Raw genomic sequence first — 143,394 nt, forward strand, 5'->3', positions numbered from 1 at the left:
GTCCAGAGTCGGTGAGTCTGGTCCTGCCTCTATCCTGAGTCAACTAAATCCTTTCTGTTATGAGAAGCCCTGATTAATGCACATGTTGATTTTCTCTTCCCTACTGAGGGCTTCAGATGAATGATTATTGGATGCCACATGTCATCTGTTATGTATCTTTAATAAAAATAACAGTGGTTACACTTCATAGTAGCCTTTCTGTGTTCAGGAACCCTTTGTTAACCCTTTGTATTCATTACTGCATTTCTCCCTCTCACCTTCCTCTGGGGTAGCTCTTTTTTTTTTATTTTTTTTATTTTTGACAGGCAGAGTGGACAGGTGGCAGTGAGAGAGAGAGACAGAGAGAGAAAGGTCTTCCTTTGCCGTTGGTTCACCCTCCAATGGCCGCCGCTGCAGCCGGCGCACCGCGCTGATCCGATGGCAGGAGCCAGGAGCCAGGTGCTTTTTCCTGGTCTCCCATGGGGTGCAGGGCCCAAGCACCTGGGCCATCCTCCACTGCACTCCCTAGCCATAGCAGAGAGCTGGCCTGGAAGAGGGGCAACCGGGACAGAATCCGGCGCCCCAACCGGGACTAGAACCCGGTGTGCCGGCGCCGCAAGGTGGAGGATTAGCCTATTGAGCCACGGCGCCGGCCTGGTAACTCTTTTTTTTAAAAGATTTATTTTATTTGTTTGAAAGACAGAGTTACAGAGAGAGGTACAGACAGAGAGAGAGGTCTTCCATCTGCTGGTTCACTTCCCAGATGGCCGCAACGGCTGGAGCTGCGCTGATCCAAAGCCAGGAGCCAGGAGCTTCTTCCAGGTCTCCCATGCAAGTACAGGGGCCCAAGGACTTCGGCCATCTTCTACTGCTTTCCCAAGCCACAGCAGAGAGCTGGATCAGAAAAGGAGCAGCTGGGAATCTAACCAGCGCCCATATGAGATGCTGGTGTTTCAGGCCAGGGCTTTAACCCGCTACACCACAGTGCCAGCTGGGGTAACTCTTGAGCGTTATCTGCTTCACTGTGCAGAGGAAGGAACTGAAGTTCAATGGATTTCAGTGAACTTCTTGAGATCACACTGCTAGAAAGAGGTAAGGCAGGGCTCACGCCAACACCTGTTTGATTCCGTAGCATGTAACCATTGGCCACAGCGCTGTTATGTTTTAGAGGTAAGGGGAAGTGAGAAATTTATTAATAGAGTTTGGCCAAGATGGCCCTGTTGCATCACTGTGTCAATCCCCTGACCTTGACATTCTAGAGGGGCTGGGAATACTGATGGGGCTGGATGAGCAAGAGGGATATGGTGGAGAAGGCCGCAGGCTCCTATCTCCAAGCTTGGCTCAGCCAGATAGGAAGATCTATTTGGTCTTCATCATCCATCTACTAACTACCAGGGAGCTCGAGGCTGCAGTGTGGAGGGGAGGGGGAACAGAGTGGAGGGGGATGGGCTGGGAACCCTGCTGGTCTAGGGGATTAGCCCCCACGCAGCTCTGTGACCTTAGGGATTCCTTAACCTCTCCGGGCTTGCTTCTGCTTGGCACTATAGGGAGGCTAGGCTCCTTTCCTGCTAGTTCGGGCCATCTCTGGTGCCATGACTTTTAAAAGGGGCCAACAGAGAAGGCTGTCTAGGAAGGCAAGCTTGAAAAGTTTCTGAGCCTGCTAGTCTCAAGTGGGATGCTGTGTCCCTTCCCCTGTGCCCTGCTGACACCGCCTAGTGTCACCATAGGGTTCCTCTTCACTGCTAACGATAAGCTGTCAGCCGCATCTAGAGCTGAGTTCCAACACAACGCAGAGAAGCTCTGCTCAAGAGTCAGCTTGCCTGGGGGTGGGCATTTGGCATGGTGGTTAAGGTGGTACTTGGGTGCCAGCATCCTACATCCCTACATCGGAGTGCCTGGGTTCGAGTCTCAGCTCCAGTTCAGATTCCAGCTTCGTGCTGATGTGCAGCCTGGTAGGTAGCAGGTGATGGTTTAAGAACTCGGGTCTCTGCCTCCCACATGAGAGACCCAGATGGAGTTCCATACTCCTGGCTTTGGTCTGGCCCAGTTCTGACTGTTACTGACATTTGGAGAGTAAATCAGTGGTTGGGGGTAATCTCTGTTGGTTTCTCTCTGTCTCTTTGCACTGAAACAAAAAGTGAAAATAAATAAAAATTTTTCTGAACAAACAAAAAAGATCAGACTGCTCAGGCTCCTGTTCTCACCCCATTGCTTCTTGTCTGTGCCTTAGTTTCTCCACCTGTAAAGTGGGAGCAGTAATGGTGCTTTTCTCATGTGGTCATCTGAGGACTAAAGAAACTCCACGCAAAATGTTCTAGCTGCTTTGCTTGGCACCAGACACCCAGAGCTAGGCCCTCAATGCCAGCAATTCCCAGTGGCAATGGCCCTTCCTAAGTGGTCTGCTTCCTAAAAGCAAGTCCCGCAGGTAAGTGCTGCAGGGGGTACAGAGAAGCACAGCCACAGCTCCTCAACCCAGAGCTGCATGCTGTGCTCACCAGACACAGATGCTGAGACAGAGCCTGGGGTGTGAGATGTCTGCTAGTGATCAGTGCCTCCGAACAGAAGAGGAAGAAAGCAGGACAAGAGAGAGGGACCTGGAACTCGGTGCCACTCAGACCCTGCAAAGCCTCCACCAGTTTGGAACTCCAAGTGAAGATTGGCCTCAGAGTGGCCTGCACCGGAGCAGGCTCCCATATAGCTGCCTCACTCAGCCTGCAGGGACATGACCATGGGTGGGGCAGCTCTCAGCTGCTTGGGCAGATCTCAAGAGGGCTGATTGCTAAGAGGTTATCTACAGGGCTGGACAGCAAGTCCTTCCTTGAAGGGGGATGGAGGCAGCACAGCTCAGTCTCTACTAGAGTTTATGAGTGACCAGTGGTACGCCTTGGGGACTAAAACAGATGACAGATTGTCCCTGGCAAAGTTCCCAGAGCCTGGCTGAGGTGAGAGGTTATTTTCCCAGGGCTGCCAAAGACAAAGTTGCTACAGAGAGAACCCAGGTCCTTGGAGAGAATGGATGGGAAAGTATGAGATCTGTGCCCCATGCCACACTGGAGGGGGCGGATCAAAGGCCACCTGGGGAAGTCAAGGCCAAGGTCAGAAGCCCACTGTGTACTTTTCTTTAAAAAAAATGCTAGAAGAAAGGGTTTTGAATGTTTACACTGGAAAGAAATGATGAAGGTTTGAGAAGATAGATGTGTGTACCTTGATTGAAACATTACACAATGCATACATGTATTGAAACACCCCCATGGTTCCCCACGAATGTGTACAATTTTTCTATGTCAGTTAAAAATGTTTTTAATTAACGAAAGAAACCTGGGAGAAGAAAAAGTCGGGGCAAGCATTTTAGTCTGGGTTGTTTCAAATTAATGCGTGTTAATCAGAGGACTGTAGCACCTGGCATGGAGTTTTCAGGACATGAGCTACGCCAAGGCCGGGCATGGGTGCACCAGCTACACGGCTCGCTGGGGAAGCTGATACCTTAAAGACTGCACGCGGGCCCAGTTACTTAAAGACCCAGCAAAACATGCTTGGGTGGCAGAGAGAGCAGTTTTTTTGTTGTTGTTTTTTGTTTGTTTGTTTTGTTTTTGCTTATGACATAATAGTGAGAGGAAAACTTAGGATTGTGCATGTAGGGTTTTTTTTTTTATGTTGGTTGGTAGAAGGAAAAATCTGAGCCGATGCATGTGCGGGTGACGTGTTAAAGGGTGGCAGTGAAAGCAAAGGCAGGGTGCACTCAGGCTGGTCCCCACCTCAGCCTGGCCTTCCTGGGAGCTCTTCAAGAGAAGCTGCGCCCCCAAGTTGCCCCACATCAGGTAAGGCAGCTATATTGTTAGGCTTGCACCCCGGGGATAGTGACTGCCAGCCGCCATGGGGAAGGTGCCATGGACGTGTGTGCCAAGTGGTTCCCTTCTCCTAGTCCTGCCAAAGCAAAACACAGGTGCTGGGTCTTCGAAGGAAATGCACAGAGCAGGGGGCACACCCAAAGGGTCAAAGGGGATCCCAGGGGATCTGGCTCGAGCACCAGCACGGTCTGCTGTCTCCCTGAGCACCGTCTGGAGAGAGGAGCGTCCTGCCAGGAAGCAGGCTGCCCTGGCTGCTCCTTGTCCTCTGCGGCCATCTGCTGCTTCCACGAACAGAGTTTGGATTCCTGGGCGAGTGTCTGTTGCAGACTTCACCTTGGATTAACTCTCCGCAGGCAAAAGGCGAGGCCGGAAAGCGTTTTTCCATATGGAGCGCCCAATGGGCTGGGATGCGTTGGCACGGCTGATGCTTTGGTTCAGGGATAGAAATGGGGATTGACATCTGCTCAGGTCTGCAGAGGTCTCCAGGTTCCAGATCGCCATCAATCTCAGTGTTGTGGCTTCTAGAAAAGACAGCCATCAGTGTCTCAGCCCCCCGGCAGCCCTCTCTAAGGTGGTTTCTCGTCCACAGTTTGAACACTGAGCCTCCTACTCAGACCTCCTGGGCCACCTACCCCTCATTCGGGCCCCTGGGTGAATGTAGCGAAGCTCCTGGCCAGGACCTCAGATGAGCAAGGAAATGCAAGGTTAACTCCTGGCGCAAAGGGGCTATTCATGATCCCGCTTCCGCCTCGGGCTGCCTTATATCTGAAGAGCCCACATCTGTGCATTGCCAGTCATCAAATATTTGCATCTCACTCCTGCTTACATCTACTCCTTACTCCTATCCCCTGAAACCCTTCCCCTCTCCTCTCAGCGGGTCCCTACCCACTTGACCCCCAGGATCCGAGGGAAGCAGGCCTGGCATTGCCCTTGACTTCAAAACAGCAAGCAGGATCGCAGTACATGACAGGAATTCAGCTTGTCTTTTCCCAAAAGCCAGAACATCCTCTTTCTGAATCTCCATAGACGCTTCAGAGCTGCCCATTTTGGGGGCTATCTTGCTCCCCCTGGGGCTAACCTGCAGCAGGATTGTCATGGTGATGCCTTCTTCCCACGTGGACCACGCCAACATGTCTCAACCGACACCCTCCCGCCCGTGCGCCCCCATGCATTCCCGCTCTCTCGGTTTCTCTCAGGTTTGGCATCCTTCCAATCCCACAGGAATTCAGCTGATAAATGAATTCATACTCAAAGGTTATTGACTTAATTTGTCACCTCCATCCAGGAGCTATTTGCACTGAAAAGAGATTCACCAGGGAGCGCAAGGATTGCCTGCAAAGAATGCCTTTCTCATGGTGGGGGGTGGGGGGGGTTAGGCGGTGTGGCTTTGGGGTGACTTTTCTCTCAACAACTTCCTGCAGCTGGCATTTCCCAATGTCAGCTTCCAGGAGGCCCTGGGATGGGGGTGAGGGCTTGTAAAAGACTGTGGATTCCATTTAGTAGGTATGGATGGGGCCGAGAACCTGCATCATCTTCTAATGAAAGCGGCCCATGGGATCGTATTTTTTGAGACATTATCGGGCACTGTGCTCTTGCTGTAACAAAATGTGAGCCCCGGGTGGGGCTTAAGCCTTCCTTGGCTGCAGATGGCTCCGTTCTCATGGCATGCTCCCACGGTTTTTCCTCCGGGCAGGCTCCGTGCTGTTGTTGCTCTATGTGTCCAGATTTCCTCCTCTTATAATGACAACTACACTAGTCAGATTGGATTCAGCCCAAATCATGACCTCGCTTCCATATACTGACATCAGTGGAGGTCCTGTCTCCCATGTGCAGTCAGGTTTTGAGGTGGTAGGATTTGGGGATTCAGCATATGAATTTGCGGGGGGGGAGGGGGAGGGGACATAAATCAGCCCCTACACAAACATGTAGAAACCATAACTCATTGAGACATTTATGAACGGGCACTAGGAACCAGCAAAGTCTCTGTTCTTTTACAAGAGAGAAAACACACCCAGGTTGAAAACCGTCCTGCAGACAGCACTGGGGATCTGCCGGCGGATGGGAGGCACAGCGCCCCCTGTCGGCAGCACTGGCATCTGTCTAAATTGCCAGCGTTGTTGTTATTCCTCTCTAGGTTTAGAAGCAGTCTTCTTTCAGCTTCATGGGAGAGAACAGTCTTTGGCGCTGGCATCAGCGTGGCTGCCCGAGGCAGCCCTTGCCTCCGCCTTCGAGGATGTTTCTTTCCCCAGAAAAAAGGAAAGACCCTTCACCCTCCCCATTCATCATCACCACGGGCAATCTAATTACAGCCTTGTCTTGAAAGAGGAACTCATTTACAATTGAGACTTCTTCCTTATGAAAATGTAACATCTTGAACTATGTTTTTATGGCCCCCTTTTACAAAAATAAAAAAGGAAATTAATTAATTTCCTTGTACACAGGGAAGACTCTTGAGGTCTTGTGGTCTTGCCAGTTGTTCATGGCGAGGATCCTCTCTCTCTCTCTCTTCTCTCTCTCTCTCTCTCTCTCTCTCTCTCCCCCGGCCTCCCGCTGTGTGACAGTGAAATGCTAAAATGATTTTGGCAGGAGAATATTCTCAAAGGCTGTTTTTATTTCTGCGGCAGAAGAGTATCTCAGAACGCAGGCTGCACCTCTGCCCTGTGGGGCTGTTTCTAATTGCACCAGGTGAGCCGCACAGATCCTTTCGGCAGCCGGGTGGGTAGACAGCGGCAAGAAACCTAAGGAAGATAATCGTGTCTGCCACACTCGGCGCTCACCACTTAAATGAATTAACTTGTTGGAATAAAATATTTCTATGGGTGCAGAAAACTATGCATTAGAATAATGAGGCTGACCCCGTGCTTCGGAGTCGCAATCACTGGGGTTTGTTTCTTCCCTCTGTAATCACAACATGCTAGCTTCCGCCTAGCTCACACCTCTGTAGGCAAGGCTGCCTGCGAATCCTTTAGATTCCCACCTTCTCATTTTCAGTGTGCAATAATTGCCCAAGGATGGAAAGTGCCAAACAAGAATGCGGGTTTCGGAAAGCAACCCTCTTGTTATTTAGGACGGCCCAAGCACAATGAAGACAGGTGGATTACGGCTCATCACCTTCTCTACCCTCACACTTACCCATTTAGAAAAAGACCTGGACTTTCACACTGGGTTGCTTCAAAACTTTGAAAGACAATTGGGATATGATCTCTTTAATTAAAAATCTATACTGTACCGCAGCATGAGGGCTTGAGGTTCCTGGATTTCATTCTGGGTGACTCCACTTACCAGCTGTGTGACCTTGAACAAATTATTTAACATCTCTCTGGGTCAGTGTTTTCCTCTATAAAAAAATGGGACAATAATAACAATAATGCATTATGGGGTGGTGTTAATATCTGTCCAGTACTTCTAAGAACGATTGACATACAGTGAATGAGTATCTGCTGTTGCTATTTATGTCCTTGGAAAGGGAAGAGGGGCTGCTGTCTTTCTCTTTTTCAGGACTATTAAGCATTGTACTCAGATATAAGGAGAAATAATCAAGGCTCCTGTCTTTGGGGATCTTTAGTTTATTATTTTTAAATTTTTATTTGAGAGGGAGGGAGAGGGAGAGAGAGATGTTCCATTTGCTGATTCACTTTCCAAATGTCCGCAGCATCTGGGACTGGGCTAGCTCAGAGCTGGCGGACTGGAACTCTATCCGGGTGTCCTGCATGGATGGCAGGGACTCAACTACTTGAGCCCTCACCTGCTGCCGCCCAGGGTGTGTGGAAGGGACCCAAGTCCTTGAGTCATCATCTCCTGCCTCCCAGGGTGTGAAGTAGCAGGAAGCTGGATCGGAAGCAGAAGCGGGACTCAACCCAGGCACTCGAATACGGGATGCAGACGTCTCAAGTGGCAGCTACAACACCCGCAGCGGGAGCTCTGGTGCAGTGTGTGCGCCAGATGTGTGAGCGACTTCCCATCAGGCAGACTTCGGGGACGACTGAGGAAGCACGAGTGGCGTGGTATGAACGGCCAACTTGGAGTAGAGATTTGTGGACGGCAACTTGAGAGAGGCGGCATTTGAGCTGGGCCTTGCAAGGATGAAAGGTTTATCTCCTGCGGGGGGGGGGGGGGGGGAGCAAGGACATGGGCAAAGGGAGGAGAAAGCTGATGATACCTCTAGAGGAAAGTCAGGATGCTTGTGACGTTGATCCAAATGGTAGTCGGGGGTCTCCTCTGCCCTGTAACAGTCTAGCGTCCTGACTTCTTATTTCCACTTAAAAAAAAAAAAACAAAAAACAGAAATTACACTGGAGTAATGAAGTATTCCTCCAATTTTTTTTCCTCTGAAGGAGTTTAAGAAAAACTTTTAGTAATGAGCGAAGTCCTATAGTTGCCAACTGCAACGTAGCAGACAGAACCTTCCCCACCCCCCAATTCTGCCCATACAGGTCCTTTATTGCACCCAGAGAAATCTTTGTAGTCACCACAAAAGTGCAGCTACCTCTGGGGTACGCTGCGGCCGCTATTTAACTGTCACGTAACATGACAATCGAGTGTCCTATTAGAGCTAAAATTTAATTGTGAAGACGGGTACCATATTTAACTGCAGTCCTGGGGGGAATTTAGGTTGACAGGCTGTAATTACCCAAACTGGAACCTGGCCAGGACACACCTACTCTTTGCCAAAAGAGCGATGGGGGTTTTAAGGACCGCAGGCGTGGGAAGCCAGGAGCTTCCATAGGGTGGGGAAGCGGCACTTGCAGCCCCACAGCGCCCCCTATCCAAGCTCGGGGCAAGCGCAGGCTGTCCGGGGAGCTGGCTTTTTCTGACCTTGCGCACTCGCCATTTCCCCCAAGTCCCTCTCAGCCCCCACCGGGCTCCAATCCATCACGGGTTATCAGAAACTTGCCATTTAAGGCTGCGTGGCTATGGGTCCTGCAGTGAGGTTCCAGCGAGGTCTTATCTGTGTCTGTCTGTCCTGTGTTTCTCGCCCCAGGTCCTGCTGTTTCTCTTATCATGACAGAAGTGCTTGTCCTGCTAAAATAATTACCCAGCCAGCACAGTGCTTCTTATCACCAGCTGCTGTTTCTACATAGAGATCAATTAGAGGCATCTTTTTACGGGGGAAGTCGGCTGCTCGGGCCAGTTTACTAAAAATCCCATTAGGATTCTGACTGAGAAATTGTACTTCGATCTTCCAACGCCGCCGTTTTCCAGGAAAAAAAAAATAAAAATTGGGTCAAGAAGAGGTGGCTATGTGGCCTGGTGACGTCACTGAAGGGTTAAAAGAGAAAGTTCTGTGTTGCTAGAGGCAGTGTGAATAAATGTGGTCTTAATTTAAGGTTATGGATTTTTAAAAAGCCTCGCTTTTTGTCTTTAGAAGTCTTTGCATTCATATCAGTTAAAAAATAATTTAGACAGAAAATAAATGTTGGAGCAAACTCAAATTATTATGTGCATTTTAAATAAACCTGTGTTTTCGGCTGCAGACATAGCGTATGAATAATAACATTAATAATGATCAGGATAATTTGTCAACTGATGATATTTGCTCTCAGACCTTGCAGGCTGCTGGTTCCTGGCCCAGCTATTTAATTTAGCTGACCCATCCTTCCTCCTTCGTGATGGCAGCTGATGATAACAGCTCTTACTCCCTTTGCAGGGCGAAATGCTAGAAAAGCCCAGGGTTCCAGTCTCAGCTCTGCCCTAATTGGCTGTGTGACCTTGGGCAGGTTGCTTAACATCTCTGGCCTTCTTCTGGCAAAGAATAAATGGCATGGTCTAGGGGGAAATGAGCAGAAACATAACTTGCAAAATCAAAAACAATACAGAAATGTCACCTGATATTTTTCCTCCCCTTCGTTTAAGAATGTAGGCTCTAAAGAAAAGAAACAGACTGAAAGAAAGTTCAACCAAGCAAGGACTGGTCAGGGCGTGGGAGGAAGTCGGATTAAGACTAAGATTAATTTTAGAAAACACTAAGAGGTGGCATTTCACTGAGTTTCTGAGGACATGCACACACGCGTGCACACACACACACACACACACACACACGGAGCTATTCTTTGGCCAGAAGGAAACCTACTTAAAATGCTCACTTCTCTGCTTCCCTGAAAAGAGCTTTTTTGCTACTGGACAAAAGCAAGAGGAACATCCGAATATTAGCGTCTGTTTAATTCTACAGACAGTGTAATGCTGCCCAGATAATACCCGCACAACAAGAATACGTAGCGTTGAATCGCGTGAAGTTGCTTGGGAGAGCTCAAACAGGGTGGCCGTCAGAAATTTCATATGCTTCCAACTACTATTATGGCAGACGTGTGGATGTTTGTTCACATACTTTCTGATATGTTATAGTGATAACACAGTCCCGACAACCGGGAGTCTTTCACGTTCTTATTCCCTAGCATGTCTCACAGGAAGCTGGGTAGGCTCTGCGTATTTTTGTCCTAATACTTAGCCTAAGGGACAGGAGACAGGCCGGAAATACTTTGGAGTCCCAGGTTAGATTCTTAAACACAGGGTCAGGTCCTGACTTGGTCGTCTCAGAACATAAAGTTGGGGTGGGCACTGAGCATAGCATTAAGATGCAGCTCGCGATACTCGCATCTTATCTTGGCGTGCACAGGTTCATGTCCTGGTTCCTCTCCCTATTCCAGCTTCCTGCTAATGCAGACCCTGGGAGGCAGTGGTGGTGCTTCAAGTAGTTGGGTCTCTGCCATGCATGTGCGACTCCTGAGTTGAGTGCTCAGCTCCTGGCTGTGGTGTGGCCCAGCCCTGGCTGTTACGGGCATTTGGGGAAATGAACCACTGGATGGGAGATCTCTCCCTCTCCCTCTCCCTCTCCCTCTCCCTCTCCCTCTCCCTCTCCCTCTCCCTCTCCCTCTCCCTCTCCTTCTCTCTCCCCAAATAAATAAATACATACAGAAAAAATACATGGAACTCTCCATTACTTTTTTTAAAAGAAGCTGGCACATGGTAAAGTCACTTGGCAGCACTGGCGGCGCTTGGTGGCTCCCACCCAGGGAAAAAGTGCCCTGTGCACCTACAAGGGTGACTCTGGAGGAGACGGGCTCTGTGAGACTCTCCACGTGGTCTCACTCAGGGATTGGAGGTTGTAATGCATGTCCCTGGGGAGAGATTTTTTTTTTTTCATTAAGAATTTATCAGAGTTAATTGGCAATTATTTTTATTAGCAATTTAAAAACTAAAAATACAAGTATTATACCCAATAATGATTTCAGGAGCAACTAATGTGATAGAACATCCAGGATATTTTCAAATGAAAAAAGGCGAGGCTGCTGGGGTAAGGAAGCGTCCATGACTCTCGAAATGTGCGCTACAAGGAATAATGAAGCAGATTCCAGATAGGAACAATCACATTTACCACTGATTAGATTTTTTCACATCCTGATTTTTATTTCTGTATTTTGGTTGCTTCTTCTACCTCTATACAACAGCCAGAATAACCAGAACAAGTGCCCACTAAAAAAGTTCCAATGGCAATAACTAGGCATTTTTTTATTGTGAAAAAAAAGTCAGTAGGGGGTGGGCATTGTGGCCCGGCAGGTTCAGCTGCTGCCTGAGATGCCCATAGCCCACACTGAGAGCCACTTCACGCAGCTGCTCTACTAGTTCTGGCCCAGCTTGCTGCTCAAGGAACTGAAAGGCAGTGGACGGTGCTTTAAGTCCTTGGGCCCCTGCCACCAGTGTGGGAGACCCAGATGGAGCTCCAGGTGCCTGTCTTTGGCCTGGCACAGCCCTGGCTGTTGTGAGCATTTGGGAGTGAACCAGCAGATGGAAGATTTCTCTCTCTCTCTCTCTCTCTCTCTCTCATCTTCCCCTCCTCCCCCCCCAATAAATAAATCTTTAAAAAAGTCAATCATTATGGAAAAGTGTAAAAGAAGAAAATGAAAAGTCAACATTCAAAAGGTATTATTGCAGATCACCTTTCCCAAGATGTCTCCCCCAACACACACACACACACACACACACACGCACTTGAAAAATAGTACAAAAAAAGATAAGCTAATTCTATGCTCCCCCCTTTCCAACCATTTTTTTTTCACTTAGTGGCAACAGCATATCACGGACACCTTGCCATATGTATAGATAGTGACCACATAGTGTTCCACTGAGGACTTAACCAATCAGATGTCCATGCGCCTTTAGGGGCTTCTGCTTTTGCTACTGTAAACCTCACAGAGCTGCTCAATCTTGTTCTATACATCTTTGTGTTCTTGTTCGAATGTTTCATAGCATTCATTCCTAGAGGTGGAATCTGCTTTGCTGAATTGCTCTCCAAAAAATCCTGCACAATTTATGGTCACATTAATGGCAAATGTAAAAACCCATTTCCCCCTCACTGCCCATCTGATAAATGAAAGGGATGTGATGTGCTGTTGCCTTTGGCGTTTCTTTTTAGAAATTTGAGTGGTGGAAAGACAGAGAGACAGAGACAGAGACAGAGACAGAGACAGACAAAAAGAGAAAGCTCTCATCTACAAGTTCACTCCCTGGTGGCTAGCCGTTGCAAGGGCTGTGCCAGGGCTAAAGCCTGGAACTCAATCCACATCTCCCATGCTGGAGAGAGGAAATCAGTTACTTAGGCCATCACTGCTGTTTCCCGGGGTCTATATTAGCAGGAAGCTGGAGTTGGGAGCTGGAGCTGGGATTTGGATGGAGGCACCTGGTATGGGATACGGGCATTTTAACCCCTAGCCTTAGCATGCACCCCAAAACCTCTCTGATTACCAGTGAGTTGGAACCTCTTCAGTCTTCCTATAGAGTTGGTTGGCATTTCTTCTTTTGTGGACTACCTACTGATGCCTTTTGCTCGTCTTTCTACTTGAGTTTTCCTTCCTTAGTGATTGTAAGAACGTGTTACATACTAAGGGTATCCTTACAATTGCCAGCCATATAAAATATTTTCCTAGTTTTTCATTTGTTGTTTTATTGCTTCTGTTTTTCGATGCACTGACAAAGTTTTATATTTTTATGCATTGAAGCTGTTAATCTTTTCCTTAGGGTCTTAGTCTTCAGAGTTATGGTAGGTGCATATCTATCTGTATTTCATTTTCCAGCCATATTGAGGTTTGCTATGATTACGGCTCTCTTTTCTTCCATGCCACATTTCCCATTACTTTCTAGAGGTTCTGGAGTGAAGAAGGCATATGGAATCATGGAAGCCAGAGCAGAGAAAGATGACTATTAATAGTAACACTTGACATTTCTATTTTCAGTGTGCTGTAACGTCACTAATTAGTGCCCCTCCCTCATTGAGTCCCAGGGATCACCCTGCCTGCCTCTCATTCACCATACGGGACACCAAGGCATGAGAGTGAGAAAGCCTTGGCATTCCATTTGATGGCTGTCACTCTAGCTGGCCAGGCTTCTGACTCCCCATCCACGGTTAAATCAAGGTGAGCCAGTTCCGCCATGGAGGCTGGCAGATTCCCAGGATGCAATGAGACCATCAGAATGAGTTCTCTGCAGGGGGCGGGGGTAAAAGACACTGTATTTCCTCCCCCTGCCCAGAAAAGGAAAATCATATACCAGGTACTCAGGACAGTTGGCTACCTGGGTTCTTCTGACTTTCACTTGGACCAAAGAAGGGGTTCCACCTCTTCCTAAGCCACTGCTAATTTCTGACGATCAGGACGTGTACTCCAAGAGTTAGAGAGGACAATGGATAAAGAAGGAAATGAGTAGAAGGAAATCCCCTTCAAACTTGGTGAATGGAGCGCTCCAGGGGATGACTCAATGGCCACTCCGCATGAAATTCATTCATTCCACAAAGACTGGTTGGGCTTTCCCTGTGTGCCAGGCTGTGGGCTAAGGCATATGGGAACAATGATGCTTTGGAGTCACATGGGCTGTGACATGCACTGATGTGAGGACAGCCCAGAGGGAAGCTTTGTGGAGGGAGTGGCCTCTCTGCTGAGACCCAGTAAATGGACAGGAGTTCAACTGGAGGAGCCGATCTGTGGTGGCGAGAGTGGCAAAGGCAGCACGCCAAGCCTCGGAAACAGTGGAGCGGGAGTGACGCCAGGAGAGCTGGGGTCAGAAAAGACAAGGGCTGGGGCAGGTGTTTGGCAGAGCAGCTATGGCAGCGCCTGGAACACCTGTAGCCCACATCGCAGTTTCAGGGGCCGGCTCCTGCCTCCACTTCCTGCTGATGTGCACGCTGGGAGGCCACAGGTGAGGGCACACGGACTCAGGTTCCTGTTACCTGCGTGGGAGACCTGGATCAAGTTCTGGGCCCCTGGCTTCAGCCTGGCTTAGCTCTGGTTATTATGGGCATTTGGGGAGTGAATCAAAGGATGGGTGATCTGTGTGTGTGTGTGTGTGTGTGTCTTTGTGTATCTGCCTTTCAAATAAATTTTAAGAAAAAAGACAAACATAACAGCTTCTAGCAGTGCTTCTTACACTCTATGGAGAACTAGGTTTTTCTCACAATGTGTCACAGAGCAGTACTTGTGCAATCAAATGCAATACAATTGAATTAACAAAAAAACTAGAAAGATAATCAAAATACTGGATTATTAGATTTAGATATTATTAGATGTGGCAGACAAAATTTACTCTGTCAAATTGCTACACAAGTGTCTGTTATCCTCCGGTTTTGTACTCTATGCATTGCCGAAGAGCGGCAGCTTGCCTCCCGGTGCCAGTCTACAAACCACACTTGTGGAGTGGTGCTGCACCAGGCCGTCTGGAGAAGGAGATGGGAGCGGCAGTGCTAAGATACAGCCAAGGTGTTAAGTAAAATGAGGTCTGGCCAGTGTCCTCGGAATGCAGCCACAAATGGGCGGCTGTAAAGAGCAGATTCAAAGGAGTGGTCGAGACAGTTGCCAGACCAAGTGGGCGGAGGGGCCCCTCGACATTCACAGCGAGGAAAGAATGTGGACGCGAAGATAAACTTGCCCATAAAACACTTACGCTTTATATTACTAACCAGCACTCTTGTTTACACAGAGCATTAACAAAAACGTATGTTATGACATGGAATAAGAACAGTTAGTAACTGGAAAATGTTTATGAGGGGACTTTCGAAAGTTCGTGGAAAATGAAATTTAAAGATCAGCTTATGTTGGTGCCAAACTTTTTTTGAAATCCGGGCAAAGCGGCAAAGGCAGCAGGACCTTCTCACTGGGTGATGACTCGTTAGCTACACCCACCCCTTCTCCTCCAGAGCTGGGTAAGCCAAGACCCCGCGGTTAACCCGAGCTCATCTCAAAGCCGGCATGGAAGCCCAGTTGGAGCTCAGAGCCTTAGAATGCTGGGCACTGAGTTTCAGAAGCACGCACTGGCCTGGGAATCCAGGCCAGATTTCTAATACTCGATGAGTTCGCCTTGTGGGAAAGCCGCATTTCTGCTTGCGGGAAAGAGTAGAGACACCACGGATCCCACGACCTCCTACTAGAGACCAGGCGATCCAAGCGAGGTTGCCACGGGCCTCTGAAGTTGGACAAGGTCAAGCGCAAAGCCAAGCTTTGTCTTGCAACCTCCTCACCCCAGGGTTCTTCACGCTGTGACCCTAACCCTCATGGCAGTGGTACAGAGGCCACTAGATAGCCCATCTGGGAAGGAGAGGCAGAACCTAAAGCACCCCTGAGCTGAGGTAAGAGGCAGTGAGGAGCATAGTTATGGTGGTGGGGGTAAGGTGCAGGTGAGTGTGCAGTGGGCTGATTTTTACTTTTCTACTCAAAGCTCTTGGAGGCATCAGGGCTGCTGGCTGGACTCTTGGTCCTCATCCTTGTCCTTTCCAGGGCTAAGAAATCAACCTGCCATCCTGTCTTCACTGCTTCTGCTCTCACCGCATCCAAATTCTCCAAATCACAGTGTGTCCCTGCAGCCCTTCTCACATCCATCACAGGTTCCTCCTGGCTTTGAACACCTCCGTATCCCTGTCTCCTGCATTTCCTTTTGGGCACAGTAATCAGAGGCACTGTGCACGCGCGCACACACACACACACCACACACACTTTATTTATTCCACCCCAGCATAAGAAAGGCACTCAATGGGTGCAGGTAAACAATGAAGAGTGGCTTCCGATAAGCCAGACCTCTTCTCTGCCGGTCCCTGTGTAGCATCGCATTGCCTCTGCCTATTAGTGAAACTGGAAGAAGCCATTTGGGTGGCTGGGAGCAGGTCTGGCTGAAGAAGTGCCCAGCTGTTGCTCTTTCCTCTCTCCAGCTTTCTGTCCCCGTGATGTGGACTCATTATGGCTGTGATCGGTGCTGAAGACATTAATGCACTGGGCTGCTTCTCCATCGCATGTGCCATCTGCTCCCATCAGCCCTGTGGGGTAAGTGCTAGGTAATTGTTTCCCATCGGTAGTCCATTTTCTCAGCTAAAGCATGCGCAATTCAAAAATAAACATCCACTCTGAGTCATTGCAACCAGGCTAGTGTGGATCTGGGGGCAGCCACCCCATCTACTGCTAGTAGTGGGTGACGCTGCTTTCCCCGTAATTCAAGTCGAAGGGCAATTTGATTCATTAACAGTGACTCTGAGGGAGGAGGAGGTTCAGGCAGAGAGCAGAGACAGAAAAAAAACCCTGAGAGTTCTTATAAACCAGCAGGGTCAATGCAAAAGAGAAGGAGAGAGCTGGAGAGAAATTGGTGATTCATCAGCCAAGGCTTGCTGGTGGCTGGGAATGAAAGATACGCGCCTTTGTAGCTCCAGCTGTGGGAAACCAAGGGAGGCTCCAAGCTCAAGGTAGCAATGGCCGTGGCTGACTCACCAAGGACCACAGGTTCAAGGCCAAAATGGCAAATTCTGCATGTGGAGGGTGAGCAGAGAGAGCAGGCTGTTGCGATGCCAAAGAGGAAGTCGAAGCCCACTTCGCAGAAAGAATCATGGGGGAAGAAACAGGATTTAGTTCTGTCTTCCCAGACTCCCAAGATGACTGATAGAGCTTGTTGTTGTTGTTGTTTTAAACAGGAAATTGCATCCTGTGGTTCCCTTGTAACCTGTTTTCCCTTAAGAATTGTCATGGCGTCCTCAGTTTGACCTTCACCTCCCCTCAGAGCTCATCTCCACATCCATCAGTCATTTATGAAATAAATATTTGTTGCGCTCCTGCCGGATGCCAGGCGCCGTGCTCACGGCGAGGTCGCTGCGGGTCTCCAGAGTCGGACAGGCCTACACTTGCTCACGTCCTCCTGTGCAAAGCCGCGAGTGCTCTGAAGTCCTGTTTCCTCATCGCCCCTCATCCTCTCACGCCTCCTGCATCAGCCCTGACCTACTGCTTGCTTCTAGGAACTCAGGCCCCAACTTCCTATCTCCTGTGCCCAACTCCTTGTCCCCAGTGGTGAGATTCCCCCTCCCCTGCCTGGGCACGGTGGGGGGGCTGAGACCTTCCTCCACGAGGCCCAGAGGTTGCGTCCCACCTGCCTTCCTGCCAACGCAGTGCTGTCCCAGTCAGGAAAAGGAGATTCCCTAACACCAGCCCTGCTAATTGATTCATGTTATTTTATTTTCTGTACTGGTGGTTAGGGCCTCAAGCAATTTCATGCAAATTTATGAACCTTATGCAAATGAGGGCATCCCTACACTAATTGCACGCAAAATGGAAGCTCTGTGGGCACTTCCCCCATTCAAGTGTGCCCTGACTTCTTCTCATCCCTCAAATGACTCCCACACTCCTGCAGCCCCACACGCCCGCCCGCAGCCTCCTCTCTCTCCTCCCTGCCTCCCCACCCACTGGCTGCTCAGCCGCCCTCTTCGAAGGTTGCAGGGATGGCAACAGCCCTGTTTGCAAGGGCTGGCAGCCGTCTGGTGATGTCCCAGGAAACCATCGCCCTGGGGAGCCCCTGGCCCAGCTCATGCTCATTTGAAGTCACTTGAATCCCACCCCACTTGTCCCCCATCCTCCCGGGGCAGAGGAGCCCAGCCCAGGGCACTCTGCGACCTGCCAGGGGCTCTTAGAGATTCCAGTAGGGGCAGGGCCCTCTGTGTGTGTGTGTGTGTGTGTGTGTCCCTCCTGTCCCAGGGGACCCAGTCCTGGTCCCCGTGCACTGACCTCGAATGCTTACAAAGGAGCTGTAGGGGCTGGCACCTGCTTGAGATAATCCTAGACAGAAGCCACACAGGGCGCTAGGGAATGTGAGTGAGGGGCAGTTGCCGGCTTTGAGACAGAGGTCCCCAGGAGCCCAGGGGCTGGGGTTCTAGCCTGCCAAACCACTCAGTGCAAAGGGGCTCCCTCGCTGGGAAGGGGCCAGCTGCTATCAGCTGAGGGGTGGGCGTGCCAAGCGGCATCTCCGATGCTTTAACTGTGCCACCCCTGCGAAGCAGACACCCGCATCCCCCTTCCCTCCCCCCCTTGCAAACAGGGTCTGTCATTCCCAGGGCCCACGGCCGCCTGCTTCAAGGGGGACCAATGGCCTGGCCTCTACACACATGGGCTCTCCCGCGGGCTGGGGGTCGGGGCTTTTGGCTTTTGTCTCCAGGCACGCCCGCAGGGCTGCGTGCGACACCGCGGGGGCTCTCTTGGACCCTTTGGCTCCGTAGCCTGTGGCTTTTGGGGACAAAATTCCAGCTAGGAGCACCGAAGTCACAGGGCCAGAGAAGCGGCGCAGAGGCTTTTCCCTCTCCCCTCTGTCCTTCTCCTCCTCTTCCTCCCCCTCTTCCTCCCCCACTGCCCACCTCTCTTGCCCTCCAACCCTATGGCCTTCGCTTCTCCCCTTTCCTGTCTCCCCTTGGCTTCGGCTTCACCCTTCACGCTCTCCTCCCTTAGCCGGTCGTTCCCCCCCCCCCCCCGCCCCTCGGCCACCTGCCCCTGCCCTCCCTTCCTCTGCCCTCCTCCCCCCTCCCTCCCCCTTTCTGCTCTGCAGAGTCCCTGTTTCTCCCTCTTCTCTCTCTTCCTTCCCTCCCTCCCTCGAATTTCCTCTCCGTCCCCTTCCTGCCCCCTCCTCTTCTTCGTTGCCCTCGGGCTCCACCCCGCCTTTCTAGAGCACTGCGCGGCCCCCAGGTGAGCCAGCAGGGCGGGTGCCCAGCAGCCCGGGGCGGATTTGCAGGCTACGCCGCCCTCTCCGCATTCTTCCCCGGCGGCGACGTGTCCTCTGCGGAGTCTGGACAGCCGCCCCGGCCCGCCCCCGCAGCCTAGGGGTGGGGGAAAGGAACAGAGGCGCGGGGGCCCTGGAGGCGGGGACGGCGCGTGGCTCGCCAGGGTAGCTTTCCCGAGTCCCGGCGGCGCTGGAGGCGGTACCGGGATCCACCTCGGAGTGGCAGTCTCGCTCGCTCGGGGGAGGTCGGAAGCTTGGAGCTGGGTGGGAGACGAGCGCGGCTGGGGGTGGGGGGATCCCTGTGTCTTGGTTCGTGGGAACAACCCGCAGCCGGCAGTCGGAGCCCAGATTGGTTACAGGCGCAAAGCTCTGCGGAGCAGCGCGTCGGCCGGAAGGGAAGTGCCCCCTTTGCCTGGCCCAGACACCTCGGCCTTTTGAGCCGGCAGCAGGGCCCACGGCTTGGACTCCCGGGGCCAGCCCGGCAGGCCCCTGCGTATTTCCCTTCCACCAGCCAGCGTGGGCCAAAGGCAGCCCCCTGCCCACCCGGCTGCAGCCTCTTAATTGCCGGCTCCCAGCTTTCCTCTCTGACTCCTTCCTCCCTTGGAAAACCCCCTCCCTCTGTTGAATTTTATTCCCTGGTTCCATGGTTGAAAATGGTTTACTCAGATTCGCTATTATCTGTAATAAGAGCCTATATCTTTGGAGCTCTCACAGTTTTAGAATTGATTTTACTGCGAATTGCCCGTGGTATTTATATGAATATCCACTCTAGGAGGCAAGGCAGCCATTAGCCCCATTTTATGGGTGAGGAAAATGAGGTTTGGTGGGAGCCAGGGCCCTGTGTACTCCTCTTGGCACGGAATGTGTCGGGACAGCCATATAATGATGTTCAGGTTGCACACTGCACAAGAGCTCTGCGTTGAAAGGGGAAACTATTAAAATGTCAGGTATATACTCGCATATGAGAGTGCTCAAGCAAAGACGATGTTAGACTTGCACAGCAAATCTGGGAGCAATGAGGGTAATCCCCACTCCTTGCCCACAGAGACCCACAGAGCTTACACGTGTTCATAAGAACAGGCGTATGCGGCAGGCACTGTGGTGCGGTGAGTTAAGCCTGTGCCTTTGGCATCCCATATGAGCTCCAGTTCGAGTCCCAGCTGCTTCACTACCGATGCAGCTTCCTGCTAATGTGACTGGGAAAGCAGAAGACGGCCCAGGGGTTGGGCCCCTGCCAGCCATATGGGAGACCTGGATGGAGCGCCAGGATGCTGGCTTCAGCCTGGCCCAGCTCCAGCTGCTGTGGCCATTTGGGGAAAGAACCAAGAGATGGCAGACTCTCTCTCTCTCCCTCTCCCTGTCACTTTGCTTTTTAAATAAATATTTTTAAGGCATATGGGATAAGCAGAGCCTTGACAAGCACACACACACACACACATACCCCTACACCTGCCTGTCTTCGTGCATGGCTGGCTTTCCTCACTTGTGTTCGTGTGTCTTCCGCGGGAGAATGCAGAAGCGGCCTGGGAGAGAATGACATCCGTGTAGCAGAGCCAAGTCAGCTCAGCCGTTGCGGTTGAAGTTCTCAGACATTTGAGAGCTCAGCCCAAAGCACCAGAACCTCCTTGCTGATACACAGCTAAGAACAGGAGCAAGAGCGAGCCGAGTGAAGTCCAGCTCCCATCAGCAGAACCACACAGCCAGCCGGAAGACTCCGGAGAACGGACAACCAGGTGTTGTTCTAAGCCACTGTGTTCTGGAGTGCTCTTGGCACTTTCCAACTTCCAGAGAGCCTGCAGAAGCACTCCTGTTGGAATCTTCGAGCACCTGGGGAGCAGGGCAAGCAGCTGTTTATCCCCATGTGTCAGAGGAAAAAACTGCTGCATAAGCAAGTTGCAGGACCTGCCTGACCAGCAGCTAGCGAGGGGTTGAGCCAGGAGCACAGCCACCTGGGTGGCTCTGGATCTGTGCTCTTTGGCGCTGCCTCGTGCTGGAAACAGGCTCTGTGGGAGCAGAGGTTTGGGGGCTGCTGCTTGGGGCCGGGGTGGTGGAGCAGAGGGGCCGGGGCGGAAGCTCCTCACTGAGCGTATGTGCAGCCGAGAGGAGGAAGGCGGTGGGTCTCCTGGTGGAACTGGAAGAGAATGGGGGTCTGTTGGAAAGGGAGAGCTACCCCTGCCCATTCCCTGGGACTTACTTCTCAGGCTAGATCAGGCCCTCCACGAGCCTGGGGCACGTCCTCATGCTCGCTATCATCACTGTTCCAATAGCATTTACCCTGTGTTTGTGCTCAGCTGCCCCACTTCACAGAGAGGAAAACAAGGCACACCAATTCAGTCTCACAGCTGGCAAGCGGGAGAGTCGGGTTTCAAAGGCATGAGTTCTGGCTTTAGAATCTAGGACTTCAACCACCACGCTGACAGCCTCCCTGTCCTGTTTTGGTCTTCAGGATGCTCCAAGAGGCAGAGAGAGGGACTGATGTGGTGGCGCAGCGGGTTAAGCCGCCACCTGCAACACTGTCATCCCATATGGGAGCACTGGTTCAAGTCCCGGCTGCGCTGCTTCGGATCCAGCTCCCTACCAGTGTGCCTGGAAAGGAAGAGGAAGATGGGCCAAGTGCTTAGGTCCCTGCCACCCACGTAGAAGACCTGGATGGAGTCCCGGGCTCCTGGCTTTTCCCTGGAGGGGAAGGGACCACAAAGCCGGGAGTTCCTCTCATCCTTTAGGCTGATTGATGAGCTGTGCACCTGTGGGTCCCTGTGTCTCTGGTCCTGCCTGGTGGTTCTGGCCACACGTTAAACCATCAGAAATGAGTTTTCCCAGGACCTGGAAGACAAATGTGTGTTTCTTCTCTCAGTGGCACTTTGTCTAGGAGCCACCTGCCCCCCATTGACCTCATACAGTGCCCTCCCCAGCCCTTCCATCTCCGTGGGTGACAGTGCCACCTACAATGCCTGCCACGCTTTGCACTGTTGCCTCCATGACTGGACAACTGGAAAGAGTCACGAGGGATGTGAGTTGACCCTGAAACAATGGTCCTGTCCTTTGTCATCCTCTACGAATGGGAAAGAAGTGACGCCTTCCAAAATCCCTTCTAATGCACGCACCCATGTCCCTAGCTGCCATTTGCCAAGGCCTCGCTCTGTCCCAGATTTGGGAGACCTCATTCCTGCTCTTCTCAGCACCTCTAAAAGACAAGTACCATTGCCTTCAATAGAGGAAAACTGAGGCTGAGAGACACTATGTGACCTCCTGGCTAGGGCCCCACAGAACGTGGGCCTGACCTCCAGACCCCGACTTTCTCCACATTGTGCCTTCCTGCTGGAGTCCATGGGGACATATGACGTCCACCTGCCAGCACCCTGACTCCCCTCCTCCGATGAGGCAGAGGCTCTGGGCCTCCCAAGCCTCCTCGCTGCTCTGCCCATCTTCTCCTGCTCCCTCTCCTTCCTGCTGTTTCAGTGTCTCCAGATCCACTTCCAACCCGCCCCTTTAGCTGGGGCAGCCACAGCTGGAAGGGGAGCCATTGCGATGGCACAGGGACCCCTCCCATTCCTGTCTCCCCTTCCCTCCCAGTCCTGACCCAGTCCATGGTACCCCAACTGGAACAGAAGCAAAGTCTTAGAGCTGAGGACACAGCCAGAACCTGTGTGAGTGTGAGCGGGCACACCTGTAGGAGTGAGTGAGCAAGTGCGCTTGAGCATGTGAGAATGTGTGTGCTAGTGAGTGTGCACGCAGGAGTGCGTCCTGTGTGGGGAAGTGTGCATGTGCAAGCGGGTGAGAGTGAGCACGCTTGTGTGAAAGTGTGTCTGGGGGCAGTGTGCACCTGCAGGTAGCACCGTGTCTAACAGGTGTTACAGCGGATGCCTCAGCACATTAGGAAAGAGTTTCCTTCCAGCTTGCTTGACAGGGTACTCCATTCGCAAGGTGATGTAGCAGCCGAAGGCTGGAGCCAGAGAGCCAGGTAGCAGAGGGGTGTGCCAGCTCCAGCTCCACGGGCTCAGCTTCTCTCCCAGCCACCTTCAGAACTCAGAAGCGCGGGGCGCTGTGGCGTAGTGGGTAAAGCCGCTACCTGCAGTGCCGGCATCCCATATGGGCGCCAATTCGAGTCCTGGCTGCTCCACTTCTGATCCAGCTCTCTGCTGTGGCCTGGGAAAGCAGTGGAAGATGGCCCAAGTCCTTGGGCCCCTGCATCCACATAGGAGACCCGGAAGAAGCTCCTGGCTCCTAGCTCCTGGCTCTTGGCTCCCGGCTTCAGATCAGAGTAGCTCCAGCTGTTGTGGCCAACAGGGGGAGTGAACTGGGGAGTGAACCAGTAGATGGAAGATTTCTGTCTCTCTCTCTCTGCCTCTCCTTCTCTCTCTCTGTAACTCTGACTTTCAAATAAATAGTCTTTAAAAAAAAGAGCTCAGAAGTGAGGGTAGTGGCTGCTTTTAAAGTGGAGATACAGCTTTTAAATTTGGGAGGCAGGGAAATGCACACACACAAACATGAGAGAGAGAGAGAGAGGGAGAGGGAGAGAGAGAGAGAGAGGGAGAGGGAGGAAGAGGGAGGGAGGGAGAGGGAGGGGAGAGAGGGAGGGAGAGAGAGAGAAGAAGAGGAATACCTATTTGCTGGTTTACCCCTCAAATGCCCACAGAATCCTGGGTTGGGCTGCGGCCAGATCCAGCAGCTAGGAACTCAACCCAAATCTCCAGTGTGGGTGGCAGAGATCCAGTTATTTGAGCCATGGCTGCTGCTTCCCACAGCCTGGAGACAGGGCCAGAGCCAGGCATGGAACCCCGGAAGTGCAACGAGGGGTGAAGGCATCCTAACCATCAGATGCACTCTGTCCCCTTGCAGTGTCCGAAGGGGTTGGACTGAAAAGGCAGGCAAGGGTCAGCTTGGGAAGGTCTCTGCAGCGGAGGATGGAGGAGAAGCCAGTCCGGCCCAGGGTTCTAAGGAATGGCAGACTCCCCATCCCCACCCCTAGGCGGCCCCTCATTGTGTTTGATTTTCGCTGCGACAGCATCAACCCGGGAGACGGCGAGGTGGGAAGGACCGGATCTGATGTTTGTGCAAGTTCTGGTTCCCAAAGATGGGGGTGGGGCTCTCTGTGTGGGTCAAGCCCTCACTGCGATACCCCCTCCCATCCCCACTCACCAAGCCGATCCTGATGGGCCTGAGCCCAAGGCTGCGCTCTTATTCCAAGGCCAAGGCCGGCTGTCTGGAATGCACCTGCTGGAATGCTCAGAAATCCAACCCGGGGCCCTCAGCCTCTTTCACTGCATAGTGATGCGCTGAGAACAGGCTGCTTTTTGCTTCTTGTTTCGTGCAGGTACCCGATGACCATGTGCAGTGCAGAGGCCTGGCTTTTGCACACACTCACAAGTCCTGGAGAGCCAGGCGTGCAGCTGTGTCTCACCGTCTTTGCCCTGCTGCAGCGCAAATACTGGGGTTTTTAAGGGGAGGGTAAGAAAGGGGCCATGGGGCCTCTGTGTGTCTCGTGGCCTGTGTGTGTGATTGCTGTTTCCTCCGTGAGAGTCAGGGTCCAGCTGGCATGCAGCAGACCTGCGTCAACCAGGAGAGCTCCCTGGGCCCTTGTCCCACCAGCTCTGACCTGCGCTGCAGGGCTTCCTAGAAGGGAACCTTCCACTGCCAGTGCTGATGCATTTCCTTCAGATGGTGCCTCCTCAGTCTCCCTCCGGCTCACAGCCTCCCCTAGGGGCCCTCCGACTGCAGGGTTTAGAATGAGACTAGGGATAACCCCAGGGGGAATGCGGGATGCTCATAGTCTCTTCTCTTTTTGTGGGGGAGGGAGGGCTTCAGGATCTAATCAGGACACCTGTGTGCCCAGGAGGTCTCTAGAAGCTTCTGGAACGTGCTCACCCCTGTTTCGCACAGGAGCTTCCCTGAGCGAGAGCCCTGGATGGGCCCAGAACCTACAGAACTGTACTGGCCAGGACTGCAAGCCTTATTCCTTCTTATTCCGTATGAACTGCGCGGAGGTGCGGGGGCGGGGGTGTCACACTTCCTGCAGGCCCGGCTGACCAGGGCAGCCAGCTGCGGGCTGACCTGCTCACGGAACCCTGGCCTGCAGGCTGCGGGGACTCCAGCAAGGCGCCATTTCCATATTCTCTGGCAATAACTAATTAGCGATTATAAAGCTCTTTGAAATATGAAGTGCTGCATGATAATATCTGTAATGAGCCTGATTCTTTCCCGCTCGCACAAGGGAGGGGGAGTCGGTTTTACACCCCATTAAAGGCCGTGGCGGGGAGGAAGCCAGCTCCCTTTCTGCAACCTGCCTCCAAGTCGTGGTCGCAGCAAGTGGCCCTGGGGAGGGTGCTCGAGCCCTGGCCCCTGGCAGGGCAAGGCAGCCCACTCCCACGGCAGTGCTTCCACGCGTGTCCTCCCTCCCCCAACCGTCTCCCTCCCCCCAACCATGAGCTGCCCTCCCTGGGTGGGGGAAGGGAAGGTGAGGATGATGGATGGAAAGGGGAGAAGAGAAAGGTGGAGGAAAGGGTGAGGAGAACGAACGAGTTGGGCTCGTGGTATCCTTAATGTGATTTAGAATTTCATATTAATATATCACCTCGGAAAAAAATTAATGAGAAACGTGAAGAAAATAGGATAATGAATATGATAATATATGGGGAGTGCTTTGGGCTCCTTGCAACAAAGGTGCAAGGAATTATTGCTGTGATTTTCTCACGGTGCATATATATTTTTATTAAACTCTAAAAAAAAATGCCGGTGGATTCACTTCTTTGCCAGGCACTAACGCCCCGCAGAGGAGTCGCTCTTCAATTAGTTCTCGGAGCTCAGCGCACCTCTCGGCTGTTTTCTCGTGGCCCTGGCGGAGACTTCCAGCTTAAGGGGCATGGAGGGAGGGTGGGTGGGAACACTCCCTGGCTTTGCCCAGGGTACCCGGCAAGCCTGTGCCGGGGAGATGGCGTCCTGGGCGTCGGGGGCTCAGGAAACTGTCCCCGGGGACAGGGATCAGGCAGGCCCCGGATGGATGAGAACGCAGGGTAGCCGGAGGGAAAGGGTAGCTTCCTGCATTCAATCTACTGGTCTTTCTTGCCTACCCAAGGGTCTGCTCAGGCCAGACTTCTTTTTGATGATTAAAATATAATTAAACACAGGTTCCCAGTTGGAAAGAAGCTCTGTGAACGGCCTTGCCAAGGCACAGCAGGGACTAGAACTGAGAGGAAAAAGGGTCTCAGCCTCTTGCCACTTCCGTATACGAGGCTCCTCCACGTACAAAGGTGCCATAGCCTGAGGAGTCCATTGTAAATGGGAGCTCCCATCAGTGGAGAAAGCATGGAATTCCCTGATGCTGGGTCCATCCCAGCTCAACAGCCACACTGCTTGCATCGAGACAGAGGATCGCAACACATGGCGCTAGTCCAGGAAGAGATCCCAACTCGACACTGGAAGTTCACTTTCTGCTGAGTGAGGATTTCTTTCGCGCCACCGTAAACTTTAAAAATCAAGGCCAGAGACCCTCTCGAAGGGCCATCCTCACAGTGTGATCACCAGGCAAACACGCGAGCAACGCGTATCCCCCAGGCCCCAGCCCAGAACCACGGACTCACACTCTGAGCACGTGGCCAGGCACATGGCGTTTGAACCAATCTTTCAACACGCTCAACTTGGAACATTGCTGGCTGGAATAGCAAGTTTCAGATCGCTGTGCTTTCCATAGGAAAGCAAAGAGGGAGCCAAACCTTGGGATGGATGCACGAACCTTGTGCACGTGCTAAACGAGGAGTGGGTGGGGAGGTGTGGGCTACTGAATGTGACAGGTTGGGTTGCACAGAAACAAGACTCTAAGACAGGCTTTAGCATGAGAGATGGTTCTCAAGAGAAGTCCTTTGGCTCAGTGCCTATGGAAGGGAGGGGAAGAAAGCAGTGGTGGGAAGAATGAGAAGCCAAGGGTACCTGAGCTAGAGGCCCAGGGCACAGCGGAGCTCAGCTGGCCCATCAGAGTTGCAGTGGGTTGAGCCGTGGTGGACAGATCTTTCTCCCTCACCTGCCTCCCTCAGTCACTGGGCATGGGCCTCCCCTGGAGAGGTGTGGTCCTGGACGTGGAGGGAGACTGGGAGCTGGAGACTGGGAGCTGCAGGCTGTTCAGGACAGCACTCCCCACAGCGGGCTCCTTCTTCAGAGCCCCTGAAAGGCCTACTGCAACACTCACCATCCTGCAAAAAAACGGGACTGGCTGCAGGTAGACAGGAAGCGGGTGTGCACCTGCACCCCCCCACCCCACACCCACCCCCACGCATCCTGACACACAGGGGCCCAGGTCTCTGACTTCTTCTGCACACTTCATTCACTTTAACTGGCCCACATGATGCCTTGGACCTGGTCAGCATCCAACAGAGACGCTTCTGAGGAAAGCGGGCGCTTGAGTTGTGACACGAAGCTGAGGAATCAGCTATGAGGAGTCTTTTGAGAGATGATGAGGGATGAGTAGGACATTTTGATCAGAGGGAACAGCAAGTGCAAAGGGCCTGGGGCATGGTGGGGTTGGCTATAAATGAATGAGGGTGAGGATGGTAGGAGATGAGGTTGGATGCACAGTATAAAGAGGTTGGATTTTATGCAGAGTGAAGCAGCAAGCCATTGGAAAGTTGTAAGGAGAGGCACTGACGACAGTGGCTCTGGTTAGTGTATGGAAAGCAAATTGTAGGGGGAAAGGATAGTTGTGAGGGACTGTGGCTGCGTCCTGGCAAGAGGTGATGACAGCTGGGACCAGGAGGTGTCACAGATTGTGACCCGTGGACAGATCCCAGACGGGCTCTGGAGGGAGGGCTGACAGTTCTTCGTGGTCATTTGGAAGTGAGGGCTGAAGCTGAGGGAGACAGCAGCTCTGGTTCTTTGCTTTCTGGCTCGAGCAGCAGAGCAGAGGGAGGTACTTTTCCAAAATGTGCGCAGGGGATGCGCAGGCAGTGACAGAGCCGTGTGGTGCTCGGGAAGGCTTGGTCCTGCCGCTCTGGGCTCCGGCCTGCTGAATCGAGGAGGCCCCGAAGCATCTCAGAGGCTGTGTAGTGCCCGCAGCAAGGAACTGGGAGGGCTAACAGGAAGGACCTCGCTAGCTGCCGTGAGAAGAGGATGGAGGAAGAGAGGGGAGGGAAGCAGACAATGCAGCAAATCAGCAACAGCCAATCTCCATGGAGTCCTTACCATGGGCCAGGTGTCGTCATAAGTGCTTCATGTCAATACCCCTACTTATTCCCAATAGCTACTCTATGAAACATGTACAATTATTATCTTCATTTTTGCATGCAAGGATATGGAAGACCAGAGAGTTTAGGTAACTTTCCCAAGGTCTCACAGCCAAGCAGTGGGTACAGACAGGCTTTGAAGTAGGCACTGCTGTTCTGGAAGCTGAGCCTGGGCACCCTGTACCTTGCTACCCCCAGAAATCCAGCTGATGCTAAATAAGCATGTGTGTGGGCCTGTGGGCAGATTCACAGATGTCATTTCCACCCCTCCCACAGCCCCCATTTCCTCAACAGGGAACCTTAAGGCTCAGAGGGTCAATAACCAGCCCAAGGTCACTCAGCTCCCAAAGGGCTGAGCCAGCATGCCAATCCAAGTCTGACTCCAGAGGCCCTCTGTCACCACGATACTGCACCTTTCTCCAGCGCCATTCCGACTCTCTTCAAGGACTCTCTTCAAGGACACGAAAGATTGTATTTCATTGCAAGGGCCAATCTTCGGCCTGTGATAGTATCAGAGTCATGGCCGTTTACTCCCCCCACCCCCATATTCTTGAACCCTCTTCTTGAGATGCAAGTCTGCATCCCTCACCCATCCATTCATCCAGCCCTCCACCCGTCCAGCCAGGTAGTCCAGCTAGCCAGCATTTCCCGAGTCTCAGCCGCATGCCTAGTTCTGCTCTGGGTTCTATGGTACATTCTAATTGAATATAATACACTGCCTTTGACCTTGGGAGTTTCACAGTCTAGTTGGAGAATAATAAGTCACAGCAAGGCCGCTCTCTTTGGCACCCCTGACGCCTTCATGTGTTTTTGCCATTGATCCCTACCATGCTTTCGTAGATGAGGAGGCTGAATTCTGCCAACAGCCACATGAGCTTGGAAGAGGACCCTGAGCCTCAAAAGAAATCCAATCTGGCTGACATATTTTTAAGAAGATTTATTTATTTGAAAGCAGGGGTAGGGGAGAGATCTTCCATCTGCTGGTTCACTCCTCAAATGGCCACAATAGCTGGGCCTGGGCCAGGAACTCCATCCAAGTCTCTCACATGGGTGGCAGGGGCCCAAGTACTCGAGCCACCCTCTGCAGCCTTCCCAGGTGCAGTAGCAGGAACCTGGATCAGAAGGGAAGCAGCAGGGACTCAAACCGGTGCACCTATATTGGATGCTGGAGATACTGCACAACACCGGCCTGCTGCCTGCAGTCTTCGATACTCTGAGCAGACAACATACTTTAGCTGTGCTCAGACTCCTGGCCCGTGGGCATGGTGCACCTGGACATTGTAGCAAGTTCTTCTGAGCGTAGCAAACTAATTCTGATGGCCATGGCCATACAGACACCCCATCTCACACCCTCTCCTACCATGAGACCCGGATACTCTTCCCATCAAGAGGCGGGATCTATTATTAGTCCGGGGCACTTTTGATGTTTTCAACAATGGAAGACAATGAAGGTGACGCTGACTCCTAAGACAGTAACAACAGGTGAGGCAGCTTCCGCCTAGCCACCGGCTCACTTGCACTTGGGGCCCTAAGCTCCGTGTCAGAAGTGTGACTATTCTGAGGCTACCACGTTGCGAGGAAGCCCAGGTTCAGTGGAGAGAGCCTGTGCAGGCTCTTGGCTTGGCCGTCCTAATATGCAGGTTAGACCAAGCCTTCACACAACCCTAGCTTCCACCACTGAGTCACTCCCCAGCTACTAGTCCTCCCCACAGAGGGGCTGGACATCCTGGAGCAGAGCAAGCCACACCCCTTGCTCCACAATGAAATCCCTGACCTGCAGAGGCCGTGTGCTTAATAAAATGGCGGTTGTTCCACTTTGAGTTTTGTGGCAGTTTGTAACACAATATTACTCATCAGCAAACATGGCCAAACTCTGAATCCATGAGTCGGTGAAGTAAAACCCCACTTACTCCAATGGAAAGGAATTCAAACTCAAATGGCAAAGGGCATAAACGCATAATTGTAATATTAGAAGGCTTGCAGGGTTGAGAGCCATAGCACAAGCTACCACACACACTCACAGCCATTTATGTACAGGATTTGGCTGAAGCCCAGAGAACTTCCTTGCTTTGTCCATAGTCACACAGCAAGGCTTCAGAATCAACTCTGCTGGATCCAAGGCAGGGACGGGTGGAAGGAACTTGACCTGACAATGAACTTCCCTGTGAAAGAGGAATCCAGTGAGTGTAGACCGGGGGGCAATTCCTTCAGCTTTTTAAAAGCCCAGGGCTGGTACCTGTTGTAAAATTGCACAGTATCAATATTTATTGGACTTCGGCATCCAGAGTCTATCTTGTGGCTGAACACCTATGATGGGTCACCGTTTTTAAAAAGATTATAAATGTAACATGCAAAAATCATATTTGTTGCATTTATACATATTTATGTCATGCATTTGCAGTATAGAGAGGCACTCAGAATATCTATTATTTATAAGCATTGCCACGGCTCAGGTTTGTTAGAAAGGCTCCGAGTGAGAGTGTGTTTGTAAAGTGCTCCAGGGTCCTCTGAGATGAGGGCAGCTATGTAAGTGTAAGTCATTATCATTAAACTAAACTGCCTTCCCCCGATAACTGACAGCACGCAAGGCGTGCTCCCGCCTCCCTGGCCCCCGCGCACGGCTTGCTAATGCCGGAATAGTAGTAGGATAATTTTCCTGTAATAAGAGCTTTGCAGCATTTATGCCTTTATTAGCAGCAGCCATATTGAAGAGAGGGAGAGGTCCCCACAGGTGCCAAGAGGTTGGTACTGGGGACAGCACACTCAGAGGCGCCAGCGTGGGAGCAGCATAGGCACGTCTTCCTGCAGAACCGATTTCCCATCTCAGTTGACCCCCAGATATGCTACTGAGTTCAGCTGAGTGGGGGGTGGGGTGGGATAGGATGGGTACAGGGAACCTTCTGGAATCCTCGCCCCAGGGACACTCCATGGTGTTCTAAGTGGCGTCCAAAGCCAAGGGGAAGCCTCAAGTGCACTGCAGAGGCCTGCGCCTTGGTTGGGGGCCACTCAAGGGGTCCCAGAAGCCTTGGGTTTCCGAGAACAAAATTCATCTCTATGGCTGGAGGGCATCACTGGTTATGGTCACGTAACTATGACAAGTTTATGACAAGTTGTAAAAATAAGCAGAAGCTTCTGAATAGTGGCTACATTTGACAAAGGGTTCCTTTCCTCTTTGACCCACGTGGGACTGTTCCCTGTCCCTGTGTCGGTAACGCTTGTTATATGGGTTATACCTGGGGGCATACCCCAAAAAGTTTGTGGAAATTGGAACTTAAAAAATGGGTTTATTTTGATGGAAAACTTTTTTTTGAAATCCATGCATCGTTTTTGATAATATGCAATTTCTCATTAAACTATTTGTGGAAGAGTTATGTATGGATTTCTTTTTTTAAGATTTATCTTTATTTCTTTGAAAGAGTTACAGGGAGAGGTAGAGAGAGACGTAGAGAGAGAGAGTGAAAGAGAGAGAGAGAGAGAGGTCTTCCAACTGCTGGTTCACTCCCTAAATGGCTGCAACGGATGGAGCTGAGCTGATGAGAAGCCAGGAGCTTCCTCGGGGTCTCCCACATAGGTGCAGGGGCCCAAGGACTGGGGCCATCCTCTGATGCTTTCTCAGGCCATAGCAGAGAGCTGGATCAGAAATGGAGCAGCTGGGACTTGAGCCTGCGCCCATGTGGGATGCCGGCACTGCAGGCTGGGGCTTTACCCCACTGCGCCACAGCACTGCCCCACTTGGATTTCAAAATGTTTTCTGCATCAATATAAGCATATCTTTAAAATTTCGTTTTCCCTGAATTTTTTGAAATACTCTCACATATTTCTGCCACACACCTGCCATGAGGAAAGCCTTGAAAGGAACGTATTGATTCTAGCTCTTGTATCTCTGGGTATCAAGAAATTGAGGAATGATATCCACCATTTCATCGAATCTTCCTAATAGCGCAGCGAAGCTAGTCTGACTCTCACATCCCCATTTTATATATGTAGGTACAGAAGGGTTGAGTGAGTGGACCAAGACAAATGTATTAGGAAGAATCAGAATTGGAATGCAGGCCTTTAGATCTAAGATCAGCAGCTCAGGGGGGATTTGTCTGAGGGGTGTTCAAAAGGTTCACGGAAAATGAATATCACGAACAAGGCTTGGATCTCAAGATTTTTTGCACTGAGGCCAGCGCCACGGCTCACTAGGCTAATCCTCTGCCTGTGGCACCGGCACCCCGGGTTCTAGTCCCGGTCAGGGCGCTGGATTCTGCCCGGTTGCCCCTCTTCCAGTCCATCTTTCTGCTGTGGCCCGGGAGTGCAGTGGAGCATGGCCTAAGTGCTTGGGCCCTGCACCCCATGGGAGACCAGGAGAAGCACCTGGCTCCTGCTTCGGATCGGCGCAGCGCCAGCTGTAGCGGCCATTTGTGGGGTGAACCAACGGAAAAGGAAGACCTTTCTCTCTGTCTTTCTCTCTCTCTCTCACTGTCTAACTCTGCCTGTCAAAAAATATATTTTTTTGCACCAAAATAAAGCTGGATTTTAATTCCATTTTCCACAACCTTTCTGAAATACGCTCGCATGGCAGAAGGACTTACTGCCCACAATCTTGCTTTAAAGGAGACAAGCAGAAGGGAGAAGGCCACCGTACTGGTTTTGTATTCCTGCAAAACAAACCACTCCAAACATCTTGAGTTTAGCACAGTGGTGATCACTGGGGTCTCAGGTGGCTGGGCTCTGTGGGAGGTGTTCCTTACAGACCATCTCTCGTGCAGGTGCAGTGTGATGTCTGGAGGTGGAGCTTCCTCCCTCACATGTCTGGTGCTTGGACTGGGAAGACATAGACAGCTGGGGCTGCCACAGCTGGGCTCCTGGTCTCTCTCTCTTTGTGTGTGGTCTCACCACAAGTCCCTCCCGCATGGCAGCTTCAAGACAGCTGGCTTTCTTACGTGGCAGTTCAGGGCTCCCAAGGTGAGTGCCCCATGAGAGCGAGCCAGGTGGCAGCTGAATTGCCTTTTATGTTCTAGCCTGGGAAAGCACACAGTGTCACTTTTTGTTACTTCGGTAACTCTTCATTAGAAGTGAGTCAAGAAAGTCAGCTCATATTCTGGGGAGGCAATTAGGCTCCATCTCTTCACGGAGGGACCCTCAGAGAAATTGGAGACATGTTCTAAAACCCTCACAACTGTGCTCGCACCGCTCTGCACTGCGGCTCCTTTTAGGGTCCCAACCGGAAGTTGGGCAGGGGCTAACCGCTTCCTCCTGACTTGCCTCCGCTTCCGCCTCCCTCAACCTGCCCAACTGCCTGCGACCCCAGCATAACCCCAGAGGCGGCAGAGCCCCAGGTCATCGCACCAGGCTCCAAAAAGCCAGAGCCAGCCCGCCCGGGGTTCCCCAGTGTGACCTGTGCCCTGGTTAAGGAGCCACAGCCAAGCGACCGTCAGCGACAGTCCCCAGGCCCAAGCTGCTGAGAAGGTATGTTTGCCTTTTGGCGGAGACACCTTAAAACCCAGCGTCTCGGTTTCATTTTGAACCTGACAGATAAAAGGCCGACTTTGACTGAGAATATTAACTTTCTGGCTTCCGCCCAAGAAAGCTGAACAGATGAGGAAATAATATAAAATAAAAGGCATCTGCAAACACTGAGTGTCGGCTGCTGCCCACTGTTATGTGCAACACTCTCCGCGTCTTTCATTTCCCGGCCCCTCCCTCTCTTTCGCTGCCTGTACTGAAGGAACTGCCTTCTCTTATTTAAGAAAAAAGCAAGACAGACAGAGAGGCACCGGGGCACGTGGTAGAAACAGCGCCCAGCTCCTCGCCAGAAGGCTCCAAGCAGGTGTGCTCCCAGGCTCAAGCTTCTCAGAGAGAGGAGGAGGCAACCAGCCGCTCTAAGCCCCTCCTCGCCCCAACCGGCAGCCGCACCTGCAGGTGCAGGGCAGGGGGGTGGGGGGAGTGCTGGTTGCCAAGAAGGTGCTTCCAGCTGTGGGGTCTTCTTCAGGCAGTGCGGAGCCCTACAAAGCAGGGCACGGGAGAGAGGAGCGATGCTGGGGGCGGGGGTCTCTCTGCTGCACAGCCACTGTCTTGGCGGCTGGCTCTCCACGGAGGGCATGAGACCCCGACTGGAGGACCCCACCCCTGTGGTACCTTGGACTGGGGTCCATGCAAACAGACGACTCTTATGCTCCTTCCCCCAGGCTGCTGTGGCCCAGGCATCTCAGACTGGGGGTCTCAAACAGCAGAAACGTGTTTCTCCCAGTTCTAAAACCTGGAAAGCCAACCAAGGTCAGGGTAATAGCAGGCCTTGGGAGGTAGCAGGCTGTCTTCTCCTTGTGGCTTCCCGTCGGCTTCCCTCTGTATGTGTGCACACTTTCTCTCCTATCAGCTTAGTGCCTGCCCTAAACACTTCATGTCCACTTGCTTGACTGTGTGCAGACTGGCTCCAAATACAGCCACCTTCCGAGGACCTGGAGGTGAGAACTTCAGCATATGAATGGAGCAAATAAAAATAACAACAGGTGCATGCCCTCAGCGGATATGGAGCTGCAGTCTGGGCCCAGCACGCCCTGCCCTGGGCCTTCAGCATGCAGGGCTGCCCCTGCTGTTTGTAAGTGAAGCCCCAGGATGGCAGGTGGACAAGGAGTTCCCTGGGATGTGCAGTACCGGAAGGCATCATCTCCCTGCCTCCCCACCGGGTCACTGCACAGCTGAGCTGGTTCTTGCAGGAAGGCCACTGGGCTACCTGGAAAGGTAACTTTACTAAATGCACGATGGGCATCTGCCCTGAGTACTTGCCGTGCAAATCAGGGCTGTGGAAAGAAGCTAAAACTCCGCCGCCACCTGCATTAGGGAGACGGGGCATAGAGCCACAGTTGTCCACAGCTATGAAGGAAAGGGGATATTGTATGCCTTTGTGATGTGAAACCCCAGCGAGTAGGTTCAGTTTCCCAAAGGCTGGCCCCTCTCTGTTTCTGGCCCTACGAGGCCCAGGCCATCCAGCAGGGCAGCATAAGAGCTGCTGCTTGCGCAGACGTCGGGCCGCAAAGCCAGAGAGAGGTTCCTAGGAAACGGAGACACTTGCCTCCTGCCTGCTTCACCCACTCGAGGTTTTCCATCCAGGAGTCTGAAGCACTCGTGGGACCTCCAGTCAGCCTGCAGGGGTGCAGCATGGAAGGGAAATGTAATTGTTCCAAGAGCACGGTTCTCAGCCTTTATACTACAACCCACAGAAAGAAATTCTCATCACAACCCCTAACGCACACACACACACACACACACTCCACAATGTGTACCTTTAGATCATGCGCAGATCAGATGACATCTCCAGACCTCCTGTGCTTCCATCTGGGACCAAGCCACCGTCGGCTGGCACCTGGGTTATCTCCGTAGCCCCCTTCACTGGAGTCATTCAGTCATTTCTCAACCCAGCAGTGAAGGAAGTCTTGAAAGGGAAGTCAGGTGCATAGGCATTCGGCCTGGCGGTGAAGACGTCCACCTCCCAACATGGAAGCGACCGGGGTTGATATCCGGCTCCAGCTTCTGACTCCTGCTGCTGCAGACCCTGAGAGGCAGTAGGTGATGGCTCAGGACCCGGCTCCTGACATCCACATGGCGGGTCCACGTGGAGCTCCTGGCTTCCGGCTTGGGCCTCAACACAGCCCCAGCCACTGTGGGCGTTTGTGAAGGGAAGCCGGGGTTGGGAGCTCTCTTTCTGCCTCTCTCATTCATTCATTCAGTTAATGTTGTGGTATGATCATGTTACCAAAGGGTGAGTCCGACTCTGTGGCACACCTCTAAGGAAAGCCCCAAGACCTCCCTAGGGCCAACAAGGCCCTCTGTATCCAACCTCTGGTGACCTTGGCCACCGCCGCCTCCTACTTCCTCCCTCCCATGCTTGCCTGTGCCTGAGCCACACTGGCTGCCCTGTCATGCCAGAACCTTTCCACTTGCCTAGGACACTCTGCCCAGGCTGTAGGAGAGGCTTGCCAGCTCTCTTTCCAGGAGCCGAGGGCAGAGTGGAGCCCTAGGTAGGGCTCTTGGTGCCTTCTTGAACTGCTGACCACAGAGCACCAAAAGAGGGCGAGGCCTACTCCTTGACATTTCATCCAAAATCTGTTGGCCATAGTCCTGTGAGTTTATTTCCAGACACTTTCTTCTGTTCTGCTGATCTCTGCATCTATGCCTTGCCAGTACCACACTATCTCAGTTGCAGCTCTGCAGTCTTAAAATCCAGCAGTATGATTTATTTATTGTCATCCTATTTTTTTTTTCAGATTTGTTGTAGCTCTTGCAGTTCCTCTACCTTTCTATACAGATTTTAGAATTAGTTCGTGTATATGTACAAAAATCCTGCTGGGATCTTGATTGGTATGGGATTCGGTGTACAAATCATGGTGGTGGGAATTGGCATATTTGCCGAGTTGAACCTGAACAACCTGTGATCATGGTGCATCACCTTTGCATGGCACACAGCATTTGGGTTTTTGAAGTCTCCCTTGTTGTCTTTCATCACTGTTTTGTAGGTTTCAGTTTACAGATCCTATGCACAGTTTGCTACAATTGTGCCCCAGTGGATCATTCTTTTGGAGCTGTTATAAATTGTGTTACTTTTCTAATTTTTAGGTTTCAATTTCACATTGTTAGTGCATAGAATGACAGTTTTGATTTTGTACGTTGAACTTGTACCTGTCTTGCTAACCTCACTTATTAGTTCTAGGAATTTTGTTTTTGCTTGGGCTTTGTAAATTCCTTTTAATTTTCTAGATATATATAATCAGGTGCCCTACAAAGGGACAATTTTATTTCTCTCTTTCCAATATATTTAACTTTTATTTATTTTTCTCGACTTACTGCTCTGCCAAATTCAGTAGTGTTCAGTTGGAGGGATAATTATGGTCATCCTTATTTCCTTTTTTTGAAGATCATTTATTTGAGAGAGAGAGAGAGAGAGAGAGAGAGAGAGAGATTTTCCATCTGCTGGTTCACTCTCCAAATGACTATAATAACCAGGTCTGGACTATACTAAAGTTGAGAGTCAGAAACTCCATGTGGGTCTCCCAAATGGTGGCAGGGGCCCAATTACTTGAACCATCTTCTGTTGCCTTCCCAGGTGCATTAGCGGGAAGTTGGATCAGAAGTGGAGCAGCCAGAACTTGAACCAGAACTGATGGGGGATGCTGACTGCAATGGGTTAATCTGCTGTACCACAATGCCATCCCCCTTACCTTGTTTCTGATCAAAGGAGAAAGCATTCCATTTTTTTTTACCATTAAGTATGTTGTTCACTATAGATTTTTCATAGATGCCCTTTTATCAGGTTGAAGAAGAGCTACTTTTAGTGTGATGAGGTTTTTTTCCCTCCATGAACGGCTATTGAATTTTATCAAGTGCTTTTTCTGCATCAGTTGATACAATATTTGGGTTTTTTTCTTCTTTAAACTGTCAATATTGTGAATTATATCTATTTTTGAATATTACATTTCTGGATAAACTTGAATTGGTTGCATTATCATTTTATATATTGATGGAATCAATTTTCTAATGTTTCATTTGTGTCTATGTTCATGAGATTAGTGTGTGATTTTCTGTCTTGTACTCTCTTTGTTTGGCTTTGGAATCAGAGTAATTTTGGCCTCATAAAATGAGTTCAGAAGAGTTCCATCTTCTACTGTGTTCTGGAAGAGATTTTATCAGGCTGATGTTATGTTATCTTTAGATGTTTGGTAGAATTTACCATCTGGGCCTAATGATTTCTTTTCGGGAGGATTTTTAACCATGGATTTAATTTCTTTAATAGTTACTAGGTCACCATTTGTGTCCTATTATATACAGTAAATTTATAAAAGATGAATTTCAACCTCAGAGCATTGTTTAGAAGGTAAATATTCAGGGCCTATCATTGAGGCATAAAGGGTAAAGCCAGTTCATGTCCCAGCTGTTCTACTTCCAATCCAGATCCCTACCCATGGCCCGGGAAAGCAGTGAAAGATGGTCCAAGTGCTTGGGCCCCTGCACCCACGTGGGAGACCCTGAAGAAGCTCCTGGATTCAGTCTGGTCCAGTTCTAGCCGTTGTGACCATTTGGGGAGTGGCCAGCAGACCTAAGATCTCTCTCTCGCTGTCGCTCTCTCACTCTTTCTCTCTCTCCCTCCCCCTCTTTTAATGTAACTCTTTCAAATAAATAAATAAATCTTTTTTAAAAAAGAAGGTAAATATTCAGCCTTAAACCAAAGAACAAAAATAAGCTTTAGTTAACTAAATGTCTTAGAAATCCAATTGTGTATATTTCAGTTTGTATAATATGTGCAAAAAATATACATTTTATTTGCAGCCACACTGTGGATATTTAATTGCCCTGTACACTAAATGACTACTCAATGAATATGTAGAATTTCACAGAGGAAGCAGTAAGCTCATTCAAGTACTTATTTATTTAAAAAAAAATAGAGTATTCTGCTTAACTGTTTCATCTTGGTTGAGTCTTACTAATTTGTGATTTGCAAGGAATTGGTTTGTTTCATCTATATTGCCAAGTTCATGTGCACATAGTTGTTTGTGTTATTCCCTATTATCCTTCAAATATTTGCAGTCTGTAGTAATAGTCCCTTTTTCCTTTCTGATATTAATTAACTTGTCTGTCCTTCCTTCCTTCCTTCCTTCCTTCCTTCCATTCTATCTATCTATCTATCTATCTATCTATCTTTTCTCCACCTCATTGGAGATTTATCAATTCTATTGAGCTTTTCAAAGCACCAGTTCTGGATTTGATTGACTTTATCTATTATTTTTGGTTCTCCGTTTCAGTGATTTCTGCTCTGTATTATTTCCTTCCTTCCTTATGCTTGATTTGGGTTTAATTTTCTTTTACAAATTTCTTAAGATGGAAATTTGTGATTATTTGAGACTTTTCTTCTTTTCCGCTTTAAGCATTTAATACCGTAAATTTTCCTCTAAGCACTGCTACAGAGACATCACACAGATTTGGATATATTTTTATTTTCATTCAGTTCATAATGTTTTTCTTTTTCCCTAATATTTCCTCTTGGATTATTTAGAATTTGTTGTTAGTCTTTCCAATGTTTTAGATCTTTCCCTGTTATTTTTCTATTATTGATTTCTAGTTGAAATCCATATGGTCTGAGGACATGCTTTGTATCATTTCAGTTCTTTTAAATTTGTTAAGATTTGTTGTACATTGTCTATCTTGGTGAATGTTTCGTGTTCACTTGAAAAAAAAAAGTGTATTCTGCTGTTGTTGGGCAGAATGTCCTATAAATGTCAATTAGATCCAGTTGGTTGCCATTATTGTTCAGTTCTTCTATGTGCTTTCTGATTTTCTGCCTCCCAGTTCTATTACTGAGAAAGGAGTGCTGAAAAGTTTCTAACTCTAATTGTGAATTTGTCTATTTCTCTTATCAATTCTGTCAGTTTTTGCTTCATGTAGTAGAAACTCTTTTGTTCGGTGCACGCATACTTAGCATTGCTATGTCTTATTGGTGGATTGATGCTTTTATCATCATGTAATGTCCCTCCTGATCCCTGGTAATTTCCTATACTCTCAGGTTTCTTTGTCTACTATTAACAGAGCCACGCCAGCTTTCTTTTGATTTGTGTTTGCATGCTACGTCTTTTTCCTCCTTTTACTTTTAACCTATTTATGCCATTAACTTTGAAATGAGTTTCTTGCAGACAGCATATACTTAGGTCATGTTTTTCTTTTATTATTAAATTCTACCCATCTTCTCTTTATTTGTGTGTTTCTATCATTTCCATTAATGTAATTACTGAATATATTTGGATTAATTCTACTACTTTGTTTCTGTTTGTTCCCTCTATTGTTATTACGTTTCTCCTTTCTTGCCTAATTGTTAAACAAGATTTATTTATTTATTTGAAAGTCAGAATTATGGAGAGAGATCGATCTTTCATCTGCTGGTTCACTCCCCAGATGACTGCAACAGCTGCGGCTGTGCCAGGCCAAATACAGGAGCCAAGAGCTTCATCTGGTCTCCCACGTGGGTGGCAGGGACCCAAATACTTGGGCCATCTCCTGCTGCTTTCCCAGGTGCATTAGCAGGAAGCTGGATCAGAAGTGGAGCAGCTGGGACTCAAACTGGCGCCCAAATGGGATGCCTGCATTGCAAGTAGTGGCGGCTTTACCAGCTATACCACAGTGTTGGTCCCCCAAATTAAGAAAATAATAATTGGTAAATTATTAACTGAACTCCAGATTTTGAATTTAGCCAATTTTTTCAACTCATCTCATTCTTCTATTTTGATATTCAATCCAGGATACTACCTTACGTTGAGTTCTATGGTTATTTGAATATTTTTAGTATTCAGTTTTATCTATGTTGGTTTTTGCTATATCTCATATAGTCATTTTAGTGGTTGTTCTAAGGATTATAAGAAACACACTTAACTCTTCATCAGGAAATTAGAATCAGTATTTTGCCACTTGAACAGAAATGTAGCAAATTTACCACCTTTACTCTGCTCTGTCTGTGCTGTATAAGGGGAGTTCAGTTTCATGAAAATCTGCATTAAAAGATAGGGGCCAGCACTGTGGTATAGCGGGTTAAGCCACCCCCTGCAGGGCTGGCATTTCATATGGGAGCCAGTTCCAGTCCCGCCTGCTCCATTTCCCATCCAGCTCTCTGCTATGGCCTGGGAAAGCAGTAGAAGGTGGCCCAAGTCCTTGGGCCCCTGCACCCACATGGGAGATCCGGAAGAACCTCCTGGCTCCTGGCTTCAGCCTGGCCTAGCCCTGGCTGTTGTGGCCATCTGGGGAGTGAACCAGCAAATGGAAGCTCACTCTCTCTCTCTCCCTCTCTCTAGCTATACATTTCAAATAAATAAGTAAAATCTTTTTTAAAAATAAAAGATAAATGTATTTTCATACAAAACTTCTAGAAATTCAAGTATAGTTCTTTTAAATACATTTTCCATGAACTTTTTGAAGACTTCTCAATTTGTCTTACATATCACATCTATTTACATTAAATACCCCAGTCGGTGATGTTATAATCTTCACTTTGAATGGTCAAACATTTTTAATATCTCAAAAAATAGAAGAATGATCTATATTATTCACCCAGATTTGGACTTTCTCTAACTCTTCCTTTCTTTCTGATATTCCGAGATTCTTTTTTTTAATTTTTTTTGACAGATAGAGTCAGACAGTGAGAGAGAGAGAGACAGAGGGAAAGGTCTTCCTTCCGTTGGTTGGTTCACCCCCAAATGCCCGCCATGCCCGGAGCTACGCCGATCCGAAGCCAGGAGCCAGGTGCTTCCTCCTGGTCTCCCATGTGGGTACAGGGCCCAAGCACTTGGGCCATCCTCCTCTGCACTCCCGGGCCACAGCAGAGAGCTGGACTGGAAGAGGAGCAACTGAGACTAGAACCCGGAGCCCATATGGCATGCTGGCACTGCAGGTGGAGGATTAACCTAGTGAGCTATGGTACTGGCCCCCCAAGATTCTTTTTATTATTATTTTCCTTTCATTTTAAGAGCTTCTTTAGCAGTTCTTTTTATTTATTTATTTATTTATTTTTTGACAGGCAGAGTGGACAGTGAGAGAGAGAGACAGAGAGAAAGGTCTTCCTTTGCCGTTGGTTCACCCTCCAATGGCCGCCGCGGCCGGCGCACCACGCTGATCTGAAGGCAGGAGCCAGGTGCTTCTCCTGGTCTCCCATGGGGTGCAGGGCCCAAGTACTTGGGCCATCCTCCACTGCACTCCTGGGTCACAGCAGAGAGCTGGCCTGGAAGAGGGGCAACCGGGACAGAATCCGGCACCCCGACCGGGACTAGAACCCTGTGTGCCGGCGCTGCACGGCGGAGGATTAGCCTATTGAGCCATGGCGCTGGCCTAGCAGTTCTTTTATAACAGAACTTCTGGTTACGAAGTCTCTTGGTTTTCTATTTTCAGAGAATATCTTTATTTCACCTTTATTCATTCTTGAAATATATTTCAGCTCAATTTAGAATTCTGTTGACAGGGCTTTATTTTCTTTTAGTGCTTTAAAAAAATATTGTGCCACTTTCTTCTGGCCTCCATCATTTGCAGTGAGCACTCCACGGCCATTCAGACTGCTATTCCCCTGTCAATAATGTACTGTTTTTCTTGGGTAGCTTTCTAGAGCTTTTCTTCATCTTTTTACAAATTATTTTACTTCTTTGAAAGAGAGGAGAGAGAGAGAGAGAGAGACCCCTCATCTACTGGTTAACTCTCCAAATACTTGCAATGGCCAGGGTTGGGCCAGGCAAAAGCCCCAAGCTGGGAACCCAATCGAGGTCTCCCATGTGGGTGGCAGGGATCCAGCTCCTCGAGCATCACCAGCTGTCTCCCCTGGTGGGCATCACTGGGAAGCCGGAATGGATAGCAGAGCCAGACCTGGAACCCAGGCTCTCATATACTAGGGACAAGCATCCCCCCCAAGAGATGTCTTAACCTCTACACCCAACACCCATCCCAATTTTTTCTTCATCTTTACGTCTCACCAGTACATGATACTTTACCATGGATTTCTTTGGGTTTATCTTATTTAGGGTTTACTCATCTTGAATATGTCAGTCTATTTCCTTTGCCAAACTTGGGATGGGTTCAGACATTATTTCTTCAAATGACTTTTCAGCATTGCATTCCTCCTGCCCTTTATAGGTCTCTGATGAGATGAACATTAAACCACGCAGGTTCTTGGTGAGCTGGTCATTGTTTCAGGACCTTCTCTGTTATTCAGACTGGGTAGTTTCTGTTGATCCATCTTCAGAATCACAGACTCTTTGCTTGATTATTTAGTCAATCCTTTAAGTTTTTAAATGTTGGTTATTTTATTTTTAAGTTTTAAAATTTCAGTTGGTTCTTCTCTATATCTTTTTGTTTCTTCACTGAGACTTTCTGCTTTAAAATTTGTTCCAAGAGTATTTACAATTATTTGTTTGAACAATTTCTTGAACAGCTGCTTTAAAATATCTCAGATAATTCCAGCAAGTATGTCAACGCATCATTGCCAACTGTTGATGGTCTTTTCCTGTATCACTTGACATTTTCATGGTTCTTTGTATGCTGAGTCATTTGGGATTGCATCCTGGACACTCTGAGACTCCTATGACCTTATGAGACTGAGTCTTGTTTGAGTTTTATGGAGGATATTCGTATTTTTGTTTTAGCATGCACTTCACCGAGTAAGGTTCAAGTTGCAAGTTGCCACCCACATTCCAAAGACTATGACTGCCATATCAATTCACTTTGTGGACCCTTTGTAGTGCACTTCAGATCTGTCCTGGATGTGAGCCATCCAGTGGCCTGCCTGGGACCTAGGCAGTGGTCTATACCTCAGTTCAGTTCTCAAAGTCTTTGGTATGCTAATTAGGATCAGAACCATGCATGTACAGTTTCAAGGTTACTGGCAATAAAGTTCTAAGCATTTTTTTTTTTTGGTGGAGGGTGGCCCAATGAACTAGTTGATAATCACAAGACAAAGGTGTGCCAGCATCTCTAGATAAAACAGTCACCAGTGTTAGGAATCTTAAATGAGGGCTACTTTATCCCCATCACAGACCCTACCCATCTGGCCCCTGAGCAGTGATACCATGGAAGCCTTTGGCAGCTCAATGGAAATAGAAGAGAATTAATTCTTACATAAATTCAATCTCTAAATCCTCCCTTCCATATATACCAGGTTAGGGTTCTCAAATTTGTCTCAAGCTGCCATTCTATGATTTCCCTTTCCTCTGTAGGCTTGGGAAACTTGAAAACAAGTGTTATCCCACTGTCAGTTAGCACCATGATTACTGTCATCTGAAAATAATTTAACGTGTTTCAATCTGGCTACTTTTGTTTTCAAGGAAAAAAAAGCACACTGATGGGATTTTTATTTTTTAAAAGACATTTTATTAAAAGACAGTGTTTGTGTATGTGTGCATATATAATATATACATATATCCAGAAATGCACTTAAATATACAGACCAGTGATTTTTTTTGTCATCTGATCACCATCATAACCATCATCCAAATTAAGAACAGCCCATTAATTGAACCCCAGGAGTCCTCATTATTCCCCCTTCATTTCTTTCTTTTTTTTTAACATGTGAAACAAGAAAATATTGTCATTTACATGGTATGATTCAGTGAAACAATTTTTATAACTATATGCCAAATGATCTGATATCATGTTTTCTCTTATTTGTGATAGATAATATTTATAGAGAGAAGATACACATTGTGAGGATCTTTTTTTTTTTTTTGACTGGCAGAGTTAGACAGTGAGAGAGACTGAGAGAAAGGTCTTCCCTCCATTGGTTCACCCCCCAAATGGCCGCTACGGCCGGCGCTGCGCTGATCCGAAGCCAGGAGCCAGGTGCTTCCTCCTGGTCTCCCATGTGGGTGCAGGGCCCAAGCACTTGGGCCATCCTCCACCTTCCTGGGCCACAGCAGAGAGCTGGACTGGAAGAGGAGCAACCAGGACTACAAACCGGTACCCCAACAGGGACGAGAACCTGGGGTGCCAGCGCCGCAGGCTGAGGATTAGCCAAGTGAGCCACGGCGCCAGCAGAGTATCTTTCTTAAGAAAATATATTAACCATTTAATGTTGGTGCTACTCAGTTCTGAGTTCTTGGTCCTCCTGTTACTTTTTTTTAAAGATTTATTTATTTATTTGAGAGGCAGAGTTATAGAAAGAGAGAGAAGGAGAGACACAGAGAGATCTTCCATTTGCTGGTTCACTCCTCAGATGGCTGCAATGGCCTGTATCAAAGTCAGGAGCCAAGAGTTTCATCCAGGTCTCCCACATGGGTGCAGGGGCCCAAGCACTTGAGCATCCTCTGCTGCTTTACCAGGCACATTAGCACAGAGCTGGATCGGAATCAGCCCCGATATGGGATGCATTGCATTTTCCAGCCATATTGATGCTGGCGCCGCAGGCTGTGGCTTTAACCCACTGTGCCACAGCGCCGGCCCCCGTCCTCCTGTTCAGTGTCCAATCACAACCTTAGTGGTTCAATGCCATCTCCTGATCTTAAATAGCATATATATGCCAATCTCTGCAAAATGCTTATCTTTGGCGCAGACATCCCCCTTCAGCTTCAAAATTGCATATCCAAGTCCCTGCTTGACACTTACATAGGTACTAGGTATGTGAAAATGAAAATGTTCCAAAATGAAGTTGCTCTGCTTCTGCCCGTGCAGTGCAAGCCCACCACAGCAGCTTGCGTGGGCCTTTCAAGACCCTAGTTAGAGCAAATCCTTCTTTTCCTCTAAACCCCATCTCACTCCGATTCAAAGCCCGAATCTTCCAATGGCCTGTGGGGACCTTCCGGTGCCTGGTGTCCCATGCATGCTTGGTTCTGGCCACCGTGGCCTCTGCTGTTTCTCTCTAGTACTCCATCACATTCCTGCTTCATGGCCTCTGCACTTGGCTGACCGCGCTCCCTGGAGCTGTCTCCCCAGCTACCCACAGAGCTGTCACCCTCATGTCCACGTCTTTTCTCGATTAGCTTCTTTTCAGGGAGGCCTTCCCAAGCCATCTTAGTGAAAATTATAGCCCACTTTCTCCTTTCCCCACATTACCTTTCTCCTTCTATATGCTCTAATAGATGACGTAATTTCCTCCTTTTATTCCTCCCGAACAGGGATGGGGAATGTCTGACCCATGGGCCATATACCATTTGGTCTGGCCCTGCCAAGGCAGCCACACACAGGACTCGAAATTCAACACATCTATAAGAGGCTCATTTTTAAGCTGATAAGCTTGACTGGCCCATAATGATGCCGTAAATATCCAAATGGGCCTAGGCAGAAAAAAGATTCCCTTCCCCTGCTCTAGAATATGCACTCTTGGAGGGCAGGGGGCTTTCCTGTCTTGTTTGATGCTGCATATCCAGGGCCTAACACATCGAAGATGCACCATAAATGTATGTTGGATGGATGAGTAAAAATATCTCCTGGGTTTGGAGAAGACTGAGGTTGGAGCTTTCGTATTGTGTGTTTCCAAATGTGGACACTGAAAAGTCCCCGAATATTTGCAAGAGAAGATTTGAAGTCATTGAAGGCATAGGCTCTTCTAAAAGAAATCAATGATTTAGACACCTGCTGCTACGGCAGCCTCCTAGAACTGAGTATCAGAAATGCCAAGAGCGTGAGGTTCTGCACAGATTGACTCTTTGCAAGGTGTTGGAAACAGGTACGGAATTAGAAACCGAGAGCTTTGTACTTGGATTGCTTCACAGGTTTCAGCGTTTCAACTTCCCAAGTGCTGCGGCGGCTGCTAGTTTCTGAAATATCTCGCACGCTGCTGCCCCAGCTCTCGCTGGTGTGTGCACGTGCACGCACAGCCATGCTCACGTGCTGCCCTGTACTGCGCGCGTGCTGCTGCACCGCCACCCATTCCCCATCCAGCCCAAGTCTGGAGGGCGGAGATGATTGCTCAAGGAGGCTTGTGCCAAGACAGAATTTTCCAAGCTCATTCCCAAGGGAATGAGGTGCGGCTGATGGTGTCCACAGCTCCCTCCCACATCTGTCAGCACAGTAATATATAGCAGATAATAGGATTTCACTGTGTTTGTGGGGATTTAAACAGGCATGACAAGATTGTGATTTCAAAGCTGCGTAAGTTTTAGACACCTGACCAGTTGTGGCTGCTCTGCCACCTTACTGGCAGACGGTGAACAGCCTGGTGATTCTTCAGTGTTAGAACTGATCCTCGCTCTCCTCTCTAGCCAAAGGGCAAGACTGGCTTAGCTTCCCTTGGTCGCCTTCCCCGTTTTCACCATGAGCCTGCAGCCCCAGGAACCCAGCCCCCAAGGGTTGCAGTGTTGGGGGAAGGAAACCTGCTGCATTTGCAACACAGAATGGTTATTTGAAGTGTTGTGTTGCTTGTGAGTGGCAGACACTCTTGTCAAAATACAACTTGAGGAAAGCTAGAGCTGTCTTCCTGTGAAACACATCTAGCTCACAATGGTGCATTATGGTTTTAGGGAAGTGCCAGCGACTCCTGGAACCTTGGGTTAAGACTAGCATAGCCACTGCATCAGTGCCTTGGTTTTGAAGTCAGCTTTGTAGATACTTACATAACAGACAACAAAAGGCACCCATTTTAATTGTACACTTTGATGAGTTTTGGTGAATGACTACCTCCGTGTAACCAGAACCCTATCAAGACATAGAACATTTCCATTTCTCTAGAAAGTTCCCTGTGCTTCTTTTCACTGAAATCCTTCTCCTCTGCCACCAAGCTAACCACTATTCTGACCGCTGTTCTAGAACTTCATATGCACCCCTTTGCACCTGGCTGGTTTTGTTCAACATGTTTTTGAGATTCATCCATGTTATTGCTTGCATTGACAGCTTTTTTCTTTTTATTGATGAAAAATTTAGATGTATCACAATTTGTTTGTCCGTTCTCCTGTTGACAGACATTTGGGTGATTTCCAGGCTTGGAGTATGGCAAATAAAGTTGCTCTGAACATTCCATGTACAAGTCTTTGGACGTGACTTGTTTTCTGCTGGGTAAATATCTAGGAGTAAAATGATAGCCATATGTTTAACTTTTAAAGAAACTGCTCAACTTTTTCAAAGTGATTTTTTAAAATCATTTTACATTCCCATTAGCAGTATGTAAGTGTAAAAGAGTTCCAGCTATGGTACTGCCATTGTGGTTCAACAGGTTAAGCCTCTTCTTGTGATGCCAGCATCCCATAAGATTGCTGGGTCGAGTCCAAGCTGTCCACTTCCTATCCAGCTCCCTGATAATGCAACTGGGAAAGCAGAGAAAGATGGCCCAAGTGCTTGGGCCCCTGCCACCCATGTGGGAGATCTGGATGGAGTTCCAGGCTCCTGACATCAGCCTGGCCCAGTCCAGGCCATTGCAGCCATTTGGAGAGTGAAGCAGTAAGTGGGAGATCTCTCTCTCTCTCTCTCTCTCTCTCTCTCTTTCTCTCTCACTCTGAGTCTCCTCCCCCACCTTTTTCTTATTAAATATTTACTTATTTGAGAGTCAGAGTTAGAGGGAGAGAGAGATTTCATCTGCTGGTTCACTGCCCAGGTGACTACAACAGCTGGGGCTAGGCCAGGCTGAAGCCAGGAAGCCAGGTGCTTCCTCCAGTCTCCCACATGGGTGGCAAGGGCCCAAGGACTTGAGTCATCTTCTGCTGCTTTCCCAGGCACATTACCAAGGAGCTAGATCGGAAGTGGAGCAGCTGGGGCATGAATGGGTGCCCATACGGAGTGCCACCATTGCAGGCGGCGGCTCTACCAGGTACACCATGATGCCGGCCTCTGTCTCTCCTTCTTTCTCTGTCGATCTGCCTTTCAAATAAAGTAAAAGTTAAAAAAAATGAGTTGAATTTTAAAAAAGATTTTATTTATTTATTTGAAAGAGTTACAGAGACTGAAGAGAGATAGAAAGAGATACCTTCTATCGGCCAGTTTGCTCCCCAAAAGGCTGCAAAGGCCGGGACTGGGCCAGCCTGAAGCCAGGAGCCAGGAGTTTCTTCCGGGTCTCCCATGTTGGTAGCAGGGGCCAAACACTTGGGCCATCCTCCACTGCTTTCCCAGACCATTAGCAGGGAGCTGGATCTGAAGTAGAGCAGCTGGGGCATGAAGGGGTATCCATATGGGATGCCAGTGTTGCAGTCATCAGCTCTACCTACCACACCACAACTCTGCCAGGCCCTCCCGTTGCTTTTTGCTTGTCAAAATATGGTTTTAGGGAAAAGGTAATGATCAGCTCGCAGGACTGAGGACAGGGGTGGCATTGTAGGTGGTAGTGGTGGACGGAGGCATTATGAATTTGAGGAGGAGCTTCCCAGAGCCTCCAGGTCACGGCATATGTTATCTCCCAATGGGTGTCCCTGCTTCTTCCAGCTGTGTCCCCCCACCCCCCCGATACGCATGTGCACAGCTCAAAGGGGCTCAAGGAAAAGAAGCGGCTGGGAAGAGAACAGGTGCGGCAGGACACGGTGGAAAGAGTACTGGACTGGTCATGGAAACACCTACCTTCAAGTCTCATGAGCCGGGCCATGGGACCAGATGGTGACATGGGCACCGGTCTGTGTCTCCGTGTTCTCGTCTGTGCAGTTGGGATCATAAGACCCCCTCCCCAACAGTGGGCTACAGTGATGCCTAACCCTGACAGAGTGGCCATGTGTGCAAGGGCTTTACCAAGGGCAGGGACTGTGATAGTGTTCACAGGGCTGGTACGACAGCCTTGGGATTCAGGCAGAGAGGCAGAGCAAAGGTGCAGCCGGTGCCACCTTCAGGACAGGTGCAAAGTCTCACACACAAGAGCATCCTGCCCTGCTCCCAAGCTAAAGCTTCGGATGGGGAGTCAGTGGCCATGGGCAAGTTCAGGGCATCAGAAATTGGAGACCTGGGCATGAGTGTATGCTGTGTTAGCTGCAAGCTGGGTAAGTTCATTCAACCCCTCTGTGCTTGAATTTCTTCACTGGCGAGATGGAGATGATAATATCTTCCCCTCTCTAAGACGGAGATGGAGATGGAGATGGAGGTGGAGGTGATGGTGATGGAGTTCTGAGTGCCAGACACCTACGAGGAGGAGTTCTTTGAGGATCAACAGCAGTGGGTGAGGAGAGGAGGCAGGTCTGGGCCAGGGAAGAGTTGAATTGCTCTAACTTAGTCACAAAGGAGCCCTCTGAAGCCGGGGTGGCCTTGTGCAGCGCCCTGAATTCTGCTGTAGTGGAGGACCCTTACAGTGCTCCGTGACCCTGTCACTGGATGTGGCTTGCCCTCGGGAAGGAGAATGACCTTGAGGACCATTTCTGGAGAAGTGTTCGTTGTGAATTGTCCCCTGCAGTTGGGGGGGGAGGGGAATGAGCGCCTGAGTCCCGAAGGGACATCTGGGCAGCACATCACAGCACCCGCCATACTTCTCTGTGCCTCAGTTTCCTCCTCTATGACACGGGGATAAGAACAGGGCCTGCCTTATTGCTTTAAATTAAGATGAAAGGAATAAATATAAACAAATCCTCTAAAACGGTGACTGGTGCCTACTATTCATAGTCTGAGTATTTCAGAAAACATGCAATAAATCCTTTTCAAATGAATGAATAGATGACTAAGCTCTTTCAACCCTGTCCAGAATAAAAGACAAATGTTGTGGTTGCCCATGGTGGGGGTGGGGGAGTGGAGGGGAGGGAGGCGAGGACAGCCCCTTACACATGGGACTTACACATGCACAGCGGGAATTGAAATCTCTTCACCGCGTCTGCTGCACCTGAGGGTCCAGGCTTCCCCGCGTGCGCGTTGCCAGAGTCCTTCACCCTCAGTGTGTGGAGCTGGAGTATGGGGATTTGACAGTTGAAGACAGCTCAGCAGGGTGCAGGAAAGCAGACATGTAATGTGCTTTGACAATACAAAGGGTTATATAAACGACCCAGTTTCTGTAATTTTGCTGTAACTGTCATGGGAATTGCTAGAGACAGATACGGAGAAGGCCCTGTTTATGCACTTAAACTTTAAAAGGTTTAACCACTAAACACACCGTCTCTTTCTCTTCCCCTCCCCTCCCCTCCCCTCCTCCCAATCCTGCATTTAAATTGTCTTGAGGTGTGGGTGTGGGACGAGGGGAGGATGGCACTTGAAATAATGGGCTGCTTTTATCTGCCCAGCTCCCGGACCAGAGCCCCGGTTTCTGACTCCAGGGCAAGCACCTGCCCCTGGCCGGGCTCCTCAGGAAGATTTCCCTACCTGCACACGCGGGGACAAGATGCAGAGGGGGAGGGAGTGCAGGAAGTGAAAGGCACTCTCTCTGAGCTCACAGCTTTTGCCCGATTTAAATCTGGTTCCCGTCCCGGTGTTCAAAGCACGTCGCTGTTTGATTCTTGCCATCTCATCTTACAAGACTTTTCCCAAGGTGGGGGTGGGGATAGTTCTAAAGCCAGACAGGCAGGAGGCGGGAGGGCTTATACAGGCAGATACCACAGGCTTCCAAGCTAAGTGCCTTAGCGGGGAGAGCTCCCGGCTGCTGCTGACATTTCTCAGACAGGAGATCAATAAGTGGGCAGAGCTTGAAAAGCAAATCATGCTTCGACCTGCCCTGGGGAACCCTCAGCAACTGTCATGGCAGAAGAGGTGTCCCAGAGGAGGCCAGGAAAGACAAGGGGACGCAGACAGCCTTGATCCAGCCCAGGTGGGGGGCAGGGAAGCGGAGACTGCCCAAGGAAATGAAAGGAGCAAATGCCGCCATCCTCCCCACCTCCTTCCCTCCTTCCCAGTTCGCTGCTGAGTGTGTTGCGATTCCTGACTTCTGCCTCCCAGGTAAAGGCAGACACTTGGAGGTGGCTCTGCAGCTCATGCGGCATTTCCTGCCCAAGTAAGCCTGGCCCCGTGCATGGCAAGCTGTCCCAACCGGGAGACCCTGAACCTAGAGACAGAAGCCATATTTCCTGACAGATCGGTACCCATGAGGAGTTTAAAGATTTCTGCACTCAGGGCCGGTGCTGTGGTGTAGTGGATGAAGCCACCACCTGCAGTGCAGCATCCCATATGGGCGCCGGTTCAAGTCCCAGCTGCTCCACTTCTAATCCAGCTCTCTGCTATGGCCTGGAAAAGCAATGGAAGATGGCCCAAATCCTTGGGGCCCTGCACCCACGTGGGAGACCCAGAAGAAGCTCCTGGCTCCTGGATTCGGATCAGCACAGCTCTGGCTATTGAGGCCATGGGGAGTGAACCACCATATGGAAGACTTATCTCTCTCTTTCTGCTTCTGTCTCTCTGTAACTCTGCCTTTGCCTTTCAAATAAATAAATCTTTTTTTTTTTTTTTACAGGCTGAGTGGACAGTGAGAGAGAGAGACAGAGAGAAAGGTCCTCCTTTTGCCATTGGTTCACCCTCCAATGGCCACCGCGGCCAGCGCGCTGCGACTGGTGCACCGTGCTGATCTGAAGCCAAGAGCCAGGTGCTTATCCTGGTCTCCCCTGGGGTGCAGGGCCCAAGCACTTGGGCCATCCTCCACTGCACTCTGGGCCATAGCAGAGAGCTGGCCTGGAAGAGGGGCAACCGGGACAGAATCCGGCACCCTGACCGGGACTAGAACCCGGTGTGCCAGCGCCGCTAGGCGGAGGATTAGCCTAGTGAGCCGCGGCACCAGCCTCAAATAAATAAATCTTAAAAAAAAAAAAAGTTATGCACGCTCCACTCAGATGTGCCAGGAAATTGGCTATAGCAGACTTGCACAGCACATACACACAGAGAACTAGGCCCTAGCAGTGGAAGTGGGCAAGCACCTGGTTTTGATGCAGTAAGCCTGCTTCACTCCAACACTTTAAGCAATTTCTTTGGGGAACACAGTCTCTTCTGCTTTAAATAGTCACTCGTTCAATTCCACTGTCCTCTTGATCCTCTCTAAGATGGCAGGTGGGTAGGAGGTGGCAGCACGGTACCTCCTTGATCTGTACAGTGTTGTCATTCCATTTTCTGGGTCCTTCACGTCTCCCCTGCGATGGGCACCCGTAATGCTGGCTGCTGCCAAGTTTGTGGTCAGTGAACTTGTAACGTCCTCTCCCAGGCACTTGCATGCTTCCCTGCTGACTCAGGCACCACTCAGCCCTGATGCCATTGAAGGCCCCCCCCCCCCCGAGGTATGGCCGTGACCCCTATGTAGTCTCCCGTTCAGGTGACTCAGTTGGTTCACTTGGCTCTAGGATCTTTTGCACTCCCTGGTGTCTTGCCAGGGTCATTATTCTTGTAGGGGCCTTTGTGTACTTCTGGGAACTCTTGCATGTCACATGGAGCCCAGGATGGCACAGGAATGCTAACTCTGGCTTACTCTTTGCTTCATCAAAAACTGCCGGAGGTTATTGTCGGTTTGCCAGGCCAGGCCGTATCCTCTTAGAGTTCCAGACAGCATGGATGGATGCACTCCTGCCCTCTACGTTTCCCTTCATTCCAATAACATGACTGAAACTTTGGTCCAGGGAAGGTCAGAGGAGTAGGCTTTTCCAGTCTAGATGCAACTGAGAGGTAGAGTTACAGACACAGAGAGGAAGAGACAGAGTGAAAGGAATTCCATCCCCTAGTTCACTCTCCAGGTGGCCGCCATGGCCGGAGCGGAGAAGATCGAACGCCAGGAGCTTCTTCTAGGTCTCCCACGCAGATGCAGGGGCCCAAGCACTTGGGCCATCCTCCACTGCTTTCCCAGGCCACAGCAGAGAACTGGATCAAAAGTGGAACAGTCGGGACATGAGCCAGCGCCTGTAATGGGATGCTGGTGCCGCAGGTGGAGGCTTAGTCTACTATGCCACAGCGCAGGCCCCCATGGTTCAGTATTAATGGCAGGGAAGGAAATGACCTCCTGTCTTAGCTTGGATTATCTTCAAAGCAAAACATGACCAAAAGTCTTGGGTGAAGGTAATTCATGTAAGAGGCTGATTCCATTGAAGAATTGAAAGGAAATGCAGAGTGAGACAGGGAAGCAAGGAACTCCAATATAATGGAGGGACACAGGGGTTAAAATTTCTAATGGACATATAGAGCAAAGTGCCCATTGGAAGGACTGGTGGCTGGAGCATTTATCTACAAGCTGCCATTCAAGCCTGGTTGAGGATTGGCCTTGATGATGTTAACTCCTCCTCACTTCTGATCTGTACAAACCCAAAGACCAGACCAACGCTGACACAAGAGAAGGAAATGAAAATGGACAGACTCAAGTTTGGGTGAGTCTGCCCATGGCAGAACTAAAAAGTTGCTTGAACTGTCCTCAAGAAGATTGCAGTTTATTTGAGTGGGCTGAGAAGAAAGGAATTTGGACCATGAAACATTTCATTGGCACACCCTCGACAGGAGAACTAGGAGTTTACCAGAAAGAGCCATGCACCCAGGTCTGGAAGAATGGCTTCTTTGTTGGACTTCAGGTGACCCCAGCTGATCTCTACTAGCCTTCCTGGCTTCAGAATTCTGAGTCTCTAAGGAGAAAAGAAAGCAGAGGTGACACCTTCAGACATCCTCATGGAATTGTAGTGCCTGGCGTCCTATGGCCAGGTGGCAGAAGTCTCCAGCATATGCAGGAGGTGCTCAGGTGTCTGAGACATCTGGTCAACCCTGAGATGGGCCTTGAGAACAGTCCAACCACGATGCTACAGCTTTTAGAAAAAAAACCTGTAGTTGGGGGTAAAGATGCAGATACATAGAACTTTAGAAACTTTCAGTGGCCTTGAGCCTTGTATAGTCGAAGGCTACGCTGAGAATTTACAAAGAAGAACATTTTAAAAATAGAAAACCAATTTCACCCTTAAGGCTGTTCTGTCTTCTTGCAGAAGGTTGTTCGGATGACAGGAGTTGCTTTTCAAATGATGGGATGGGGCACACCCACATGCAGTGTTGGTTCCACGCACCCATCTTCTCACTTCCTCTACACACACACACACACACACACACTCTCACACACACACACTGCTGAGCCTTGATCATAATAATTCCTCTCCAGGCTTTCAGCCACTCAGAGTTCAGCCTCTTCCCGACATCATGATATCCTGAAAACAGCACCAGCCAGCCTGCTCCCTGCCTCGTGTCGTCTGCATGTCACTGCTTTATTCTTTGGTGAAGGTTTGGGTTTTTGTTTTATTAATCTCATAGAAATCCCCCCCCCACTCCATCCATTTTCCATTAGCTGAGAGGAGAAATGGGTGGGAATAATTACTTCTGTTAAGTTCAAGCTTGAAATAGAAGACAGTGGGGTCTGCCATCTGATAAGGAGGTACCTTTCTAGGGAACAAAACTTGCACGAGGGATACTGAGTTAGTGTGGCAGACACGTTTTTGCTTTGCTTTCTCTTCCTCTTCCCTCCCTTCACAAATGGGAGCACTGTGTGTGTTAAGGGGCTGGGAACTACATCTCTGTGATAGTGGGGAGCCTCCTTCCTCACTGGTGAGGATAGATTAGTTAATGCCTATTAAATGCTTTGAAATGAAATGTTTTCTGTGCCGGAATATTCAATCTGATTATAGCCCTAGGTCTGATATCACGGGAGGAGAATGTAATTCTGGGCTGACATCATAGCTGTCTGTGGGAGCTGTGATTCTGCTGCTTTCCTGATCAAAGGACAACACCTTGGAGAGGGATTTTGCACCAGGGCCTCGCCCAGGGATGAGGAGTGCGAAGCGAGGGGAAATAGAGAGAGAGAGAGGGATGTGGGGGACGAAAGTCGCGAGAGGCTGGAGATTGTGTTGGGGAGAAAAGTTAGAGATGAGAGAGGGAGAGGGAAAGGAAGAGAGAAAGGGAGAGAAGGACGGAGCAGGGGCAGGGGCCGGAGTGGGAGCTGGAGAGGAGGGAGGGAATCAGAGTGTAGCCTGCCCATCTCTTTCTGTGAAACCTGCCGAAAACAGCGGTAGTCTTAAAAAAGATCAGGCTTACTCTAACAACAACAACAAAAAAGGTTGCTTTTCTAAGTAAAGGGGTTGGGGCTCGTTTTATCTGGCTTTTTAAATGTATTTATTTGCTTATTTGGTTAATAGCTTGCTCAGTTGGCTGTATTTTGCTATTTTACTTTAAAACCCTAGAAAATATGACTCTTTTGCATTTTTGCCAGGGTAGCTTTTTTTTTTTTTTCATTCTGCCTTGAAATGTGTCCTGCTCACCCGCCCCAGTTGTAGAAAGACACTTGCTCATGAGAAATGACAGGTGCAGCGTGCCTGGAACCTCTTGGATTCTGTTCCTGTCTTCGTTCGCCTCAGAGAGCGCGTTACTCAGGCGTCCATCGCGGTTGCCCTCTGGTTGCGGGCAGCCGAGGCTGGTTCTCACCTGATGGTCATGCTGAGCCTGCTAAGTTGGATTCTCTTCTCTATCTGTGGGGAAGAGGACAAGAGGCAACTCGGAGATGGAGAAGATAATGAGCAGTGACAAGAGAGGTTCCTGTCAGGGAAAATCTGACAAAGAGAAGGTGTGAGCACTGCTGAGCCCGTGAGCTCTCCGCCCTGGAGGCTGTCAGTGCCCCTGCCAGCAGCAGCTCAGCGCCAGCGAGCTGCAGGGTCACTCAGCTCTCCCTTCCTTCGTCCTTCTCTTCCCTTCTCTCTCGCGTTCTCTCCTCCGTTCTCCCTCCCTCCCTCCCTGCTTTCCCATGTATTTCTGTGTGTGTACATCCATTCAGTCTGTATCCATTAGTTGCAGTATTTACTCGTCCTGCGTTTATTTGGATATCTAGTCTTTCAACAAACATGTACTGAGTGTCTTCTGTTGAGCGTACAAACTGCAAAGAGTTTGTATAAAGTGGAATTAAAAGATAAGTTGATTTTGGTACCATAAATTTTGAAGTCCATGCATAATTTTTCCTAAATATACATTTCCCATGAACTCTCTGAAGTCCCTTTGTGCGGATCAGATACTACTTTCATTTTGAGATGTACCTTATGCTGTGATCTGGATATTGTTTGAGTGTGTCGTCCGAAGGTTCCCATGCTGGAAGCTTGGTCTCTGGTCTGGCATGTTGAGGTGGTGGAATCTTTTAGTGGGGCTCCATGGAAGGTGGTCAGGTCATGGAGGGTGCTGCCTTCAGAAGAGAGAAAGGTAGTTGTCGTAGGATGAAGGCTAGTTCCCGAGGGATCCTGGCTAGTTCCTGTGACGGCAGATTGTTATAAAAAGAGTGAGTCTAACCCCTGCACCTGTCTCTGACTTCCTGTCCCACCACTGTGATGCCAGCCACCTGTGATGAGGCCCTCACCTGAGTTGAGCAAATGCTGATGTCATCTTCTTGAATCTCCAGAACTTTGAGCTAAATAAACCTCTTTTTTCTTTATAGAGTACTCTACAATGAGTATTATTTTATAGCAACTCAAATCAGATGAATACCTGTGATAAATGGGACAAAGTTTCTAAATTAAAGAAATCAAACTTACAGGCAAATGGCCATATTTTGGATTGAGCATAGTAGTTGTTGCTATAGAGTACCAGTGATGTTCTCTTGGTTCTCAAAGGAGAGACGTTATGTCCAGTTAGAGGGGTCCCCGAGAGTTGTGTAGAGGAAGTGACATTGGAGTGCAGCATGGAGATATGAGATATAGAAGGGATTTTCCTAATGGCCGTAGAGGATCAGCAACAAATGGGACTGGCATGGAGGCCCAGCTCAAGAAAGAGCATGTCGGTTAGACGGCAGGAATGGTGTCACTCAGGGTGACTGTGGCACAGGGTGGCAAGCAAGGGCATCAGACAAGGCTAAAGATCTGAGAGCCCAAGGATGCCGTATCGCTTCACTCTCCAATGTGGTTGCCACACCCAGTGTCAAAGGCCTCTTTCTGGGGCTATACAAGTGTCGAAAGACCACAGAGAAGCAAAAAGGAAAGGCAACTTGGAGGGCGGGTGATCCGGAGCCTCTTCTCAGCTACGATTCAGCCTAGATGACTTGATTACATTTGCTGATTTTTATCAAAGTATCATGTGTCCTAGTTCAAGCTCATGTAGAAAAATGATTAAGAGCAGTGGGTCTGGATTTTGGGTTTCACAGACAAATACAATTTCTAAAAATCAGGGGGATAGCCATAATGATGTCAACTTTTAGTTTTGGCAAGAAAGAATATGCTCAAAATTTGCTAATTTACTATCACCATCTGTGGCAAAGACTGCTAATTGCCTATCAAATATTCATTCTCCCCCTTCCTCCTGACAAATAAAATGCTGTTTTATTTGGGATGGCAATATGGCCAAATCAAAACCACATTTTCCAGCCTCTGTTGGTCACTGGGTAGAGCATCTGGGAAGCTCTTTAAAGGCAGCCGACGGGTTGGTAGGTGTGGGTCTTTCTTCCTCCTCTCTTGTGCCTTCTTCCAAATTAAAATTACCACCTTTGTGGGGCCACAGCACACTAGCATCATCAGGTGGGGCTTACTCTCAGGAGCTGGCAACTTTCCCTGGAAAGCTAGAAGAACCTACTTGCCCTGTGCTGAAAGCCCTCTGAAACTCTCTTGATGTTTCTAGTCCCCTCCATTGCTGTCTGCCCCATATGTGACCCTTGCAGGTGTGTTAGGGGAGGGACTATATAACAGCTAGCATGTGACTTCTGGCTCTTTTCTCTCTGACACTCCTCCTTCTGTCCCTATAAGAGCTTTCGTTTGCTCCGGCTATCTGTTAGTAACTGCCTTTGTACCATGGCCTTCTCTTTTCCTAGATAGTAAGATGCCTTTTGTATCAGTTCACATTCAGCCAAGACAGTATAAAGTGCTCTACATATTTATACTGTCAGTGAAAACTAGACATGTGGAATTGGTTACAAATGTCTTGAATAGGCAGGGGAAGAGATGTGTGGTGGGTATCATGGCTCCACCCAGAACTCCCTTAAAGGAAACACCTACTGTCCCGGCTGCTGGGAATGCTGCAGAAATATAGCCCCCAGGTGTCAGCCCTCCTCAGGGTCTGCCTCAACAGAACACAGCAGCTTGCCCAAGACCATGCCCCGCTGGGGCACCATTTCCGCCCACTGTCAGATGTCTAAAGGACTCTCAACACTGCAGATCTCCCTTTTGGGTTGGCCAAGGCATCATCAAACTTGCCTCACAGTTTGACTCTCCCTCTGCCCCAATCTACTTCCTCCTGCTCCCTCTCACAGATGTTAATCCTTAATAAAGACTCTACGCACCAAACTCCATCTAAGCACTGGCCTCCAGAGAGCCCTACCTGTGGGTCCGCCCTCCACTGACATGACTGGAACAGAGCCATTGTTGAAACCCCAGAGGACTCTCTCAATCACTGAAGTCACCGCAGCTTGGAGCAGCCCACTGCTGAGAAATATGGCACCAGACATAGAAAAAAGAGAAATGCCTCCCTGTATTTTCTGGCCTTCTCAGTACCCACCACTTATTCCCATGAAAGGGAAAGGCCTGGAAGTCAGCTGGCAAAGGAGTCTGGGAAATTGTTTTTGCAGGGTTCCAACCTGAGTGACACAGAGAAGAACATGAAGGGCAAGCATGGCACAGAGAACAAAGAGGTAAGTACCAGGCAATAAAGCCCAGTCTCAAGTCCTCACCGTCTGGGAGAAGGACTGCAGGGGGTGGGGGAGCATGAGCATTTCGAAGAGAGCCCAAGCCTGCCTGAGAACATGACTTCAGGTTCATGAAAAACTGGTTCACAAGACCCAGGTAAGCTGCATTCAGATGCCCGACCCCCAGGTACTGGGAGATAATAAATATAGGTTGCTTAAAGATGCAGCATTTGTGGTAATTTGTTAGAGAGCAGTACATGACTAATACTGTTGGTGATTAACAATGTGGGGTGGAGGAAGCCCGGGAAAGCATCGTAGAGAAAGATTGGAATAAAAAAAAAAAAAAGCATGTTTCAATAAAGAGCAGAGGGAGCAAGAATATTGCAAGTACTTAGAACAGCAAGTACAAGTGCTTGCAGGTATTAAAATACATGGCGTATCCCAGGATTTACAAAATGTCAGGGCACATGGCAAGTGATGAAGCCCAGAGGTCAGAAAAGTAGGGTCGGTAGTTCTCAAACTTGATCGTGCGTTACCATCAAGAAGAGGTTTAAAGCAGTCTGATACCTGGTCCCGGGCTCCAGAGAGTGTTGTAATTAGTGGAAAGTGCCACACTGACACGGGGATTAAAAAAAAAAAAAAAAAAAAAAACTCTGCAGGAGGCAATGGAGGGAGTAATCGCCTCAGGTCTAAAAGTTAAGGGTGGGGTGGGTACCAAGAAGCTCAGTAGTCAAGGCAAATAGTATTTGAAAGCAGGGGTGAGCATTATGATGCTGCTGGTTAAGTCCCCACTTGGGATGCACACATTCCGTGTCGGCATGCCTGGTATGGAGTCCCACCTCCACCTTTGATTCGGCTTCCTGCTAATGTGCACCCTGGGAACCAGCGGATGATGGCTCAAGTACTTGGGTCCCTGCCACTCAAAAGGGAGACTCCGATGGAATTCCTGACCCCTGGCTTTGGTTCTCTCTCTCTCAATCTCTCTCTCTCTCTCTCTCTCTCTCTATCTTTCTCTCTATCTCTATCTCTCTCTATCTCTATCTCTCTCTATCTCTATCTCTCTCTATCTCTCTCTATCTCTATCTCTCTATCTCTATCTCTCTCTCCATCTCTCTCTCTGTCTCCATCTCCATATCTGTCTCTCAATCTCTCTCTACTTCTCTCTCTCCCTTTCCAATAAAATGAAACTATATCTTAAAAGAGTTTTTTTTTAATCACAACTGATACAAAAACTCTGTAACGAGGAAAGGAAACATTCTACGTACATGAATTGCGTGCATCTTTTCCTCAATTCCACGTTCACTTGGCTGTGAGAACTACTGCTCCTGAAAGAACTTATGTACCTTCTTGTAAATCTTCAGATCTGTGCTATGTGAAGGAACCAGGTTTGGGCAGCAAGCAGCAGGCAGACATGATCAGATGCACATTTCTGGAAAGTTCCTTTGGCTGCTGAGTTGTAAGTAGGTAAGAAATGGGGAGTAGGCGTGGCGGGATTCCAACACCGGAAAGAGACAGACTAGCCAGAGGATCCTGTGATTCAGTGTGAACAAAAATCGATCCCAGCAAGGAGTCAGAGAAGAGGAGGGTTGAGTCAGCGGAGGGCTGGAGCTGGCTGTGCCAGCTTGCAAGAGTGAATTGCGTGCATCTTTTCCTCAATTCCCGTTCAGTGGCGTCACACTGGTAGCTTGCGATCGAATTTACACCACAGAAATTGGCAAGGCCTGTAACTTTGTTTTGGTAGCGTCAGTTGTCAGAGGTTTACCTGTACACCTATGGCTGAGAAGCACATTCACGAACACTAGAAGGGACCTGGCGAACTACAGTTAGACATGGAGAGAGAAAAGGACAGAGATGACCCGTAGAGGGCCGCCTGGTGCCACTAGCTAAATCATGAACTTTATGAAGACGGAACTGGCCCCAGGCGAATTCCTTTGGTCTTATAATCTCAGCAGCGGGAGGGACTGATTTCTAGGGTACTTTTTGTTGTTGTTCAAAGCAGCTTTGAAGAGCCACAGGTCCTAAAGGATTTTGGGTGTGCCTAGAGGCTGCTGGGAGACAGGCTGTCTAGGAGAGTATTCGGGCCTCCACTTTCTCATCCCTTGGTCTGGATCTTCAGGAGCCCACGTCCGGGAAGGTACTGCGAGTACCACCACCTGAGCTGATGTTCACCAAGGCACTGCAGAGACAATTGCAGGGATAACATGATCTGCTCTGCTGGGAACTAGGCTGACAGCGTGATTCTAGGGGCTGGTCTGGCCAATAATTTGTTGGCTAACCTCGGACAATTTGTAACCTCTTAGGGCCCCATTTTCTCCAGCTGTAAGATAGTCTTGCTTTCCTTCGCCTCTTAAGTTGTGATTATGAAGATAAAATGAGATAATAGCTGTTAATATTTCTCCTAAAATTTTGAAGGAACTCTTCAAACGCACTATATGATCACACAATTATGAAAACCATCATTATGCTAATAGCATTATGCTAATCATCTAATAATTTCCAAAGGCCTAGGTGGGCCATGACTGTCAAGTCACTAGAGCCAGGCTTTCATTCTAGAGGGCTTGGCGAAGCTGAGTAAATTTCAATTCTGTGAATGGCAACTGACTAAAATTTTGGTTTACTTCTCACTTCCTACTTCGTTCTTTTGGAATTTAAGAAATGACTGCTCTGCCTCAAAGAGAGGAAATGTATTTGGTTTCGTGATAAGAAATTTCAGCTTAGCTTGCCTACTCGCGTTGGAGTTCAAAGTTTCTCTAGATACATTATCATTTAAACTGGAGGGAAACAATCTTCCTTAACTAGAGCTCAGGTCCGTGACCTTGCCTTCATGATGGGCAGCTAATCCACTTAGAACCAGTGACTTGCTTTGTATAATTTATAAGAGCCCATGAAAAGACAGGCCTCTATAGATTAATATTTCAGCTGTCTTCCTTTCCATTCCATCCTCCGGATGTGGTAGCAACAATCACATGAATCATTCCTGAACCGAGTCGATATCAAGCATCCAGAGCTTCATCTGCATTCGAGGAAGGTCCGATCCACTCGAGGGTAGTTCCTACAGGGTTTCAAATACAAGGGGCATGTGCCTTCGACACCTCTTACCCCAACCTGCCCGTACTGTTTTGTTTTGTTTTGTTTTAAAATGTCTTTGAAGTCTTTAACGAGCCTTAAATTCTTACTTCGAGATGGGAGTCTGGGTCCCCTCCTCTTGAATCTGATCGAGTTTGTGAGGGATTTAACCAAGAGTCTGATGGAAATACGTTGTATGTGTGACTTCTGAGGCCAGGTCATCAAACGCCAGGTGGGTTCCTCTGTGTCGCATGCAGTGCTGACTTTCTGGCCACTCGCTCTCAGGACCCCTCCCTTCCAGAACCCAGCTGACCTGGTAAGTCCAGGCCACCAGAAGAGGCCACACGTAGGTGTTCCGATCAACCATTGCAGGGGAGCCCAGCCTTTGTATCAGATCTCAGCCTAGGTACAAGGCATGTGAGCCAAGAAGCCTCCAGATGATTCCAGTCCCCAGCCACGGCTTCCTCCAGCCACTTAGGGCTTCCTCCCTGAAGCAGATTGTGAAAGAGGAACATTGTGGAGTAGGGATAAGCCATTCCTGGCGCCCCTGTCTATAATTCTAACCCAGCAAATGCACGAATGTTAACATAGTAATTATTTATGTCACTAAGTTTGGAGTGGTGTGTTATGTGCCAGTAGACAATTAGAACTCTGGCTGACTAGGCTGAAGTTTCTTTTCCTTTCCCAAGTACATGAGAAATGATTGGCTCAGTGGAAGAGGAGAAATTTCTTCAAATAGTCAGGTTATTCTGGACCTCTGGCTATAGTACTAAACAAGTCTCTCAGTGTTGGCTCTAGATTGCTCTTCCCTGTGTGTTGATTTCTTGAAACACAGACCACTTTGTGCTGTTGAATACCTTTCTCTGTCCAGCCCTTATAGGGTTTTTGAAGATTCATTTACTAATATATAGTATTAAAATTCGGACTATTATCAAATGCATATTTATTGAGTCTCTGTTATGCAGCAGGTGCACTTCTGGATGCTTACAATGCAGTGGTGAGCAAATAACACAGACCTCTGTCTTTCTGAAGATGGAGTCCGGGGTCTGAATCTTTCTCATGCTATGGACCCTCTTGACATCTGGTGAAGCCTGTGGACTCTTCTTCACAATCATATCCATAAACTATAAAATGCCTATGCTCACAAAGGAAATTCATTGTATTGCAGCAGTTACTAATTTTTTTTAAAATGTACATTTATGATACAGTAATAATTTCTTAATACATCCCATAACAAGTTCTAGTGGAAAGTCCGATATATTCTGTGGTAGTGATGAGTGAAAACAATATATTATGATATTTGCAAAAACAGTATTATGAACGTATCTGTGATATCTGTTGTAACAAAGTCACAGGTACAGCCAAAGCTACTGAGGTTTCTTGTTTACATACCCAATGGAAGGAAACACTGAATTTTGGTACAATTTTGTGAAAATAAGTATTTATTTTTATTATACAAATTAATAGATCTTCTAAATTCTGTGATTGATGGCTCTCAGTTTAAGAACCCTTGATTTGAGGGTATAGACAGACAGCAGCCAAATAATCCTAACATATAACAAACTGTGGTGCCTGTTTCGTGAATGCATTAGTTTCTTGAGACTGATGGAAGAAATTACTAGAAGCTCAGTGACTTCAAACAACAGAAATGTATCATTACTTTACTTTTTTTTTTTTTTTACTAATCTGGAGTCCAGAAGTTCAAAAATAAATATCACTGGGTCATGCTCTCTTTAGAGGCTTTTTTTTTTTTTTGGATGAAAAATCCTTTTTTTTTTTTTTTTTTTTTTTTTTTTTGCCTCTTCTGGCTCTGGTAGCGGCTGGCCTTCAGAGTCAGCATCCTCAAATCTCTCTGCTCCGTCTCCACTTGGCCTTCTTCCCTGAGTGAATATCAAAGCCCGCTCTGGCTCTCTCTTAGAAAGGCACTTGTGATTGCCGGTACAGTTCATTTGGACAGCCCAGGATAATGCACACCACACCAACATCCTTCATTTAACCACATCGGCAAAGTCTTTGCCGTATAATGTTTACAAATCCTAGGGATTAAAATGTCTTTCGAGGGCCCATTTTTTACCCTACCACGGTGACCAGGAGTCATGATCCAACCTGGGGGTGTTAGTGTGCTGGGATGGCTGTGTTTTGAAGCTTTCTTCGAGCTGATGGCTGAAGGCAGAGAGTGAGTGAGGAGAATGGAGAGGGTGAGGTAGGTGAGATTGCTTCAGACCGGGGAGCTCTAAACCTCGTTCTGGGTGTGGACGACTGCAAAGGTTTGAGTGTCCCCTCTTAAACTCGTGTTGAAATCTAATTGTCACTGTGACAGTACTGAGAGATGGGAACTTTAGGAGGTGATTAGGCCATGGGGCTTCTGCCCTCATGAATGGATTAATGCTGCTCTCATGGGAGTTCATCAGTTACCATGGCAGTGGCTTAGTGATAAAAGCAAGCGCTCTCACATGTGCTCTCCCCACGTGCTGTCTTCTGCCACGTCATGACGCATGAAGAAGGCCCACACAAGACACCAGTGAGAAATAGGTTCTTTTTCTTTATCAATTACTCAGTCTGTGCTATTGTTATAGCAACATAAAACTGATTAAGGCAGAAAACAGACAATATGTCTGGGGCCTGGAGGGGACCCAGGTGGAGTGCATAGAGATCCCAGGAAAGGTGAGGGGAGGCCACTTTCTGAAGTGTCAGAGGATTTGGTTCTTTTCCTAAGAGCAGTAAGAAGCCATTTGGACAGTATCTTTTGCTGAGACCCGAGGTTGTGAAAGATCATTCTGTTTAAGTGAGGACAACAGGTTATGGGGCAGGGCTTGCTGGAATGAGCGGTGAGGGGAACCAGTTGGAAGATGTGACAGAGTCCCATATGACAGACACTTGGTGTACAGTCCAAGTGATAGAGTTGGGAAAGGATTTAAGAGCGAGGTGAATCAATGGACATTTTAGAAAATCCAACAACTCATGACATAGTATGGACTTCATTAATTGTGGAAACGCACAGACGAAGTGAATCATCAGTGTATTAAATATGCATGCATGAATTGAACTATGCCTTTATTTCACCATACTTAACTTAATCTGAACTGAGCCCATGATAAATTCGATCTCAGTTACTACTGAAAATTCTGTATGCTCTCTTCCTAGGGCTGTGAGCAAGCTTGGAGCATGCTGTATTATCCAGGTAATTGAGCAAGGACCCAGAGTTCATGTTCAGTAATCACCACTCCTATCTTTGTTGAGGCCCACACAGGGTCTTGTATGGCTATTACGGTTTTTAGGGGCATGCTGAGCTGAGCTCTTGTGTCCAGCCACTGAAACCTATAGTTCTTGGCATTTAGTAACCTATTTCTTTGCAGTTGCAAAGTAATCTATGCCAATACACAGTTTTAATGTTCTTTTGGTAAGTGATTGTAGCCACCAGCAACTTTGAGATGGGGAAGAACTAGCTACTCTTCCTGTTACCAGAGTACAAATCTCAGAGCAGATTGTGTCAAGTGCATGGGCCTTTATCAGTAGTTTAAGGAAAGCACAGAAAGAGTTCCTACCACCTGGTAAGCTTGGGAAACCTTCAGACTTTGTTCTTTCAGGGGCTCCACCCACCACCTTGTTTGAAAGGTTCACTTGCAGCCAATCTCAAAAGTCCAGAGGCACGATTCTTGGATTCAGCCTACATCAGCTGTGGATGTGGGCCTTGCCAGCTTCTTGTGGCCTGCTTATTCTCCTTTTGGATTATCCCTTAAATCAGAGCTTCACGGCAAGTAGTTCATTTAGGAGATAAAGGAATCACCTATAGGACAGTGGATAGGTTAGCCCCAGGAAGAAAGATCAGCCAATAAAAGGAGTATTGTCATGGCAGTTACCACTGTGGGCAACTAGAGCTTAAATCTGCAGAAAAACGCTGGGAGCCAATGTAGAACACACACCTCTGAGTTATCCTACCTGAGGGATGGAGGAGCTGCAGTATTTATGCACCAACTCTGATTAGTTATTGATTGAGGGCTTCTCAAAAGGAGTTAATTTCCTGGTACTTTCGCCTGGCCACACAGGCAGCAAAATGGACTCTGGTGACAGGAAAGCCCACTAGATAGACAAGGCACCTGTTGTCACTTGGATGCTGGCTGGTTTGCCCAGAGTATAAAAGTGGTGGTACTCAAGTGACATGCTAACAACATCTGCTACATGTGGGGAGATAGCCTGTTGCCATCATTCTTTCTGCTACCAAACAAGTTGCCAATTTTACCTATGAAAACCCATTCTCATTTTTGCTATATACAAACTAGGAAAGTTTCAGGTATTGGAAACACCGTCGATGGTGTGCATGGAGTAGCCATCTCTGGAAGGCGGCCATTTTGCTTTCATGTCAGCTGAGCACTCCCTCAGAGTGGGGAAGTCTCCATTAAGCAACTGATGGCCCCTAGAGTTGAAACTTAAACGATTATACCTACCAAGTCACATCTATGCTGAAATCCTTTAAAATTCATTTCAGACATAATCAATCCTGCTATCCCAGAGTCCTTTGCTCAGAGGACTTGACCCTATTCAGTCACTGTGCATGGGAACCCCACCCATAGCTCAGGTCCTCCCCTATTACCTTAGGTCTCTCCCCCACTAGCTCGGGTCCACCACCCCTATCTCAGGTTTCCTACCACTAGCAGGACCCACAGTAACCAAGACCCCTTCCTCAAAGCTCTCCACATAGTCTTTACCTTTTCCCCATTTCTCCCTGTGAACTCCAAAGATTCTCCTCCATTTCCTCATGCCCACCCCTCCCAACACACACACACACACACGAGTATTTGTTAGGATTATTTCTTTCAGTGGCTTTAGGTTTCTGTGAAACCACAAACAAGGATTGTATTTCCTATCCCGTGTTCTGGTGACGGCGACACAAAATCCCTGAGGCAAAGGAACACCCACTTGTCTTGCTGTGAGAGGACGAGGAGAAGGAAAAATACCTCCAGCAGCAAGATCGAACTGCAAATTAATATCTTAATAAATTATGCTGCCACACTTGCATGAAACTTGCATTCTGTGCTTTCTGTTAAAAAACAAGGTAATTTGAAAACACATAACATGGATTGATGCTGCTGCAGCACAGGTACCATCTACTGGATGTCTCCCATGTCTCAGGGTCCATGACAAGATCAGTTCGGTGCATTACATCATCAAATTCTCATGCACCTTAGGCGAGGCTGATTTTCCCCTTTAGGCAGTTAAAGAAGCTGATTTTCACAGTGATTCTGAAAAAACTATTTTTTTGCAATAACAAAAAGTTCATTGGCAAGGAAAAAAAAAGCCCAAAGTGAGCGAAATAAAGAATTCCTTAAAATCTCTCTATTCATGCATTATAATTTATGTTTTCCTTGTATATTCCCATCTTTTTTCTTTGATGTCTATTTGCACATATATTGTTAAAAAAAACAAAATTGGGTTCTTTCAGGAGCAATGTTTTTTATTCACCCTCTGAGAATGCTGAAGGCCGAGTTTCTGACATGGATTCTCTTGAGCTGGGAACGAGATCTTCACCAGGGCGATCCAAAAGCATGCAGGCTTCAAATCATTCACCGTGTAAAGAGATGTGTGCTGAAAGGGGAGGGCACAGCTTCATTGTGCGATTTTGGTGGCTCCTTTGTGAAACTCCTGGGTCTGCAGTTTACAAAATCTTCTGTGGGTTTGCTAAACAGCCCTTCTCTTTTGGCCCTGGGTCTTCCCTCGGATTGAGCATTCCCAATTTGGACAGTGTTGCTTTAAAATGTGAGGCCATTCGCATTGATCATGTGGGACCATAACAAAAATCCACACATTTGATTCTTCTACTTTTCTACTTTCTCAAATCCGGACGAGGTTGAGAACCCCAATTAAGAGGAAAACATTTTGAGAGTGGCTCTCAAAGGCTAAGCGGAAAGAAAAGGGAAACCCTTCTCCAGGCTTCTCCCCAAGCTCCCGACAAGCCCGCGATTGTCTCAGGTTGGAGTCCCAGCTGAGTGAGCACATTCCCCGACCCAGGCCAAGACAAGACTTGGCGTCTTCCCAGCCCTCCTCATTATGACAGGAGTCTGCGGCAGCCCCCCTCGGAGTGGGCGGAATGGGGAGGACCGGGAGCCCCACACAAAGGGGAGTGGGTGGCCTCACCCCTGGCAACCTGGCAGTGTGCGGTCACAGCTCCCTTCAGGGACACTCACAACCATAACCCCGCCCCCACCCCCAACCCCCACCCCCCGCACACCCATTTCCTTCCTTGCTGCAGACCATAACCCAGACTGTGGATCGTTTTAGGGCAGGGACTGTGTCTGGCCTATTTTTGAGTCCCCAGCCCCTGGCAGTGCTTAAAATATGCTTATTGAATAAATAAATGAACGAATGAATGAGTGCATGAATATCTAATTTCCATAATACCAAAACATTTCCAAGAGGCAGCAGGGCCTTTGACCTTAGTGAGCCAAATGCACAGGATAGACAAAGGATTTCCAGAAAGTTCATGGCAAATGTGTGCTATAAAAAAATCTACGCATGGATTCTAATTCTTTTACTCTCATTTTTCTACACATGTTTTGAAGTTCCCTTATATTTCATGATACCTACCCCTATGGAAACAGGGGTCCCAAATGCTAGATTTAAACAAACCCCTTCTTGCAAAGTCAGACCTGACTAACCACAGTCATAAACTCCTATTCCCCCATGACCAGTCTGTGACTGCAACCCCAGCAAAGAAAGGGTCCCCGATCTGGCCTCTGCTGGCTTGTCAACCTCACTAGGAACTTCAGCCAAGACCCTCATCCCAGTCCCCCTATCACAATGGCATCTAACCAATCTTAGAGCAAAACACTTCCAACAAGTGGAGTTTTACACAGAAACCCAAGGTGTAAAATGATCAGATCTGTTGCTCTGGATAAATATGAAGGTACCTCCCATACTCTCCCACCCTCAACCTAATGTCATGTGCAATCTTGAGCTCTGGGGTCACGCTTTGAAACCAACAGAGCAAGACTTCCATAACAGCCTTGTACTGAGACTCCCTGCAGGTAAGCTTACTGTGTCCCTGCTTAAAAACCCATAGTGCTTCCTTCCTGCTGTGGATAGAAAAACATCATACACTCTTAGCTTACCTGCAAAGTCTTTCTTATCCTAGCCCCAACCTACAATTTCAGATCTATCTCTTATCAAGCTGCCCAATATTCCCTTTGTTCCAGTCTCTCTAAACTTCTCCTTGTTTGATAAATATGCCAAGACTCTCTATAAGCACATACCTTTGCATATGTCGTCCTTCACTTAGATCTTTATGGTTCAAATTTGACAGATTCTTGAGTGTCTTCCTCAAGGGATGTTTCCTCCCATTCATTCTTCTTGGGGGATTCTTAGGTTCTTTTTCTTCCCTAGTAGGCTGTGTGTTTCTCAGGGGCAGGGACTGTGCGTCATTAACTCCCCACCCCAAAGTGCCTAGTGCTGTGCTTGGAACAAGAGCAAATAAGTGTTGGCTGAACAAATGGGTAGATCAACAAATGCATGAATAGATCATTGTTGGCTAAAGCCATTGAGGACCAATTTCCAGAGAGAGTAAGACTCAGGCTGAATTTTGAAACATAGGAGGAATTGGGGTAAATGGAAACTTGCTGGAAGACTTAAACCCACTGTTGACTTTGAATAAAAGAAGTCAGGATTATTGCCTTGATGGGCTTTTATGAAGGAAATTCTGGCAGGAATTGAGATAGGAGTTCCCAAGGCACTTATTTATCTGAGTAGACCATGAGTTGAAATTTCTGGAAGAAATCTCATTCCCCCTAGTCAGTATCTTAGAGCTTTCCCTTCTTCCCACCCAATGCAATATCCAGACATTGTCATGTCTTCTCATCCCTGGGAACTGTATCTCTTGGCTCCCTTGCCAACTGACTTCCAATTAGATTCTTACTGTTGCAAGAAGTAGTAGCAGGAGACCTAGGGAGCCTCTTCCTGATTCCATGTGGTGGGCAGAGGCTGGCGTCATTCAACCATGGCTCTGTGGTAGACAGAATAACGACCCCCCTCCGAAATGCCCATGAAACCTGAGAATATGTTACCTTATACCACAAAGGGAGCTTTGCAGTTGTGATTCGGTTCAGGATGTTGAGATGGGAGATGGTCCTGGATCCTTACAAGCAGGAAGCTAGAGGATCTGTGTCAGGAGTCTCAACCAGGATGGAAACAGGAGTTGGACTGAGGGAAGGGAGGCACCGTGAGCTAGGGAGTGTGGGTGGCCTCTGTAAGCTGGACAAGGCAAGGAATTCCCCTCACCCTAGAGCATCCAGAGGGGGAACAACCCTGCTGCCCCCTTGATTCTAGGCGTGCAAGACTCGTTTTGTTTACCAGAACTGTAAGACAAAGAATGTTGTATTATGTAAGCCCCTACAAGCCACTAAAGACACAGTCATTTGTCCTAGGAGCAATAGAAGGCAAACACAAGCTCTCAATGGATCAGGCTTTTTCTGTGGCCCTTTCTTCATGGCCCCAGCTCCGACTGTGCTCAGACAGCTCTGATCTTTCCCTCGTGCTTCCTGCTTACTGCTGTTGCTAGTCTCTGGGTGTCTCAACATTCCTTGTTGGTTCCTCAACCTTTCCCATAGCTCTGTGAATGTTCCTTTCATTAAAGTCTCTCGAACCATCCTCTTCTGGACTGTGTCTCCTGCTCTGGGGGTGTCTAACTCCCCACCTCTGCGAAACACAGCATAGAGAGTCCTCTGGTCCCACTTGCAACTCTGAGCTGAAGGGGCCGTGCACCGTGGTCAGAATACCTTCTCTGTAGGGGTCTGATTTTCCTGGGGGAAAAATGCCTGCTGGCTTCCCCATAGAAGGGGATCGCCATTTGAGGGCATTCACATCACCCCTCCTGCAACGAGATTTGAAAATAATTCCCACTGTCCTTTACAGAGTAGGGATTTTAAACTGTGGTGGGCTCTGAATGGGCATGGGGGGAGCTCTCTGAAGCACCCACAATTGTGAATTTCGTGTGTAGTCTGGGGCCTGTGCACATTCCCAGGCAGCTCTGCGCAGCTCTGCACTGCAGTAGATGCTTTCTGTGGCCAGTGCCTCGCACCCTTGGTCCACCTCTGATTTTGGTGAGGATATCGAGGCCAGGCCCTAGGGAGGAAAAACGCACTCTCCCTCTCACTCTACAGAGTTTGCTCTGAAGCTGCGTAAACCTGTCTAGCCTTAAATGTAGAAAATAACCTGCACTTCCCCCTGGAGGCAGTCCTTACCACAGGAAAGCCGAAGTCAGTGGGACAATGCCCCAGTCACCAATGTCCTCACTGGACCCTTGGGGGAACCTTCTGTCCTGCAAAAGCCGACTCCTGACCTTGATAACGTGCCCTTCACTTGGTGTGATCTCCCTGTCTCCTACGCCCTGGAATTACCTCTAAAGCAAACCACCTGTGTCAAGTCCAGGTCTTGGGCTTGGCTTTCTGGAAAAACACACTAAGACATCAGGACAATTTCAGAGAGACCCAAATTTGGCTTTCACATCCTGGACACTGCACCTCTCACCCAATGATACCCAGGATCGCAGGCCCCCTGGGACTTAATGAAACATTCTTTGTTCCACCTTGGATTCCACAAAGACCACAGCTAGCAGTGATTCCTTTCAGACAAGCTAATCATTTTTCCTTCTTCACCTTCTGGGATCCAGAACGGCCAGCCTCTTCTCTCGTGTGATATCTGTCTCCCTAGACCGTCTTCAACACCCAAACCCATGCTCACATGCAAAAGCCCTTTTATAAAATTTATTATTTTGGCCGGCACCGCAGCTCAGTAGGCTAATCCTCCGGCTGCAGCGCCGGCACACCGGGTTCTAGTCCCAGTTGAGGCGCCGGATTCTGTCCCGGTTGCTCCTCTTCCAGTCCAGCTCTCTGCTGTGGCCCGGGAAGGCAGTGGAGGATGGCCCAAAGTGCTTGGGCCCTGCACCCGCATGGGAGACCAGGAGGAAGCACCTGGCTCCTGGCTTCGGATCGGCACAGCACGCCAGTCACAGTGCGTCGGCCGCAGCGGCCATTTGAGGGGTAAACCAATGGAAAAGGAAGACCTTTCTCTCTGTCTCTCTCTCTCACTGTCTAACTCTGCCTGTCAAAATAAAAAAGATTTATTATCTCATTTATTTGAAAGGCAGAGTTACAGAGATAGAGAAAAAGAGTGAGAGAGAGAGGTCTTCCATCCAATGGTTCACTCCCAAAATGGCTGCAATGGCCAGCGCTGAGCCATTATGAATCCAGGAGCCAGGTGCTTCTTCCAGGTCTCCCACATGGGTGCAGGGGTCCCAGCACTTGGGCCATTCTCCACTGCCTTCGCTGGCACATTAACAGGGAGCTGGATCAGAAGTGGAGCAGCCGGAATTCAAGCCGGTGCCCATATGGGATGCTGGTGCTGCAGGCCAGAGCTTTAATTTGCTGAGCTACAGCACTGGCTTCATGTTGGGGCCTTATTAGGCTTTCTCTGCCTGCTGCTCATGCTTTTGTCCAAACGTCCCAGTATCTGCTGTGCTTACTACAGGAACACTTCAACCGGATCAGAGACATTTCATGGGGAGACTGTATGATGGGGAAAAGATAGGAAGAGCTGAGTCCCTTTTCCCTCTGGCTGAGCGGAGTGGAATCACCACCACCATATCAGTCATCTATTGCTGCTTAACAGATATCCACAGACTTAAGGCTCGAAGCCCTTGCTTCTGAGCGCAGTTTCCACGTGTCAGGGGTCTGGTCCAGCCCTACGAGGTCATCCGCTCAGGGTCTCACTAAGCTGCAATGGTCAGGGCGGGGCAGGGCGTCTCATCTGAAGCTCAGAATCTTCATTCAAGTCAGTGTGGCTGCTGAGCCACTTCAGTTGCTTGCAGCAGTGACACTCCTGGTGACTGACTTCTTCAAGGCCAGCAGCAGCATTTGTCCGACTACTTCCCAGGCTGACTTGCCCATTCCCTTTAAAGGACTCTGCTGAGCTGCTCAGGGCCCGCCCACACTCAAGGGGGAGGGCACGCATTATAGAGGCAGGCGTCCTTGGGGGGGTCACCTGAGAATGCTGCCTCCCAGCCACCCTGAGAAACAGAAGATGCGGGGCGGGGACTGCAGAGCTAGGAAGCCATTGACCTTCATTGTTGTCTCTGCTTGTCATTCTCCATGAGTGATGCCTTCTCTAGTGAGAAAACATTTTTCATTTTGAAAATTAGCCATCAAATTGGAGAGGAAAGCCCAAAGGTTTTGAAGAATACGATTAACTTATTTGGTGAGATGAGGCAGAAAAAGCCACTTGGCTCCCTTTACCTTTGCGATCAGCAGGCCCTCAAGTCAGAAAATAGGGATCACCCTTGGCATCTCCATATTCTCCTGCCATATAAATCATCACCCGCCATTCACTTTACTTCCTTGGTGTCTCATGAATCTGTGACTGCTGCAGAGACCTCCTAATTGTCCTGCAGCTTCCACTTGGGCCCTCTGCACTCCATTCTGCCCACAGGAGCCTGGGCTAGGGGGTCACACTTTTGGTCCAGGGCAGGGTGGTGCACTGTGACCCTATTCCAAGCCTGCCTGGTCCAACTCTCCATGGGCTGCTGCATAGGTCACTCTACCAATGAACTTGTTTCCTAGGGCTGCCATAACACAGCACTACAAACTGGATGACCCAAATCACAGAAACGCACAGGGCCAGCATTGTGGTGCAGCGAGTTAAGCTGCCCCTTGCAGCAACCTAGTCCCATACCAGCGTGCCACTTCATGTCCCAGCTGCTCCACTTTTCATCCAGCTCCCTGCCAATGCACCTGGGAAAGCAGCGGACAATGGCCCAGGTGCTTGGGCTCCTGCCACCCATGTGAGAGACCTGGATAGAGTTCCTGGCCCCTGGCTTTGGCCTAGCCCAGCCCCAGCTATTGCAGCCATTTGGGCGGTGAACCAGTGGAGGGAATATTTCTCTCTCACTCTTTCCCTCTCTTTCTCTCCCTCCCTCCCTCCCTTCCTCTCTGTCTCTCTCCGTCTCTGTGACTCTGCCTTTCAAATAAATAAACCTTAAAAGAACACGGAAATTTACCGACTCAGTTCTGAAGGCTAAAGTTCTGAGGTCAAGGTTCTGGCAGGGACGTGTTCCCTCCCAAGTCTGTAGGGGAGGCTCCTTCCCTGCCTCGCCCAGCTTCTAGTAGCCTGGATTGGAGCAGCATCCCTCCAGTCTCTGCGTCCATGTTCATGGAACTGTCTTTCCCCTGTGTCTGTGTGTCTCCCTGTCTGCATGCAGCATTCTCCCTGGGTGTCTGTTTCAAGTCTTCCTTTCTCATAAGGACACAAATAATATTGCATGAAGTCCCAACCTAATGACCTCATCTTAACTTGATCACCTACAAAGAGCCTGTATCCAAATGAGGTCACAGTCAGAAGCACTGGGTGTTAGGACTTAAGCATATTCTTTGGTAGTTGGGGAAGAAGCGGGGAATCACAAGTCAACCCATAGCAAGTACCCCAGTTGGAATCCAGGTGTCCCACTCTTCTGTGTTTGTCCTCAATAATTTCACAGTGGAAGAACACAGACCTGGAAAACAGCCAAGCATGGCTGCCCCCAGGTAGACACCTGGCTGGCTGCAGAGACAGCCAAGCATCCAGGCTTCTGAAGACTGGGAAGTAGCCTGCTAGAGACACGGTGTGGGTGATGGGCCATTCTCACATTTAGGAGGATGGGATTTGGGTCCTGCAAGGACATTCACTGTGCCTCTGGCAATGCCCTTAAGTGGGCATTGCACACATCCACTGCAATCTACCCTTCCAATCTCAGTTCAAGTTCTCCTTCCCCAGGAAAACCACCGCTGATTCCCAAGGCTGGCCCAGGTCTTCTGTCCCCTGCTCTCTCAGCCCCCATTCTCCTTCAAAGTAGCCTCATGCGTGTGACTATCAGACCCAGGCATGGCTCCATCCCTAAACAGTAAGCTCCATGACTTCACGGCCTGTGCTGTTTTTGCTGTTTTCCCCCTATCTATCATCTAACATTTGCCTGCAAATGTTCAATAAATGTTTGTTGAATGAATGAATGAGTGCCTACCAGTTTGCTTCCTGGACATCTTGATAAATGGTGAAAAGACAAGAATAGTTGGAGTTCTATATATCCCCAATATTTGTGATAGATGCATCCTTGATGAATTAAGTCTTTGAAAAACAGAAACATTTATGTGGGCCTTCTCTGAAACTACATTCCCATGGAAGTCATGTGACTCCTCAAACTAGCCTCAGGTTTGAATATGTGTTTCTGCTAAAAGGCAATGTAATGATACAGACCCTTAGGGCTCCTTGTGCTCAGGCCGCAGCAGCCAGGATCCACTGATGATGGTTTAGCACAGAGGTATGTGAGGCTCCCTTCAGGGTCTGGCCCAAGATCAGCAACCGCATTTGGTAGCTGGTTAAGATAGAAGACTGTTGGGTCCTCCCACCTCCATAATCAGGACCTGCACAGCAACAAGAGCCCCAGGTTATCTGTGAGCACAGTAGCATATGGGAAACATAGGCACATAGTATAAGTGGCTTGGACCACTCAGAGAAGAGAGAGAAAGGGAGAGAGGGAGAGAGAGAAAGAGAGAGAGAGAGAGAGAAAAAAACAGAGAGAGAGGCACAATAGCTATAGGACTTTCTGATGTATCTTCAGATGTCACCTGGTGTCACTCCCACTACATTCTCCTGGTTATAAGTGAGTCACCAAGGTCAACCCAGGTTTAGAATTTGTCTCTACCTCTCAGTGGGAAAAGTGCCGAAGAATGTGCCTCAAGTCTCTTTTCTCCATGAATCAGAAATTGATGTCTGCAAACAGGGCAAGAGCCTGGGGTTAGAAGGAAAAGAGCAATGGAAGTCGTCCACTTTCTCCTGCTTGGTGGGATTCCAGTGCATCCTGGGATCTGTCTGAGTCTGCGTCCTCATCTCTGAGCCACGACAATACCTTTGCCAGGGACTTCTGGGAGTTTTAAAAAGAGAAGATCCAGGTAAGTCACAAGTAGTGTGTAAACAGTGCTTACTATTGCTAATAGCGCTAGTCACAACAATAATGAGCTGGCTGTTATATGTTAGCTTACTACCAGGGGTTTCCAAAGGTGCTGATTTAACTCTGAAGAGCGGATCATGTGACTGGAGTTTCAGAAGGCATGGAGATTGAGGGGAAGCCATTTCTGGGGATACAGATTTTTCCGTGGCCTCTGTCTTAGCCAACACCTGGATTCGTGGTTGCGTGTGACATGTTCTACAATCTGCATTTCCTGAGCGTAAGAATAGCATCACAGTCAGATCCATAAAAAGCACAGTGTCTCTGGCTCTACTCCCACTCGCTCTGCAGGGATGAGGAGCCCCTGGGATTCCTCCCAAACGGTTCTGAGCCTTCTCGCTGTGTTCAGCAGGCTCCTGCTCCTGGTGGCCTGTGGTGCCACACCAACTCCTCTGAAGTCTCTCACCCCTGCCTATGCTGAGATGGTCCTTTCACCCCAATGCCCGCCAAAGGCACTGTTGTATTGCCTGATCCTGTTAAAGATGCCCAGCTGTCACAGACAACCCCCAACATCTGATGGGACTGCTGAAAGCCCACACTAGAGAGCTGATGTCAGGCAAAGGGGCCACCTCCCATGCCCACCAAGGGGCTGGCATCAACACTGCCGCTTTCCCACTTCCCTTTACTCCAGGGTTTAGAGGCAAAAACCATTTTCGAGAACATCGATGGTGTTGGTCAGCTCTATGCCATTGTGCTAGAATTATGGCAGTGTGGTGGCAGGTTAGGAGTACAGAATTAGTCTACAGAGGGGCCATCGTGGTGGCACACTAGGTTAATCCTCTGCCTGCGGCACCGGCATCCCATAGGATGCCGGGTTCTAGTCCCGGTTGCTCCTCTTCCAGGCCAGCTCTCTGCTGTGGCTCGGAAGGGCGGTGGAGGATGGCCCACGTGTTTGGGCCCCTGCACCTGCATGGCCATTTGGCATAGCTCTGATTGCAGTGGTCATTTGGGGAGTGAACCAACGGAAGGAAGACCTTTCTCTCTTTCTCTCTCTCACTGTCTGTAAATCTACCTCTCAAATAAATAAATAAATAAAAATCTTAAAAAAAATTAGTCTGCAGAGGCTGAAATCCTTGTCTCTACCCTCACTAGCTGTGTGATTTTGGCCAATAACTGAATCTCCCCATGCCTTAGTTTTCTCATCTACAGAAAGAAGCTACCTTCTTCATGGCATTGTTAGAAAGTTTAAATGAGCTAATCCATGTAATGTGCTGGGTGTAGTGCCTGGCACACAATGAGTACTCAATAAATGCAGACTTCTATGATTCACCACCACCCTTCATATATAGAGTGAGTATTTTCCTAGGGGACTCTTTGATCTCAAATGCCAAGAGTGTTGGTGACTCCCCTCTCCAATCCTTAAAAAAATGACTGGACAAGTAAAAACCCTTCTATAACCACAACTTTGGCTCAACCTAGGACAATTACTGTAGTCAGAATCCCTGTGCAGCATAATTTATATTTATTTCACACAGGATGAGTGCTAACATTAATTATTATGGGAGCTAACACTTATTGACTCTTGCTATGTGCCAGAGACTGGGCATATAAGTTTTTAGTTTATTTAATACTCATAATAACTCTAAGAGGTAGGTGCTATTATTTTCCCATTTTGGTAGATGATTTATTAGTCTACTCAGGCAACCATAACAAAATGCCCTAAACTGGGTGGCTTAAACAACACAAATTTATTTTCTCACAGTTTTGAAGGCTAAATATCAGAGACCAGACTGCTCTCATGGTCAAGTTCTGGTGAAGGCCTCCTTTCTGGCTTGCACCCAGCTGCCTTCTTGCTATGTCCTCAACATGTGTCTCTTTTTATAATGGCCTCACTCCCATGACCTCACCTAAATCTAATTACCTCCCAAACCCTGTCTCCAAATGCCCCCATGTTGGTAGTTATGGAATCAACAGATGAATTTTGACGGGACACAATTCACTCCATAGAGTGTGGGAAAATCGGAGCACATAGAAATCAAGTAAATTTACCAAGAGGACATGGCTATTCAAGCTCATTTTTTGGTCCCAAAGCCCCAACTCTCTTCCCATACATAAGACTTTATCCTCTCATGAGTGGGTAGATAAAGTTTGGATCATGAAAAGGCTCAAGCACCCTTTCCTGTGTGACAACCACTCAGATACCAAATGGCATAAAGCAATGAATCATTGTTTTTCCCAGTTCTGTGGGTTGGCTAAGGACTGTTGATCCTGCCTATACTCTCATGTGGCTGGATTCATTGGGAGGGTTGGCTGGAAATTGGGTTTGGAGAGGTAGCTGAGATGGCTCAGCATCTGTGTCCATGAGGTTCTTGATTCAACATGAATGGTGATCTTGAGTGGACATTCTTGGTCTCAGGCTTCCAAGACAGTGGGAGTGGAAGCTTCAAGGTCTCCTGAGGCCTAGCCTCAGAAGTTGTATAACACTTCCGCTACATTCTATGGGCCAAATCAAGTCACATGGTCAGCTCAGATTCAAACGAAAAGGGAAACAGAGTCTACCTCTTGAAGGGTTTAGCTTAACAATCACATTACAAAGCAGTGTTCATAGTGGGATAGGAGGAACTTCTAGCCATTATACTATACCACAGATAGGTAAAATCCAGACACTGTTAGCACCTAACATCTCTGTTAGTGAGGACTCTTGTTTGCATGTGACAGACTTCCAACTGCAACTGTGTTATCAAGAAAAAGGAGGAGAAAGCTTATGGGGTCACTTTCCTTTCAAATCTATGTGTTAGCCTGATTTGGTCACCAGCACTTGGCCTCTTATTCATTCTTTCTCTCAGGTGAAAACAGCTCCATAGAGTGGTGAATCTGATACTAGTAGTTTGATTCTTACAATTTTACTAAAATGGATATTTTCTTCCAAATTTCTCCAGCAGAATTCCTAAGATTACACCTCATTGGCTTAGCTCTGGACACATATCCATCCCTGAGCCAATCATGAAAACCAGAAAATTAGAACATGCTGCTTGGCCTGTCTTTGGTCAAGTGTCTGTGGCAGAAAGCATATAAGCCCATGGGTGTGGTATCGAATGTTTTACAACCAGCTGTGCTGTGAGGGAAAGGAGATGCTCATTGGTAGCATTTGCCAAGTTCAAAGGTGTAAACACTCCCATCATGACTGGTTTCAAGCTATGTTCAATGGTCCTGTGCCCAAACCAGGGTGGCGTCTGGATTTAAAAGGCAAATGACTCAATAAATGTTCTCCTCCTTTTTCTTGATGTAAGCCAGTTGGAGCTGGAGTTGTGCCATGTGCAAGCAAGACTCCTCGCTAACAGAGATGTTAGATATTATCTAGTTGGGAAGGACAGCACAATGAGACCTTGTAGATGGTTGTTTCCAGCACACCACTGCATTACCCATCCGAACTGGAGGCCAAGGGTAGAGGAAGAGCAGTACCTCAGAAGGAAATTGGGAAGTGGAAAATAAATATAAAAACCAACAAGCTGCCAATCGAATTCCTGTATTTTCTTTCTCTATCAATGGACAATATTTAAAGGACTAGTAATTTATCTGTTATTCTGCTTTTTAAAATAATAATGAAAGTCAAAAGGAGGTTTGGAGCTAGATGAGCAACATGATAAAATATTGAAATAAAGAATTTGCTCAGCAGATTTTCATGCTAAATCAGTTCTTTCTCGACATGATAAGTTACCAGCCTGTCTGACCTTGTCCCTTTCCCATACTGAATATAGATAGGCAGTTGGTTTTAAAAATCACGTTTCAAGTAACAACTAAGCTTTTTGAGTGTTTCCTCTGTGCCAAATGCTCTGCCTGGATTATCTCATTTAGTCCTCAAATCAGCTTCACGAGGTAGTTACAAATGTGGAAACTGAGGCACAGAGAAGAGAGCTCCCTTGCTTAAGGTCATGCTTGTACTACTTGGGTTGGGATGTCTCACAATCCAAAAGAGCCCTTTAGCAAATACTTCACCGCCTTGAGGATCGCATCCTCGTATGTCTGTGATATCAAGGTCCCTGTTTGAATCTGGGTTTGCATTCAAGGGAAGGAACTGCTTCTTCTTGGAGGACACATTCTAGCCAGGACACATGTGTGGGTCGTCGCTCAGGCTGCACCTGCTTACAGCAGGAATCCCTGGCCTGTAACTGGTGGAGGGGTGAGCTCTTCTGGTCTCTGCCTCAGGAGCTGAAACTTGACCTCAGCTCCTTTGGGTCAGCCACCGGAGTTAGCTGCCAGTGATGCTTCCAAGCAGACTCAGCACTCCCTTACAGCCTCCTGGAGCATGTATTTCGCTACTACTCGTGGAACAATCTGAGGCATGTGGAAATGAAAGCACCCTAAAGGTGGGTTGAGCAAGGCCACGCCGATGACGAATGTGTGTCCCGGAAGACATTGGCATGCTTGGGTATCTCCCCCAGGCTCGAAATGATTTGTGGGCCTGAGAATTTGGATGCTTTTATGACCTGAACCTTTAGCCTTTCTGGAGCCTGGGAGGGAGGCCCAAGAGGAGAAATTGCCAGAAGCAGTTGACGTTTGGCCTTGGTTTGATTTGTTCCAGTTGTTGTGCAGCTGCCCCTGAGTCTGCTGGCATTGATCGCCTAGGGTCCCTGGACACTCCACTCCCAAGCTGGAGTCAGGGCTGTAGATAGAAGAGAGCAAGCAATAAAACAAGGATGAGCAAACCTTGTGTTCAGAAGTCAGGAAGGAGGATACAAGGAAAAACAGAGGTGCCTGTGCATATGCATGACATGTGCTCAGGGAACCCTTGTGCACGGAGCCTGCACGCGCAGGGAAGGGAGTGCGGGCAGGCAGTTTCTAGGACCACTCAAAGGCAGATCTAGGGCTCTTGACAGGAGGGCAAAAGCATTCCAATAGGAGGGATGGCCTGTGGGGAGGTACAGGCCGAAGGTTCTGGGCCTGAGAAGGAAGAAGGAGGCAGAGAACAGAACTGAGGGCACGTGGCTGGGGCAAAGGGTTGGAGTAGAAGCCACTGAAGCTAAAGATCAGGACTGTGCCAAGCCCGGGGAAGCAGGAGCAGAGCAGGGTGGAGCCCACACAAATATAAGTGGGAATAGTTGTTGTCCAGGTCATCCAGGAAATCGAAGAAATTGAGACAAACACCTGGGAGGGAGGCACCATGCAGGCCTCCACTGGATGGTGAGGCTGTGGGTTGAACACTCAAGTATTTTCCTCCACACAGACACTGTTTCTATTCTTCCCCAGCCACAAGCCTACAGCTGGGGGGAAAGGGATGATTTTCAAAGCCCATACTGAGATAAATCTTGTAATACAAACTGCTGAACAGCTGGCCCTTTAAAGCAGAGAACAGCCATTTAGTCATTAATCCATCGCTTTAAAATGCAGAACCATCCTACCCCATCACACACACTCTCACGCACACACACACACGTGCACACGCTCTGGTTCAATTTCATGTGGTGTGCTGAGAACTGCTGCTCCTGTCCTTTCCGTGGGCACAAAGACCTCCTTGGCTCCAGGTGTTAAGGGTTAACACCAGCACCAGGAAGCAGGCAAGAGGCTGGAAAGGTGCAGCACATTCTAGATGCCTTTTCACCATGTTCCTCCCCGTGGCTGCCCCTGAGCTCGGATTGTGGGCAACAGCAGTGCCCTTTCCGGATCCTCCTGTGTTGCCCAGGCTTCTTGCTGTCCGGGAAGTGGTCTGCAAGGGCAGCTGTCCCCATCAGGCCCCACAGCCCACGCATTGCCTCTAAGGCCCAGCTTGCTAGTTCTCCATCTTCTTCATACAGTTGGTCACCTTGCGTGATCTACACCACCTGCCCTCCTGATGGTGCCAAGTTGCCACCAAGGCCCATTCTGTTTGTCCCTCCCTGAGGGCAATGTTTGCCATCTGAGTGCAATGTGTGACCCTACTGAAAGGCAAAGAAATAGAATTAAACCCCATCACGTGCAAACACACACACACACACACACACGTGGCTGTGACTGACAGATTTGGAAAAGAGTAGTGTGTGTGTGTGTGTGTGGGTGGGTGGGTGGGTGGGTGTGGGTGTGTGTAAAGAGAGAGAGAGAGACAAGGAGGGGTAATCAAATGAGTAACTGCTTGAGGTGGGATGAATTGGTTAGCTGTCAGGTATAAGAAAATTAAGGCCATTAGCTATTTTCGATTTTTTTTCTGTCACGTCAACAAGATTAGCAAGCCAAATGCTCCAGGAGCTCGTGTGGGGGAGTCTTGAGTGCTCCATGAAACCTGCCAACCTCTGCCGAGGGAGATTGCCTGGAATTCTCTCCCGCCTGCCCTTTCAGTGGGTAATAATAACGGGAGAATTAGTGAGCAGACAGATGCCGTGCGCACTGGTGCACAGCGCTCAGCGTTGTAGAATAATGAATATATTTGCAACGGCTGTTTCAATGGTTGTTTCTTAAAATGATAAAGTTAATTTTGCTGGGCCCTCCTATATTTTTTCAACCTGCATCTCACAAAAGATGCAAACAGAGATCATCCCTTATTCTTTTATTCACAATGCTTTTAGTATGACACAAACAAGAAATCGCATTCTGCATCTGGTTGTCCAGCGATGGTTACTTCGGTTTGTTGTTGGTCGGGGGTCAGACAGATAAACAGGGTCATTGAGCAGTGGGGTGTTCTGCGGTTATTTACTCAAAATCTAAGCCAAGTTTTAGCACTTTCTGGTATGATTGCCACAAGCTGTGACCTCAGAAACAATCCTAGCAGCTGTAATGGCACATCGGGCACATCCCGTGTGCCAGTCCATGCACTTGATGCCTTAGATGTAGTAGTTTAAATCCTCACATAAGCCCTGCAAGGTCTGAGGTTGAAGCACATGGCATTGCTGGGACCGAGAAGTCAGATACAGGCAATTTCACATGCTTCAAATTAGTATTACTTCCCCATCTGGTAGTGAAACAGTCCCAGAAATGTTAGGGAATGGACACGTGGTCACCTAGCACGTCAAGGAAAAGCTGCGGTTTAATCCCAGGGCTATAGAGCTAGAGGGCTCTGTTCTACCCCAAGTGGCAATGCAGCTTGGTTGAATGGGCGTTATTATTAACTCCAATTACATCCAAGAACATCACAGCTTAGAAAGAGAAAATGACTTGCTCTAGGCTATACACTCAGGAAGAGGCAAGGCAAGGCTCAAACCTAGTGTCTTAGGGGACCCCATTAATCTTTCCCATTTTGCAATGAAAGCCCAAGAATAGGATAAGCCCCATGCAGAATTGCAGTGACAAATGAGCTGATGCCTTTCCGTTTGGCAATCGGTGACCTGTGTTGCACCTAGTTCCCATATTCCCCCAACATATCCCATACTTCCATCCCATCTCTTGCCCAGGGGATTCTCCTGCCTCCCCACATTCTAGTCACACAGCCACTGTCAGCCCTGCATCTGTAAGCCGTTGCCACCCTGGAGTACAGGAGCTTTGGAACAGTCTTGGGCAACTGGAGCTCCATCATGTTGGGCACCCCTGGAAGACAGCATAGAATGTATCTCAGAGGTATCCCAACCAAAGGTGAAGAAGCTAGGGTGTTCATCTGCCAACTTCATTGGATGTGAGCTCAACTTCTTTGACGCCTGAACATGTTCTCATGACCAAAATAAAAACCCTTAGGCAGGAGCCAGGGCTGTGGCATAGCGGGTTAAAGCCCCAACCTGCAGAGCCGGCATCCCATTTGGGCACCGGTTTCAGTCCGGCTGCTCCACTTCCAGTCCAGCTCCCTGTTAATGCTCCTGGGAAAGCAGAAGATGGCCCAAGCACTTGGACCCCTGCCACCTACATGGGAGACCCAGAAGAAGCTCCTGGCTCCTGACTTCAGATTGGCTCAGCTCTAGCTGTTGTGGCCATTTGGAGAGTGAACCAGTGGATGGAAGACTTTCTCTCTCTTTCTCTCTCTCCCTCCCTCCCTCTCTGTAACTCTTTCAAATAAAATAAATTAAAAAAAAACCCTTAGGCAGAACTCGGCAGGGGCTCAAGTGTAAGTGCCTGCAGAATGCCAGAGTGAGTATCAAGGGGATGAAGGCTTAGTAGCAACAGCACCTGGCATGCACACCTGAACATCCTCTGAACTTGGAAGAATGACTCTGTGGCTATTAAATTCAAGGGCACTCCTAAACTCAAGAACATGTCTAAGCTGAAGGATAAGCAATGAAGTCAGGACATTCTGAAGCGTGAGACCCCATGCAGTTTAGCTGGCACGCCCAAGGTGAACCCTAACCAAAGTGGGGTTTGCAGAATTTCCCTCTCCCTCCTTCCTCTGGAGCCCTTTACCCACAAGTGTGAGGATTCCCTGTAACCCATCTTCCTCCTGCTCTGTGAGTCAACTCTGAAAGTCAGGATTTTCCGCCCATGGTCCCTCCATCCCCTCCCTCCCTTGAGGTCACCTTCACCCTAGTGAAGTGGGTGATTCCTTGAAGAAACTGGGAAAAGGCACCTTGGAAATTTGAGAACTTGATTGGTGGTGGAATTTTTTTTCCTCCTTCTTTCCATCTTTAATGTTGCTCTAATTCTGACTTCGTTGCAGAGCCGTGAAATCAAATTAGGAAATAGGAGGAGATGAGCAACCCCTTCAAGCACAATCAACTTCTGATGGCTTCCCCCAAACTCTAATGAATCTGCATAGATCTCCAGTAATAGAAGGGTTTGTTTTTTTTTTTTGGCACTTTGGTTTTCTCCCTTTCTGAAGAGAAAACAAGCTAGAGCATAGGTGTGCAGATAGCAAATGGAACAAGGTTTTGGGAAGCCTTGGCTTTTTATAGGTGAGTGGGTAAAGCCCCTTGAGGGAAGGCGAAGAGGCTGATAAACAGAGAGAGAAAGCATGAGCAGCAGCAAAAAACCCCAGTCTCAGTGAGGGGTCTGTTTGGTGTAAGGCAACTTTCTAAACGCTGTGTGGGAGCCGAGGGAGGAAACATAGTTCCTGATCTTGAATGGCTAGCAGGCTGTTGGATCAATGTGAAAGAGCAGCATCAACAGCACTGGAAAGCCCCTTGGCATCTTAGTGCCCACCCCTCCCACCTCCCTGCCAAGATTTATCAGATGAGACTGTGAATTTTAACAAGACCCCTAGGGGATTTACTATGTTCAATAATGTTTGTGTTGCACTGGCCCAGAGGATTTCAGCTCTGATCATGTGACAAACATCTGCAGAACTCCACCCTGCTCTTGCCCCACCTTCTCATCCTCGGTGCTCCTCACGTCCTACCATCTTGCAGAACCTGATGCTCTGCTCTCCTGATCACAACACGTCCTTACATCCATCCTCAACATCCACTTAAACATCTCTCCCTACCGAAAACCGTCTACATCTTCATGCCCAGGTAGCTCCTCTGTGAAGCCAGATCCAGATCTAGATCATTCATTTGCCACTAACTGACTGACTTTATTTAAAAAAAAAGTCTTATTTATTTATTTGTTTGAAAATCAGAGAAAGATCTTCCATCCACTGGTTCACTCCCCTAAATGCCCTCAACAGCTGGGGTTAGGTCAAATCAAAGCCAGGTCTCTCACGTGGGTGGCAGTGGGCCAAATACTTGGAACCTCACCTGCTGTCTTCCCAAACACGTTAGCAGAAAGCATGATCAAAAATGGAGTAGCCTGCACTAAATGGAATATAGCACTCCTATGTGGGATGCAGCACTGATGTATGGATTGCAGGCATACAGAGAGCTGGTTAACCTGCTGTGCTACAATATCTACCCCACCAACGGACTTTATTATATCATTAGATGTTTGCATCTAGGATAATGGTTACCGGGATGGGCTTTACAGCCTAATTATTCCAAATTGGATTCCTAGTGCTACAAGTTTTGATCTATGTGTGCTAGATGACTGTTTTCAACTTTTCATGCTCTCTTTCTATTAGAATTACATATCCGTAGCCTTTTCTATGTGATTGTGCAATGTCTCCCACTTGATTGGATGTCAAATATTTTCCTGTCCATGGTCTTGGGCATACAACTTGAATTTGTTAATAGAATATGGGTGACAGTGAGTGTGTGAGTTCTCAGCATAGACCTTATAAGACCTCAACTGACATCATTTTCCTCTAATTGTTTCTCTGTGCTTCTATCATCACTATGAGTAGGACACACCCCAGGTGAGCTATTGGGTCTAAGGAGAATGAGACAAAGGTAGAAAAGAATTGAATTCAACCTATACAGCCAAGCCAAGGTCACCTCCATCTTGAAGCAGAATTGCTCTAGCAGACCCACAGACCCAGGCTTGATTTAAAAGGGGGGTGTTTATGGTAGGTCACTGAGTTTTGTGAGGGTTAGTAACAAAGCATTATTTGTGACACTGTAACTGCTATAGCATCCCTTTCGAAGCTTCAATTTTCCCATTTGTGTCATGGGCATATAAATATACACCCCATATTATTGTCAGAATGATTAAAATGTGGAAATGCATGTTAACTACATTCACAGTAGTGCTTCATAAATAGTGGGTAACTTGTTTTATTCTATAGTATTTTTTCTTCCCGCTAGACCGGAGAAATTTTATGGGGAAGGTCTTTGTCTTATCTATCTTTTTATCCTCCTCAATACCTATTGGGCTCTTAGAGGCACTCATTGAACGAACAGAACCAAGAATTAATATAGAAAGTTGCTCTTTTGCTTGGGCACTTCTTGTCCCATAAATCCCTACTAAGCCTACAATGATGAATCCAAACTTATCATAGGACAGATGAAAGCTCCAGGATTGAGGGTCTTTTGTTCACAACAGTGGTTATAGTAGGCCTTGGGGCATTTTGTTGAGTTTGGATGTAGTTAAGGAATCTGATAATATTTTGATTTGTTTCTCAATTAGATATGCTACACTCCAAAATTCAGAGAAATGAAGCATTTTCTCTTCAAAGGAAGTTGTGAGGAATATGGAAACACCTGACCCCTCTGCTTTCCAACTTCAAGTGCAAGCCTTAAGTGAATTCTTCATCCAGTCTAGAGTTTAACCTCTGAAAAGCAGGCTATGGAGGTGGGAAAGAGTGATGACTAGGGCAGGACCTGGTGGCATCTGTCTCTTTAAGAAACAGAAATGAAACCTAATTAGCATAGACTGGCTGCAATTAACATATAAGTCCCAGTTCTGGGAGTTGGAGGAAGGGAAAAGGATACAGCTAAAACTTAATGGGGTTTTGTTAGACAAAATTAGCTTCCACAGAACAGCCATAAAAATATCTAAATTATGAGAGCCTCTTGCCATTTGCCATTAACACGAGGGGACATGCTAATATTTAGTGGCGCCATGTCCTGGAAATTAACTGCAGTGAAAGAAGCCCCAGAGGCATCTCTGTGAGCAAGAAGGGCTTGTCCACTGTCTCCACTGTTACCAAACTGCTTGACTGAATGTTTTACAGAAACTTGGAAGCTACACATCACACACATCTCAGCTGGTCTTTCGGTTGTTGTTCCAGAATGGTGGGAAGACACCTCCATGGGCGATCTATGGAAAGCAAAAGTCTATACGGTGCAAATTCAGGGACACTTTGTCCTCAAAAGAAGATGTGTGGACCTTGGAAGATGCCTCCAGTTCTTTCTACCCCTCAGCCTTACATCCTGCAAGAAAACCAGCCCATTAGCATTTTGCAGAGACTTGCCTTGTAAACTCCTCCCATGGGTTTCCTGTTTGAGTTGAGCCCTCATCCTCTATTTTCCACCACTGATCACCTTAGCACACAGATTTTTCTCATCGTTAGTAGTCTCATCAGATGCCGCAGAGCAGACCCTGTGCTCTGGTGTCCAGCCCACTTTTCTCTGAAGCCCTTTGTCTCTGCCCTCTCTCTTTCAGTCCTTTCCCTTTCTTCTTTCACATCTGCAGCCATGGCCCCTGACTCCAGGCCTCTGCCTTGGGCCGGGTGAGGAGGTCTTCTCTTGCAATTCTCTTTGAAGACAATTGTTGGTGAATACCCACACTTGTAGGCACATGTCTCGGCATACCTGAAAACTGACGTTTAACCATTAGTCCTGTATTTGAAGCTTCCAGTAGGAATCTGGGGCTCTTACATCCACTTCCAAATCTGCCCCCATAGGCCAGTTGGTTATCTTTGTGGAGGTGCTCATTAGTTCCTCCCCACCCCTCGTTGACCTGTTACAGCTCCGGAGAGCTCACCTGTGAGCTTATTAGTCTCCTTCCCTCCCGCAGCTGAATGGATAGGCATTCCGGAACACCTGTTCCGAGGGCTTAGCCACTGGGTGGCCTGCAGCCTATCAGATTCTCCATCTCTTGAGAAGTCAAGCTGAATAGAGGACAAGAATATCCAAGAATGGCAGGCTGAAGTGAAGATTCATAAAGTCTTGCTGCTGAGATCGCCATCCTTAGCCTCTTTGTTGCCCTTTCCAAGGCTTGGGTTGGCAGCTTTTCCTTGCATTCTGCAGGATACCCTGATTTTTCTAAAACTCGCTCTTTTAAGTGAGTTTTTTTAAGTTGATGGTCTATTTTTTTTTCCATCATGGGGTTCCTGACTGAATCAGCTGAATTTTCCAGCGCTTCCCAACGTTCCTTTCAATATTTTTCCTTTAAGATAATTTTAATATCTATTATTTTTCCAGGCCCCAAAAGGATGAACTTTAAGGCCATCATTTTCCACTCTATAGCTTATCTGCCTTAATGTCTTACTATTACTTCCTCTTAAATACCCCAGAGATTTTTGCATCCTCCCTCTTCCATATACTGGTCATCTCCAAGTGGGATTTCTACACTCACAACTGTACCCCTCCAATCAATTATTTCTTTTTTCCTCAAAATACTATATTGCTCTGCCAAAGCACCTGTGAATTTCTCAATTGTCTCTTACTCCTCCTGACTTTCAGACTATCCACTCATCTTCACTTCCCAATTCAAAATCTTTTTAAGATAAATTTAATCCTATGCACAAACTTGGCTATTCTTCGAATGCATTGGTTAGCTTTAGCTGCATAACAAACCATCCCACAATTTAGTGACATAAAGCAGTACCCATTTTACTTAGCTCTCCATTCTGTGCATGTTTGGGCGTGGCTTCCATTCTGAAATGACTTGGCTGGTCTCTGCTGGACTTGCTCACCCTTCTGCAGTCAGCTGGTGAGTTACCTGGAGTTCAAATGATCGAGAACAATCTCCCTCACATGTTTGGTGACTGGCAGGCTCTCTGTCTAGCCTTCCTAATAATTCAGGTTCATTCATACGTGGGTCTTGCAGTCTAAGCACAGCAAGAGAACAAACCTCAGTGTGTTAAGTCCTTTGCAAGTGTCTGCCTGTGGCTCATTCGTTAGTGCCTATCGGCTTTAGCAAGTGCCATTGATGATCCATATTCAAGAGGCAGGGAAATAGACTCCAGATCTTGATGGGAGGATCTGAAATGTCACATCATAAAGAAGTAGATGCGTAATGGGGAACCATTTATAAGGACATTTTTAAAAAGATTTATTTATTTGAAAGGCAGAGAGAGAGAAGGAGAGAGGGAGAGGGAGAGGAAGAGGGAGAGGGAGAGAGAGATCTTCCATCTTCTGGTTCACTCCCCAAATGGCCACAACAGCCACACTGGAATCAAAAGCTCCATCCTAGTCTCCCATGTGAGTGGCAGGGGCCCAAGCACTTGAGCCATCATCCTCTGCAGGGAGCTAGATCGGAAGCAGAGCAGCTGGGACTGGAACCTGGCTCCGATACAGCAAGCTGATGTTGCAAATGGTGGCTCAGTCCACTGTGCCACCATGCCAGCCCCTGTGCACGTTATTTATAATCTGGCACACTCAGCATAGATTGTGGCTTGCTCATTAGTATTCTCTTCTTGTCCATTCTGTCAGGGGAAGATCTTCCTCCTTGCTCCTTCTCCTTAATTCAGATTCTGCTTCCAAGGGTAACTTGCCTCCTTTTCGAACTCTGCTCTGAGAAGCCTGCAACAAGCGACTCCCTGCCACTTCAGCTGTCTGCACCCTCGCTTCCTTTTTGCCCTTTTCTGATCATTTCTTGAACTCATGTCTGTCTTCCGAATTAGAACACAAATCCTCCAGAGAACAGTTTTCGTATCTTTATTTATGAAATATATATTTATACTTTACATTCTTGTCTAGTGCAATGTTCAACATCTGGGAGGAGCCAGATAATACTCGTTGCTTATTTACTATGGAGAAATCTCAGGGACTTCTCCTGCAGGCCAGTTTTCCCTCTTTAAGTTTAAACACTACACGTGTGCCTTCAGCGCTCCTCAGAAGTCAGTAGAAACAGCTCAGCTGGTGTAATGACTTCAGCTTCCTCGCCCGATGCTCCTCCTAACCTTGAACTCAGTGAAACCTTGTGGGCTTCCTCAGACAGTTTTCTCCAGCCCTCTGGTCCAGGCCCACTCCGAAAAACTCCCCCATTTTCCTGGGCCGCCTCGGGGTTCTCAGCACCTTCGGCACGGAGGTGTAGGTGTCAAATCTGCCTTCCAAAGGCCTCTGTGCAGTCAGGCCTTCCCTCACGTGGTCTCTGCCTTCTCAGCTTTGTTTGTCCGAGGCCCAGTGTGCCCATTGCGTCCGGCCCTGGAGCATGTCCCTTGGGTCCCATGTCAGCCTCAGAAATGCCATGTGCAACCTGATCCCCTGCCCGCTTCTCTCATTGCCCTTTCAGTCATATTGAGCCACTGATTTTGTTGATCCTGCTGTCAAAAATAAAAACTGTCACCAAACACCAAAACCAGGCTTCATTTCTGGGAGGAGACATGGCGTTACGGATCTGGCCCACAGATGCTGTGTTACTGGTAATCCTGATGCTGAGTTTGTGCCTTGAGGACTCTTCCTGCTGATACAAGCCATTGTGTGCCTCTGGAAAGATGGAGAAGAGCGGATGAGGAAGTGTGTGTGTGTGTGTGTGTGTGTGCATGCGTGCATTAAGAAGAATTGCAGATTTCCCAGTATAAGAAATTTCTCAGCAGTGGGACAAGATTTGCATGCCCTTCTGTGTCGCAGAGACTCGGTATGTTAGCAGCACGTCGTTGGGGTGCCTGTGTCTCAAATCACTGGCTCTGCGCAGCCTTGATGAGGCACCCAATTTACATATTCTCAATTTAATCTAAAGTAGGTACTAATTGATTACTGCTGAATGCCTGCACGCTCTGATTATCTGTTCAGATCCTGAGGGGGGTGGGGGACTAGCAAGGGATCTTTTTGCCACTAGTACGACTTTGTTTTCCCTGATCCAAGGCACATGCGTTTGCTAGGCTCCAGAGGCCCGGCGAACCACCACACCCCTCCCCCACCCTCTCTCCACCTTCACCTCTAACTACTGAGAAAAAGCACCAGTAGCTCTGCTGTTGGCTCATCCTGTGTTGTAGAATATACTACTCCTTAGTCAGTCATTCAGCATTTACCAAAGAAATCTTGTGGGGGCCAGCATGGTGGCACAATGGATGACGCTTCTGCCTGTGTTACTGGCATCCCTTATCAGAGTGGTGGTTCAACTCTAGCCTCTCCACTTCCAATCCAGCTCCCTGCCAGTGTTCCTGGGAAAATAGCCGAGGATGGCCCAAGTCCTTGGATCCTCTCCACTCATGTGGGGGACCAGGGTGGAGGTCCTGGCTCCTGATTTGAGCCTGATCCAGCCCCGGCTGTTGCAGCCATTGGGAGTGAACCCAGCAGATGAAAATGTCCTCTCTCTCTCCCTCTCTCCCTCTCTCCCTCTCTTCCCCATCACTCTGTCACTCTGTTTTCAAAATAAATAAAAGAAATCCTTAAAAATAATATGGATATGACTCATGAGTGTATGTTGTTACGCACCTAAGAACAGAAATCCTTAAGGCTTGAGAGGATGGGCTCTAGAGTCACGTGGCTTGGTCAAATCCAAGCCCTGTCACTTACCAGCTGTGTGACTTTGGGGGAAGTTGCTTCTCCGTGACTCAGTTTAGCCTTCTGCAAAATGGGAAGTTGCCCCCTCATCAGGCTACTGTGAAGAGTCAAAGTGAGGGTGTGTGAAGCAGCCTCCCCCTCCCAGCACCACGTCACTACAGAGAGCTGACTCCTCAGAGCTCTGGGAAGAGTTTACTAGGGAGGCAGGCAAGGATTGAGGTTAAAGTGCCCTTTGGAATTTCAGGGTCTTCATTGATCCTTGCCTTAACTGTCCCACATGATCTCAGATTATCGATAATAGCAGGGAGCAGGTATAGCAAAGTATGGATCTTGTTACAATAGGGTATTATTAACCAAGAACTTTCTGGAAAAGCTTGTCCTGACTGTTGGAGGTAAGGAGCAGAAAAGGAGGCTAAAGGTGGTGGGTGAGTGAACATTCATTGGACATCTTCTGTATGCAAGGCTGTCTGTTGGTACTTATGGCCTAAACATGCACGCTGTGGCCTCTTTTCTAAAGGACCTTGCTGTTGAGTGTCCCCATTCCACCTGCTTCTCAGCTGTTTATTTTGGATTTCATCCCCACAGCTGAATTGCTGGTCTGATGTTTTTCTTTTTATTGATGTGTAACATACACTCAGGAAAAGTGCCCAGGTCTTAAGTACACAGCTCAAAGAGTCATCCGAGAGTGAACACACCGTGTAAGCAGTACCCAGTCCAAGAAGCAGAGCATGACCTGCTACGTCCCACCAGTCACCACCTGTCCCCAACAGGGAAATACCTGCCTGTGTTTGATGTGGCTCAGCTGAGAGGCCCACTGTCAGGTGTCTCAGCCAGCCAGGTGCTGGTCCCTAGGTGTGAGAAGCCCAGGGGGCCCAGCTTGGATATATCACAAAATCAGGTAGGGTGGGAAGCATCTGGACCATTACAATAGCAATACAGCCCCTGGTACCGTGTCTGTGTGGATCCACTGAGGATTGCTCTTTTTCAAAGGAGAAACCATTCCTAGCTGTTTGATACCACAGCCCAGCACCAGGCGAAGCAGGAGCAGCCTTGCTGTTGGTCTGAGTAGAATCCCATCGAAGAGTTTACTCTGGGGCCTTTGCATTGGAGAACCAAGAACTCAGTGCTTGCTGGCTTGCTCCTGGGACTTTTAGGAAGATAGATGTATCAGCAGAAGATAGCCCACTGATGCCTCGGAGGGCTGAGCATTAGCCAGGAAATAGGTCAGCAAGGATGAATGTACTTGATATTCTCCATGCTTCCCTTCCCTACCCAGAGATTCCAATCTTGGGAGAATGGGAAACAGAGTAGGTAGGTTTCTCCAAGACCATCCAGGACATCACAGTGGGGAATCCTGACCAATCAGGAGGGAGCTTCCTTGAAGGAACTCATTGAGAATAGCAGAGTGGTTGTTACAGGTCTCTATTGCTATCAAGCAACCCACCCCAAACTTCCTGAGGTCAAGCACCGCCCATTTTAGATGCTCGTGAAGGCCAAGGATGAGGAACTCAGACGGCTAGAGCAGGGGTGGCTTGTCTTTGCTCTCCAATGTTTAAGGCCTTGGCTGGGAAGACCTGAATGGCAGGAGGCCAAGATCACCTGCAAGCTTCCTCACTATGTGGCTGGCACCAGACCTATAGGGTGATGCACAGGTAAGGCGCAGCTGGGGCTGTCACTAGGGAGCCCACACATAGCATCTCCACGTGGCTTGAGGTTCTCACAGCATGGAGGCTGGGTTTTAAGAAGGAGCATCCTCAAAGAGAGAGTCTTCAAAACAGGTCTCCCAAGAGATCTGGACCTCACTCAGAAGTCAAATGGCATCATTTTCACCATGTTCTACTGGTTACAAGGGAATCATTAAAGGCAGCTCCCATTCCAGGGAGGGGAATTACACTCATCTAATGGCAGCTTCTGTTGTAACCTTCTTTGGAGAATAGTATCTGCCGCAGCAGTTAACAGTCGGAACTCTGGAGGAAGACCCACCTGGTTTCATTTCCGGGATCTAACACTTTTAGCTGTGTAACCTAGACACTCTGTGTCTCACTTTCCACATCAGTGAAATTGGAATAATACTAATTCTGTCTTCCCAGAGTGACTGTAAGAATTCAACGCCATGATGAGCCTTGTATACTTGTTGGTAGACTGCCTGACACATCACACGTACTCATAAATGTTTGGCTTTAGCTAAGACCCAAGAAGGCGAATGCTCAAGCCCAGCCTTATCTGTGATATCCTTGATTCGGTCTGCCAAAGGTGACACACAACAGCCCAGGACTCGGGCTGACTAGCTGCTGAGCACTAGGGCACAGCACTTTACAGTTTGCAAAGAACTTCATCTGTGTCCTTCATTTAACCTGCCAATCAGCTCTGTGGGGTACATAGGACTCCTATTCCACAGATGACGTTTGTCAAGGTGTGCATGTGGCTAGTAAATCAGAGAGAAAGGCCATGATCTCAGAGTTCCACTCTAAAGCCCCCTGCTTTTATCTCTCCTGATGATCTCAAGGGCACTGTAAAGTTATCAAAGGAAAAATACAATTTAATTAGAATTTAATTAATTTGAAAAGTGTCCTGCAACTCTACTTGCAATGGAGAGTGAAGAAAGAGATCAAATTTTCCACAGCTGCAGAATGTCATAACCGGAGCAAGGAGACGACTACGAAGCACAAGAGAAGACCTAAACTTGGCATTTTCCTCCATAGAATTCAAGGGCATTCTTAGAAACGTGTCCCACAGTGCTCTTCAAACTTCATAGCTAGTCACTCGGCCCAACCACACCTTTTGCTCTGAGAACTCTGAATTCTCCTTAAAACCGTGAAACCAGCGGGGCCCTCTTCCTTCTGTCTCCCGTCAGATTACAGTCCACCTGCGTCAACATCAGGGTGCACAAATGCTGGGAAGGCATTGTAACTCCTGCCTTCCTGGTGTTTTCCATTTCTGCGACAGGAGAAAGGATGGTGCTTTCATCCATTTTTGGAAACAAACCAAAATACCCATAAATATTCAGGCTTATAATATTGACTTAAAGTTCAGTTAGAGCCCGGGCTCCAGTCAGCTCCTGGTTACCCATGTGTAACTTATCCAAGGCTAATTTTAAAATTCAAAATTACTTCCTTCTAACTTGTTTTGCACCCTCAGCCCCCTCTGCGGGCATCTGCTCAGGACGCATTGAGACAAGGCAGAACGATGCCAAGCCACAGGTCTGACGACCCCACTTCTGCTTTTGATACAACTCCAGATTAGCTAGGTGACCTTGAGTCCCTCCTGGGACTTCCTAGGTTTTTCAGCTGTAAAATGAAAAAGCTTGGCTTTATGCTTTTTGAGATCTCTTCTCACTCTAAAATTCCATGAGGTAGCAAAGGAGTCAAAGAAATGGGAAGAAAGTCTATTGCAAAGCCCCTGCATTGAAATCAGCGAGTAGGACAAGGTAGCCACTTTCTGGATGAGATGCTGTGTGGCCTCAGAGCTGCTGAGTGGTAGATCCAAGCTTGACACCCAAGACTCCAATGGCTATGACTCAAAGTCTAAAACCAAACACACAAAGTCTTTGAATTTTCTAAAGTCTTTGTACTTTCCAAATTATTATTTCCTTCAGTGAGCACATATAGTCTGCTCTGGGTTTTGTTTTTTGTTTTTTTGTTTTTTTTTTTGAGAATCTTGGACTTCCCTTTTGAAGAGCCAAGGTGAGGACCCAGAGCTACATGTCTGTGGGAACCAAGGCCACTGCCTACTCTCTTATTGTCAATGAAGCCCAATGGATCAATTGGCAAGCAAGCTGTCAAGTCCCCTGCTCTTCCCTTCTTCTCCCTCCCAACCCTCATCATTCCCAGAGATTGGAAAAGATCCTGTCTGTCATACAAAAGAAGCAGCTGGAGTCTTCTTACTCCCTGCCTGAAGTTCAAGCCCCCAGACTCAGGCTTTCCTTGTAGGAGGAAAGAGGAACTTTGCACAGTGCTGCTGGGAAGGGACTTGGAAGCAGGGATGGGAAGTGGTTTTGGCAAGATTCCACCAGGGTCCCCTTCAACTGAACATATCTCAATTGTAAGCTCTGTGTCTGGCACCAGGGTGCACCCATCCTGCTTGTAGAAGGTCTTAGGTTTGGGAGAGCATAGGGAGAAACATGTATGAAAATGAGTTCCATAAAAGAGCTGTAGATGCTACGAGAGAAAGATGTATAGAACCAGAGGCTGTGTGGGAAGTAGCGAGTGGGCACAGAGGAGGATACACTCAGTCTCAACAAGAATAGGTGTTATCAAGAACTGCTGTCTGGAGGAGGTGGCGCTTTGTCTTTGAGCTGGAGTGTATAACATCACATGAAGCAATTTTTTCAATAGCATTCAGTTCTCAAGAAGTTTGGCAGTGTTGGCTCTGTGTCTCAGTTTGATCAAGGGTTAGGAATCATTGAAGGGTTAGTCCGCAACTCCAAAGACTCCTTAAATCATTATTTCTGTGAGACAAGGTATTCTGGGCTCTTGACAATTTGTAAACAACCTTGAAAGCACAGTGTGTTCGTTAGTTGCTCACTACCTGTGTGTGCAGAAAGAGCCCATCACCTACCCGACCCATACATGCTGTGAAATTGCAAAACCACAATATAGTTGACATTAGATGCTTCCAGGTCTTGACAAGGACTCCCCTGTCTGGGATCCACACTTGCCTCCAGCTAGGTGCAGGTTGCCTGGAATGAACTTCAAATGAAAGAACATACTTGGTGGAAATTCTACCACCCAGGAGAAATGTGAGAAGGAAGGCTCCCCCTAGTCTATTTGTGCATTTGTTTACACTCCTGCTGGTGGCTGATTAGACCAACATATTCCATCCCTTTGGCCTGTGAAGCAACCATGCCCCGCCTGATTCTAGAACTCCAGAGCACTGGGATCTTGTGCATGTTCACATGAACAAAGGCAGAAAGGTACATCACCTATTTGGGTTTGAGTTTTAGCTAGCTATTGGTTTTGGCATCTGGAAACTCTTGGTTAAATTAATGTATCTTATTCTTGTGCCTAGTATATAGTGTGCACTGTATAGCCTTGTCAAACTTGATAGAACCATAGCCTTCACGTTCCTCTTCTAGTGAGGTTCTTTTGGGTTTCAGAGGCAACAACTGAGTATGGCTACCTCAAGAGTACCTCAACGGGATAAGGATGCCCATGCCCAGGAAACGCTGCATTCCAAAATGGTCTTGGGAAGTGCAGAGTTGACAGAAGGTTCTAAAGCCAGTGAGTATATGAAGGATCTGCAAAAAGTATATAGAAAATATGTGTTCTGAAAAAGTATGCATGGATTTCAAGTTATTTTTGCACCACAGAAAACTGATCTTTTAACTCTACTGTCCATGTGCTTTTTGAAGTATTCTTGTAAGCCCAAGGAGCAGGAATTTGGGGTTCTGCAAACTCCCATCCTAATTCCATTTCCCTCTCTCTATGGATTTCCTTGTCCTGCACTAATCCCTCTCGCCCAGCTTCTGCTTGCTCGTGTTTCCTGTTCTCCCCTTGCTTGCACAGGGCCCACCTTTTCCTGTGTGACTTTCCTCTACATAATGCCCCTGCGGCTTCAGCCCCCTTTGCAAATGGATCCCTTCTCTTGGTGTTTCCTGAGTTTGTATTGAGGGAATACCATCAGCTGAGCTTGTCTCCCAAAGTGAGGCCATGTAAGACCACCAACTGGCTGCCCTTGGTCAAGGGCTTACCACGGTGTGCGTGGGCTGGTCTTTGAATTGGCCAAAGGCAGGGCAACCACCATAATTGAAGTACATAGTACACACCTGGAAGGAAACGTGGAACTCCTCTTGTTCATCATATGGGAAAATTGGTACCCCTGAGAGCTAATGAGATTACCGAAGATTACACACAGAACCAGAGAGTAGTGGCAGCAGAATGAGCCCTCAGTTCTCCTACAGTCTCCTGAGAGCAATGTTACACTAAACTGCATTGTCTCCTGTGTCGGGTTATGTGGGAGGAGGGTTCCCATACGTGGACTTTTTCTTATTTACTTATTGTGCTTGTAATTTGGGGACAGCATTTCTGCCTCCTTCCCCCTCCCTACGCACTGCTCAGGCATCTTTACTGCATATGAGAATTTTTCCCTACTAGAATTCATAGCTAGTTTGTGTGCCAATGATTTCAAAGTCACTAAATGCAAACAAAGATTGACAGTAAAGATTCATTCAGAAAAGGGAACTTATGCAGTGCACTTCAAACGAGGACACTTGAGAGATGAACAAAAGTCTGAATTGGTGAAGCCAACTAGAATGCAGGTGAGTTGTCCATTGAAATATGTCACACTTGCTTTCCCTTTGTCTGAAGATGTTAGACCACTACATTTAGGTCACGCAGAAAACCTGGAGTTGCTTTCAGCAAGGGGAGTCCTTAGACAGGGACTGAGGACTCAAGTAGCAGACTCAGGCAGGTAAGGGAAAGCTTTGCCTCTCCTTTGTCTTAGGCTTAGGAGCATCTGGACATCTGGCCCAGGATGCTAGGAGGTGCATCTTAGAGGTCAGAAGCTGTTAGCACAGCACTTTTAGGTCATCCAGATTTAGGGCATAATATGGGTACTTGCAATAGGCTAGACTTGAATTTGGATTTAAAAGCCTACACTACTTAGGGTTTATCTAAGACTTGCTTACTCTAAGAGAAACTTGGAAAATCTTCATGCAGCCATCAGTTTGACACATTCCTTCATTTTACTGGCAGTCTGCAATTTATGCAATGGGAATCAGGAGACTTTTCAGTCTCCTGAATTATATTTGCCCTCATATTTACCAGGTTAACATAACTCAATAAACCATCTATGCCATTCTTTGTTCATTCATTAACCATTTGTTGAAAAGTTCCTCTAAGATAAGCCCTATGCTGAAAATACAAGAATGAAGGAGACAATTTTGCTTACAAGAAAAGTACCGTCTAGCAAAGGGTATAGATGAATAAAGAGAATTATGATGCCACATGTAAAGAGCTTGGATGTATCCGTCACACAGGAGGCCGTGCTAACTTGCCTGACTGTCCTGTGGTGGGACTGACTTGGCTGTGTGTCACATCCCATCAAACCTTCCGATAACACTGTCCAGACATCATGACCTCATAAGCAGGTGACCCTTATACTGTATGCCAGTCTCCTTTGAATAAATGTTTCAGTAATTGTGCTATATTATGTCAAGACTCCTCTTCTGAGATCTGCAAAGTAAAGCAGACCCATGGGCAAGAGGGACGCCTTTTCTGAAGACTTAAAGTCGTTTCCAGAAGGGTGAGTCCTTAGATGGGGACTCAGGACTCCAACAGAAGCCTCAGGCAGGTAAGAGAAAGCTTTGCCTCTCCTTTGCCTTAGGCTTAGAATCATCTGGACATAAGAAACACGATGCTAAAGGGTAGACTTTAGAGGTCAGACAAAAAAAGTAAGAAATCTAAGAAAAGAAGGGTCCAAGGAAGATTTCTTCCTACTCCTGGCTGTGACATGAATGGGAAAAGACAAGTGAGTTCCAGAAGCGATGTGTGCTATGCAGATGAGCTCATGGAGTTTTATGGTACTGCCTGCGTACAGCCCTCTGACCAACCTCCAGCCTGGCATGCTTCAGAGTGATCAGGAGCCACCCACATCAGGTTCCCTTGGGGACTGTGCAAACGTGCACATTCCTGAGCTCCACCTCGGATCCACACCACTGAATCAGAATGGAGAAAGAGGTAGAATTTGCATTTTTGTAAGCTGCTTTAAGTTTGAGATCGCAAGGTCTTGCCATCAGTGAGGTTTTTGGGAATACTTACTCTGGCCAAGAAGGTCCTGCTCACCCAGAGTGTCTTTCAGGATCATATTTAGAGATCTGAGAGCTTATTATCATTTGTGTCTGTGTTTTATGTTATTACATGGACTCTGATAATTCTTTCATCATATTGCCCCAACTACAGTAGGTCAGGGGTTAACAAACTTTTTTTCTGTAAAGGGCCAGAGAGTATATATTTTCTACTTTGTGGGATCTATGGTCTCTGTCATAACTACTCAACTGTGCTCTCACAGCACAGAAGTAGTCACCAACACCATGTAAACCAACAGACATGATTATGTTCCGATAAAACTATTAAAAACCGGAAGTGGTTAAGATGTGGCCTATGGGTCATTGCTTGCGGAGTCCTAGTCTAAGCTATTAGGCAATTAAATGTGGACTTCCTGGTAGCACGCCTTTATGTTGGAATGCTCTGCCCTGTATTAGTGGATTCGTTGCAAGGAACCAAAGTGTGCTCAAGTTACCTCAGTGAGGTGAGAATCCCCTAAAGGTTTCCTGGAAACACAGATTGCCGGGCCCACCTCCAGACTCTCTAACTCAGTAGAAATGGAGGAAAGCCCACGATCTGGCATTTCGGACAAGTTCACCAATGATCCTGATGGTGCTCGTCCAGGGACCACACTCTGAGAACCGCCACCTTCAGTAAAGGGGAAAGAGAACACTGTTGGGATTTGTGAGGGAATTAGGAGGCTCAGCCACGAGGCCACGAACACAGGGGCAGCTCCAGAGAGCCCCTCCCTGAGACCGAAAGGATCTCTACCGTTCCTGGAACCAGGTAACCGCAGGGCCAGTCCCGCTTGCCATTATGTGGCTCTCTGTTCTCTAGTTCTCTGCTTCCACGAAAGCGACTATCTAAAACCTCAAATCCGATCACACCACTCCCCTGTCTAGACCAGCCATTATTTCTGCGTGTATCCTTAAAGCACAAATTTCTTACCCTGGCCCACAGGCCCCTTATGATCTTGCCCCTTCTTTCTGCCCTTCTGTCCTGATTCTTGCCATTCTCTGCTGGTCTTCAATAAGTGCTTTTCCCTCCAGCACGCGACAGTGTTTTCTTGGGAAAATAGTCCTCCTCCCTGTTGACTGTAAGCTTTATGAGGGCTGGGACTGTGTATCTCTTGTTTACTCTCCAGGGTCTGGCAGAGCTGGTGCTCAGCACATATTAGATGAATGTGTAAAGGAATACTTCCTTCATCAGATTTGCTGCCGGATAGAAGGGAAGAGGTGCACACAGAGGCACAGTAAAGGTAAAAGCCCTTAGGGAGCAGATGGCTTGGGGATATTTATAGCAACAATGCCTAAAAGTGAAAGGCAGCACAGGAGTTTGGCCCACTGGTTAAGACACGGGTTAGGGTGCCTGTGTCCTATATTGGGGTGCTTGAATCTGACACCCAGCTTTGGCTCCTGAATCCAGCTTCCTTCTAAGGCGGCTCCTGGAAGCAGCCAGTATGATTTAAGTAGTTGAATTCCTGCCTATCATGTTGGGGACCAGAATTGAGTTCCCAGCTTCTGGCTTAGGCCTGGCCGGGCCCCATCTATTGCTGTTGTTTGGGGAGTGAACTAGTGAATGGGAACTCTTGCTCTCATTCTCTCTCTCCTCAAATAAAAAAAAAAGTGGAGAGTGACTTCAACGAGATACCATGTCATATTTACTAAGATGGGTGTTAATCAAACAGAGAGGTAACAATAAGTATTAGAGAGGATGTGGGGGAACTGGAACTCTCATATGATGCTACAGGGAATTTAAAATAGTATACTCACTTTGTTAAAGTTCGGAAGCGCCTCAAAATGTTCCGTATGAAATTACCATATGATCCAGTAATTCCACTCCAATGTATCTATCCAAGAGACATGAAAACACATGTTTACACAAAAACTCATACTCAAGCAGTCATAGCATCATTATTCATCATAGGCAAAAAGTAAAAACAACCCTAATGCCCATCCACTGATGAATGGATAAATGAAATGTGGCCTATCAGTGGAAAGGAATAGTATGTCATAAAAAGGAACAAAGTAGTGATACCTGCTACAACAGTCATAAACCTTGAAACTATTGAGCTTGGAGCTGTCGCTGGGATACAGTGGATAAAGCCACTGCTGCAATATTGGGATCCTGTATCAAAGTACCAGCTTGAGTCCTGCCTGCTCCATTCCTGATTCAGTACCCTGCTAATGTGCCCGGGAAAGCAGCCGCAGATGGTTCAAGGACGTGGGACCCTGACACACCCATGGGAGACTTGGATGTATTTACAGGCTCCTGGCTTTGGCCTGGACCAGCCCTGGCAATTCGGGCTATTTGGAGAGTGAACCAGTAGATGGAAGGTCCTTCTCTCTGTCTGTCTTTCCTTCTTTCTGTGTCACTGTGCTTTTCAAATAAACAAACGTTTTTTTTTAAAAAAAGGAATTATTGTGCTTAAGTGGAAGAAGCAAGAAACAAAAGGCTCCAGATTACATGAATCCACTTATAAGACTTGTCCAGAACAGGCAAATCTACAGAAGCAGAATGTGGATTAGTGACTGCCAGGGGCTGGAGGGAAGGAGGGCTGGGATTTGCCATTTCATGGATACAAGACTTCTTTCTGGGGTGATAAGAATGTTCTAAAATTAGGTAATAGTTGTACTTAAACAACTATAAATATACAATGATGTGTAAACTATTTCTCAATGAAACGGTTTAGAAAAAGCAGAGGGGAAAATGCGCAGGGCAGTCTTGGAAGAAAGAGTTGGCTCCACATTCAGAATGTCTTCCTGTATTTGCAGTGTTAGCCTTGGACAGCAAAGCACAGCTGTGGAACAGCTTGTCTGACCATGGAGACGCTACTGTATTTATTCACACCCTCACACCACTCAAAGCCCAGTAAGTTGAGTTGTCATTAAAGGTTTTCAATCTGACAAAAGAAATTCTTTATTTTCTTTTTTTTAATTTTCTTTTTCCATATAAAATACTGAATACCTTGAGAACCCAGCACAATTTCATGTATCCCATAACTCAGCTTATTCTTATTGATGAAAATGATGAATTTCCTTGAAATGCTAGCATTGCTTTTGTTGAAAAACAAAGCAAAACATAGCCTAAATTTATTTAGGACATTCATTGAAGGAGGCTTGCATTGTTTACAGATCCGCATCTGCTTTGTACACAAAGAGCTTTTATATCAAGGCCAACTGTTACAGTTCTCTTTTTTATCATGGAAGTGTCCTGAATTCTTGGCTCCAAGAATACATAGTTTAGTGAATAAGTGTACATCAGCAAGCTTACTTTATTTTTTTGATGTTATATGATGCTAAAATTCCCATTAACTTTTTTCCCATCAAATGGTATTATAGACTAATTCTTATCACTTTCCTAAGCAAATAAGGGATGGCTTGTGATCAAAAACATTTTACAGAAATAACACAACCAATTCAGAGAAACAACATTATTGCCAAATAAGGATGTAAGCGTGAAAATAGTCATATTTGGGGAGGATTAAAGGCTTAATAGAATGGAAAAGAAAGGATACAGCAATGTCAGTTTGATGTCTGATTCTGCATCTGAAAATTGATACTAGGATAGGAGAGTTAGAAATTTGCTCAGTTGATTCTTGCTGCATGTGGCCTAAGAGTTCCCAACTGGACAGTGGTTTACCCATTATTTTGAATCCCTTGATCATGTTTCCAACTTGGACACCAGTTCCAGGAGTCATAGGCTTTTGTCTCTGAAAAGCTCTCCCTATTCCAATCAAATTTATCATTTTCTGGAATTCTGCCTTTAAAAATTCCTATCTTTTAAGTCTTTAAGGGTTTTTCTATTTACCAGAATCCACCCCCCCCCTTCAACCATAAATTGAACCTGATAGGCTTAACTGGCAGCCAGTTTTGTGCCAAGAGAGGAGTACAGAAAATACACAAGACTCTAGTTGACCTTACGCTAAATAATGCTTTTCTTTCATGCTCTCAAGCTACCTTAAGAGCCCTATCTATTCAGTCCATTGCCAAGCCCACTCACGTTGGTGAGAGGGAGCCATTTTTGAGTATCCACCTTGCTGGAATTTCTTCTGACAGTTGTCACAGATGATCGATGTGAGTGGAGTGCTCTGTGATTTGTGTACTGTGAAGATGAAGAATCTAACCTCTGCTCAGGTGACTGTGGCTTAAGCTTCCCCCCACAGAAGCCAAGGAAATAATGAAGATTGGCATCTTGTAAGTTTCGTTCACAATTTATTAAGCAAAACCTGGCATTTAAAAAAGGCCATTGTAAAGGTGATTAGGAGTCATATATTCAGGCTTTTCATAAACCTCTCCAGTTCATGCCGAATGAACAGCAACTTAAACAAAAGTAGCTTACCAGCCTTACGATTAAGATCTGATAAATTTTTCTGCTGCAGTTTCTTTTTCTCCATCCCCCTAACTCAGCCTCAGTCTATCCCCTCTGTCAACCTTCTGTTATACCTTTTTTTTTTTTCTGGAAGCTACCTTAGTTGTTGTGGGGAGCAGCCCGGACTGGACTGAGTTACTGGAATTAAGACTTATTCTATGCATCTGCTCTCCCACAATATGGCGCTGGGAGAGAAGTAAACAGCTTCCGCACAGCTGCCTCCAGTTCAACCAATAAACTGTAGGACTTGCTCCTGATTGGAGAGCAGCGTACTCGGCGTGTGGGCAGCCGAGTTGGGATTGGCGGAGGAGGACTATAAAGGAGGAGAGAGACGGCATGCACCGGGAACATCTAAGGGGAACATCTAAGGGAACACCTGTGCAGCCCCCGAGAAAGCCGGCCGGCGGTGTGCCGCTCCCCTGCGGAAGTGGGGAATGTGGCCAGGGGGAACTGCCCTTCCACGGAGGTGGAAGGGATAGTAGCCAACCCGGGAAGAACCAGCAGCAAACCCGGGAAGGGCCGAGCAGACAAAAGAACAGCGCAGGGTCCTGTGTTGCTCCTCCACGAAGAGGGGGAGCGACATAATGGTGCCGTGACTCGGATAGGAAACCTAGGACGGATAGCAAACTTAGGAGGGAAGAAACGGGAAGAACTGGGAAAATATCGGAGAGAGAGACTAGCAAACAGCCTAGGGAAAAGCCGGACGAAAAAGGTGCCGGAAGAAGCTATTGAAAGCCTAGGCATAGATTCAGATATGGACTACGGGGGGAAGCTGGGAGAAATCTCTAAGGTCGAAAGCGAAAGTGAAAGCTAGAACAAACAGACTCGGATGCAGACTGTGGGGAGAGGCCAGGAGAAATGAGGGAGGAGTATTGTTGGAGGAAAGCTTGGGGAAACATACCGGGTAGAGAAAAATGTTAGGGAAATTGAAGCCGCGGGGGGCAGGCCAAGGCGGAAACGAAAGCCACTTTGGGATTCTCAAGTTAGCCCGGGAATGGGGGGCGAAAAGTTGAAACCAGAAGCTGAAACGTAAGCCAGATTGGGATCCGTCTGATTAGCCCGGGAAGCAAAGGACGGGAAGCCAAACCGTGGGGCGGAGACGTAAGCTGGGTTGAATTCGCCAGGCTAGCCCGGGGAACTTAGATTGAATGCTAGTGGCGGACACGTAAGCTACGCTGTGTGACTCGCGGAGGCTGCCGCGCGCAGACAGAGCGTGCGGGGCTCAAGTACATAGGGAACGCGGGGCTAGCGCGGAGACCGCGGAGTGTGCGCGCAAAGCCGAGCCGCACAGATGAGAGAGGCGCGGGCTGAAGCGGCTCAGAGCCGGCGAGGCGCCGAGAAGCAGCCTCGGGGCGGAGCCCGCCGGCGGGGCGAGGCGCCGGGAAGCCGCGCGGAGCCGTGAAGCTGCCGGCAGGGCGAGGCGCCGGGAAGCTGCAGGGATAAGAGAAATAGAAGTTTAGAAGTAAAGTGAGAGAAATAGGAATGCTGGAAGATAGAAGTAAAATGGGAGAAATAGGAATGCCCGGAGATAGAGAAATAGAGAAATAGAAAGGCCTCCCCTCAACATGGCAACGAGAAAGCTTGGATTCGGTCTGCCTGATTAAGTGAGGCGATGAGCACCTGCGGCGGCTAGCAGCTTATGCGCCGCAGGTCACCGAAGACAGGCACGAATTAACATCAGTAAGGCTTCCCCACAATACAACAATTAGGAGGCTTGGATTCGGTCTGCCTGATTAAGGCGGTAAGCACCAGCAAGCAGCTCGACCAGAGTATGAGCTGCAGGTCACCGAAGATAGGCACGAATCAACACTAATAAGTCTCCCCCACAATACGGCAATGAGAAAGCTTGGATTCGGTCTGCCTGATTAAGGCGGTAAGCGCCAGCAGGCGGCTCGACCAGAGTATGAGCCGCAGGTCACCGAACACAGGCACGCATCAGCGCCTAAAAACCTCCTCACAACATGGCGAAGAGAGGACCCGGATTCGGTTTGCCTGATTGATAGGACTTGTAAGAACCTGTGGCAACTCTAGCAAGTAGAGCAGAGTGTGTGCCGCGGGACACCGAAGACAGGCGCGTATCAACGCCAAAAAATAAAAAGAAAGGGGGATCTGTGGGGAGCAGCCCGGACTGGACTGAGTTACTGGAATTAAGACTTATTCTATGCATCTGCTCTCCCACAATATGGCGCTGAGAAGGGAGAAACAGCTTCTACACAGCTGCCTCCAGTTCAACCAATAAACTGTAGGACTTGCTCCTGATTGGAGAGCAGCGTACTCGGCGTGTGGGCAGCCGAGTTGGGATTGGCGGAGGAGGACTATAAAGGAGGAGAGAGACGGCATGCACCGGGAACATCTAAGGGGAACATCTAAGGGAACACCTGTGCAGCCCCCGAGAAAGCCGGCCGGCGGTGTGCCGCTCCCCTGCGGAAGTGGGGAATGTGGCCAGGGGGAACTGCCCTTCCACGGAGGTGGAAGGGATAGTAGCCAACCCGGGAAGAACCAGCAGCAAACCCGGGAAGGGCCGAGCAGACAAAAGAACAGCGCAGGGTCCTGTGTTGCTCCTCCACGAAGAGGGGGAGCGACAGTTGTAACTCTTGTTTTCTTCTCCAACATTTTCTTTTGGCTTCCCCCTTTCTCTATGCCTCTTCTTTCTTTCCTGTCACCTTAAATGATATATGTGAATCAAATATACTTAGAAATAGTAGCTTGATAAAATTTGTCTCGGGGGCTGGCATGGTGGCATAGTGGGTAAATGCCACTGCCTGCAATGCAGGCATCCCACATGGGCACCCGTTCAAGTCCTGGCTGTTCCACTTCTGATCCAACTCCCTGCTAATATGCCTGGGAGAGCAGTAGAAGATGGCCAAAGTGCTTGGGACCCTGCACCCACGTGGGAGACCCTGAAGAAGTTCCTGGCTCCTGGCTTCAGCCTGGCCCAGCCCTGCTTGTTGCAGCCATTTGGAGAGTAAACCAGCAGATGGAAGACCCCTCTCTCCGTCTCTTCCCCATGCTCTCTCTGTAACTCTTCTCTTCAAATAAGTAAAATAAAATTTGTGTCTTTTTCTTAATTTTTGTTTCAGATACTGTGTGTTGCAGTTCCAGAATTTTTATTTGGTCCATTTTAAGAATGTCCATCCTGAGATTTTCTATCTTTCATTTATTGCAAGCATATTTTCCTTTAAGTCATTCAGCATAGTAATAACAGCTGTTTTAATATCCCTGTTTGTTAACTCCAACATCTGGGTTTATCTTGGGGTTAGTTTTCATTGATGGTATTTTCTCTTGAGAATGGTTCACATTTTCCTGGTTCTTCATGTGTTCAGTAATTTTGAATTATGCTCTGGACATTGTGAGTGTTATGGAGACTCCAGATTCTATTACATTCCTCCTTAAGAGCAATTTTCTTTTTAAGCAGGTAATCAAATTGATTGGCTTCAGACTGAAAGCTATCTCTTAGGTGATAGCTCAAATTTTATATCATTATTTTGGGTTCAGGTTGCTCCAAACTCTTCAGATTTGCTTATAGGAGTTTCAGTAGCCTCTTACAGTCTGTAACTTCAGATTAAATACTGTAAAAATCAGAAGCTCATGCCATTTCCCCCCTGCTTCCCCAGGTTGACTCCCCTCAAGGTTCTGCTCACTGTTGCTTAATCGTCAGAGCCTTCTGGGAGCTGTGTGTTTTTAGTATTTTGTCCAGAGTTTGTAGTCATTAGTTATGGCAGAGTTAGCCCAGTAGGAGCTTACTCAGCCATACTGGAAGCAGGACTACTCTTTCTTGATGTTTGAAATGATGTCAGTTCAACCTTTCCCTTGGCTTTTGCTAAAAGAATGATAATTTATATTACAGGTCAGAGCCTTTGATTGATTTTTCTGTGTGGGCCAATGACCTTCAATGGAAAGACAGTTCTGTAGCCCAGTCATAGGGGAGGATGTCACACCAAGCTTCATTTCCATTTATTTAACAAAATTTACTGTCCTCCTGCTATGAGAACAGGCCCGGGTTGCCTGTTGTGGCTGTTCAGGTGGCATTCTTTAGCTTCGTGGAAGGGGGATAAAATTGACTATCGGAAGGATTATATGCCTAAGAGGGAAAAAAAATTATCTCTAAGGCACACTGATTCTGCATTGGGTACTCATTTTACTAATGCTCTCTTCTTTAACCCTTGCACTTCTGCTGGGTGGATATTATTGTCCAGTTTTTAGAGCTGAGAGAAGTGAAGCTCAAAGGCTGTGTAGCTGATGATTTTTCAAAGACTTTTAACTTTAAAAAGGAGTTAAGGCTAAAAAAAATTAGGTTGGCATCTCATCATGTTCTCAAAATAATAATAATAATAGTAATAGTAATAATAATAATGACAACAACAATACCCAAGTGCTACTTTTCCTTTTAGCAAAAAAGGAATCGAAGGAATTGTGACTCGGTATAGCCCCTGACTTTTGACTGACAAGGTTCTATAAATGCTAAGTATAGTTTTCTATTAAGATTGAAACCTATGTGAAAAAAGCCGTGGGCTGACCCATCTTCAAAGTGTCCATTTAAGATTATTTTCTGTCAGCCAGGTGGCTAATGGGCTGTGTTAGACAATGGATAGATATTGTATTCTGTCTGAAACCATAGAATTGGAGAAAAAAAGAGCAATTCCGCATTTATTTGGCTTGTCTACTGCCCGGGAGCCCAAGCTGCAGAGAACATTTATTTCATTTTAACAAATGGATGGCACCTCCCTGTTTTAAGCTGGAAGAAAACCTCTGCTCTGGCCTCAGTGTGAACAGGGGCACTGGTGATGGAATATCCAGGGTGAGTCATTGTCCCCACACTGGGCAAAAATTGTGAAAGCATTCTGGACCAATTCTAAGAGAAAATGTTCAGTTAATGGTAGGTTTATCTATTGCTGGATTTATATATATATATATATATATATATATATATAGACTGCTTCATGTTTTACAGAGGGAACTTGCACACAACAGAAAGCAAGCCCCCTACCGAATTGAATAACGACTCTGTTAAGAGATGAGAACACAAGAAGAGATGTTTAAAGCACAGTTGGAAGAAGAAAGTAATAAGGCTGACTTAGCCACCAGGCATCAGCCTCAGCCTGAGCTGCTAGTTGGAGAGACTGGGAGAGCATTGGCTTTCAGTCCCCAACCTATTTGGTCATGAAAGCACTGTGGCCTGCATTTCTCTTCCAGGGTCTGCAACTCACTCTCTGGTTAGTCATCGGACCTTGGCAAAGTCATTTCACCTCCTCGGACCTTTGGGTTTTTTTAAAGAGCCAGGTTGTTGGATTAGGTTATTTATTAGATCCCTTCTGGATTTAAATTTTAAGCATCCAAAAATCTCTCTCCATTTTCTCGCTCAGGCCTTTTCCAACACCATGTAAGAGTCAAGAATTCTACATGGGGGCAAGTAAAATGGGATCCCAGTAGATGGTAATTTGAAACTGTTGAATTAGAATGGAAACAAATTGAAATAGCAATGGAAAATACATCTTTCTCACCTGAACTGGAAAATAGATGGCAGGTGACAAATGAATAGACTTTGGACTATTCTCTGACTGTAAACTTTCCTGCACTTTTATGTGAAACTAACAGTTCACTTTAAATATCTACAATGAGTTCTGACAGAGAAAAGCAGGCAGCTCAAATGATGAGGGTCAGCAACTAATGCCCAAATCCCATTGCTTTCCAGTGTGCTCAAAGACAGCCTCAGATGCATCAAGAGGAACAAACACATTTGTCCCACCCATGACCCTGTCAGTAGTAGGCTGGGCCAGTGGTGGACATGACTGGAATCCAAAGGTCAAATAGACCCAGAGGAAAGGACACATGGTTTGGGGAGGTCCCAGCATGACCTTAATGGAATAAGCAGTTCAAACTTAAAAGCCTAAAGTGCTGAGATCATGGATTGCTTTTGAACCATTATGGCTTTGAGATGCTTTGGGGGTAAATAAACTGGAAGTATCATTGAAAAGAAGTAAGATTGTTTGTTTTGTTGTTTCCTAAGGAACTGGCCTTTTTTAGGACATCCCTAGAAGCCAACCCTTTCTTGTCTCAATTGTTGGTATTTCTGGTGGATGGATCAAGACTCTCTGCAGTCGTATACAGTCCGGAATTGTCTAATGATGGGGCTATGTTCTGAGAAGTGCATTACTAGATGGTTTCATCATTGTGCAAATATCATAAAGTGTCCTACACAAACACAGTTATGACATCACTAGATCGACCATATGGTCTAATGGGATTGCCATCATACATGCAGTCTGTCACTGACTGAAAGGGTGTTATATGGTGCATGATTGTAATGACAGTGAATGATTCAAAAACCACTGACAGAAAGAAACCAAACATACGTAAAAGGAGAAGGAAGAGGAGAAGAGGAGGAGGAGAGAGAAGGAAAAGGGCAAAATGGGCTAAGTCAATGATGGAGCATCTCTGGCTTTTCAGCCAGGGCAGCAAATCCTCCTAAACAGTACTGTTCAGATCTTCCAAATCAAGGTATTGGTAGGCCAGCTTCCTTCTAAAGGCTCTGAACTTGAACTGGTTCCAAGACTCTGCTAGCTTCTGGTGGTGGCAGGTAATTCTCAACATTGATTCCCTTGTAGATGCATCACTCCAATCTTCACCTCTGTCTTCACGTGACCTCCTCTGTCTTTCTTCTCCCAGTCTCTTGTCTTATAAGGACATTTACTATTGAATTTAAGGCCCACTCTAATCCAGAATGATCTCAACCCGATGCTCAGAACTTAATCACAACTGTAAAAACCTATTTTCCAAATAAGGCCACATGCACAGGTCCCAGGTAAATGTATCTTGTAGGGGGCCATTGTTAAACCCTCTACAGTACTCCTTAGAATGAAGTAGTTGGGGTATGATGTCCACTGACTTTGATCCTCCATTGGTTAAGATTGCCCCTCTGGGCTCTCCTTGCTTGGAACTGAGCAAACTTTGTGATGTTACTGAAATCCCGAGACAGCAAAGCAGGGAGATGCAAGTACTTCAAGTGGGAAGCAGTTGGAGTCATAGCCCATGTGCTTGAGAATGGACAACCCCTGTGAAGGGGGCTTTATAGGTGAGCGGGGTAGGGATGGTGTTGTGAGTAGGGGCAGCAGTAGTGATTGCTATGGTGACAGAAAAAAATAAGGACACTGTAATAAGGTGACCACCAGGTGAGTTGATGGGAATGGATGAGGACAATGTGAGAAGCCTGGGGCAACACTGGAGACAGCAGAAATAGGCTAAGGCACTAGCCTGGTAAAAATGATTTGACTCAAGTATAAAGTCACTAGGCGGAGCTAGCCCCCCAGAATGTGGTGAAAAGTATACTTGAGATTATGACCACCTACCCTGGGAAAGAGCCCTCTATCATCAGTGAAGACCCAAATCAGCAAGCTGGGTGCACAGAGACAGATCCTAGCCCTGGAAAAGGATAGCAGAAGGCATACAACTATATTATGGTCCCAAGCAGATAACCTTGAGTTTACCGTAGGGTTTCGGTCTGGCTGAGTAAAGAAGAAGCTAGAAGACAATTGACCAAAAATAATGCTGGGCAAGATTTCCATCCTGCTGATTGATTCAAGTGCCTGAAACAGGGAGGAAGAGTCAACACAATAACCCAGAGGCTTTGTCAGCTAGTCTGGGCAGCAGACCTGGTCTACATCAAAGGCAGGTCAGGGAAGCGATGGCTGGGCCCCCAGCATAGCAGATTCCGAACCCCACTGCATTGAAGGCCATACTCTCTGCCTCCAGCAGGATCTTTGCAGACTTGTGCTGACCTTTATCTGCAAGTGGATCCAATGGTTAGGACCAGCTGGTGCTTGAGGCAGTCCTAGGCCTACGCAGACTAGACTAAATGGGTTTACTTAATTTAACTACTTAGTTATTCTGGCTTAAATGTTCACCACATTGCTCATGGAAAGTCATTACCTTTTGCTTTCTGTTCCAATTTAAAGATCCTAAAAATGCATTTTTGCATCAAAAATACCTTATTTAAGAAGGTAATGCTAACTGTTTTAAGAAGAAAAAACCTAACGTGAAATATTCAAAAAAGGTAGAAGGGCATTTCTAAGCCACTTAGTATTTAAAACAGATATTCCTGATCAATGGGAGGTTTTCCTCTAAGTGGTTTCAGAAAGCCAGTGGCTTCTGTCTCGTGATTCTACCATTTTCAGCACATGACTTCCGAAGTCACTCATTTCCATCAAGCTAGAATTGGGGGAAACAACTTCAAGAGTCCCTATAAGAAGTCTTCAGGGCACAGGCCTGGAAATGACAATGTATTGTTTCTCTTTTAGCCCATTGGCTAGAGTTTTAACCTGTGGCCCTGTCTAGCCTGGTAAGTATTGCCATGTGCCCAGGAAGTAAAGGAAATGAGGCCTGCAAAAAGCTGGTCAGTTTCCATCAGTCCTGAATGGTGAGCATCAGGCCACTACCCTAGCACACAGGCATGAGCAAGAATGGAGACCCGAGTGAGTTTATCCGCAGAGAAGACTTGGGAGGAATGGCTTGTCTCCACTCCACATGGCATGGGCCAGGCGCACTCATGTGGTTCCAGCCTCTGCCAGGGGCCCGAAAACTCCAAGATGGCATCAGTCACATGTCTGCAGCCTTGGTTCTGGCTATGAGATTCATCACCTCAGGCTTCCTCCACAGGGACCTTTGCTGTAGCCTCTCTGACTCAATGGATGGCCTGGACTTCTGTACATATGGAGTCAAGGTAGCAAGAAAATGAAAGCCTGGGCCTGGGGCTGGCACAGCATCACTTTCACCACATTCTGGTGGGCAAAGCAAGTCACAGGCAAGTCCAGGGTCAAGGGGAGGGGGAATAGTCTCCCTATTAATGAGGGGACATGATATGCTGTAACAAAGAACATCAACCAACTGGTTGGCTAATAAAGAACAGACATTTATTTCTCACAGTTCTAGAGACTGGGAAGTGCAAGATCAAGGTAGCTTTGGCAGCTGGTGAGGGCCCTTTCTTCATAGATAGTGCCTTCTTGCTGTACCCTCATATCGCAGAAAGAAAGAATGAGTTCCCTTGGGCTTCTTTTATAAGGGCATTAATCCCTTTTATGAAAGCTCAGCTCTCACAGTCTGATCACCTCCCAAAGGCCCCACCTCTTAATACCACTACATTGGGGATTAGATTTCAACATAGGAATTGGGGGACTGAGGGGACACAAACATTCAGCCCACAGCAGGCATGCGTGTATAGCATGGGGGCAATTGTCGGCGGCCATATTTGCAGGTGCAAACAGCAAGCAGTGGGAGGGCATCTAGGCCTGCAGGCAGTGAGCTTCAGAAAGTACAGCAGTGACAATAGGCAGATAGGTTCACATTTGAGAACAAAGGTGACAGGGAGGGCTGGCAGCAAGCAATGCTGGCAAAGTCACAGGGACTGGCATTACAGATACTCCTGCGATCTCAGTGGTCAGAGGCCTCAAGGTTAGGTTAAGAGCCCTCATGCCTGTGTCTGTTCACGCCCCCCAAGAGGTCTGCTATAATAGCTGACTTTTTTTTGTAAATCGTAGCTTATGGTTTAAAAAGGAAAAAACACTTTTCTGTGTTGTTCTCTCAGAATTTTAAGGCACTTAAAGGTTAGGTGATGTCTTCTTTACCAATGTGTCCCTAAGCAATTAGCATAGCACCTGTCACATAGTATAAGGGCATTCAAAAAGTTCAAGGAAAAAATGGAATTAAAAGATAAGTTAATTTGGGGCTGATGGTGTAGCACAGCTGGGTGAGTCACTGCCTGTGATGCTGCCATCCCATTTGAGTGCCAATTTGAGTCCCAACTGCTCCACTCCCAATCCAGCTTCCTGCTAATGCACCTGGGAAAGCAGAGGAAGTAGCCTGAGTGCTTGGGCCCCTGCACCCATGTGGGAAACCCGGATGGAGCTCCAGGCTTCCGGCATCTACCTGGCTCAGCCCCAGTCATTTGGGGAGTGAACCAGTGGATGAAAGATCTCTCTCTCACTTTCCGTGTCTCTCCCTCTGTGTCTATGCCTTTCAAACAAAATAAATAAATCTTTAAAAATTTTTAAGACAAGTTAATTTTAGCGCAAATATTTTAAAATGCATACCTAGTTTCTTTATCATATGAATTTCCATGAACTTTTTGAAGACCTCTCATATGCATGAATTTTGAAAAATTTTTATGCCAGGGCCGGCGCCGCGGCTCACTAGGCTAATCCTCCGCCTAGCGGCGCCGGCACCCCGGGTTCTAGTCCCGGTCGGGGCGCCGGATTCTGTCCCGGTTGCCCCTCTTCCAGGCCAGCCCTCTGCTGTGGCCAGGGAGTGCAGTGGAGGATGGCCCAGGTGCTTGGGCCCTGCACCCCATGGGAGACCAGGAAAAGCACCTGGCTCCTGGCTCCTGCCATCGGATCAGCGCGGTGCGCCGGCCGCAGCGCGCCGGCCGCGGCGGCCATTGGAGGGTGAACCAACGGCAAAGGAAGACCTTTCTCTCTGTCTCTCTCTCTCACTGTCCACTCTGCCTGTCAAAAAAAAAATTTTTATGCCAAAATAAATTTATCTTTTAATTCCACTTCCCTGAACTTTTGCAAGTGGCCTCACTGATATATAATGAGGGTTTGCAGAGCTCACTAAATGGGCAAGACCTATAGAACTCGGCATGTTCTAGGCAGGGCTGCCCCTCCACTGGCCTTGAGAAGACATTCACAGAGCTCTGTGGGGTCCTAGCCCTCACCAGCTGATCTGCTATCACATGTCCACATATGATGCAAGAAAGGGGTCACAATCACACTTGGCCATCCACTCCTTCCCCAAAGACCGTGGGCCCCACCCATCATACCCTAAATCCCCACTCAGCTTGGCCACCACCAACTGTCCTGTCTCTCCAGGTTTCTCATCCCCGTGGCCCTGCTCCCCAAATAGCTCTGAATGTTCTCCAAGTTCATGCAAGCTCCCAACCCCTCCCTTTGAACCACCATCTGGACCCTTCAGCTCTGTCCTCTGGGGCTCACGGATCCTCATCCACAAGCTTGCTTGTTCTCAAATTCTTTTATAAACTTTAAAATAAAAATAAAATAAAGTGAGTATCAAGTTTTGATCTCGTCATAGAGAGGTATCCTTGCTAAGTGAATAACTGGATCTGACACAGTCTAGGCTCTAGGGAATGAGGTACAAGGAAAGGGAGATAGGGGAGGTCTTTTTTAGATTTATTTTATGTATTTGAAAGGCAGAGTGACAGAAAGAAAGTAAGAGACAGAGAAAGAGAATTTCTGTATGCTGGTTCATTCCTCAAGTGGCCTCAATATCAGGGCTGGTCCAGGCTAAAGCCAGTGGTTTGGTCCAGGCCAAATCCAGTAGCCTGGAACTCCATCTGGGTCTCCCATGTGGGTAGAAGGGGCTCAAGTATTTGGGCCAGCTTCCATTGCCTTGCCAGGTGCATTAGCAGGGAGCTGGACTGGAAGTCGAGCAGCTGGGGCTGCAGCAGGTTAAGTGGTTATGCTACAACACTGGCCCCTTACAGGGTAGCTCTTTTAAGGCCAAAAGACTGAGGATGTTTCTGGTCTGTGCTAGAAAAGCAACATCTCTTATTGTGGCTGACTGGCTGGCGATAGCTGGGCTCATCAGACTGACAAGCTCCAGGAAGAGTGGAGGTGGTTTACTGGGCTGTGAATTAGGCTACCAACTGTATCTGTTGTTGTCTGCCACTTGTGTGAACTTTGGTTACCGCATCCTGTAGGGGACAGTGTTGGCATCAGGCTAGGGGGGCAGGTCAGGGATTGCCAGAACATTCCCTTCACTTTTCTCTCCCTGAATCCTGTCTAGATCCTGAGGATGCTACCCCCGACCCAGCCCTTGCAAAGAGTGGTGCAGTCCCACCCCATCCCTGGGCCTGGAGGAGGGGTAAACACTGTCCTTAGTCCTCATTGCTACTGGCAGAATGTGGTGCCCCCTCCCACTCCCTATAGCACCCAGCTCCTTGGACGCCATCCTCACAGCCCACACTTCCCATTTCCTCTCTCTGCTACTTAGCTCAGGTCGTCTGAGAGTCCGACACCAAGACACGCGAGAGGTTGATTGCAAAACCCTCTGGCAGGGGAGAAATACAGACAGGCAGCTGGAGAAGGCCACAAGAGCCAGAAGTGCACCACACAGGCCCAATTCTGCCGAAGGAAGGGTGGCTGATTAGAAAAAAGTCTTGGAGTTCAGTGCGAGTCTAAGAAAGCTCTGGCAAAACTGACAAGGCGTCTCCTCAAGCCCAAGTTGCAATCCAGAGGAGCCCCGGACTTCCTATGAAGGTGCTTGCCTTGGTGTCTTGTGCGCACCCACTCATGGGCTATAAGCAGTACTCGGGGGCATGGTTTCAACACAGCGATGAATTTCGGAATGCAGAGGGCTGAGTGTCGGTCAATGATGCTCTCAACAGTCAGAAGGCTGGGAGAGGCATTCTCATGGTCATCACGGCTCCTTGCAGCAAGCATCTTCAATCTTCCCGCTGTACTGCACTGCTACTTTTCACAGAAGATTTTACCACCTGGAGCACCGTCCTTCCCTCCTCCACTACCATTCTCTTAACCCTTGGCCGCTTTAACATATGCATGGACAGCCCTGCCAACATTCTGACCTCCCAGGCATTTGACAGCCTCATTTCCAGTGATCTCTACTCTCTCCATCTCAGCCACCCATTGCCAAGAACCGCTCCATTCCCAAAGCTTACTGTCCAGCTTCCCAGAATTCCATTTCTGACTCCAATCAGTCTTGGGCTCTGTTAGGTCTCCTAGTCCTTTGCACTACTTCTCACCTTCTGCCCTGCATACCTCTTCTCCTTTCCCCCTCAAGAGTTCACAGTACAGGGTCTGGTGCTGTGGTACCGTGGGTTAAGCCACGGCCTGTGACTCCAGCATCCCATATAAGAGCATCAGTTCTAGTATCTGCTGCTTCTCTTGAAAATGCAGCTCCCTGCTAATGTGCTTGGGGAAGCAGCAGAAGATGGCCCCAGTACTTGGGCCCCAGCACCCACACGGGAGACCCAGGAGCTGCTGCTGGCTCCTGGCGTTGGCCTGGTCCACAGCCGTTGTGGCTATGTAGCGAATGAACCAGTGGATGGGTGATCTCTCCTCTCTCTTTTCCAAATAGAATAAAATCAATCTTTAGTTTGAAAAAGAGTCCAGAGTCCATTCCCAGAACTGTGGCTTATACACAGTCAGCTCCTTGTGCATTCTCTCAACCCCGTGGTCTCCCTTTCCCTTCACAGGCAAGCTCAGCTCAGCCTTAATTAATTCTGACCAGCCGCGTCCTCTAGCCCAGTTAGCCCAGCTCGTCAGCAGCCACAGGTGCCTGGTGAGAAACAGGCAGCCTTGCTGACTGCTCTCGCTTGAAACGTATGGTGACAGACTTCAAGTGGGCCCTCAGTGCAGCCGGGCAGTCGCGGCCCGTTTTCCCCACTGATACACCTCCCCTCTCTCTGACATGATGCTTCCAGACTTTTCCCCCTTTCCGCAAACCTCCAGTAACTCCCCCCCCCCTTCCTCCTTCTCAGCTGATGACCATCTTTCTTATTTCCCTGAAAGAGAAGGAATCAGGAGAGAACTTTGCCCTCTTCCACGGCCTCATCTGCCCACCTACCTGCATTTATCTAAACTCAGAGACTCCCAGTAAGGCTTGGTGTCCTTGTATCCAAGGCCAACTCCTCCAAGGGTGAACTGGATCCCATCCTGTTGCTTATCCAAGGTTTTACTCCTGCAGTTATCCCCACCCTCTCTCTCCCCCCTGCCCCTCCCAATTTTCTGTTTCCACTAGATCATTTCCCTCAGCACGAAAACATGCTGTCATACTCGCCATTAAAAATACATAAAACCTACCTGGTGCACACACCCCTCCAGCTACCACACACTCCCCCCACCCCCACTTTCCCTCTAGAGTAAAGCCCCTTCTCTGCACACCTGCCTCCTCCATGTCCTCATCTTCCACCGCCTTTGAAGCCCCTCCAGTCTGGTGTCAGGAAATGAGAAGCACTTTTCCAGCCCCATTGTCGATCGGCAGCGAACAGTTCCCAGTATCGGGGGACTTTGCTGCCTCTGGTGTTCTTCTGAACACGTCACTCTGATCCCAGGAGACTCGCCCTGAGTGCTGATCTCCTAGATTCTGGCATCTACCTGGTGTGGGACTGGGTTTGTCTGGGCTCTTCTCTTCCCAGAACTCATTCTTAAGGCTTCCGGGGTGTGTGCTGGTATACTTGTGAACTTGACGGAGCCCCTCTGCGGCTCACCTAAAGTCATTGTCAGTCCCCCTCTTACCCATCCCTTTGCTCTGGTGTCTAGAGCCTCCCCACCACTCCAGCAATGCAGAGAAACGTGTCCTGCTGGAGGTGCTGTCCTCTGAGGTCCCCTCTTGGTTCTCAGTCCCAGGAGCTGGGCATCATCCCCAGCCCCAAGCTGAATGCTTGTTCCACCCATGTCTAGCACAAACCATTATCCAGGCTACCTTGATTTCTCTTTGAGAAAACACAAGGACTCTCCTTTGGGGATTGTCTTCCCAGCTCTATGAACTGGGAAAACAAACATTGAAGAAATAGCAAATAATTAAATAAATATTTAAGAGCAATCAACTGTGTTAGGTGTGTGTTTATTGCAATAAGCAAAAGAAACAGTTATGTCCATATGACCTTCTAGTTTAACTTTCATCTGTTCCTTTATCAATTCTATATCTTCTTTACCTATTATCCATCTAGAGCAGCCTACATTATAATTTTCCCAAAGGGCAAATACCTCAAGCTAAGAAGGAAAGCATGCCTTCTATTCAGTCACCCTTCCCTCAGCTTTCAAACCAGTGTTGCTAAGTGTAGGGCTTCCAGCAGCTCTAGGAGAAAGGACTCATTCATTGATGGGCACAAGTGAGTCACAGTTTCCAGTTGTACGCATTGTCATTGTCGCAGGGGATACTCAGCAGCCGTCCTGTGAGACACAGAAGCATGACTGTCAGCCCCACATCCCCGTGAAGGGATTTCTGGCGTGATCACTCAGCTCTACAGTGCTTGAGTTGAAACTTGACATTCAGATGTCTACAGCTCAGGTTGGATGGTGTTACAGGCCTTGTAGGTTGTGAAGATTCTTGCTATCAAGATCATTTTTACCCACTAGAAACAGGACGAGTACCCAAGGTTTCTTCTGTGGCTGCAGTGTTTTCTGTTTCTTTTTTTTTAATAAAGATTTATTTGTTTTACTTGAAAGTCAGAGTTACACAGAGAGAGAAGGAGAAGCAGAGAGAGAGAGAGAGGTCTTCCATCTGCTGGTTCACTTCCCAGATGGCCGCAACGGCCGGAGCTGCGCTGATCCGAAGCCAGGAGCCAGGAGCTTCTTCCAGGTCTCCAACGTGGGTGCAGGGCCCAAGGACTTGGGCCATCTTCTACTGCTTTCCCAGGCCATAACAGAGAGCTGGATCGGAACTGGAGCACCTGGGACTGGAACCGGCGCCCACATGGGATGCCAGTACTGCAGGCGGCTTTACCCGCTACAACACAGTGCTGGCCCCAGCAGTGTCTTCACAGAGGTATTTTTTGACTTTGTGGTGAGCACAGGAGGTAGCATAGTTCACATATGCCTGTCTTTGTTCATCTTTAACTCAAGATGGTGACTAGGTAAAGACCCATGCCCCATTTACATGTATCCCAAGTAGTAGGAGATAAGAAATATGGTATTGCCTTTTAGTTGTTTCCCAAGTACTTATCAATGTTACTTTATTTCCAATTTATAATCATACATAGTTTTTCCAGAGGGACAATGTGATTGTCTTTACTGAGAGACTCGGCTATTGTTACTTTAAGCACTGCACTGACAATACAGGTAATTCTTCATTTTTAATCATGCTAGGATCAGCTATGCAATTCTGTTGTACATTTTATATATATATATATATATATATATAATCAATTTGTGACCCCTATATAACTCTGTTCACTGATAGATACTTTTTTTTTAAACACGGAGATGACATCTCTCCTTTTTTTATTTTCATTTATTTGAAAGACAGAGTTACAGAGAGAAGCAGAGACAGAGACAAAGGTCTTCCATCCACTGGCTCACTCCCCAGATGGCCACAATGGCCGGAGCTGCACCAATCCAAAGCCAGGAGCCAGGAGCTTCTTCCGGGTCTCCCACGTGGATGCAGAGGCCCAAGAACTTGGGCCATCTTCTACTGCTGTCCCAGGCCATAGAAGAGAGCTAGATCAGAAAAGGAGCAGCTGGGACTAGAACTGGAGCCCATATGGTATGCCAGCACTTCAGGCCAGGGCTTTAACCAGCTGCGCCACAGCGCCAGCCTCCTAGATACTATCTATTCTTCATGCTCTTCCAATACTTGATGAAGAAGCAATAAGTGGAAACATGCAACCTCTAGGGGGAGCTCAAGGCTTCTCTTGCCTCCCTTTATCCTCTGGGGAGGTTGAAAGGACAAGAACTTTATGGAGATAGATCAAGGGCAAGGACATTATCGGGCCCAAGTGTGGGCAAGCGACCTTCGACTGTGCCTAACTTGGAGGTTAGAAGACTTTGCACATGCATAATGAGAGTCTTTTTGACCTTCCATTGCCCTTGGGACGCAACATTTTGAGGATTCCTTCATGTGGCTGATGTCATAGGAGAGGCCTCTCCTCCATCCAAGGAACCCCAGCAGGAGCTGGATGGTGCAGAAGAAGAGCTGACACATGTGTGAATGTCAGTGTGGGCCTTGGGCCAGGGGAGCAACAGAATCCTGGGGCTTGCGTGGCCCAACCCTGCCCTCTGTATCCAGGGATTCCACACAGGGGTGTGTGGAAGGTTGATATCAGAACCAAATAGTTATAAGTATGGGGGGGTGGTCTCCCTGGCCAGCTCTGCTCATCTCCCAGGGGACCCTAGCAGGGTTGTGTGTGGCCACCGCGGACCAATGTTTGTGAATTTGGGGATCAGGAGGCCTGACTCACCACTTCATTAGTAACATGAGTAACATGAACTAGCACAGCAATCCAATTTATGGCACAGAGAATATGTCCTGAGAAAATATGCATGATCGAAACATAAATATAATACTGTGTGTTTATGCAAATAGCTTATTAAAATTATATATTGAGGAAAGTTTCAAGGAAAGCATACCGAGCAAAGCAGAAGCGTAGTTTATGCAACACAACGAATGCATGTGGTGGAGAAGCGCATCGCAGACCCTGGCCTGCAGTGCAGGGGGCAGAAGGCTCGGGATCTTTGGCTGCAGAGGCTTCTGCCAGTGCAGCGGATCTGCAGGGAAGAATTTTCCTTGTGGGAGGAAGAGGCTTCCGCGGGGAAAGAACAGAAATCCTTTCCCTTCTCTGGGTTAGTCTGAATCTCAAAACAGACACTGAGATGAGGGCTTGGGTATTAGGTCAATTATTTGTGAGACGTCTCAAGAAACACAGGTGACAGAAAAGTGAGAGGGAGATAATGAAGAGAGAGAAGTTAATAAATGCTCATTACTGAGTAAATTATGGCTCAGGGCAATTAGGATTCACCCCTAGAATCAGTCTCCTAAGGGATGAGGAAGCGGGGGCATTTATGCACCAACTGCTATTCCCCGCTCATCCATCAGCTTACCCTTGAACACCAGCTTACCCACACCTCTAGGTTATGCCCATGGTTCTGGAGAGTGATGTCAAAAGTGATGTGCACAGTGGTTAAGATGCCGCCTTGGAGCCCCGCATCCTTTACTGGAATGCCTGGGTTCCAGATCTGGCTCTGTTGCCCATTTCTGCTGCTTGCTGATGCACACCCTGGAAGGCAGCAGATGATGGCTCAAGTATTTGGGTCCCTGCCACCCAAGCGGGAGACTCACACTGAGTTCCCAGCTCTTGGCTTTGTCCTGAGCCAGCCCTGGCTGTTGCAGGCTTTTGGGAAGTGAACCAACAGATGGGAGCTCACTTTGTCTATCTGTATGTCTCTCTATTTGCCTCTCAAATAACAAAAAAAATAAGGAAAAGAATGTTTATCCAGAATATATAAAGAACTCTTAAAGAAAACAAAATGAAGGGCAAACTCTTGAGGTGAGAAGCTGTCTGGGTGTCTAGCGTGCACATCCTCACTTAAAACTCAGGACAGAGCAAGATGACCTCAAGGCTGCTCCTAGCTTTTCTGTTCAAGATTCTCTGAAACATGGCATTGCCCGCCCGTTGAGTTTTCTGTCCCATGCGCCTCTGGGTTGCTCATCCCTGGATAAGCACTGGACGGGGATGCTGCAGCAGCAGACAAGCCATTGAAACAAAGAACTGTTAACATAGCGTCTTAGAGTGAGTTCTTTGAAAACAGATGAGGATTCAGGCGCAGGGATTTCTTAAGGAAATGCATCCTTGGGAAGGCAGAATGGGAGTGGGAGAGGCAGGACAGAGAAGGAAAAGAAGGAAGGAAACCTTCCACGTCAGCGATAGCCCAGCCTCCACCTGATCCCACAGCGGTAAATTACGTCTCCGATTGTGCTGGGAGCCCAGGCAAGGGAGCAGGGCGTCCACACTCCTTCACCTCTCAGTCCTTGACGAAGGACCACCCCAGGGGAACAGAAACTTCAGGCATTGCCAGCCCTCCACAGATGTAGGCAGCGTGGTTCCAGCTGCCTGAAGAGGCTTCTGAGGAGAGCAGGTGTAGGCGATTAGAAGCAGAAGCAGGATGAAGCCGGAAGGGTGCGCAGGAACAGCGGGGACCCATGGGGCCGTAGCCAGTACGACAAGGACGGCAGCCACACTCACGTGGCGTTCTTCTCTCTTCCCATACAGATTTACAAGGATGAGCGCTTGGCCCTCAGGCTCCAAAAGTTCTGTCCTTGACCCACTCTAATGCTGCCGAGACCCCTGACATGCGCAAGACTTAGCACTCCAGAACTTGAACTCCCAGCATCCCCCGACGCTGAAGTTGGCAACACGAGGGCTTTTTGAGAGGCTGGCAATTCGAGCTGATTCAGTACAGAAAGAATGACCCCAAACCCACATGCAGACTGTGTGGAGTCTTTTCAAACCAATGTAGATCGGGACCTAAAGACAGTAAAAATATTTCTGAAATGAAGGGATAAATCTAGCTATGCAGAGATGCCGCACGATGCCATCATAAAAAATCCACTTTTGTCCATGCCACAGCCCTGAACCTCTTGTGCGCTAGATCAGAGACCCTGATAAATCTGGGCTGCTAGAAATGCCAACCAGCTCATCTGTTTTCAGTGAGCAATGACAGGGAGCCAAATTGCTTTATTCCGATTAGGGAAGGGCTTCTGACTGTAAAATATACTGTGTGAAAAAAAATATTGAGTTTTAGTTCGCTGACACATCAATTTAAGAGAGTTATGGCTCTCACACGGAGGCCAAGCAGGTATCTCCCCACATGTATGTGCAATAAAAATTAATTGTGGCCTTTTATACAGGGCGCTGTTCTCACTTGGGGATCAGAGGGTGACCTGAGTGTCACCTCCAGTGGCAAGCCATAACACGGGAGGTGTTGGTTTCTTTTTTAGGGAAACCACAGAGGGAAATGAACATCAAATTCCACATACTAGCTTCGTGTATAACTTCCTGAATTTACGAGAACATAACGCAGCCATGGTGTGGTCCTGTTTTTCCCCTAAAGTATTTACATGTTTTATGGGTACAAGGTAGGCTTCCAGCCAGGGGCCAGACAGGAAAGGCGAAACTTCTCAAAGTCTTTAACTCAGGGAATCTGCTATTGCAGAGGTACGGAAGAGGGACAAAGCCAAACAGAATGATGCGGCAATGCAGAAACTAGCAACAGTGGGAAGCGGCTGCTGTCTTGAAGCGTCAAAGGGACCCAGGGAAGGGGTGGCTTTGTGGGGCTCAGAGGCAGGAGCCACTGGAGGGGAAGGGGCTTGAAGCATGGTGTGAGCTCCCCAGAGGGAGCTGTGACCACGGAGCAGGGGCTGTCCTGCGGGGGAGTACGTGCAGCTAGAGATGCCCAAGAAGCGTAGAGTGACAAGGATGCTGTGTCTCTCCCTTCCTTCTGCCCTCCAACCTCTCACCAGTGCCTCTCATTGGCCAAAGTGAGCTGGAAGCCAGAGGACCAGGGAGCCTGGGAAATGTAGTTTTCTGTGACCCAAGGCACAACAGAGGAAAGTCTGGGGATAGGTCGGGGAGCAGAGGGGCAGTTGAGAGGAGTGGCATTTATGTATATCTCCCTTTGTTAGTTCATATCCCAACAGGTCTGTAAGACTCTGATGACTGTAATGTGGAAAGAAGAGGAGCTAGCCTGGTGTTCAATCCTGAGCTGACCGTGCTACCTCCAGATTAAGAGTTTGTTATGGCCGGCGCCGCGGCTCACTAGGCTAATCCTCCGCCTTGCAGCGCCGGCACACCAGGTTCTAGTCCCAGTTGGGGCGCCGGATTCTGTCCTGGTTGCCCCTCTTCCAGGCCAGCTCTCTGCTGTGGCCAGGGAGTGCAGTGGAGGATGGCCCAAGTGCTTGGGCCCTGCACCCCACGGGAGACCAGGAGAAGTACCTGGCTCCTGCCATCGGATCAGCGCAGTGCGCCAGCTGCGGCGGTCATTGGAGGATGAACCAACGGCAAAAGGAGGACCTTTCTCTCTCTCACTGTCCACTCTGCCTCTCAAAAAACAAACAAAAAAAAAAGTTTGTTATGTCTGCGTGGAACTGCACAGTGGCAAGGCCCTTCTGAGAAAGGCCTCCAGGCCTGTGGATGACAGGCCTACCATACACCACAGAGAGAATATTGGAGCAGGACTAAGAATCATAGAGCTTCCTTCCTGGCCAGCCCATTTCTTTGTACTCTCTTCAGTGCTGAAGCCAGGAGCTTCTTCCAGGTCTCCTACATGGAGAACAGGGGTCCAAGGACTTGGGCCATCTTCTGCTGCTTTTCATGAGCCATTAACAGGGAGCTGGGCTACAAGTGGAGCAGCCGGGACTCCAGCTGGGGCCCACATGGGACCCTGGTGTTGCAGGCAGCAGCTTTACCTGCTATGCCATCACACCAGACCCTTCACTTGTCTTTCAGTTCAGTGTGATCGGGAGGCTGAGTTTGGCTCAGAGGGATGGGAGTGCACGTTAAGAACATTGACTGTAGACCTGGTTCAGAAAACCTACACAAGCTCCTGAATACTTGCTCTTCTCTCTTTTGTTTTTGGAGACGATGAAGTGGAGGCTTCTGAGGCCCTCAGAGATGGCAGAGCAGAGCCACAATGCAGAAGGAGCATGGGTCCCGAAGTCAGATCAGGAACACTTTGATTGGACTGCTTCATAGGCAAGACACAAATTTTTTCTTGTTATGGCTTTGAAACGCTGCAATTGTTTTTTTTGTTGTTGTTGTTGTTTGTTTGTTTTCTTTTGTTTTATTTTGATAGGCAGAGTTAGACAGTGAGAGAGAGAGAGACAGAGAGAAGGTCTTCATTTTCCATTGGTTCACCCCCCAAATGGCTGCTACAGCTGGCGCACTGCGCCGATCCGAAGCCAGGAGCCAGGTGCTTCCTCCTGGTCTCCCATGCGGGTGCAGGGCCCAAGCACTTGACCCATCCTCCACTGCCTTCCCAGGCCACAGCAGAGAGCTGGAATGGAAGAGCAACTGGGACAGAATCTGGCGCCCCAACCGGGAATAAAACCTGGGGTGCCAACGCCGCAGGCGGAGAATTAGCCAAGTGAGCCACGGCGCTGGCCACAATTGTTTGTTAAGGCAGCCAACTTGACTAAGACAGCCTATCTCCTCATTTTAGTTATTATGAGAATAAACAAGAAAATGCATGTGAGAGTACTTTAAAAGCCTAAGAGTTGGGGCCAGCGCTATGGCGCAGTGGGTTAACACACTGGCCTGAAGCACCGGCATCCCATATGGGTGCCGGTTCGAGATCCGGCTGCTCCACTTCCAGTCCAGCTCTCTGCTATGGCCTGGGAAAGCAGTAGAAGATGGCCTAAGTCCTTGGGCCCCTGCACCCACGTGGGAGACCTGGAAGAAGCTCCTGGCTCCTGGCTTTGGATCGGCGCAGCTCCGGCCATTGCGGCCAACTGGGGAGTGAACCAGCGGATGGAAGACTCACTCTCTCTCTCTCTCTCTCTCTGCCTCTCCTCTCTCTGTGTAACTCTGACTTTTGAATAAATAAATAAATCTTTAAAAAAAAGCCTAAGAGTTAAAAAATAAATAAAAGCCTACCTAAGAATGCCCTAAAAGTGCAATGCAGTATCAAAGACACATAGCCATTGTCTTACTCTTAATATTGGGGGTGCTATGGCATTGTTGTGAGTTCTCTGTGCCTTTGCATTTACCTCATTGAGCTAGCTTCCTTCTTGGGAGGAAGGAGAGAGTGTAGGATGGGAAAGGGGGGCAATAAGCCCCTCCAAGGCAGCCTAGAAGGGATCTCAGTCTCTCTGCCCTGGTCTCCTGTACTAAATTCAGTCCCTGCACCCTCTCATGCGCTGCTACTGGACATGCTTGTCTCTAGAGGCATTTCCGGGGAGGTGGGCATGATCAGCTACAGAAGCATTTCTTGGGACCCTGAGTTCCAATGAGGGGAAGTAGCCCTCCTGGCAGGGCCCACACTGCCCTGTCACCCTTACCCTTACTCTGTATTTTACACAGTGGATAGCATGTATGGCAGACAGTTTAGAACTGACACAGCCAGTGGCCTTGGGGGTAACTGAAGGCCACCTGGAGGGGCCCCCAAATATTTTTTACTAAACCTATTGCCCCTGGAGTAGGAATTTTGTGCGGCCTTAAGCCACCACTTGCACCACCTGCAGCCCATATTGGAGTACCTAGGTTTGGGTCCTAACTCCACTCTCCATTCCACCTTTGTGCTAATGCATACTCTTGAAGGCAGCAGGTGATGGCCCAAGTAATTAGGTCCCTGCCATCTACATGGGAGACCCGGATGGAGTCACAGGCTCCTGGCTTCATTCTGACCCAGCCCTGGCTGTTGCTAGCATTTGGGAAATGAACCAGTGGATGGAAGATCTGTGTCTGTCTGCCTTTCCTATAAAATAAAAATTAAGCTTTAAAAATTCTAGAAAGTTCTTCATATATTCTGGATAGAAGTTCAATTATTTCTTTTTTATTTACTTGAAAGCCAGAATGAGACAGAGGTTTTTACATTTGATGATTCACTTCCCAAATGCCTGCAACACTCAAAGAAGGGCTAGGCCAAAGCTGTGGGAGATAGCACTGACTTGCTCCCTCTCTCTCTCTCTCTTTCTCTCGTTCTCACTCTCTTTCTGCCACTCTGCCCTTCAAAATAAATAAATACATCTTTAAAAAGCATCTCCTTTGATCTATTGTGTTGAGGTCTTCTCTATTAATATGAAACCACCTTTGCAAGGCACAGGGAGTGAAACATTCAGCTGGTATAAGGCACAAGCACTCTAGACTGAAATAGCGACTCTGTGACAAATAGCTAGATACAGAAACTCTGGAAGGGGCAGGGGCTGGAGAGTCATTTTGAAGCAGACATCACTGGCTTGGAAGCCACGGCCAAGTGGAAGACTATAACAAGAACGCAGGAAACGAGGAAGAACGTTTACACAAAAAGAGACAGAAATAAAGGAGAGAGTGGCGGTGGGGTGGGAGGGAGCAAAGCCAAATAAGGCCTGGTTTGGCAACGATCACCCTTAACCACCTCAACCCATGACTAAGTGCATTTTTCATAAAAACAGCAAACACCTAGTACTCCCTGTGTGCCAGGCATTGGTCTAAGTGCTTGTTCCTCAAAACGATCCTTGGGGGGGTCCGTACCATTGTTATCCCCTCAAAAGGTGTTAGCGAACAACTCCACTGGCCTGGGTCATGTAGCTAATAGCAACAGAGCTGGGGTTTGAACCCAAGAAGTCTGACTCTGGAGGCTGTCCTCTTAACCACTAAATTATATTTCTTCTCAAGTTAATAGAACTGAACCCAACAAGTACTTTGAAGGGAACTCGGGTCTGAAGCGCTGAGGAAGTTGGAAAGATGGATGAGAGGTAGCATCTTTACTCTTCCTCTAGGAATTTCTGCTGTAATGAAGCCCAGCCAGGCAGGGCTGCTATGAGGGACTTTGGGACAAGAAGGCTGGGCTCTCAAGGCAGGCAAGTAGCAAGCAGGAAATAGATTCCCACAAAGAGGGGCTGCAGGTGTCTGGCTCAGATAGGGGAACAGACTTCTGTCCTACATGATCAAACACAAGGAAGACCCCAGGCCTTGTGAGGATACAAGTGAGAACCTGGGGACAGGACAAGAGATTGACATGGAGTTCAGAATGAGACTGAAGCTGCATCCTTTAGGAATGATGATTTTTTTAGATACATCTGGAGAAACCCTAACATTTACTTGGTTTTCTTTAGTTTACTCCTCTGCCTCCTGAATACTTTCAGCTGCCATTCAGAACTGTACTGTGTTCCAGAACATTCTATTGAGACAGGGAGCTTTCAATCACCGTCGGCTTTGATCCTCCAATCTGATGTGTCTTGATCAGGAGCCATCCCTCGATGCTTTTTTAGGCTGATGGGGATCTCCTGGCATCAGCTTTGGGTGACTTAACTACCACCTGCCCCCGAAGTTTCCAAATCTCATCCCTGGTTAATGTGACTATGTGGCACACTCCTGGTTGTCTGCCTGACACCCACCTCCAGCTCTTCCTTACTAACAGATATTTACTTTTTGGGAAAGCAATCCATCTTCCCCCCACATAGGATCATGATGTATATAAGCCAATTATGGGGGCCAGAACTGGGGCGCAGTGGGTTAATTCGCTGGCCTGAAGCGCTGGCATCCCATATGGGCGCCGGTTCAAGACCCGGCTGCTCCACTTCCGATTCAGCGCTCTGCTATGGCCTAAGATAGCAGTAGAAGATGGCCCAAGTCCTTGGGCCCCTGAACCTACATGTGAGACCCAGAAGAAGTTCCTGGCTCCTGGAAATTGGGGAGTGAACTGTCAGATGGAAGACCTCTCTCTCTCTCTCTCTCTCTCTCTCTCTCTGCCTCTCCTCTCTCTGGTAACTCTGACTTTCAAGTAAATAAATAAATCTTTTTAAAAAAATAAGTGTTGTATGAACGGAGAGAAGGTTAGCACTCCCCTTGACAAGGATGGAAGAGGCCCTTGGGCCTTACCACACACATATGGTTAAGGCATTGCCACCTACTTTGTGGCATCTAACCACTGTTTGGGGGAGGGGTCCAAAAAATAAAAAACTAAAAAAAAAGCCAGTTATGAGAATTTTCTTCTCTATTTTTCCAGCTTGTAGGCAAGCTATGGCTATCACATGACCCAGTTCATTCTGGCCAATGAGATGTCTGGGAAGACTGGTGTGTTGGGAGCACAGTTTGGAAAAGTTTTTCTTTTGCTACAAGAATACACAAGGCTTGCACAGCCATCCTTCCACCTTCTCCTTGTCTACATTTAGACTCGATGTGTATGGCTTCCCCTGTAGTTTGTGACCTCAAGGCCAGGTATTTAGAAAAGAGCACACTGGAGCTATCATCTTTCCTCCCAATCTGTTCCTTCTAAAGGTTGATAGTTCTGTGATTGTGCCTACATCCATCCAGGCACCCGGGCAAAGCCGAAGGACATTCCCCGTGCCTCCATCCTCCACCAAGCATCAAGGCTTATCCGTGTGACCTCTTGACTATCTCTTGAATCACTTCCCTCTCCATCACCACCACCACTGCTCAAGTTCAGACCTTCATCCCACCTCACCTTGATTGCTGCAATGGCCCCCAACTGCACTCTGCCTCCCCGCCGCACTCTCCAATCAGTCTTCCAGAAGTGAGCTGCAGCTTCATTTCTGAAATGCAAATCTGAGCAGGTCCTCTCTCTCTGCATAACATTTTTCAGTTGCTCCCCACGTTTCAGCTTAGGCTCCTTCGGATCTGACTTTTAATAGATCCTCCGGGTGTGGTTCCCATGTACTTACTTTTCCTACCATTCCCAGAAGGAATTTTCTATCATCCAAAGGCATTGAATGCAACCCTTAGAATCGCCTTTGCTCTCTCTTAAGCTGTTCTGGATTTGTCCTTCTTTCTGATTCTCTTTGATAAATCCTATTTGACCTTTAAAACCCAGGTCGATATGCCACAGCTTCCTTTTTAAGAAGCCTTCCTTAACTCTCTTGTTCTGTCTACGTTTGATGTCCTCTTTTCTGTTCTTTCGTCTGCAATATCAGCTTGCATAGTAACATGTACTTTCCAGCCATTTGTATGGCTAATACTCATTTAGAGTCACTCACGTGCTTACCAAAGTTCATCATTCATCAGTGCTTTGCATCTCCAACAACTTCCTTCTGGGTTTAATTCCTGGGTTCCATTTCTGAGGTAAAAAGCTCATGCAATTTTTTCATAAGTGTAAATTCTCTCAGATTTTGTTTTAAAATGTCTGTATTTGTTTCACCTACACTTTCTTTTTACTGTTTGTTCGGAAGAATTTCAAATGTACAGAAAAATAGGAAAAAATAATGTAAGTAAGAAGCATGCATATTCTCCATCTGGATTTGGCAATTGTTAACATAAGCCATATTTGCTTCATCTATTTTTCAAACATTTTAAAATAGATTACAGCATCCTCACATTTTACCTGTGCAGAATATTTTTCTTGTGCCCCATCCCTTTCTGCATACTGCTCTTTTCTTGAGAAGCTGATCTCCCTGTACTGTGTATCCACATTCTCTTGCCCTCTGGCTCTGGGTTGCATTTGTCCACTAGGAGGTTCCGATAGAAGATCAGGAGATGGATCAAGAATTGAGAGTGGTTGTGTTTCTCTACCAAAGTCCACAGCGTCTCTCAGGTCCTGGTAACTGTTCTCTCTTCTCTCCCTTAAGACTCATGGTTGGCCGGCGCCATGGCTCACTAGGCTAATCCTCCACCTTGCGGCGCCAGCACACCGGGTTCTAGTCCCGGTCGGGGCGCCGGATTCTGTCCCAGTTGCCCTCTTCCAGGACAGCTCTCTGCTGTGGCCAGGGAGTGCAGTGGAGGATGGCCCAAGTGCTTGGGCCCTGCACCCCATGGGAGACCAGGAGAAGCACCTGGCTCCTGCCATCGGAGCAGTGTGGTGCGCCGGCCACATCGCGCCGGCCACGGCGGCCATTGGAGGGTGAACCAACAGAAAAGGAAGACCTTTCTCTCTGTCTCTCTCTCTCACTGTCCACTCTGCCTGTCAAAAAAAAAAAAGACTCATGGTTAGGAATCCTTAGAACTTCAACAGACAGTTGTCCCTCAGTATCAGTGAGACACTGGTTTCAGGATCCTATGCAGATACCAAAATCTGGATGCTCAAGTCCCTTATATAAAATGACGTCACATTTGCATATAAACCAAGCAATCCTCCAGGATACTTTAAAAAAAATTTATTTGTTTGAAAGTTAGAGAGAGAGAGAGAGAGAGAGAGAGAGAGATCTGCCATCCACTTGTTCACTCCCCAAATGGCCACAACAGCAGGAGCTAGGCAGATCTGAAGTCAGGAGCTAGGAGCTTCTTCCAGGCCTCCTGTGTGGTTTCAGGGACCCAAGTACTTGGTCTATCCTCCACTGCTTTCCCAGGCACATTAGCAGACAGCTGGATTGGAAATGGAGCATCCAAGACTTAAATCGGGGCCCATATGGGATGACAGTGCTGAAGGCAGTGGTTTTAGCTGCTATGCTGCAGCACTGGCTCCCCCTCCAGTATAGCTTAAATCATCTCTGGATTAGTTATGATAGCTAATGCAATGTGAATTCTATGCAAATTGTCGTTGTACTGCATTGTCTATGGAGTAATGTCTCTTAAAACCCTTTTACCTCAGAAGAGTGTCACATACACACACACACATATACACACACTCACCCATATCCCTTTCTTTTCAGGTTAAACATTTTTTATCAAGAATACTTCATAGGCAATGCTGCCTATTTCATATTACATCACAGCAGGAGGCACTGTTAGTAATGCTGAGCTTGATTGCTGTCATCCTCACTTGGAAGTGATAGTTTAGGTGGGTATAGAATTCTGAATTAACAGCTATTTTCTGTGCCCTTTAGCCATTGTTTCTTTTGGCCACTACCAATGCTGCTTCAAAATCTGCTGCTGGCACCAAATTGTTTCTGCTTATAATTTTCATTTTTCCTTGGGCTGTTTTTGAGATTTCCTTTTTGTCTTTGCTGCTCACTATGGTGTACCTAATTGTAATTTAATGTTCTGTACCATCAGGACTCACTGTGCTTTTGAGGCTTCATGGATTTCATTAATTCTGAAAAGGTTTCTGCTATTAGAGAACTTTTCTATTTTTAGCTATACCCCCACATTCTTTATTCTGTACTTCTAGAGTCTTTCTTACACATGAGGGACCTTTAAAAAGTTCATGGGAAACACATATTGTGAAAAAGCTACACATGGGTTTCGAAATTATTTTCCACCAAGACAAACTTACTTCTTGACTCCTTTTTCCACAAACTTTTCGAAGTACTCTCTTATATGTTGGACTTTCTCATTACACTCTCCATGTTCTCTAATTCTCTTTTGTTTCTCATAACTTTATCTCACTATATAATGTTGATGTTTCCTTTAGCTCTACCTTGAGGTTCCCAAATCCTCAGTTAGGCTTTGTCTGTTAATCTTGTTTAACTTATTCATTGGAGTTTTAATTTCAGTAAACCTTTTATGTTTCATTTGCAGAAACTCTGTTTGCTTCTTTTTGGAATGGATCGGCTTTTTCCTATACAAAATCATATCCTTTTATTATGATTTATTTTTCTTTTATTTATTTAATCATTTAAATTTATTTACTTTACAGGCTCACTCAGTTGTACTACTGCCTCAAATTCTTAAGATGCTTACATTTTCATTGGCTTATTTGTTTTTCTGCTGATTCCCATGGTGATTCGTGTCTTCATATGGTTAGTAATGTTTTTTATTGGGGAATCTTTTTCATTAAGCTCTTTTGGGTGGTTGAATGGAAGTCTTGTTTCTCCTTGGTATGTGGCAACATTGCTACAGAAGAGTTTTGCCTTTGCTTTCTAGAGCCAGCTTTTGTATAATATTATGGAGTGGGAAATTCCTATATCATACATATAGCATAAATTCAGACTCCGTGGGACTTTGAATTCCTATAGAGGGCTTTACATTTGCTACCCAGAGAAGAAACTGGCTAGCATCCTAGACTGATGGCAAAGTTGCCCCCTACCTTTCCTCATTCTCACGAGGTATCAAGCTTCTGTAAGTAGCTCAGTCTTAGCTCCCCTGTTGTGTGAAGGCCCAAGATCACATTTTCTGACCCCATGTCTCTGCTCAAACAGGGATCCCTAGTTTCTGAGGCCTATATTCTTCCTGATCAAACTCCCTGGATGCTGCAACATCAGTTCATGAGCTGATTATTCTGGCTTAAATTTTATTTGACACTGGCACCTCAGGAGTTATTTCTTTCATTTCTAGCCTGTACTAATTTTGTAATATTGCGTTACTGCATTTATTCAACTTTATAGGTATTATTGCTATTTTCTGCTTAATTGATTGTCTTGACATCTAGGCCATAAGCACTTTGAGGGCATCATCTGTGACAGATCCAACTCAAAATTCCATAGATCTAGCAAATTTTCTGGGTGCTCAGTAAATATTTTTAAGTTTTGGAATAAATACATTCAATTACAATTCTGATGTCTGGTGTTTTCCTAGGCATGAATTTATGATTCAAATTTTCATGTGTGGAAGTTTGTCATTAATCCCCTTTGACCATAGAGTACCATAAAGTCTGGATACTGACTTTATATTTTTGCATCTGTTCTTTCTATATTTTGGAAGAAAACATTTTATCCACATATTATGTATGTTCCATTACCACCGTCTTTGTTGTCTTATTATTTGTTAGTATACCATAATGTATTTGTTAATTCAATTTAGCCTAAAAAGGAATAGTAATAAAAGGCTTTCCTGTCGGTAACGGGAAGGACCACTGGTGTGAGCTCCAGGAACAAGGAGGGTTCCTGGTAAATGGACAGATCTCACAAAATGCCAAGAGCAGGCAATGGGCCCCAGCAAGTCTGTTGTGAACTGGAACCAGGAAGGACAACCCAGGGACTGAGGAGCCCACTCTCTCTTTCAGGGCACACATGGCGTCTTTCACCCTGGACTCTCTGAGAGACTCTTCCCGGCTCCTTCTCCCTCTACCAGGCTTCCTTCATGTCTACACTGCGCGTAGCCTGTCAGAGCCACCCCAGGTCGGAATCTGCACACCCTGGCATGTTTCAGTATCTGCCACAGATGGGAACCAGAACTCTCCTTTTGCTTCACATTTGCTAGGGAAGGAATCAGATTGGTTGAGCACAGCATATGGAAGCCTACTCAGGCATCGCCACCACCAATACCTTAAGTCAGGAGCCACCTGTTGTCTGGGCAACTCTGGAACAGGAAGAGGGCATGGTTCCCTGGCCTGCTGCCCACTCAACAAGGTACAGGCACAGGAGAGCTGTGTCTAGCGTGCCTGCCCAGAACAGTCTTGCTGCCTAAAACAAGTCAGAATATGAATAATATAAGAGCTGAAGAAACTCAGTATGGGTTTATAGAATGAAGGCATGATTGAATACATCAAGGTGCACATAGGAGGAACCAGAAAGGTTGGGGGGGGGGGTGGATTCAGTAGGAATCTCCAAAGGAGAATCACAATGCTGTTTCCAGCAGCATCAATGAGCTAGGTTAGTCTGAATTAAAACATCAGTCTACGGGCTGGTGTTGTGGTGCAGCTGGTTCAGTCGCCACCTGTGACATCAGCAGTCCATATGGGTGCTAGTTTGAGTCCTGGCTATTCCACTTCTGATGCAGCTCCCTGCTAATGTGCCTGTGAGCACAGCAGAAGATGGCCAAGTGCTTGGGCCCCTGCACTCATGTGGGAGACCCGCATGGAGTTCCAGGCTCCTGGCTTCATCCTGACCTTGTCTGGGCTGTTGCGGACATTTGGGAAATGAAGCAGCAGATGGAAGATCTCTCTCTGTCTCTGCCCCAGTCTCTCTCTCTCTCTCTCTCTCTCTCTCTGTAACTCGGCCTTCCAAAAATATACATCTTTAAGAAAAAAAAAAAAAGACATCAGTCGAACCTCACCTGCCCCCGCCCGGGACCCTTAACACATCTATCCCAAAACTTTGAGGCACCTGATCTTATAAAAGCTGGAATGCGACATAAGCCAGAGAATCAGAGACTACTTAACAGGATGGCACCCTAGAGGCTCTTATGGGGCTTATTTCATTTGCTTCATATTTTGTTATTTGTGTAAATGTCTGTCTCCTCCAATAAATGTTAGAGTCATTGAATGCCAGAAATGTGTCTCATATGACATCTATTTCTCTAAGTACCAAGTATCTTGTCTTGCTCAGAGAGAGAGAGAGACAGAGAGAGAAAGAGAGAGAGAGAGAGAGAGAGAGAGAGAGAGAGAGATCCTGTCTGATAGTTCACGCCCCCAAATGCCCATAATGATCGAGGCTGGGGTGGGAACCAGAGCTGGTTTCCCACATGGGTGGCAGGAACCCAGTGACTTGAGCCATTACCACCGTGTCCCAGGAAGCTAAAACAGGAGTCAGGAGCCAGAGCTAGGTGTTGAACCCATGCACTCAAATATCACAAGCAGTTATCCTGACTAGCATCTTCAACGCTAAGCCAGACATCTATCACTGACCGACTTTCCGAAGGCTCCTGAGACCTCATTGACACTGCACCAGCTTGGATGTTTATCTGCCTCCTCTGGGACAGCTGTGACTGTACAAGCCCATGACTTACTACTGGAGGTCACTGGTGGGGACAGAAGCTGTGTCCACGCAGAAGCGAGTCCCAGGCAAAGTGACCATGGAGTCTCGAGCCCAGCACACTGGCATTGGCCCCTGGCCTTCCTTAGCTAAGGGTGCACTTCCACGCTGCCTGGAAGCCGGGCAGCCCCCTCCGCAGAGACTTGCACACACACGACCTGGGACCCACCGCCTGCTGTCTGCCCTCGTTCCTCTCACTGCTCGTGAGTCCTGCTTCCCCAGGGCCTCTTTTGCCCCGTTCCCTGCCATCCCCCACCCTCCATCCATAATCTTCCATCTCTCGACTCTCCCCTCTCTCTGCCTTCCCAGGTGACAAATAAGTCCCCTGGTAGAACGTGCATGCGAGCAGGAAAGAAGAGAGAATGTTCCCTCGCCTGCCAAGTTATATGTGCGCATTTTTATCAAAGCCATTGGAAGATGCCCTGCTTTTCTCCTACTGAGAAGAAAGAATCCAGCGACACGCATCCGTCTTAGTTTGATTCTTCTGGATGCGGAACCAGAGTCTAAGACTTGGACACAGCTCATTCATCTGGGAGATGGTCCCAGGGGCCCAGAGAGGGGGCAGGGAAGGGGAGACAAGAGAGTGAGGGAGCCTCTGTGAGTGTGTGTTAAGGTTGTTGCCCCAGGCAGCCAGGGTGTGCCCCTGCTGGGGCACCCTGAGAGGCACACTGAATGCTTCTGGATTTGTCTACCTGAAAGAAGGCAGGTGGGAGCATTTGCCCCTGGCTTCTGTCCTGCATTGGTTGAAGATGGCCCCTGCACTCTGGAGCAGTCTTGGTAACCTTGCACTTCTGGGTCATGTTCATGCACTAGCTGGGTGTGTGTGTATGTGTGTGTGTGTGTGTGTGTGGTGACTGCAGTGGCAGACAGAAAATGGAAAGACCAGTGGGCTGTGCCTGACCTGGAATGCTGCCAGCTGGAAGCGAGGCTGAGCCTGCAGCAGACTCAGTGCCGCTAGCCGAGTCTCACTGGAAGGTGTGACACGCACACCGCAGCATGTCTGATACCACACCACAGGCCACAGGGGAAGTGTGTGACCGCCGGCATCGCAGAGACAGTAGGTGGAGCGCACACAGAGAGTAGGAGAAGCACCTGCCTGAATATCCAGGAAGGGTAGACATGGTCCTCTTATGCCGCCTGTTCCTTCTCAAAGCAAAAGCAAGTCTCGGCCCAGAGCTTATCGGACACACTTGCGCCCTGCCTGGCGTCCTGCAGTCTGCCTCTACCATCTCGCCAGGTCGGCGAGTTTGGCTGGATTCCGAGCCGACGCGGTGCTGCCAGCAACCCAGATTCCAAGGCTCCCTGTATTCCTGGGATCATCCTCATCCAAACCAGCTCATGGCCTGGTCAGAGGAGCAGCAGAGGGGGCCCGAAGGGCTCCCTGCCAACTGCCCATCGCTGCCCTTCCTCAGGAGACGTGCGAAACTTTGGGCCAGCCCGAGACTGCACCAGGAGCCTCCTGCTCTCTGGGTGCGACGGCAGGTCCTGCTCTATCAGTCCGGGCGGCCTCAAGCTGGGTGACTGGAAACTGCCATGCTTTGTATTTATTTATGAAATTTGTAAGTGTGGAAATTAGCCTTAGAAGTTGTAGACCCGTTACTATTAGCTTTATCGTCCTCCTAAGACATACCCTGAGGACTCCTCCTGATTGAATCCTATTGTGCTTTGCAATAAACCCATAATTGATAATGCCACGGAGCTTTAATATGGATGGAGAAATGAAATCTAGAAAGTAAATACATTCAGAATTTTGCTAGCAGGCTGAATTTAAAACTGATTTTCTGAACCTACCAGGATTATTCCTCCTCAATAATGATTTAATTTGAGTGAGCCACCCTGAGAGCTCTTGGGGGTGCGTGGGGGGCGGACAAGTGTAGCCTGGTTTCTCACAGGGGCCCCTTAAAGAACTTTATCCCGCATTTGGCACTGGTAAGTTTGCAAAGATAAAATTAAACTCGGAAATTATACATGATGGACCAGTAAATAACACAGGCGCCCGGGCCCCGGCTGCTGCGCCAGTGTCTTGATGCAATCACCTGTCACTAACGCTGCCAGCACAGGGACGCTGATTTGGTTCGCTTCTACCAGGCAAGCAATTACGCTGTGTTCCTACACGATCCGGGCAGCAGCAGGGAGGGCCAGGTCGGAGGAAGGGGGGGCCGTCTTCCGACCTCCTGGCCTGGCAGCCGCCACGCGAGCTGCAGGTGCTGGGAGACCCTCCGTAGGTAGTTCTTCTGCTGCCTCTCAGAAAAGTAGAGCCCTCCTGGACCCCCTGCGGAAATTCATTTCGTGCATCTCTTAATAGCCTCGCAGGCAGGCAGCAAGGCAGCACCCAGACCATCAGCTTTTTCGGGATCACATTGCTCCAAAAAAAAAAAAAGATGGGCGCTCAGCTATGTGGCCACTGGGATTGTGTCGCCCAAAGTGTGGATTCTGGAGGTGCACGGGGCCTGAGCTCCACTCCCACCTTTGCCACTTGCTAATGATGTGACCTTGAGCAATTGCGTCACCTCCCTAGACCTCAGGTCCTTGATTTGAGCAGTGAGCTGTGGAAGGGTCAGCTGCGCAGGAAGCCGACTCTGAGCTGGAGATCGGCACACTGGTAGGCATTAGGGTGGGGATCAACACACGCAGAAGGGGAGAGGGGATGGGGCCGAGGAAGAAGTGAGAATGCGATGGGCTCTCACCAAAGGCTTCCGTAGCACCTGTCTGCCCACCGCCCCGTTCCAGAGCACTGACGCTGCCGGACCCCGACATGTAGCAGGCATGGATGAGGGCTGCCAACGCTCTTGGAGGAAGGCATTCCTAAGAGGATGAGAGCTTCGGGCCATCTGCAAGCAACCATCCCAGCAAGAGGGTGGGGAGTGGCGGAAGAATCCTTCCTTCCTCCAAAGACAGGAACGCGGCAGTGTCCACCGTCCTCGGGCTTGGGGGCCCAATGTGCCAACAGTGCTTAGCGCCCGCACAATGCAGCCGCCCTGGATGCGTTAGCTATTTTGATTACGAAGTACTTTGACCTCTCCCCTTTTAAAGGCCCCCGCGCAATCGCCATCGGCAGTAACACTGTGGGCAAGTTTACGGGGAACGTGTGCGAGAGTGTGAGGGCAGATGTTGAGAAGTGCGAGGCTTTTGTTCTGCGTTCTGGCGGGCGGCCTCTGTTTATTCTCAACGGCAGCGGCAGCGAGGAGAAGCAGGATCCGAGGGGTGGAGGAGGGGCCGCCCCTGGTGGAGAGGACATGCCCCCCCCCCCCCACTCGTCCAGGCTAACACAGCTAGGCTAAGGTCATGGCTGTGCTTACTGGAACTGCTGTAACGCAGTGCCGCGGACTGGGGCGCTTACCCGAGAGACACATGTGGCTTCTCTGGTCTGGAAGCTGGAAGTGCAAGAGCAAAGTACCTGCAGAGTGGACTTCTTCCGACGCTTCTTTTGTTGGCTGGTGGCTGGCTGCCCTCTCCACGTGTCCTCACGCGGCCATGTCTCTGGTTTCTGTCTCTTTTCTCCTAAGGACAGCAGGCCTATCTGGTTAGGGACCACCTCCACGGCCCCATCTTAACATAAAGACCGGATTGCCAGCTGCAGTCACATGTGGAGGTCCTGGGAGTTAGGGCTCCCATACAGGACGGTGGAGCAGCACACAGAATGCTCCCGTACTTCTGTGGGGGGGCGGCTGGACATCCTTTCCACACCCCAGCCTCCTCCCAGATGCTCACCTGGCTGCACTGCCCCCCTGCCACCCCCACTTTGCCGTTCCAATCAAAGCTGATCCATTTGCCACCCTCTTTCCTCAGAGCTATGTTGAGTGCCTGCTTTGCTTACGGCTGAACACCAAATTCTACTAAGGCGTAAACAGGTAAGTAACCTACTCAGGACCCGATTTGTATTTTTACAGTGAAGATGCTTTAGAGATGGCTCACAGGAGGATACTAAGACATTTTGGAGCTTCTGAAGGTTTTGACTCATGGACTACATGATGCTGAATTGTTGCCACCTAGCCCAGGGCTATGCAGATTTTCCTGTGTGCAGGAATCCGCCGGCCGTCTTGTTAAAATGGAGTTCCTGATGTGGAGTTCTGAGCGGAGCCTGACGTGCTGCGTGTCTAACCAGTTTCCAGCTTCTGTTACTGCCGCTGACCCATGTGCCACATTTGGAGGAGCCAGTGCCCATACCACATGTTTTAAATTCAAGATGTCCCCAGGGATCAGCTCTGTTTTGGGGTCACGAAGCTTACAACGCTGCAGGCGGTTTCTAGAGAGAAGGGACCTTGGAGCCCCCTGTCCCGTGGATCACAGTCCAGACTCCTGTCCTTTAGTGTGGGCTGGGGGAGGGAACGCCTGAGCAGCAGGAGCAAAGGCCTGGGAGAAAGGCCAGTCTCTGGGCTGCAGAGGTTGTAGCGACCATTTAATGAGATCAACCAGTATCCGCAAGGGCAGGGACTGTGTTGTGAAGTCTACCAAAATCCACATGGACTCAAAGCAAGTAGAGATGCTGAGGGGCCATGAATTGGCAAGCCCCAATGACAGGCTCATAACTGCGGGCAGAGTGAGCAGTGGAGGAGAGCAGGCCAGCAGCCACTTGAAATAGGCGAGTGGTGTGAGCTGTGTGGGTGGCCCAGCTCAATGTAAGGGCCATGAGCAGATAGACGTCCCCCTATGGTCTGCATGTTGGGAACGATTTTGCAATCAAACCCCAACTGTTATGTAATAAGTCATTTACTTTCTCATTTTTATTTAATAAAGAACTATTAAATGATAAAGCTGGGCTTCTGATCAGGACAGTCTGAAGTCTGCACACATTTCTGCCAAAGAAGAGATAGTTCTAGGCCAAAGCAAAGGTATTTGACTGCTAGTTGCTGGGTGGGCTTCTCCGAGACGAACCTGGGGACAACCATCCAGACTGCAGCAATCTGGTAACAGCTGGCACAGTCCCATTACCCACCTCATCGGTGTCCTGGGTCAAGAGATGTCAAACTGACACAACTGCCTTAGTTCAAGGTGATAAAGGTTGTGTCCAGAGAAGGTGAGGGAGGATCCTTTGGTTCCTGTTGTAAAAGGGAAGACAGGGCAGAGGTGGGAGGGCAGGACCAAGAGCAGTCTGGACCCCTCCCTGAACCAAAGGAGAGACATTTCTTTAAGCCCTATGTTTCCAGATGCTAAAGAGAAGGGATTATCTGGAAGAATTCAGTTCTATTCAATAAATGTTGATTAAGCCTCTGCTTTGAGTGAGTCGAGAACTTCAGTAGACTCCGGAAGATAACCAGCCCAGGCTCTTCCCCCCCACCAAGTGTAAGCCTTGAATTGGCACTGAGCCCACCTACAATCACATGACCTCAGGACACAGAACTGTTTGGTGAGCTTTTTTTTTTTTTTTTTTTTTTTTTTTTTTTTTTAAAGGTTGATATAAGGTTTATTTTTTTTTTAACTTTTATTTAATGAATATACGTTTCCAAAGTACGAATAATGGATTACTATGGCTTCCCCCCCATACCGTCCCACCCACAACCCTCCCCTTTCCCACTCCCTCTCCCCTTCCATTCACATCAAGATTCATTTTCGATTATCTTAATATACAGAAGATCAGCTTAGTATACATTAAGTAAGGATTTCAACAGTTTGCTCCCACACAGAAACATAAAGTGAAAAATAATAGATGATTTTTTTTAATGATGATGAAATCAGATCAGACCTATTGTCATGTTTAATCCCAGTGAGAGTCAAGTTGGGAGTTGATAGTTTCTTTTCTTTTCTTTTTTTTTTTTTTTTTTTTTTTACAGAGGATCAGTTTAGTATGCATTAAGTAAAGATTTCAACAGTTTGCACCCCCATAGAAACACAAAGTGAAATATATTATTTGAGTACTCATTATAGCATTAAATCTCAATGCACAGCACATTAAGGACAGAGATCCTACATGAGGAGTAAGTGCACAGTGACTCCTGTTGTTGACTTTACCAATTGACACTCCTGTCTATGGCATCAGTAATCTCCCTATGCTCCAGTCATGAGTTTCCAAGGCTATGGAAGCCCCTTGAGTTCTCCGACTCTTATCTTGTTTAGACAAGGTCATAGTCAAAGTGGAGGTTCTCTCCTCCCTTCAGAGAAAGGTACCTCCTTCTTTGAAGACCTGTTCTTTCCACTGAGATCTCACTCACAGAGATCTTTTGCCAGAGTGTCTTGGCTTTCCATGCCTGAAATACTCTCATGGGCTTTTCAGCCAGATCTGAATGCCTTTAGGGCTGATTCTGAGGCCAGAGTGCTATTTAGGGCATCTGCCATTCTATGAGTCTGCTGAGTATCTCACTTCCCATGTTGGATCACTCTCCCCTTTATTTATTCTATCGGTTAGTGTTAGCAGGTACTAGACTTGCTTATGTGCTCCCTTTGACTCTTAGTCCTTTCATTATGATCAATTGCGAACTGAAATTGATCACTTGGACTAGTGAGATGGCATTGCTACATGCCACCTTGATGGGATTAAATCTGTTTGGTGAGCTTTATACTTTCTTTTTAAAAATATTTATTTGAAAGACAGAATTGCAGTGAAGGAGGGAAAGACACAGAGAGATCTTCTGGTTCACTCTCCAGATGACTGCAACAGCCAGCACTGGGCCAGGCCAAAACCAAGAGCCAGGAGTTTCATCTGGGTCTCCCATGTGGGTGGAAGGGGCCCAGGCACTTGGGTCATCTTTTGTTGCTCTTCCCAGGCCATTAGCAGGGAGCTGGATTGGAAGTGGAGCAGCTGGGACACACACCTGTGCCCATATGGGATGCCAGCATCACAGGCAGTGGTTTTACCCACTACACCACAATGCCAGTCCTTATACTTTCTTCTAAGATTTGTCTTGATATTAACACAAAATTTTACTCTCCACCTATGCATTCACCAACCTCCCACACATTTTTAATCTATTGTATTACAGCCACTCCTATTTCCAATCCACTTACTCACCACCTACCCATCTATTCATCTGTTCGCCTGCCTTTCATTCATTCTCCCTCCCACTTGCCTTCCATTCAACATCTGTATACCTTCTGACCATCCATTCAATCACATGCCTACTATTTGGCCATCAGCCACTCCCCATCCATCCTTCCTTTTATTCACCACCCACCTAGCCACTAACTCACCAACTCACTCATCTCCCATCTACCCATGTAGCCTACCCACCACCTATATACTCTCCATCCTTCCACCCACACACCATTCTCCCAGCACCCAACCATCTGTTTACATATCTATTCAATTCTTCATTCATCCAACGTTTATTGAGATGCACAGTGGTGAGTTAAGTCCCAGTCTGTATCTTCTGGAAATTCACAATTGAACAGATGAAAATACTGCCTTTTAGTAAACACTTTACTAGAGAAATGAAGCAGGAAAAAATCATGATTAACCCACTTGCAGCATCACAGAAGGATCCCCAGATGAAAGGACATTGAACCAGGTCTGGAAGACACCTTGGGTTTCACCAGTCATTCCTGGCAGAGGGAATTTCCAAGCAAGGGTTTATAGGTATGAAGGAACACTCAAGTTTTAGGAGCAGCTGTGAACAGCTGATACTTAAAATGGTGGGGATGGGGAAGAGGCTGGTAGGCAATGAGGTTGGCTCAGTTATCTGGGGCAGGTTTTGAGAAAGACTTCGTGTCCCACATTAATATGGAAGTTTAACTTCATTCCAAAAATCCAGCATCATCAAAGTGTCGTGACCATGATTTGTGCTACAGAATAATCTCTGGTGACAGTCATTAAGCTGAGACAGAGGAAAGAGACCAGAGGCAGAAAAACCAGTTAGAAGGCAATTGCATTA

General features: G+C 48.0%; 3 long non-coding RNA genes and 1 other non-coding gene across 8 annotated transcripts in view; 3 read left to right on the forward strand and 1 right to left on the reverse strand.

Annotated features, from left to right (window-relative positions):
* The first annotated feature begins 32,878 nt into the window (after positions 1-32,878).
* LOC149119578 (uncharacterized) lies at positions 32,879-106,982 on the forward strand. 5 transcript variants are annotated; one of them, XR_016228211.1, is made up of 5 exons: positions 96,574-96,681; positions 96,865-96,988; positions 98,926-99,059; positions 100,677-100,790; positions 106,677-106,982. It is a non-coding gene; the product is annotated as an uncharacterized LOC149119578 (long non-coding RNA). The 5 variants fall into 5 exon arrangements; XR_016228212.1 differs by lacking the exon at positions 98,926-99,059 and having other exon boundaries at positions 96,576-96,681; XR_016228210.1 differs by lacking the exon at positions 96,574-96,681 and adding an exon at positions 32,879-33,487 and having other exon boundaries at positions 96,865-100,790.
* Positions 52,607-56,633, reverse strand: LOC149119579 (uncharacterized). Its single transcript, XR_016227782.1, has 3 exons — positions 56,365-56,633; positions 55,600-55,806; positions 52,607-53,928 (listed from the first exon to the last, which is right to left on the reverse strand). It is a non-coding gene; the product is annotated as an uncharacterized LOC149119579 (long non-coding RNA).
* A 21,895-nt stretch (positions 106,983-128,877) lies between the features above and the next one.
* Positions 128,878-129,003, forward strand: LOC127485069 (U6atac minor spliceosomal RNA). Its single transcript, XR_007912267.3, has one exon. It is a non-coding gene; the product is annotated as a U6atac minor spliceosomal RNA (small nuclear RNA).
* Positions 129,004-139,378: 10,375 nt separating this feature from the next.
* LOC127484840 (uncharacterized) overlaps positions 139,379-143,394 on the forward strand; it is a 17,718-nt gene continuing 13,702 nt past the window's right edge. Inside the window, exon 1 of the long non-coding RNA XR_016228214.1 lies at positions 139,379-139,440. This is a non-coding gene — a long non-coding RNA (uncharacterized LOC127484840). The remainder of the gene's footprint in view (positions 139,441-143,394) is intronic.

Source organism: Oryctolagus cuniculus, chromosome X, assembly GCF_051225735.1.
Source record: "Oryctolagus cuniculus isolate XC-2025 breed Fujian yellow rabbit chromosome X, ASM5122573v1, whole genome shotgun sequence".
NCBI lineage: Eukaryota > Metazoa > Chordata > Mammalia > Lagomorpha > Leporidae > Oryctolagus > Oryctolagus cuniculus.